The sequence below is a fragment of the Cygnus atratus genome, chromosome 5 (assembly GCF_013377495.2).
Source record: "Cygnus atratus isolate AKBS03 ecotype Queensland, Australia chromosome 5, CAtr_DNAZoo_HiC_assembly, whole genome shotgun sequence".
Taxonomy (NCBI): domain Eukaryota; kingdom Metazoa; phylum Chordata; class Aves; order Anseriformes; family Anatidae; genus Cygnus; species Cygnus atratus.
Window position 1 is genome coordinate 49,515,618 of NC_066366.1, and position 100,955 is coordinate 49,616,572.

General features: G+C 41.8%; 3 protein-coding genes across 7 annotated transcripts; 1 reads left to right on the forward strand and 2 right to left on the reverse strand.

Moving 5' to 3' along the window:
• Positions 1–1,579: 1,579 nt before the first annotated feature.
• On the reverse strand, positions 1,580–2,218 carry LOC118244617 (spidroin-1-like). The gene is made up of 2 exons (XM_050711028.1): positions 2,007–2,218; positions 1,580–1,883 (listed from the first exon to the last, which is right to left on the reverse strand). The coding sequence occupies exons 1-2, from the start codon at positions 2,189–2,191 to the stop codon at positions 1,652–1,654; spliced, it is 417 nt and encodes a 138-aa protein (XP_050566985.1). The 5' UTR covers positions 2,192–2,218; the 3' UTR covers positions 1,580–1,651.
• Positions 2,219–2,405: 187 nt separating this feature from the next.
• Positions 2,406–13,557, forward strand: UBR7 (ubiquitin protein ligase E3 component n-recognin 7). Its single transcript, XM_035539441.1, has 11 exons — positions 2,406–2,582; positions 3,385–3,518; positions 3,805–3,865; positions 5,387–5,482; positions 6,271–6,324; positions 7,542–7,647; positions 9,077–9,261; positions 9,773–9,904; positions 10,304–10,466; positions 11,145–11,206; positions 12,020–13,557. The coding sequence occupies exons 1-11, from the start codon at positions 2,406–2,408 to the stop codon at positions 12,110–12,112; spliced, it is 1,263 nt and encodes a 420-aa protein (XP_035395334.1). The 3' UTR covers positions 12,113–13,557.
• Positions 13,558–14,989: 1,432 nt separating this feature from the next.
• On the reverse strand, positions 14,990–71,853 carry BTBD7 (BTB domain containing 7). Of its 5 annotated transcripts, XM_035539438.2 has the most exons (13): positions 52,022–52,171; positions 47,833–47,978; positions 46,908–47,005; positions 45,375–46,454; positions 32,464–32,672; positions 31,166–31,241; positions 29,267–29,427; positions 28,785–28,928; positions 28,449–28,562; positions 26,780–26,969; positions 23,673–23,851; positions 21,535–21,963; positions 14,990–19,895 (listed from the first exon to the last, which is right to left on the reverse strand). In XM_035539438.2, exons 3-13 carry the CDS (start codon positions 46,927–46,929, stop codon positions 19,080–19,082), a joined length of 3,420 nt encoding a protein of 1,139 aa, XP_035395331.1. In that variant the 5' UTR covers positions 46,930–47,005; positions 47,833–47,978; positions 52,022–52,171; the 3' UTR covers positions 14,990–19,079. The 5 variants fall into 5 exon arrangements, with proteins under 5 accessions (XP_035395331.1, XP_035395329.1, XP_035395330.1 ...); XM_035539436.2 differs by lacking the exons at positions 46,908–47,005; positions 47,833–47,978 and adding an exon at positions 71,719–71,853 and having other exon boundaries at positions 52,022–52,207; XM_035539437.2 differs by lacking the exons at positions 46,908–47,005; positions 47,833–47,978 and adding an exon at positions 55,708–55,808 and having other exon boundaries at positions 52,022–52,207.
• Between the last annotated feature and the right edge of the window lie 29,102 nt (positions 71,854–100,955).

Genomic DNA, 100,955 nt, shown 5'->3' on the forward strand with positions numbered 1-100,955 from the left:
TGGAAGAGACCTCCAAGATCATCTGATCCAACTGTTCCCCAACCACCAGTATCACCCGCTAAACCATGTCCCTAAGCACCAGGTCCAACCTTTCCTTGAACACCCCCAGAGATGGTGACACCACCGCTTCCCTGGGTAACCCATTCCACTGCCTGACTGCTCTTTCTGAGAAGAAAGGATGCCGTTGGCCTTCTTGGCCACCGGGGCACACTGCCGGCTCATGTGCAGGCGAGCATCAATGAGCACCCCCAAGATCCTTTTCCTCTGAGCAGCTTTCCAGCCAATCTGCCCCAAGCCTGTAGCGCTGCGTGGGGCTGTTGTGGCCCAGGTGCAGGACCTGGCACTTGGCCATGTTGAACCTCATCCCACTGGCCTCTGCCCATTGACCCATCCTGTCCAGGTCCCTCTGCAGGCCCTTCCTACCCTCTGGCAGATTGACACTACCCCCCAGCTCGGTGTCATCTGCAAACTTACTGAGGGTGCCCTCAATTCCCTCACCCAAATCATCAATAATTCAAATTAATTCAATTTAATTATTAATTTAATTAATTAATTTAAAAAGTAACAACAATTAATTATTAATAATCTGATTAATAATTAATAATATATAATATAATTATAAATTTTATATATTTTATATATTTATAATATATATTTTATATATATTATAATTATATAACTATATGTATTATATATAATACAATATTATATATTTATATAATCATTATATTTCTATTATTTTTATTAATAATTTAATGTTTTATAATATTATATTTATATCGTTTTAATTTATATAATATAATTTGAATTAATAATTCAAATAATCGATAATCATCAATAGAATACATCAATATTAAAGAGGATGGGCTCCAACACCGACCCCTGGGGAATACGGTCGCCAGCTGGATTTCACTCCGTTCACCACCACTCTGGGCCCGGCTGTCCAGCCAGTTTTTAAGCCAGCAAAGAGTTTACCTCTCCAAGCCATGGGCTGCCAGCTTCTCTGGGAGAATACTGTGGGAGACTGTGTCAAAGGCCTTGCTGAAGTCTAGGTACTAGTCTAGTGTCTGAATTTATTCAGATACTTTGTCTTTTGTAGTCTTAAAGATTTGCTCAGTTTCTGCAGCACTGAGATAATATACCAGCAGAACGTGAAAATGAAAAAACGCTTTTCACGCTATTACATCAGACAGCGAACTGCTGCTAGGGAGAGCTCAGGCTCCCCAGTCGGGTGTTGGGGCTGGGCATCACGAGCGCTACGCCTGTTCACAGCACGCACCACACAGAAACGGGGAGCTGCCGTGTGGGAAGCACCGACACGTCTCCCCACGCAGGAAGCAGCTGCGCCCTTGATGACGCTCCACAGGCCGCTGTCCTGTCAGAAGAGCAGGTTACCTCAGCAGGGCCGAGTTACAGTGATTTGCACAGCCAAGAACTGTTACATATAATGTACTTGTGTTACTGGACTATTTCTGCTATTTCTCCTCTCTACAATAAGCCATGCCAGCCTCTATAAAAGCCCGCTATGTTTCCCTTCCTGTTGTGCTCAGAGATTAGCTTTTATAAAGCACCTCACAGATTCTTTTATTTTTTTTTCCTTTTATTGTCATTTCGAAGCGACGCCGAGCTCCGCAGGGGCAGCGCCCACTGCCTATAACCCTGCGGGCCGGGGCCGCTCAGCGCCCCGGGTCGGGGAGGGAGCCCCCACACCCTGACGGGGCCGCACCGCCGGGGCCCCGCCGGCCGCCTCACTCAGGGCCGCTGCACCCTCGTCCTCTTCGGCGGGGGGTCCTCGGGCACGCTGTTTCCCTCCACGCTGTTCTCCTCCTCTTCGTCGTCGTCGTCGTCCTCCTCCTCCTCCTCCTCGTCCTCCTCGGCGCCGCCTGCCGGGAGCCGCGCGCAGGGCGGGTGAGGGCCCCTCACGGTGCCGGTGCCGGTGCCCGCCGCTCCCCCCCCCCGCCCCGCCCCGCCCCCCCCCGCCCCGCCCCGCCCCCCCCGCGCCTCACCGCCGCTTCCCGCCTCCGGCCGCTCGAGCGGCGCCAGCAGCTGCACGAGGCGCTCCTGCAGCTCGCCCAGCCCCAGGCGCAGCGCGCGCAGCCGCCCGCCCCGGCCCCTCCTCCGCCGCCGGGCACCGCACGCGCACCGAGCGCGCCTCCCCGCCGCCGCTCCGCAGCTCGGCCACCAGCTCCATCGCGCCGCCGAGGCGCTGACGGGCGGCCCCGCCGGCCAATCCGCGCCGCCGACGCGCCCCACGCCCCGCCCACCCGCGTCGCGCGCGCTCACCGCCGCTTTCCCGCCGCCTCACCCTCGCTCCCTCCTCCCGCGCGCGGGTCACGTGGTTCCGCGCCCCGCCCCGCCCCCCCCCCCCGCGCGCGCGCTTCCCGCCTCGGGCTCGCGGCCCCGCGATGGCGGCGGCGGCGGAGGGCGGCGGGAGCGGGGCGGGCGGCGGGGCCGGGGCCGGGGCGGCGGCGGAGGAGCCCGTGGTGTCCCTGGCGGAGGTGCTGGCCGAGAACGAGGAGCTGGAGAAGGAGGCGCGGGCCGTGCTGGGCGGCAGCGACCACGAGCGGTGCAGCTACGCCCAGGTGGGGCCGGCCCCGCGCGCCCCATAACATCCCCTCGTAACGTCCCCTCGTAGCACCCCGACCCCCTCGTAGCGCTCTGCCCCCTAGCCCCTCACCCCTCCGTAACACCCCAGCCTCCCCAATAACACCCACATAATACCCCGACCCCCCTAACACTCTGCCCCCATAACACCCCAAACACTCTCATAACACCCCCTTAGCCCCACACCCCTCCATAACTCTGCTCCATAGCACCCCCGCCCCTCCATAACACTCTATCCTCCCCCATAACACCCTGCCCCGTGACACCCCGAGCCCCTCATAACACCCCCATAATACCCTGACACCCCCGTAACATCCCGTCCCTCCATAACACCCAAACCCATCCATAACATCCCCAAACCCCCATAACACCCCACCTACCCATAATACCCCAAAACCTCCATAACACCCTGACAACCCCATAACACCCTACCCGGCCCCCCCATAACACCCTGAACCCCCATAACACCCCAAACCTCTCCGCACAACACCCCGACCCTCCCCCATAACACCTCAGTCCCCTCCATGACACCCCAAAACCCCCCGTAAGACCCCCAGAGAAGCTGTGGGTGCCCCATCCCTGGAGGTGTTCAGGGCCAGGCTGGATGGGGCCCTGAGCAACCTGATGTAGTGGGAGGTGTCCGTGCCCATGGCGGGGGCTCAGAACTGGGTGGTCTATGAGGTCCCTTCAAATTCTGTGATTCATAGCACCCCAGCCTCACACCCCCCCATAGCCCCCCAGCCCCTCCAGCCCCTCTCTCTCCCCGCTGTGTCCCGGCAGGGCGCGGTGAAGCGACAAGCGCTGTACGCCTGCAGCACCTGCACGCCGCCCGGGGCAGAGCCGGCCGGCATCTGCCTGGCGTGCAGCTACGAGTGCCATGGCTCGCACCGCCTCTTCGAGCTCTACACCAAGAGGTATGGGGTGGGGGGAGCCCTCTGACGCCCCTTACGGCCTGGCCCCAGGGGAAAGGGGTGCTCCAGGGTGGCCCGGGAGGAGGCTGGGGCTCGTCTCAGCAGGCCTGGCCTTTGGGAGTGCTGTTGGGGGGGTGGCAAGGCTGCACGACTCTTCAGCCGGCCCTCCTGCTTGGGCGGGCTGTGAGAGTGCTCTTATGGCAAACAGCTGCTGGGGGTTGTTATGTGCACAAAAGATAAGGTGTTGTCGCCAGATCAGACCTCTGAAGCGCTCTGTTCTCCTTCCCAGGAACTTCCGCTGTGACTGTGGAAACAGCAAGTTCAAGAATTTGCAGTGCAAGTTGCTCCCGGTGAGTCGAGGCCTTGGTTTCCTGCATGCAGAATTAAAGTAACTCGGAAGTCTCAGAAGGCTGGTGGCTTGCCGTAGCAAGTGCTGGCTCATGCAGTGCTGCTGTTTTTCCCAGCGAGTTAAATGAGGTGGGAATATTGCAGCAGGAGGTGAAACAGTTGAGGGACCAGAGGGCTGAACCCCGCTGTGCGAACAGAGAAGTGGAGCTGTTGGTCCTCATCGTCCGTGACTGCAGCTGCTCTGTGTCCGTGGCCAGCGTAGTGCCAGAAACGTGTGGTGCCAGTGGTAATGAGTCCCAATAGCTTTAAGCTGGCTTCAAAGGACTTTTTGGGGTGCAGCTTTTGCAGTTGTTTTATGGAATCTTAACACTGTGCTGCCACCAAAAGGATGGTTCCGTTCCCTTCTTTGTAGTGTAAATTCTATGGCTTGTCACCGAACGGGCGGTTTTTTCACTCTGTTAAGCCCCCTGTGCTCTCATCCTGGCTGGGCAGTTTGCACTCGTTAAGCAGTTGGTAATCTTTTTGCGAAGCAGCAAGAGAAAGACAGTTTCCAGGGTAATAACACTTAAAAGTAGGAACAGCAGGTGGTTTTGTGTGTGCCCATTTCGGTCTGGTGGAGCCAGGACAGATCCAGAAGCTAGTAAGGCAAGGACCGTAGTCAGGTGATCTGTGCAGAGATGCCTGTGACAACTTTGAGGTGTTTCTGTTTGTCATTGGAGTGATCAAAGTGGGGCTGTGGTTGTTCCTCCCTCAGGTCAGTGCAGAACCATTTTGCAGCATCCAGCTGTTCATCTGCTGACCTCATGGGCGCAGGGCGCTCACGTCGTCTGTTCCTCCCTTCTCTGCATGGTGGTACTGAGCGTTTTGCAGGGACATCTTAAATGGCCACAGCCGTTTCTGCACATGGTCTTAGGCTGCAACTACGAACAGTTCTGAAGTCCCCTGGCTGCACTGTGTTAACTGCTTTTAGGAATGGGATTACCTGTGACTGGGGTTCAGTTAGCTTGTTTTGTAATTCGGATCATCCTTTCGCATAGAGGGAGGCTTGCATGACACGAAATTAGTGTAAACTCAGTGGTAGGATTAAACAAAGTTGGGTTTGGATCGTAGTGTGGGTATTTTAAAAAAAGTTCAAGGTAAAGGTACATGGGAAATCTACAGACAGTGCTGCAGTGGCAGCAGGCACGCATGATTGGTGATCAAAACTCTGAAAATAACAGTTTTAGATGAGTAGTAGCTCAAGAACACCGCAGATTTTAACACATTTGTTACAAATACAGAATGTGTTTTTCCTCTTCCCTTTGGAACGTCAGTATTCCTTGTATGCCCTACCTTCTGCTCACTGTATGGCATAGGTGTTTCTGGGTAATATCTTTGTGTTTAGATTTCTGGGCTGATGTGCATGATTGCTTTGGGGAAGTAAAGTAGAACAGGAATTGTTTTTTTTTTTCCAGATTTCCATTTTTTCTGTCTTGTTTTTTCACTCCATTGTATATTGAAACAATTTTTTCCTTTCCTTCTAGGAAAAAGGCAAGGTGAATTCAGGAAATAAGTACAATGACAACTTCTATGGCTTATACTGTACTTGTAAAAGACCTTATCCTGATCCTGATGATGAGGTAAGAAATGCAAAATCTAGTAGTAACCATATGTGGACGGTATTTATGCAGAACATGCAAAGGGTGGTCCTTGAGCTGTGTTTCGGGGAAGATCTCACTTTAAGAATCTTCTGTTCCATATCAATTTTTGATGTGATGTGCTGTATGAAGTAATTAATTTGTCATGTTTTTTTAAATAGTAGCACTTATTCATGCCTTTAAGACAGACAAAGAAGACAAACCATCGCTAGGAAAAAATGCTGCCACAGTCATCTCTGTTCTTTCTCAAGTTACACAATTGCCTTAGAAGATGTGTTTCTCGTTATCTTGAGAAATGCTGTGAGTGGCTATAAATGCTGTAACTGATTTGTAACAAATCAGGTTTTGCTATACTGTGTTACAGACAGTTCAGTCAGGCTTCTGGCATGCCTATGTAAACCTGGTGATGTCGTGCATTTCGCTATCTTTCTTTTGCTTAGCTGCCTGGTTTTGCATTTCTGTTCACAGGAAGAAAGATACCAGTACCGTGTTAACTTCTGCTAGCTCTTTGTGTGAGAGTGTCTTGCTCTACTGGGAAAACTAGTTCTGTAATAATAACTGGGAATTTCCACAGTCTTGATAGTATGATGAATTACATGTGCCGTTGAACTTCAGGAAAGCAGTAACTGCTTATTATTGGCAGCTCACTGTGGGTGGGCAAGGAGGGAAATGCAGTTCACTTGAGCAGGCTTCGCATAATACTATAGTTTGAGCCCTGTGAAAGATTCTGAAGGTTGATAGCAATGCTAATAACATGACCATTCATCTAGATTCCAGATGAAATGATCCAGTGCATAGTTTGTGAAGACTGGTTCCATGGAAGGGTAAGGAAACTATAAGTAGCAGAATTGCCATTTGCATAGAAATAAAATAGCATCAGGTAAGTTTGTATGGTAATCTTTACTTGGGAAGTTGTGCTGTAGTTCTCAAAAGATGATAATGTATGTTCTGGGGTATTTTTTTTTCATTTAATGCAGGGGAATATTAAATCTTTAATCTTGAACTGCTGCTCCATCCAGTCAAAAAAAATAATAATAATTAGGAAGCATTCCACCTTTTTCAAGGCTCCTTCTGCAGAACAAGGAGACTCTTGTTAGAGAAGTTACTATTTTAATTGGAAAATTCTAATCATTCAAATCAGTGAGAAAAAGATTCTTGCTGAGACACATCATTATCAACTGTCTGAATAGTTCTTCATTCAGAAGAATGCTTTTTAAACTGTAGCTACTTTAAATAGCAAGGAACAAACTACGCTGTTGGTTCCTGATTACAAACTTCAGGGAAGTCTTTTAAAAGCAGCTGAAGCACTTTGGTGAGTGTCCTACTTAATGCATGAGCATTAAGGGTTCAGCCTCTTGTGCCTTCAAGGGCATGAGTGAAATTCCGTCATGGATTGTTAGAAAGCAAAGTGTTTGAAGTTGCAGGATCAAAGAATAAAAAAGGATGATTGGCTTCAATTATAGGTTCTGTAGATATGCTATGGGATTCTTTTTTATAAATGTATATATTAAGAATATTATGCTGCGTACTGTGAACTTGGTAAGAAAGTTTTCGCAAAAGAAAGTAGGTAAGTGCTTTTAATTGCCTAAATATTTCTCACTGGTTTGTAGAGGTTTGGGACCTAATTCTTCTCAATCCCAGTATGTGAATGATATGGAGGCTTACGATCTTTTACATTTAAGGAAGTCATTTACGTGTCTAAAGTGTGTGGTAGTATCTTACTAGGCTACGTTTAGGACCATGTTTATAAGAGTAATGTTTCAAAATGAGATAAAGATAGAACTGAGGTTTCTGGATGTATACAAGGAATAAAAGGCTGTAAACAAGGTGTGTAAGTGAAGACAGATTTTTTTTTTCCCCTGGCATTTGGTCAACTCTTTCCAGTCTGTTACGCTGATATTTGTTGCAGAAAGGTAGCAGGACTAGATGCTTGTGTTGAAAATACGGTGGCAGCTGATATTTTACTTCATCTAAAGCTGGAGTTGAATCTGTTAATTTGCAGTGAACGTTTAACTGCTGTGTCCTTGTTTCCTTTTGACAGCATCTTGGTGCAATTCCCCCTGAGAGTGGAGACTTCCACGAAATGGTATGCCAGGCCTGCATGAATCACTGCCATTTCCTATGGGCCTATGCTCCACAATTAGCAGGTAAAGAAAATTAACTCAGCTGAGACCATGTTTCATTAGTATGTTTCTCATAGTTGGCTGATTAATGACATTATGCTGTTTAAGTGGTTGGAGAAATGCTACTCGTTATATTGGACAATCACCTACGGCAGTGGAACAGGCAGGGCTGCAGTAACTGTTCTGTTTAAAAAAAAAAAGGCATTTCAGATTTCTGAATCTTAATTCCATAGTGCTTACTGATTTATTTAATCAAAGATGTGCTAGCACCTAGATTGATAAGGATTTAATACTTGTCTCAGGGAACTTAATCTCTAAGTTGAATCAAAGAACTGAAGAGGTATCTTAAGGGAAGCAGTAAGGAAAACAGCTGAGTCTAAGAGGCTCTGAGCAGAAAAGAGCGAGTGATAGAGTGCCCCGAAAGGAATGTGTAAAACCTTGATCTGAATGGAGCTGGGGCTCTGCTCGGGACGCGCGCTCTCTGCGGTCACACCAGGCGTCTCTGGTGTGTGCTCTCTAACTAGCTATGTCACAGCAAACAGATGTGACTTGACATCAGAACATACACTCGTTTTACGTAAGGAACTGGTTAGTATAGTTAATCTGTCATGGAGTTTGTTTTACTGAGATGCATCACTTGCCTCTTGAGTCACCCCAGACTACTGGGAGATAAAAACACTTGTGTGTGCCTAGGACTAATAGACGTGACTACTGCTAATTTTACTTGGTAGGATTTATTTCACGTTTCAGGTACTCTGACTAAAATGAGTATCATCAGCAAAAGGTTTTATGGGTAAAAGCAGAGCTGCTGAAGAAGGATTCAGCTGAAATTATGTAACTGTAAATTCTGCTTATTAAGAACATACGCAGCAGAGGGTCTGAACGCTTGAGGAAGTGATGTGCTTGGTATGCTGTATTGTTACTAATGCACAGTTCTTTAGATAAAGAGCTATTTATTTTTTTTCTCTTGTAAAACCATATATAAAGCTGAAGATGTCTGTAAATGTTTAGAAAAGTGGGGTTTCTTTGTTTTGCTTTTTTTTTTTTTTTAAACTTGTATCTGGAGAAAATGAAGGACTCCAACAAAAAGTCAGCAAAAAGTGCATGCCAGCTACTGAACCTATGATAGGAACAAGGAGTGTCAAGAAGGACAAGCTTATTAGTAGAGAACTATCTGAAATTGTGATGCCATTTTCCCTCTCCTAGGTTTTAGATTTTGGGAAGCAGAGTGTTTTAGAATGAGTATGAGAGGCGAAGAAGAGTGTGGTGAAAGAGGAAGTGGTTCTTTTCATACGTAGGTCTGTGTGTTTGGACAGCTGTAGAATATATCCAGGACCCTGCAGTGTGTGAGGTAATCCAGGTGTTCTTAATGCTGCACTGTAAAGCAGAAGGAATGGTTGTAGTACCCTGTACTTTCTGGCACGGTGTTTTCACTTGTGTGTGCATCTTCTAGTTCCTGCGTTGACCAAAGCGAACTCTCTTGAAGATGAAGGGATTGTCCTGAATGTTGAGGAAAGTGAAGAACAGAAGAAAGAAATAAAAAAAGAGAGTGGAGTAGAACACCAAGAAGTAAAGGAGGAAAAGCAAACGGAACAGTTCAATGAACCATCCACTAGCTCTGGGTCTACTTGTGCGGAGGTAAAACGCTGCCTTTTTGTCCTGTACATCTTCGTACTAGTGGTACACGAAGCAAAACCCACCTCTTCCTGTAGAGGTTCAGTGGGGGGGGTAAATGCTTTCCGTCTGTGTTCCTCCTCAGTTGCTGACACTTCAAATGTGGTCTCAGTGGAGCACAGCACAGGCTACGGAACGTGCCTGTAGAAGTAGGTGGGATGGGGTGTAACAGCTGCTTGCAGCTGGGGTACCCGCACCCCATCCTGCCAGCCGCTTGGCCTTTACACGGAGCTGCCATTGTTCTACTACAGCGCTGTTAGGCATTGTAACTGCGTTTCTAAAAGAATAGTTTATTATACATCCAGTGGAAACTGCTAAACCACATCAGAATCCTTATGCGAATGGAACAGTAATATAGGTTGTTTAATGAAATTGTATCTGAGACAAAAGAAAAATCTTATAAGGAAATGACGTGCTGGAAAGAACTGTGTCTATTTGAAGCTGTAGAGCACTGAACACTCTCGTTTTAATTCAGATAGTTACCAAGAGTGAAGAACCAGTCTGCAAGCTGAAAGAACTCCAGAGCAAGCAATTTTTTAAAAAAGATACTGCCACCTTTTGGCCATCAAACTGGAGAAGCAAGTTATGCACTTGTGCAGATTGTTTGGTATGTATTCTCTCTTCATTGTAAATGCTGAAGTGGGGGAGGCAGGGAGGAGCTCCCAAAGAATCTTGGAAGAGAAGCCTGTAGATAAAAATTGTGTGAAAACGTTCTTACTTTGCATATAAACACCTAAAAATATCCCTCCACCTGACAAAGAAGCACACTGGATCATCTGGAATTAGTGCAGCATGAAGGGGCTTCTAAACATATGTATTTTCCTTCCTGTTTAAAGCCAGTCTTGTTTTGGAAGTCGTCATGGGGGAATAGCTGAAATGCTTGATAGAAAACTTAATTATTTTTATTGTTGTTATTCGTGATACTGAATGCAAAGAAGGAATGGGGGAGAACATCCGTATCTGAGAAGTTTTGTAACTTAAAAGTAAATTTTGCATTGTTTTCCAGAAAATGTATTCAGAACTTGAAGTCCAGTTCCTGACAGATGAATATGACACCGTCTTGGCTTATGAAAACAAAGGTACCAGTGACCAAGAAACAGACAGGAGAGATCCTTTAATGGACACCCTGAACAGCATGAACAGAGTTCAGCAAGTAGAACTCATCTGTGGTAAATATAAAAGTATTCATTTTCAGAATCTGCCTTAGCCTTTTAAGTGAACAGCTGACCACGAGCGGTTACTATCAGGTCTTGCAGTTTACTTCAAAAATAATTTGAAATCAGTGTGTAGAAAACTGACAGGTTGCAAACGTCGGTCAGTATTACTATAGAGAAGTTTGTCCTCTCTGGACTTTACCTAGATGGTGTGGGAACTTTTCTCCTATTTAACATCGTAGGTGTGGTATTGATGGTAATTTCTTCTGACTTAAATATTTAAACACTAACTTACACTGGCTTAAATTTCATACCTTTTTCTGTTGTTTTGGCCGTCTCCTGTTTTCTGGGGGTAGTGCCGGTCGATGTGAAGCTGGGGTGAAGGCTGTTTCTTGGCACCTCTTCTGCAGAGCACACTGAACTTCAGTACATTTCTCTTGAAGGTTAGCTGGGCAGATGCTCAGACCCCAGAGGCTGGTCTGATAAATTATTAGGCATCTCTTGTTTTCCCAAACTTGTTTTGCTTTTCACTTCTTTATTTTTTTATAATCCAGTTCAAACCTAGATTTCTCTCAAGTAAATCTAACTAATGACAAGAGGAAGTGCAGCAGGTGGTCCTCCTGAACCAATGTTAAACTAAAGCTCGATTTTTTTTTTGTGTGTGTTTACCCTTGCCTTTGCTTCCCCATTCAGAATACAACGACTTAAAGACGGAACTGACCGACTATCTCAGGAGATTTGCAGATGAGGGAACGGTAAGTGGAAAGTTGCAGAATTTGTACAATTTGACAGAAAGTGTTCTAAAATACTGTTGAAGGGTATTGGGTATTACAACACTGTTGTATTTTTTCTGTCTCTTGGAGTTGTTGTAGAAATGAGACATTCCTGATTCAATTGGAATTTAAAAATTGTATTTCTTTAATGGCAGTGCTGAGAAAAAAAACCAGGAACCTTACAGAAATCTGTCTATAAAGTGCTGAGAGCTGTTTTCAGATTTCAATGAAACTTTTGTTGTTCTAGGAAAAGTATTCAGGAATAAAGCTCTTAATCTTTGTTCTTAAATTAAATTCAGTCTTTAAGGACTGACTAAATATTGGCAGTGTTGTTGGTTGTTTTCTGTGAGGAGTTGGTTGCCGTTATTAATCAACACAAGCATTTTATTTGCTCAGTATTAAGCCCCAGATTTACTGAACTGCCATTCTAAGTTGCATTGTTGTGTCTGAAGCGAGTGTCAAATCTTGCTTTGTGTTAATTATTCTGATCATAAAAGCAAGTAGCCAGACCCATTAAAAATACAAGGAGCTTTGCTTTCTGTGCTTGTTTTAGCGTTGGGTAGCTTGTTTCAGCGTTGGGTAGCTTGTTTCACTCTCTGTATTTTTCTGTAATGGAATTTGGGCATTAATCGTTTCCTTTGGGTAAGAGAGGAAAGCTGGTTTGCTAGCTCTATCAGAGAGACTTCAGAATACTTTTAAATGCTTTGTGCATTACATATGGAATACATTTAAAAAAAAAAGGCTGCTTAATTGGGTTATTGTACCACAACTTCAGTTTCCTATTGTTTGCAATAGGTTGTTAAAAGAGAAGACATTCAGCACTTCTTTGAAGAATTCCAGTCACGGAAAAGACGACGGACTAACAGGATGCAGTACTACTGTAGTTAGAGGGAGAAGTTCTGAGGCTGAAAGGACAACTGGGAAAACAATATTCACTGACAAACAGAAGAGGCATTTTTAGTACTGGGCTTCTCCTAAAAATCCAACTGTTCAAGAAACTGCCTCCACCTTCTTCATTTTGTCTCATTTCCTTTATTTGTAGCGCATAAAATGTGTTCTGAACAGGTACACTGCTTTTATATGGATTTCAGTGTCAGTCTATGTTTGTATTTCTTTGAAAGCCCTCCCCCCTCATCTCAAGGGGGAGGACTGCTTGTTGACAGAACTTCATGCCACTGTTCGTTCCCTTTTTCCTTTGACCTGTTTTACTTTTAGTGCTTATAGCTCTCCTTGGTCCTAAAACACGGGCGTGGGGCACGCTCTGCGTTCTGCAAGACGGGAGCGTGTTGCTTTCCTGCTCTGAATGGCTCTGTGTCATCTCTTCTGGTTGGGGTGACTGGCAGTTGCTCCCTGCACAAAGTTTGTTTGTTTATTTCTGCAGGGAGGCATGGGTCCTTAAAAAGTAAAGCAGGCATGAGGTAATGATGATGGCTGTTGGTTTTAATCCTGCATTCTCAAAGTCGGTTCTTATGTGAACTCGGTAGCACTGTACTTCTGCGCGGCAGCTCTGCTGCGGAAGTACGCCCTGAGCAGGTGGAAAGTGAGAAATCAGAGGTTGGACTTGATGCAGCAACATGTTGTATCCATTTTTATAACGTCAAAAACTTTGTTTCTAATATTGTACAGTGATGTTTTACATGCAAAAATTTGTCACATGAACTTTATCTGCTCATTAGAATATAAACGATATCTAGGAAGAGGTACTAAATTACAAATTAAGCATCGGGGGGTTTGTAAGAGGACTTCTAATGTGCTTTCATTTTAAAAACTGGCCTACTTCAAATTGTTCTACTTCATAAATGTTCCTGCAAACACTGCAGCAGCCTGGCGTTTTGTACAGTACAAAATGGATGATCTTTTTATAATCACTGTGATAATCAAGGAACAGGAGGTTTCACTGACTTTTAAGAAGCTACAGTTAACTGCAATTAAATCTTGATTTTTCATAAGTTATTTTGAGCGTAATTTTTTTGTTGTTTTCTTTACTCACAAAACCCAAACCCTGCTTTAAGAAAGCTATAATTTTTAACTCTTGCTTTCTGTAATTGGAGGATGTGTTTGCCATGGGGTACTATTCTGCTTATTCATTAACTATTCATGTTAATGAGACTTTTTAGAAGAAAATCACACGTTTATCATTCCCCCGTTTGTTTTTGACTACTTCATTTACAGAAGCTTTTTCTAGCATAAAGGCTCAGTCAATTGGTTTGTTCCATGCAAAATGACTAGTTGCTTTTAAACTTAACTCTGGGTATTGTATGTGCTTTTTTGTAGCAGTTGTTACAGGACTTGTAACTGCATATCTAACTAAGAAATAAAGAACTGTTCAATCATTCAGTCTGCATCGTCTGGTTTCTGAAATGCTGCTCTGGCGTTCTATTTTTATCCGCAATCCAGCCCAACAGAACTAGGGCGATGACTACACGTTTGCCATCTGGCCAAGATACCTGTGGGAGGCTGAGACGGGTTGAGCCAAACCAAACCTGGTATTCTTAGATCGTTGCTTCCAGCTCTCACCCACTTCATTGTGCAGGGCTGGCATCTTGTGTGCGGGTACACGTTTCAGCAGGAGAAAAAGCAGAAGGGATGGGGGCTCCTGGTTGGCGGCTCTTGACATTTAATTCATTAAACTGGTGGAGGTAGAAGGTGGCCAGAGGCAAGCGCTGTCCTCAGTTCCAGCTCTAAGCTCAAATCACCCTGAACTGAAACCCTCGGTGTTCACTGTTTTGCTGTTCTCTCCCTAGCATCTATATGAGAAAACCACCCCCACCACACACAGAACAGCTACCACAGTGTAGCACACCTACCTCCAGCAACACCCACTTATACCACAGTCACTGTACCCAAGAAATTAAAGCACTGGTGCATAGAGGGAGTAAATTTTAGAAATGTGAACCATACAAATTCCAGGACAACTGGTGCAGCTACAGCTTCGCACCAGGTCCAGACTGAAGCCATGCGTTGCCCTTTCTTGGGTATCCATGTGTTGCAGTGAGGACGCTGTTGCAAAGTGAACACAAAGCCCCCACCAACAGCTTTCTGGTTTAGGAAGCTGCCCTTAAACCCCATCTTCCTGGCTCTGCAGGGATGCCCATTAGCGTTTATGCTCATACAGTACTCCCGCTCCTTACCTTCCTCCCCCTTTCTGCCAGGACATCACCCAAAACATTTTGCTGTTGCACATCAAAGTGAGAGCGTAGCCAAAATCTGCTGCTGCTGGATGACACTTCTAAACTTCTGTCATCTCTCTGAAGTCGTGAAACAGTTGTTCCTGTGAAACAGAGTTAATGAAGATTCAGCTGACACAGGATACCTGCAAGTCAAGGAGAGGATGCTGTGTATTTAATTATTAACTAGTCTTTGGCTCTGAGAAAATAAACATTTTCTAGAGCAAGGCTAAGGCTTGCTGCCTTATCTATGAACGCTGTTACAGACTAGTTATAGCCAGTTAGGCTCTAGCCAGAACTCACTGAATTATTTTAGTGAAGTGCTTTACTTTTTAATGAGGTTTTTTTCCCAGAATCACAGAATCATCTAGGTTGGAAGAAACCTCCAAGATCACCCAGTCCAACCTCTGAGAAGGAATGACAAAACTTACATTTTTTCCTAAGAGCCTTTGTTGTTACAGAGCACCTTATGGGCCGTGTCTCATCACTCCTTCCCCCCAGCCCAGCAGTCAGATAGAAAAGCTCACGCCACCACCACCACACGCCGTTCTGCTGCTCGGGCACTGCTGGGAGCAGGTAACTGAAGCAGCCACACGCATGTTCTATACAAGCCATTTATTTGAAATGCCAACTATACGTAGGATAAAGTCAGTGTTACATGCTTCTCAGCAACAGTAGAAAAATAGAACCAGTGAAAACCTTTGTACAACTGTAATGGTACTCAAAAGAGAAATGTATTGTTTTACAATGTATCACACAAGACTAGAATTCAAGTTTGGAGGTACCTAAATAAAAATACTATTTTTTTTAAAAACACTATGTACAATTGAAGCGTAAACAAGTTTTACAAAGTACTGGTTATGCAGGTCGTAGAAAAAACACTTGCATAGGACATGAAGTCAGTTTAAGAAAGTTTTTCTGAGCCTTTAGCATTGAAGGCACTTGACTTTATACCAGTAACAACACAAGGACAAGAAACAGAACCGTGACATTGCAGAAGGCAGAGCTACCTTCTGTAAGTACAGATAATTACAGAAACCCCAAATATGGTTTTACAGTTTCATCTCTCAACCGCTCCCTGTATTGAGCAGAGCTCAGCACCACCTCTACCATAAGCACATAATTATTAGAAGAACTAACATTGCCTCAAACAGCATGTGTATTCTCTCAAAAAAAAAAACGAACCAAGGAAATCCATAAAGACAAACATTGCCATTGGGACGTTCCAAGACCAAAACCCAAGGCTTACAAGTAAGGGTGGCCACAGTCTTCGCTTTCAGAAACGAAAAGCATGACAAGAAACTGCCAAACAACACAGCAGTTATTAACACACAACTACAGTAACTCCGTGGAACAGTAAAACACTTCAAAGGAAGAATCTGTTTCAGGAATTAAGTTATTCAACAATATATTAAGGAAAAGAGGAAGGGGTCAGGGAAAAGGGGAATAAGAAGTTTTTGCATGTTGCTCACTAAATGAAAGTCTGAGCTCTTTAACAGAAGAAGGAGCATAACTCTTCCTCATCCAAGAAAACGTGATGTCCACACCTCTATCCTAAAGCAAAATACAGTCACTGATCCATTGTCTCCATCAAATTTGTAGGAGGAAAGGATGTTAATTTCCAGCCTAATCAGAAAGTGCTTCATGTAAACAAGGAGTTTTTGCACCAAAGTTTCAGTAGAAAGAGAACAAAAAGTAGCAGGTAGCACAGCTACGTGTGTGCTACACGAGAAGCGTATGAACACTAGCTTCTGATTAATGCTTCCATGAAGAAGAATAAAGATGGTCTCATTCCCATCCCTCCATGTCCAACTGGGTAGGAAATCCTACTCTGGACTACAAAAATACAGTTCCAGTAATTTAACAAATCCTTTTCCACTCAAAATCAGCTGCCATTAGCTGCTATCATCTTCCTAACTCAAAATATACAAGTGAAAACAGATTGTCTGAATGGCCTGATTGTCTGTGTGGCCTCAAAAGGACTTGCCTTTTAGTTTGAACCTACTTTTAAATACTTTATTCTTTTTAATACTGTTCTGCTTCTGAGACTTCAGAAGCAATTTTGAATCCTAAAATGCAGGCATGTCCCCCCCAACCCCAGAAAAGCATTTCTCACCAGCTTATTCCAAAGACAAACCATTTCATCATTTCCCTCAAGCCGTAACCTCAAAACTTTTCAGTCTTTATCAGCCACGTCCCCACAAATTTTAAGCTTAAATCTGTAGACTTCAGCCTCATCTCAGTCCAGGCACACAGTGCCGCATCAAACTACAAGTAAAAATAGTTTCCTTTGAAAGTACATTTATAAATTGCAGGTAAAAATAAGTTACTCAGAACAGTAAGTCTTCTGAGGACAGCCACGACTTCTTAGCAGTTAAGCTACCAACATATATATATATATATGACGCAAATGCAGTGAGGTTTTTTTCTTCCTTTTGTGTGTGATGCTAACTAATGCTTCTAGTGCTCACGAGCAAGAGACCAGAGTGTCTGGTTACAGCTACACAGTAAGACAGCACTGTGCTCGGATCTTCAGAATAAATCCAATGAACCTCAGTCCCTAACCCGCAGGAACACTGCTCCCCTCCCCTCTCCTCCCAATACCTTCCTGGATTTAACACTGTTTTACACTGCAGTCCCACACCAGTTATACACAGCGGTGATGAGACCAGGGCTCGTTCTGACCGTGGTCAAAAAACAGTTTAAAAGAGGGTAATGGAGGAAAAAAACACACATCTTCCCTCACCCACAACACACTTACATGACCTGTGCAGCTTAGCCGTGTTTCTCCTCCAATCCTACACTGTGCCTTTTATGGCTGCACCACGAGAGGAGTGCCTGCAGAGCTTTCCTAGAAGCAGGAGGCATACGTATGTAAGCATGTAGGAGACATTATGACTTATTGGTCCACAAACCCACATCTTCATTTATCTACAAGCTATTTGGTAGTTCTGAAATGCAGTATTCAATATAGTTCAGTAAAACGGTATTGTTGTCACGCCTTGCATGCTTTAATGGAACAAGGTGGGTAAGAAGAACTGCCATCAGCTACAAGTAAATTTGCAGAAGATTTCTCTTTAAGTAGTATTTAGGCATTCTGAACTGTAGGGAACAACCTAACCTCGACATAGTTCTTGGATCACACTTAGGATTAGTTTTCAACTACAAGGAAATCCTTTGTTATAGAAACTGCATTAAAAAACCACAAACAGGTGTTCACCAGTAATCACTACACTGCAGTGGCATCAGATCCCTATCCTAAATGCAACAAAGCTGCTCTAAGAACTGCACACTGGGTATTAAGAAGGATGCACTTAACTACAACCGTTACACAGCTGCGTTGTTTCATCTCAACCCAGTAGTAGGGAGCCAGCCCAAAATCTTCACATTCCCTCTGCATATCATGTTAATAGATGAATCTCATTCCTGTGCTTTAAAAAAAAGCAAGATCAGGGAAGAGAAGTGTAATTTAAGAGTGCTAAAGCTTCACATGTTTGACAGTGCTAGAGCAGTTACTCTTCACTTTGATTTTGTTCACAGAACAGTGGCAACTACGAAGTCAGAAACACTTCAGATCAGATAAGGAACACTGAACGACATCGCTAGGAGTGAAGCCCTTTTTAAATCATAGGCAGAAGAAAGCAAGGCAATGAGCAGTCACCTCAGCACCTCTGTCGGAGAGGGAACCTCCCGGATGGAAAGCTACCATTCAGGCAACAGCCTAAGATACTATGCCTTATCTTCCTGACATACCAGGATTTAGCATGAATCCTCAGCTCTAGTCTTCACTTACCCCCACGCAGGGGTAGCTGGAAGAACAAGTTATTACTATCCTTTTTACAGTATTTCTAGATTTACCTCTGCATGGTCAAATGAACAACTCGAGTCTGGCTAATTAATAAGTGCTTTTGGGCGATCATGACATTCTCCGTGGTCACGGGTGAACCACAAAGCAAACAGAATCAGAAAGTCAGATCCTGGTGAATTTCACTGGAATTTGGACTCCTAAATATCCCCTGGACACTTAAATACCCACGTGTAATTCTTGGAGTGGACTTGCTATACAAGGGTAAGACCAGCTGCCAGAACTTCTCAAACAAAACAGCCTGGATTCTTGCCGTAGTCATAAAAATCAGGAAGATTTCAGATCTAAACAAAAACAATTAAACTAAAAATGTAGTATTTTGATGTGCTGTTCTTTGGAATTCCTATAATTAAAAAATAAACACATTGTTACTATCTCGTAAGAAAATACATTTCATTATGTGCAACCCAATGCACATAGGGAATTGATAGGTGAAGGGCAAAATGCAAAAAGTATGAAAATACAGTCCTTTAAATGTGACAATAAAGTTTAACAGATTAGTACAAAACTAATACACTAAAATAGATGTACAGGTGCAAAATGCTACCAGGTTGTAGAAAAAAGGTACCAGCTTTTTTTTTTTTTTTTTTAAAGGCTTAATTAAATCTGATCAAAAAAAGTTTCCCACAAAATAAAACCAGAAGCAGCATTAAAAAACCGATAGCATGCCATCTCTAACAAAGCAATGTATGTATGTACAAAAGAAGTGTATGAAGCTGAATTTATCTGCTGGCATGAATGAATTTGTCTGACAGAAGTCAGGCCAGAAGTTGCAAAGAATGGGATACAACTCTTAGGCACAGAGAAATAGTGGAGGTTGCTTTCATAGAGCAGATTTTTTATACAGGAAGTCTGGTTTGTTTGGAGACCTCCTTCCTCTGCTTGCTGCATCTTCCCTTTCCAAATCTGCATTTCTCTGCGTGCCATGTTCCAATGGCTCATCATCTGCCAGTCTCCTGCTGGGTCTCTCTTCTTGCACTTCGGAGGCATACGCAGAGAGCGAAGGTCTGTTGGAGGTTAGCCCGTAGGTTAAATCAGTTTCCATTTTTGTTCTTCCCCTGATGTGAACTGGGCCATTACCAGCATTCTCCTGGGTAGCCAATGCCAAGTCCAGCCGCTGGGGAGGTTGTTCTAAGACATCGAGGTGTATTGGCTCATTCTTTTGTCTGTGTTGATGCCCATCTTGGGAGAGCAGGTATTCCCTCCTAGAATCCTCCTGCTTTTTAGGAGATATCTGGGAAGGTAGATAAGCTGACTTTAAGCCACTTGGTGATGCCTTATTGTGGCTGTACAAATCTGGGCCAAAATATATGCCTTGCGAAGGCGAAGGGCTGTGCCTGTTTGGTGCTGGAGTGGAAGGTCTGCATGCAGCATTAGAGAAATCATAGAAGTCAGGATACTCCTGCTGATTTTCTCGAGCATCTAGTTTTTGTTCTATTGCATGTTTCTTTCGAGAAGTAGGCATGTGTCTGCTCTGAATACATGAAATGTGCTGGGGTGGACCGGGCCCTACCTCTGTAACCGTCTGGCTTAGTTCTGTGTCGACAGTGAGCTCGGGTAACCTTCTGTCTTTTAAAGACATTGCTGACACACCCATTGCAATATCTGGCATCAGTTCGTTTAGCAAGGGCTGAGTACACTGGAAAAGAAAAGAAATAGGTCCATGGGGAAAAAAGCAAAAGCCAAACAAACCGTATTTAGCACAGTTCCTGCAATTCACAATGTCATTTTCTTAACCTACCTTCACCTAGACTAACCTTAGCCAGCAAGTTTTCTACACTGTTTAAAGAACACGTGTTTTCCAGCCTCCACTCTCCTGCTAGCTTAAGACCTCTTCTTCTCTTCATGAAGTGGCTGTGCCACAACAGGAGTCCCTTCTTAAACGCGTTATATTGTGTTATATTTACTAAGTGCTCAGTGCAGAACCTAACATAAATGGTTTGTTACAGCAGAGAATTTCAGTGCAGGGAAGACAATGAAACATTTGTTTCCTCGCTGTAGATATAACCCCTCAGCTTGCATTTTAAAACAAGTTAATCAAATGTATGCGTATCTGCACTAGCCTCAGGGTTGGGGAGCACCATTTACAAGGCTGACAAGATCCACAAAGTGCATGGATCTTGTAGCTTGCCATTTTTCCCTACACCTGCAATGAGACAAGCAGATTTAGTCTTCCAGATAGAAAAGTTAACTTCCACTTGTATTTAACGTTTCTAATGAAAGCAATTTTAGTAATCATTAACTACTAGTAACTCACACACCGCAGAAAAATTAAGGAACATAAATATCATCTATACTACATTTATTTCTCCTTCTATTTTTAATACATTTTAGGCAACATATTCCTACTGTGAAGCAGTGAGCTGTGCCCTCCTGCCTAAGCTATAGATGAACAAGCTCAAATTTATATCAACTATCACAGAAACATCTCCATAACATTTCCTTTCTGAAGTCTGCACTGACAAATCCTTCAGCTCAGACTTATTTTTCCATTGTTTGTTCAAGTTAAATATTTTAACCTGAAATGCAGTAGTGCAATATATTTAGGGCAATTGCTAAAGAAAAAAATAAATCATGTTTCCATTCAGAACTCCAGATCAAACCTGCACCAAGACAGCAGGTTTTCAGTATGACAGAACAGTATATTGAAACAGTTTTCTCACTGAATAAATGATTACCACGTTCTTTATTTAGCTCTTCCTGTACTTCAAAGCTATCATTTGGTTCATCATCTGTTACAGTTCACTGTTTTCATTGCATCATATTGTAGTTCAGTAACTATGTTTTTCTTTAAATGCTGCAACAAACTATCATATCTGCAATTACCAACTTCCACTTGCCTACCCATTTTAAAATCTTTTTCACCGATGGGAAGCCTTTCCATTCTCCACAGGTTCCCTTCACACACAACTGATTAGTTCAGGGCTACTTACCTGCAAATAGCCAAGATATCATCAATATTTCTACTGTTATAGCATGCAGTCCACTACTGAAGTTCACTTATGCTTTGTTTTAATGTGGAGCAAACCATGCTATTTCAGAAGCTTGGCAAGACCTACTTGCCCCTCCAAAACCACTCCTGCCCCTGGAGCATTCATCTCCCAGGGATGAAACCCTGCCTTTCAGATGCAGAAGGCTGATGACAGGTTTTGACAGAAGAATCTCCTGACCAGCATGCTGTTTTAACTAAGCTGTTACCTCATCACAGGATTTCTCTCCAGCTCCTCTCAGGCTACTACGACCTGCCAGAGATGGGGAGGAGAACTCGTAATACTTACTACTTGCTTCTCAGCTGCCATCACTGCTGCTGCTGCAGCCACCGTTTGCCTCCCCAGACCTGTAGTGTTAGTGCAATCTGGAGGTGCTGCTTTCACGCTGGGCAAGTAGACGGGTGGCGCAGCTTTGGGAGCTGTTCGGGAGTGGAACAGTGAGTGATTACAAGGGTAAGAAAAAGAACGCGAGGGATGTTGACTTGGCACCCTTTGCTTCCAGCCCACTTTGAACTGGTTGTGAATAGGAGTTGCTGGTGGGTGGTATGGAGGCGGAGGAGGGGGCAATGGAGGATGAAAGGCCACAAAAGAGTCCAGTTCTGTAAACATGGTTTCTGCAGTGGGAGTGCTGTTAACGCGGCATCGTCCAGACTGTCTCATTGTCAGGAGCGGGCTTTCGTCCCCAAATCGCTCATCAGGAAAGAATTTGTGAGGATTCTGCAAAGGGAAAAAAAAAGTAACAAAAAGTAGGAAGTCATCCAGAAAAATCTCCTGAACTGACACATGTTGGAACTTTAAATCTCCTAGCTCTGTAACAAGCTAGTTGTGCCACTGAAAATCTAGCCAAAGCTCAAAGCCATTACAGCTACCATGGAGTAATTTTATTTTTTAAACACAAGAAGCATCAGGTTCACTATGTGAAAAAGCTGCCCAACAAATGCAATTTGCTGCACAGCAACATAAAAACAGAAGAGGTTATTCCAGTTTCCCAGAACTGATACATCCTATGCAGATCTACTGAGTCACGGGAGAAAAAGGCCTATGTGATTCAAGCATAAGTAATCTAGTTTCCTAGTTATGTTTTGATTGTTTTATGAACTACCTCCTTAACAAGGAATATGAGCTGTTCATGTTCACTCACGTTCACTCCCACCTGGAGTACTACATTCAGCTCTGCTCTGGGGCCCCCAGCACAAGAAGGACCTGGGTGCATTAGAGAATTACTCCAGAGGAGGGCCACAAAGATGATCAGAGGGCTGGAGCACCTCTCCTGTGAGGACAAGCTGAAGGAGGTGGGATTGTTCAGCCTGGAGAAGAGAAGGCTCCAGGGAGACCTTACAGCGTCCTTCCAATACCTAAAGGGGGCTACAGGAAAGCTGGGGAGGGACTTGTCAGGGGGTGTAGGGATAAGACAAGGGGGAATGGCTTTAAACTAAAAGAGGGCAGATTTACATTAGATATAAGGAGGAAATTCTTCACTCAGAGGGGGGTGAGGCACTGCCACTGGTTGCCCAGAGAAGCTGTGGATGCCCCATCCCTGGAGGCGCTCAAGGCCAGGCTGGATGGGGCTTTGGGCAGCCTGGTCTGGTGGGAGGTGTCCCTGCCTATGGCAGGGGGCTGGAACCTAGGGGATCTTTAAGGTTCCTTCCCACCCAAATCATGCTGTGATTCTGTGTTGTGCACTCCAGTTACACACCATTTACACAGTCAGTTAAATCACAGCATTCTTTTTACAGAGTTATTTCTTCACATCTTAATGATTCAAGCGTTAAGAAAAAAAAAATCAAAAGAGAGGTAACACATTTGGAATCTCAGGAAGTTAGCAGGAACGAGTCATTCATACCTGAATGCCCTCATTTGTATGCTACAGATATTGTACAAAAACTATTTGCCAAATATTTGACTAAATCAGAGTAACTATGATTACGTAACATTTCAAAACCTAGTTTCAACAGGGGAAAGACTGACCTTCTGTCTCCTAGAAAAATAGCTTTTAAGGGCCTTCAGCTAAAAACAAATCTACTACTTCTGGTGCTTCCTTGAAAAATCAGACAGCACACTTTAAAAACTGTTTTATCCTACTTAAGAAACAACCCTTTAATCTCGATCTACTTTAAATCCAAGATTCAACCTTGTTCCCAAATATCTGTGGCAGTCAGAACACCATTAATGGCAACAACTTTTGAGAAAAATATTTATACGTTACACCTATACATTTATAAAATCACATCAATCAAATGCAGCAGTCTCACTGCAATTTGCACCTGGACAGTTCTAAAGTTTGAAGGCATTTCAAAGCATCAGTGTTTGTTCAGCGCGTGCATGAAGCAGCTCTTTTACTGCTGATTACACATCCAAGTCAGCTCATAATCAGAACAGAACCCGAATCAAAGCATTTGTGATCCTACTACAGCAACTTTTCCTACCTGCAGAAGTTCAGCAGCAGCATCAGAAAGACCAAATTCCCGCAGCACACGAATCTGAATCTCGTAGCTGACTGTGGCACCTTCTCCACAATTGAGAGCATACGCTCTTTGCACCTGCTCAGTGTGACGAAGCTCCTGCAGCCGCTTGATCATCTCTTTTACGACAAGGAGGTTGGGAACTGGAGGGACGGCAGAGAATGTAATTAAGGACAACAGATTACTTTTCAAACTGTGAGACACCAAGTCCAACTGCAATGGGTACATTTAATTCTGAAGGAAAATCTAACATCAGGCTGACTAAGCTTTTTTTTTTTTAAAGAAACATTCTGCCAAAAATTTTGACTTGCACGTGTTCCTTGGAATATCATTATGGGGTAAGGCACATGGGATGATGCACACATCATACTAATGGTAAAGATATACACCATTTTTCCAGCTTCTGCTAGAGTAAACCACAAATACAGCCTTCTTTTCAAACCCCTTATAATGCAGGAATTTTATGATTTGGGGTGGGGGTAGGATATCTTAAATAACAACTGACTGTTCCCTCATGAATACTACAGGCCAAGAATTCATTGATTTTTCTTGGCATCCACTTCATACTTATAGTGGAATTCTGTAATCACAAGACCATAATACCAGTATGTAAATTCTAAAAAAAGTTATACAAACTAAGCCAAACTAAACCTGCTAAATTATGTTGTTTTATGCAGCCATGTTGAAATCATTAAACAAAGCCTTTCCAAAAGGAAATCATATATAATTTGGGGGTATTTATGCTATTGCAAAACTTTCTCATGCCACTTTTTGCTGCTGTTTGATGATGAGTGATATTTCTCTGCGGTCTTTCTGTCCTCAGGAAAATATGCATATCAAGAGAAGACAAATCCAAATATCTGAATACGTAAGTCCTGGCATCTGATCCATTACCAGCTTTACAAGGGTTATATATTACCATGACCAGATGTCCATAATGAAAGCTCATAAAAATTAAGTGGATCAGACAGCAAGAACAGTGTGAAAAGACATTTGCATCACACGGAAGGAGAAAACTCAACACCGTGCAACTACAACTGTTCCCAATTTCATAAAGTTTACATTGGTACAAGAAATATATCTAAGTAATGCAAGATATATATATATATATATATATTTCCAAATTGAGTTCCTGTATGAAGAAAAAATACAGATCAATTCTACCCTGTCTTCAAGGCTTGGAAATAAGTCTTCTACCTTATGTTCCACACACTTCAATTGTTCTTAGAAACCCTAGTTTAGCAATCAAACGTTTTGCTATACCCAGCATTTTCCTAACACTGAAAAAAAAAAAGATTTGAGAAGTTTAACTCAGTTCTCCAAATTATTGGTTATAAAAGTTATCTAAATTTATCATGAAAACTGCCATCTTCTCAAACCCTTTTTTTTGTTTTTACACGCTATTATTCACGTGAAACATACAGAATAGATTTTATATATATATATACACACACACACGCGCGCGCAATTCAGTTGTAGGATTTCCAATTCAAACTGGAACTGGAAAGCACAAAAAGAAACCCGATAACCTGCAGAACCTAGCCTCAAAGTAGAGCACAGACTTCAGTAGAAGTTTAACTCATTTCAGAGTAGTGTTGCAACAGGAGCACCAGGACAAGGTGCCAACAGCCTTCACACAAATCAAGTCTATGGGCAGTGAGTACAAGGAAGATGCAAGTGGCAGATGGAGAATACCTAAGCTGCAGAGAACCTCCTGTTCCAAGAGCCCAGCTCAAGGGGCAAGGAGGTGGTGTTGCCTGACTCTCCCTTCAACAGCTCCTGTGAACCATCTGTGCTTCAGGGATGGATTTCTGTACAAGTTAAGGGTTTTGTACATGACTGAATCTCCTCAAATTAATTGGCTCCCATCTACCCTTCCTGCCTCAAGCAACTGGCAAAATAATCACTTCTTTTGCATAATTACAGAATGAAGCAAAGCAGGCAGTTACCAGACAATACCTGTGCTCCAACTACTGGCCAGGCTCACAGCCCGCATCCATGTCCAAATCAAAGGACTGGCAACAATTCCTACATACTACATCGCACAGCAGAGTTTCAAATTGGTCAAGATGCCTCACTGCCCCCAGAGAGATTTTTTTCCTGACTATGAGAACTTTTGCAAAATATCAGAGACCTCTGAGAACCTGTTTCCTTTATCAGCTTCTCCAGAAGCTAAGATCAAGTAAAATGTTATCAAAGTCACACGTAACGATGAAATACTTCAGATTCAATTGGTGGTGAGTGTTCAGTATGTTTACGCTTTTCTGTAGAGGGGGAAAGCCATCTGAATAATTTAATTCACAGCTGAGAGGCCACAGTAACAGGTCTCTGAACAAATACTTCGTTGTTGTTTTTGTTTTTAAATCAAGGTATGGAAGTCTTTAGACATTTCCTTAAGGCTTTATCAAGTCTCCTCCTCAATCACAAAAACCAATCAAGTAGAACAAAACCATTCCAGGAATCTTTCTAGAAAACTTACTGCAGTGCTTAACCAAATCGCTTCCTAATACTTCAACTTAAATACTCTTGCTGCAATTTAAGCCTCCTATTTTGTCCTGCCTCTAGGCAGCTGTAAGAATAGTTTATCTACTTCCTTCCCCATAGCTGACTGCAGGGAGACACCACAGACATACAAAGAGCTTATGAACTGGAGTGGGGAAGTGCACGGCAGGGGGAAGAAGCAGACCATTTTTCTGATGGCATGTCATCTTCTCTGCTTTTCTACAAACTCCTAAACTCATCCACGTCTACTCAGATGTGATGCTCTGATCTAAAAATGGATGCCTAGGCTTTCCAAATCACTCAGCCAAAGCAGGTTAAAGTAAAAGCCCTTCCACTAGCTTACTTTTTACCTATTTATCATGCCATCTGTATATAATTAATCTCTTCAGAGTAGACCAAATCAAAAAGAACCACTGCACGGTACAAAGAAGAACAATCTATGAAGCATCCCTCTCTGAGGCGACTGATCATAATATTCAGTTATTCACATCCACTCCCCCCGTCCCAGAGCCCCCAACCACTCACCCCCTTGAGAGCAAGCAGCATTACAAATGACCCAGCAGCCTCACCTGGGATTTCGTTGGCTATGACTGAAGGAGGACTGGACTGGTTAGCAGTAACTTGCTGGTGGGTGATCATATGACAGCACTGCGGCACCGCGTTGTTTACCATGTAGAGGGTGTCTGGCACGTTGGACATTCGGACCATCCGCAAGCGAACGAGATCGGTTTGTTCCACCATCATTTCGTCCAGGACCGACTGCAACGATAGCCATTGGAGCCCTCATGAAGGCACTGCGCACTCATACCCACCAGGAGCTGCCGCGAACACAGCCCCAAGGCCACAAGCCTAACAATGGTCTAAACTGGGTCCCACACTGTATTTGGCTTTTCCACAGCATTTTCTATTCCATTTTCCAGTCACTACTAGAGTTGGCTTTCCGAGCTAACAGCAGTCAGGGGAATAAAGGTTGGGAAGAATGCTTTGTATGTTTTGTACCTGTCAGGCTGGAAGTATCCTTCTCAAGGCAAGACCCTCTGGACTCTCCCTCAGAGGATTTTTACCTATACTTGTCAATTCTGTGACAGTGAGTAGAAGACACTGTCTTCAAAATGAAGTGTGCTTCCCTCAGATGTCTTAATAGAAAGATTTACACTATGCACGCTTTTGGTTAAGGTTCTCATTTAGCTTTTTTTTTCCCCCCCAAATAATGAGAGGCTAACAGATGGTAATAACTTACAAGTCACTTATGTGCAATTTTTGCATTTTCCTATAATCAAACCGAATAGGAGTACAGTCACCAGACAGAAAACGAGAATCATTCCTCTAAGGTAAAACAGCTAATGATGCTTTTATTTTTTAAATAAACTAACAGCAAAATAAAACAAATAGGATTCCTGATGTAAAAAAAGTATAGAATGCACTTATTTTTAAGATGCTAAAGCATTCCCATACTGTATACCTGAAAACTAAGAGTCAGTGTTTTTATTACATGTTCTTTAACACATTGTTAGTTTTAATAACCCAAGGTACAAAGATACATTTTTAACTGGCTAGTCTTCCTTTGCTGCTTCAGTGCCACCTGACACTCCTATCTGTGCCCAAAGCGAAAAATAGCTTGCTTTCTCCCCTCCCCTCAATGAGTTACGTCAACAACAACTCACACTTAGAAAGCGTTTTCTTCCTTAAGCAGAGGCCAAAAGCTCTGACTTCAAGACAGCAGTGTTCAGTGTTTGCAGGTGGTGTGGATGCACAGAGCTCCACCTAATCTTCCTGTCCTGCCATCACCTGCACTGCTGGGATTCAAGCTCCTGACATAAGTCAGAGCCGCCTTGGGGGGTGACAATGGCTAACCATTTATAAGGGTCCCGTTCTGTCAAATACAATATGGCACGTTTCTGTCCTGCACAAGAGCCCTGTCACCAAACATCACCATCATAAGAGGTGCTAAGTGGCCTTCAATTTTACAGTCTTCATACAAGATATTTAATAAGAAAACTACTGCGTGAATGGGACGAGGAACTTCAGTCAAGTTGGACACCGAATATTTATTCCACTTTGCATAGGATCGAAAGAATTTTGCTTCTGCTCTAATTCAAATAAAAAAAGTGAAATATCAAAGTCCTCTGCCCAGTGGAACAGAAATTCTCCACCCAGCTCTAGAGGGAGCTGGGGAGCCTGAAAGACCTGGCACCGAGGTTGCTGACTAGCTGCAGACTGGGACTCTCAGGCTCTCACCTTGCCATCCGCCTGCCAGGTGGGCTGCCGAGGAGCTGGGCCGGCAAACTGGCTGGAAACCAGGGAGGTTTCCCTCAGAACGCTGCTTTGTTTCCGGTGGAATTTCATCAAGATCTGTCTCGCAAACATTTCAATTTCGACAAAAAAAAATTTTGTTGAAATTTTTCTGACCAGTTCTAGAGACTTGAGCCTGATGATCAAACTTTAAGTCTTGTTAAATTGAAAACGTTAGTATTTTAGGCCAGTACATGCAAAGAGAGACAAAACATACCGACATTTTTCCCTGTTTACAGAACCCCCTGATGACACCAGCCAGATACTATTAATTATTATTACCTTAGCCTCCTCCACATATGGTGAGAACAGTCTTGGCCGCACATATATCCCAGCATTTTTTTGTCGCAGCCAGGCATTTGACTTTCCACCTTCTGACGTTGGTAGCATGTCTGAAGGAGGAGTACTAATCAGGCCTCTCTTCATCTTTAAGAATGAAGAAAAAGTTTCACGTTTTACTAAATAAAAAGTGTATGGGGAAAAACTTGCAAGAAATGCACTTCATACACTGAATCTGTACACCAGTTGTTTTTTTTTTTTTTGTAAGTTTCCTGATAGATTTAAAGTTCAAAAAACTTTAACCTGAAATTTAAATATATATATCTCACTTTCAGTGATAACATTTTAGGAGGTAATCCTTAAAAAACAACACCCCCCTCATCCCTCCTCCTCAAAAAAACCACAGAAAGTCACACAACCTAAACACGTGTAGAATCTGAAATGCAAAGAACCCGGAGAGTACTTGTATGAGACAACTGACTTACTGCATCACTCAGTACTTCACTACTCATGGGTAAGATGTGCTCAATGCGGACAAAAGGTAAAAGTGGAGACAGGATCTCTCTCAGCTCCTCGATGTCAAGATCTCTTCTCTTTACACCTCTCTTGTTTACACTGTGAGCAGTACCACTCAGTAAGTTAGGCTCTGTGAGAAAGAACAACAAGAAATAGTAATTTTACACCGAAGTTTAAATAAGAAAGCAGAAGCTACATGGCTTACAGGAAATTACAGAAGAGGAAAGAAGAGTCTAACTGAAACTAGACAGCGCTTATCAGCATTGTTCCACAAAACTAGTGTATGCTCTAAAATCTGATATGAAACATCAGTAGAGTCAGATTTCGTTTCTATGAGCATGGGTGATTTGTACAGCTGTCACTTTCAAAGCTTAAGACAGGAAGAAAGCACTAAAGTAGTGTCTGGGTTAAATGACCCTAAAACTCAGGTAGACTTGATGAAAACATTTGTGCCTAGCTGCTGGCCGCTCCCCCGGTGACTCCCTCCTGCAGCTCCTCTTTTCTTCTCCAGCAGTTTTCAGAAACGTAGTTATTTTCTACCAATTAAGGCCTGAATAGACCACTGGGACAAGTTATTCTAGCCTCACAGGGTAAACCACCCTAGTAACAGCTGTATTACAAACAAATTGCTTTCACTTTCACACACTATATATGCCAGCAGTGGGTACATACCTGAAGACCACAAGGTGACACCGTATGACGTTCCAAGGTCATTCTCTCTCTCACAGGTAACTACCTTCACCTGTATTTTAAGTATTGTGCCCAACCTGAACGTGACTAACTTCACTCCTTGAGGACACCTGTCAATCATCCTCCATTCAGGACAGGCTGCCCAAGTTCTGGCCAGAGCATATTACCATTTTTCAACGTTTTCTAGTATTTGACTGATGCCACCATGCATCCAGATTGCAAAAGAGGAGTGTCAGTGAGGAAGCATCTTACATTAAGACAAAATTACTGCACTAAATTTGGTCCCAGTTTGACAGAACTTGGTGTAGCTCTTATTTCTGCTTTTGTACACCACATTATCCAACGATCCCAGGAAACAGAATGAGCTATTTACTTAATGAACACTACTGATCACAAAGCTGTGCAATTACTCCGAACGAGCAGCTTTCTCTACCAGTCCAGATCCAGTTTAACCAGCTCCATTATGTTTCAACATGCAGAAATCAAACGTGAAATCTAGTTCTGAAGACAGAAAGCTAGTATTTATTCAGATCACTAAAAAACCCATCTTTTAACTGAGTTTTTGTTTTATCTCATCCAATATATCCATGAAAAACAGTTACATCATAAGCAATAACAATGGACTTCAAAAACATGGCAAGCCACAGCCATCCCACTCCTCACAGCTCCCCAAGCAGGGTAGAGCAGATTGCCCCTAACCACATCCAATCAGGTTTTGACCATCTCCATGGATGGTGACCTGATAACTTCCCTGGGCAGGCTGTTACATTGCCTAACCATTCTCACAGTAAAAAAAAAGTGTTATTATATTTAAATTGCATTTCAATTAATGCCTCATTGCCTCTCATCCTGTCACTGGGTGCCAAGAGAAGAACGTGGCTATGTTTTCTTTACTTGCTGCCATTAGGTATTTATAGACATTGCTAAAATCCCCCCTAAGCATTTCCTCCTCAACACTAAACAATCCCAGCTCCCTCAGAATTATTGTTTTCATTTTTTCTGGAGAAAAAGTATTTCTGCTTTTTCCTCTTCAAAACATTCTAGTGCTTCTGCTTAGTTTTGACCACACAAGACAGAGTAGATTAAGTTTTCTTAAATTACAGATTACCAACAAGAAAGGGACTTCCATACATTTTGGTTTATTTGATTTGGTAGTAGGTGTTTAAAAGGATCCTCACCTCGGTCTGCTATTCTCTTCATTAACTGGTGTTCACCCCATTTAATTAGATATTTAAGAATATCTTGTTCACTTGCCTGGTAGAAAGAGAAAGTCAACAATTTGTATATGATTAGTTTAAATCACAGACACCTCTTTCACAGCTAAGAAGAAACAACAACTGTACCAAAATAAGTATTTTTACTTTACGATCTGCTCTAACACTTGCTCAAAATATTTTACAGTAGTACTACTGGTGTATTGCCACCATGATTCCTAGATTTGTCCCTTATTAAATCTCCAGGAATTAAAACAAAAATTATTTCCACAGAAAGAAAACTTGAGGCCAGTATGCAAACTTACATGACTTAAATCTGAATTATTAGAGTTAATTGAAAGGACAGTTCCAACACTGACTGTTGTTTGAATCTTTTGTAAATTTAACAACACATTATTTGCACAGACTCATAAGTTATAGTAACAACCAAATGTAATACACGGTAATCTCAGTGAAGAGACATATTTGTTATACTATGAACAAAGCACATGTGTTTGGTTTATACCTACATATACACTAACCAAACATTTTTAGAGAAAAAAATCAGACTGAAAAGTAAGTTTTTACTTTCGTAACAACTAGGTTTAAATAATCTCTAACACTGTAGTTTAAAAAGCAATACTGGGACATATATAATTTTAAAAATCCTATCTTTAAGCTATATGGCTGGTCATCATTAAAGATATCTTTCTTGAACAGATACAGCAGCAAAAAAAAAAAATCAAAAGCACAAGTTTTCTATTATTCAGTATGGTGTCCTCTCCCTAAAACCACTGAAGTCAACAAAAAAAAATCTGCACTACTTGTCAGAAAAGTTATTTTTGTCTCCCCAGAATAAAATAAATTAAGCCTTCTGAGCGATTAATTTATTAGCTCTCACTGCCCCCAACCAAGATATACATTGTTACAGCGTTAAGTATTACCACCACATCATTTTTTACAAAATGCTTTAACATGCAAAGCAAATGTTAAGTTCAGAAATGCTTCATTTAAAATAATTTGCAGCTGTTTCTAAGCTATTATTAGGCTTCTAAGTAACAGCATATACCACCAGCTTGTGTTGTGTTATAAGCCAAGAACAAAACAGTTTTCTTAATAACTACTTCAATTTCATTTTTTACATATTAAAAAGAAGTGCTTAGCATGCATACAAAGCCACCTCCTGACTGCAATTTAAGATGGGCTACTCACAAATGCTTCTAGTAATGGTATCACATATCCTGCTCCAAGCAGGACTAGCTGTATTCTGAGCTGCAGATTACCTGTAAATAGTCAGACTGAATCGCTGTAAGCAGGTGGTCCTTGCTTAGTTCATAGAAGACATCTGAAGTCATGACCTGGGTAAACTCCTCACAGAGGAAATGCAGCGCCTGACGATGCACCCACTTGGAACCGTACGGCTGAGAACTCCACTTCAGAATGGCAATTAAGGTGTCTAGTGAAATGCTCTCAGCAATAATATCTTCACAGCCTAGGAAACAAAAGCAAAAAAAAAAAATCAATAAAGTTGTTACAGAGGCACTTTGATCCTGAAGAAATAATACAAGTGTCAAAAATACGTAATATAAAGGATTATACGATTCCCATCAGAGCTACAGTGAGAGTAAAATCAGAAGTGCCATACAGACCAAGATTTGCAAACGGGCTTAAATTCTGACTGAAAGTCTAATGTATTTTTAATTGTGGTTTAGGGATTCCAGCTACAGTCATTCACCCTCTAAAGCCACACGAAACTCTTCCTGCTGGTACACTAAGATGAATGACTGGAAGAAAGCTAGTTCAGCTATATTAGAAAGCCCTTTGATTAACACACATTACCTGTGTGTTTAACTCACTTTAAAGTCACAAGCCTGAATTTGAGTCATTACAGCAGATTCAGAGGCATACATGAACTGTAACACCAGCGAGATTTTTGCCAGTATCACTTCGCATATGGACTCTCCTGAGACAGACCATGCAGCAGATCAGAAACAAGAGCTGTGACATGTTGTTGATACTCCGCTATTCAGCGCAGCATGAGGGCAGCAAAGCATAATTTTCTGACTAGCAGCAAAGGCAGAAAGCAGTGAGCAGTTGCTCTAGGCCACCATCCTGGCCTCCACACCAAACACGGCACAGAGGGGTGCCAGGGCAGAGAGCGCCTCTTCAGATAGGGAGCCCCAGAGTGAAGTATGCAAGAGGCAGGGGCTCTGACTTGTGTCGAGTCTGCTACACCTTCTCTGCACCCACTGCTGCATTAGGAGTTACTCCTTCACAGAGTACGTGTCTTCCAAATACAAGACAGGAAATCTTCCCATCCTGAAAGGAGATGGAGCAGATGTGGAAGAAGTCAGGGGAGACACACTGCAGGAGGGCTGAAAAACACTGTTAGTCAGGATTACTGCACTAAGACAGACTGCACCACAATGCGAATAACTGCAGTGCCCAGCAGCACTGTGCTGATTTCACTTGCACATCTGGCTTAGATATTCACAGAATATGATTTCTATTTGCACTACAAAGATAGCAACTTGAAGAAAAAAATCCTGTGCTAGAATTATACATTCCAGTCTCAATCCACTATCCATTACAGCCACAAAATTATAGCTGTACTCAGGCCTGTGAGAGGCTCCTGGATGGCTGAGAGCAGCATGCTTACAGTGCAGTTCTTTTACTTCTTACACATTATCATTTATCCTCTATTTCAGCAACATGAAAGAATTAAAAACGTTGACTGTTGTTTAGAGAACTGAATCTCCTTACTGAACTCTTGGGTGAAGAAAATGTTTAGCTTGGTAATCTTAACATTTGTCAAGACAAAGACCAGAAAGACTCATGGTGCTACATACTTCAAACCGGTTGCATACGTGCAAAAAAATCCCAAAACACCAGCAAGTAACAGAACAAAAAGAAAATCTTACTTTTCTACATAGGCCAGCATATAGTAAGCGTTGACTCATTCACACTATTAATTGCAACAGAAATGAAGCAGTCATTATGGAGTAACAAGTAAATGTGCTATTTCAGACAAGTAGAACTCTATTTGCTGAAGTGCTGTTTAGAAGCAAAATCACTGAAATGGGAAACTTAAGCAGTAGAGGAGAACAGGTACTAGGAAGCAACAGGTTAGACAAAACACAAAGGAGGTCACAAATTTGCCTGTCCTATCGCATATGTGCATTTCTACTTAATAGTATAAAAACAGCATGTTAATTATGAGAATAATATTTCAACATTTATTTTTTCTGAACTTATAAGTACAAAAAATACAGTGAATGATATATACAGTCAGTGCTCAGCGAGAACATTTACAGCAAATTCCAGGAATGTGTCTGGATGTATATGTAGTTCTGGAAGCAGTTTTTATTTATTTTCCAAGGTAATTTAGGAGAATAATGCCTGCATCCCCCAGTATTAATATAAATTAGCCACGCTTATAACTGAAATAAACTTTCTTCAACAAGCACTTGGGATGATTTGTATTTCTACATTTCTACCTGACTTGCTTCAGAAAAGACCATATATCAATGCAGCCACTGCCAAAACACTTAACAAATGCATATACATTTCTGGAAGACATATTAAAGGTCGCATTATGCTATTCATCCCATGTTAGGCTCTCCATTTTTAGGCTCTCCATTTGTTTTTGGAAAAGGCAAACGTATGAGTCATGTTCCACTGCACCTGTTTAATCCTCGACCGTTACTGAAGTAATACAGTACTTCTCAAACTACCTCTGACCATTACATTACACGTCATTACTACTAAAAATAAGGACAGATGACTTACTACAGATGTTGACCTCTAATCTGCAGAGCAAGAATCGGCCTAAGTGAGCAGTGAACATGCAGCTCAGCTTGTTTACAGAAACAAGAAGCATCTACCTGATCACCAGCGTTACAAATGACAGCAGAGGATCAGAACCACTCTCTCAAATACTCCACTTGGCTTTTGGTAAGTGTTAGAGAAACTGCCCTCCTGAGATGTGGGAATTCCCCAGAAGCCCAGCAGATAAACCTCATTTTGTATTCTTCAAAAATTCCATTCAGGAACCCAAAAACTGGTGTTTAGGAAAAAGCTACTTTAAAAAAAAAAAAGCTCAAAATACTTCAGCATATGTCAGGAGTATGAGTAAATGAAGTCTGGAAGCTTTCTACTTCACAGTCCGTTTCTACTTACAATTCTACTTACATTTTTAATGGCTGACATAGCATTGAATAGTCTCTATCTCCCAAACCTGCCCTCCCCAACCATTTTATCTTCCCTTTTGGGTCTCAAAAAAAAAAAAAAAAAAACAGAAAGAAAGAAAACCTTAAGCTAGCAACAGACTTGACAATGCCAACAAAAGGTAACCAATCACTGGGATGACTAGTTACAGTATGCTTAAAAGAGGAGTTAGCTTCCCTAAATAAGAAACACACAGTTTGAAACAGTTCTTTAAGGCCACCTGTTGTGTTGCACCAAGTCTCACCCTACTAAATCCTATCACAATTTTTTGCACATTCTAATTATTCTGTTTGCATGCAAGCTGACTTCAGCAGATGATTACATCCCCTCAAGAGTACACATAAGGAGCATTCCGTTTCAAAGGCAGTTCATAGGCCCATTCACCGAAATCAGCCACAACAAAACTCAAGCTGTAAGCACAAGACTTAACCCACAGTGAATGCCTTTCATAGCATTTCCTCATCCAGCATTTATTTTTGAAACAATAGGAATGCTGTCCCTGCAAAGACGGAAGACTATGTATCCACAAGAAATGCAGTTCTGAGGATCCGAGCACTACCGATTTACAAAAGCAGAGCATCAGCGCAGCCTCATTTCTGGGAAGCCTTTTTGCACAGCTACCAGCAATATGACAGGAGATGAAAAGCTCATTTAAGATGCCTAAATGATGAAACAGTCCTTTTCCCAAGTATTTTTATCAACGTGTCAGAACAGTGGGCATGTTAAAAGTACTTCTTCTGAAGCAAGCATGAGGTAATAATTAAAGTGTTTTCTGAACATCTAAATAAATTAGGGCAACCCAATTCTAGCTATGGAAGGAATCCAATCCTTTTCCTTGGCAGAAGATTTTCTTGCTTTAACAATCAGCCACTTGGCAAAAAAAGCCATCATCTAATAGCCACAATATTGTTCTTCACAGTGGAATAGAGCATTTTTTTCCTATGAGTGCTGTTTTATAATATTCAGGCAGCAACAGCCTTTCCAAGATCTATCTGCAATGTCCCTAAGTGCTCTACCCCAATCTGGGACCATTAGCACCTTCCAAAGATCTTTCATTTCTTCAGACTCCAAGATGAATGACTTTATCCATTATGGACAACTGGGGCTTTCATGCCCTCTTTTTGCTGGATGCCAATAGCCATAGGTCCTGCCTACAGACAAGTCCTTTCTGCTTCCCCAGTTGTCTCTCAAACACGATTCCACAGCCCTTCCAAGCAGGAACAGCCTGAAACAGCTTGAGTCCCTACTCAGCATACTAACTAGCAGCTTGGGATCTTATCAAGACAGTTGACAGACCTACCAAAAACAAATTACGTGCCCTCAACAGTTAGCAGAAGTGGGATTAAGACAAGATCTTCCTACAGAGTTGTTAGCTTTATTTAACTCATTTTGTAGTGGAGACCTTTCCCCTTAAACTTATGCATACCAATGAAGCCAAGAAAACCTAAATTAAAAAGAATTCATCTTGACAACAAAACAGGATCTAGAGGCTATTAAATGGTTTCTAAAGTTTGTCACCTTAGAAGGGACCATGCTGACAACCAGGACCCATGTTTTTAAATCTGCTGGCACACAGAAAACAGCTCAAAGGCATGAGTCACAGCTAGTCTGGACTACGACATATCTGGAAGCTCCAGAGACACGTCCCCCTGTACTTGGCTCTGGTGAGGCCGCACCTCGAGTACTGTGTTCAGTTTTGGGCCCCTCGCTACAAGGACATGGAGGTGCTCGAGAGAGTCCAGAGAAAGGCAACGAAGCTGGTGAGGGGTCTGGAGAACAAGTCTTACGAGGAGCGGCTGAGGGAGCTGGGCTTGTTCAGCCTGGAGAAGAGGAGGCTCAAGGGAGACCTCATCGCTCTCTATAGGTACCTTAAAGGAGGCTGTAGAGAGGTGGGGGTTCGTCTGTTCTCCCACGTGCCTGGTGACAGGACGAGGGGGAATGGGCTCAAGTTGCGCCAGGGGAGGTTTAGGTTGGATATTAGGAAGAACTTCTTTACTGAAAGGGTTGTTAGGCATTGGAATGGACTGCCCAGGGAAGTGGTTGAGTCGCCATCCCTGGAGGTCTTTAAAAGACGTGTAGATGTAGAGCTTAGTGATATGGTTTAGTGGAGGTCTTGTTAGTGTTAGGTCAGAGGCTGGACTAGGTGATCTTGGAGGTCTCTTCCAACCTAGATGATTCTGTGTCATCCATGAGCATCCTTGCTGTTCTAACCAAGTTCCTGATTGGAAGAAAAAAAAAAAAAGACATTTGCTCAGCCTCCTTCCCATGTCTTACAGACCCAAGGATGCAAACATGTCCTGTACTAAAGAACGTTTAACAAGAAGGCTGCCCATACTCACAGGCTGGTCAACTAGTCACAAAAGCTAACCTCGTTGCACACTGGAATTAAACCAGACTGTCCTCCTCTCACACTCCACACCTCCTGCTCTTGCGTTTCAGTGGTACTTGGGTGGCCATGCAGCATACCAGTCAACTCATTTCTGTCAGATACGCATCCACATCAGATCCCTGGCTGCACAAACCATGTGGGAGGCAGGGCAGCAGTACCACTTCTGGCAGCCAAACCAATCTGTGTCAGATTCAAGCGACCTCACATAACTCAAGACAATTCCTAGCAATATGAATTTAAGTTGTCCACAGCAGTAGGTAAAACATCACCTATGAAAACAGTAAGAGCAAGTCAGAAGAGTTAGATGGGTTATTAGTTTTCTGTCTGTACTATTATCTCATAAGCAGCAATACAACAACCTGTACTTTCCCGTAACTGTATTGGGCAAAGGGGATCTTCTCTTCAGCATCCATTTCTGTCACATTTTGGCTAGCCCAATAGTTACAAAACAAGATAATTTCAGTGGCTTGACTTTGCCAGTTGATTAACTATTAGCTTCATCTCATTTTAAAGATTTTTTTAAACCATTTGAAAAAGATGGAAAACTGCTAAAACTTAAGGCAGCTAGAAACCTCTAGCATTCCTTTAAGACAGAGAATACGGCACTACAGGGAAGAAACGTAACCTGATGCCAAGGCAGCAACTTGCAGGTGCATTTCCCCACACGCATACTGTAGGACTCTGAGGCAAACAGGTTTTAGTTACTTAGAGGTAAAAAATGACATGAGTGTTGTGCAGAAGAGAAAACAAGACCTAAGCAGCACTGGAGATCAAGGAGTCTACAGACCTTAACAGTCAAACACTTCTGAAGTCTATTGTGAAGTTCAGTACCTCTTTTGAGGTACTTTTAATCCCTCCATTGATTTGTCTCAACACAAAAGAATAAAAAACGTTTGTGTACTCCCATCCTTGAGAAGCTGAATTCAAAGCAACACCTGCTATGGACCTGGTAATGCAAATGGTAGCATTTCCTAATTCAAATACTGAGCTGGCTTGACTTTATAGCACTTCAGATGGTTAAAACAAATACAAAACATGAACTGAAGGTTAGGACAGGCAGCATTCTGTATTATGCTAACCAACTTTCCACTGTGAAAACTCAATAAATTACGTCAACTCCAACACAGCATACCATGCAGCCATTTGAAATACTAAATCAGGGAGCAGATGAAAACAATGCAACTTGTGTAATTTAAAAATACTTGGATATTGCTGTCAAACTGTAAGGCTGTTAAGCCTTCTAAGATTTTTGAAGTTATAAGTTTATTGAAGTTATAAGTTTAGCCAGAAATTTAAAAATTGTTACATGTTTAAAGGTATTCGCATTTGTGGCAAAACACTTTTTAACATTTCCTCTGCCAAACAAAGAAAACACTCACTCTCCTGCTCCTACCCTAAGCACAGGGCATGAATTTAGGAAGCCTGAAATCTGCTTTTACATCCTTGGCTTCTTGCAGCCACCAGTTGGTAACAGCCCTTGACTGGGCTGCAGCATTCCTTAAAAAAGCATATTCAGCAGCAGGCAGCTTCGCTGATTCAGCTTAAACAGAAAACAATCGTGTGTCAGAAACAAAAGGCTGTCAACTCAACCATAACGAAACAGACGGAAGAACTTAACATGGGAACAATGAAGGGCTGAGGGAGGCTGAGCTGATGTTCCCAGGGACACCTAGTAGCATTACTAGCCATATACTTCCTAGAAAATAGGTGACAAACCCTGAAAGCAGTGTCCAAATCTGTTTCTCTGCAAAAATTTGTTTGCAACATCACAATTGTGTGTTTAATTGGGCATGTAATTGGCCAACTCCGCAAAATTCTTTATCCTTACATATAATCCTGACTAACAATACTGTATGAAAGATTTTCTGCTTTCTGAACTTTCCCATTTTCATCTCCTTAATGTAAAACCTTAGTAATAATTTCAGGCTCGAGTACAAGTGAGTCATGGTAAGGAGATAAAAGGTCAGATTTATGGTAATATTTACTTCTTCATATTCCATTTATTTTACAGTTATAAGTCCCAGACTAGTTCCTTTGAGCACTTCCACTGCACTAATATAACTAACATACTTGCTCTAATCTTCCCACAATATATTTGTGTGTATTTAATACAGCTACTGTGGGCTTCCTGGTGCTTCACGACTTCAGTACTGCTGAGATCAAGAGTACTTTTGATGTCAGATGATATCTGCCTCCAGATCAAAGGCTGCGCTCCTGAATATGACTATTAAAATAAAGTTTCTTTTTATTCTTGTCAAGGGTAAAGTAAACACCTAAAAATAAAAGGAAAGAAATGTATAGCTAGAAGTCTGAAATTATTTTCTTTAATTTAGAAAACTTTTTGTAGTCTTTCTTCTACCTCTTGATTCCCAGGCAAGACCACTGCATAGGGTCCCAGCACCCAAGAACCTGCAACAGAAAAGATGTATTGTGCCACCACCTCAACGGGACTACTTGTGGTAGTCAGCACTAGGGCCAAGATGCACGTATTCAGCGTAGATGACCAACAATTACGATACTGGAGTCAAAGTTCTCTGAAACAGCAGTACATGTGGCAGTGCGGTAAAGCTGGAAGGGGGATTGTTTTAACCATGCACAGGGAATAGGATTAGGGAAGTGATCTGGTTTTAATAATGGTGCTATCGAGGAGGACGGGCTAAGTGATTTTACACCCAGTTTTGTGTGTTAAAACAATCACCAGTGGAGCTGGAGAGCAGCAAGACGACAAAAGCAGGAACAGGAGTACAACAGGCAGAACACAGCAACATTCCCCTGAGGGCTGTGCTCGAGCATCGTGGAGAAGGCTCTAACCCACACAGCCTCTGCAAAAGCAGTTAAGAGCTTCACTTCCTCATAGTTAACAAATAGTGCAGCATGCCTAATAACAGTTTCTGGGTTATTAGGTACAAATGGGTTTTGGTATGACGAGACCTACAGATGAAATGATTGCTGATTAGTTCATTTATTCGTATTACTTCACTCAAAGACCCAATCCAACTTCTTTAGGAATATAAATGATTTACACTGATCATTAAGTCAAGCTGAAGCCAAGTAAGTTCTAAATGGGCTTGCTTTACTTGGACAGTAAAGATTCTTAGCACGTACCCAAACCGTCACTGACTTCATCACAGGGAAGCAATCTATTAAATACAGTTAGAAAAGGGAGCATGGCTGCGTTAGGAACAGGATGATTTCCATAGAAAGAGTCAAAGCTGAATCATCGCTGAAACTGATGAAGAACGACATCTGGATACTTAGAAAGGACCCCAAAGACAAATCAAGCTAAAATCAGCTGGAAATAAATTAAAAAAATGATCAGAAGCTTTAAAATCCATCAATTCCACCTGACACTCAGCTACAAATATCCAGCCAAAATTGGGTAAAGTGAGCAAAATGAGTTGGAAAGAGTATCCAGACCTGCATATAATGAACCCAAAATATTTTGCAGGAAACCAGGGAGACAAGCTTTAGCATATTTGGAATTGGCCAGAATGAGCGAGCCAAATCAAGAACTTGAGCTGGGGTGTGTGTGGAAGTCTAGAGAAGAAACTTAAGACATTAGCTACCGCAAAAGCCAACCGACCGGTCACAGAACCTGGGTGAAAGTGATGCCTGCAGCCCAGCGGAGGAGAAGAGCACTGTCAGAGGACCAAGCTGGGAGACTTGACGAGAACTGCCTGCCCAGCGGGCCCCAGCCACTACACACAGTGCTGTCTCTTCCAGCATCGCTCTGCATAACGCCTGCAAGTCAGATGTCTGAGTGACAGCTTCTAGCACAGAAGCGCGCGAGCTGTGAATCAGGGAACGGGAGGGTCACTACTCATGTGGAGACTCAGCTACCTCACGTGAAGTATTACACCTGCTAGGGGAGGACAAGGTACTGTGGTATGTACTGAAATAAGGTGTGATCGCTACTAAAGCGCATTTTAAATGATCTGCTAGTCAAGTGCAGGCATTTGGTTTTTTCCTGATCTAATAAGCTTCCTTTTAATTTTGATTATAGGATTAAACCACAGCAATTCTTTAGTGCCAGCACAGTACAGTTTGACCTAAGCATGAACTCAGCATGCTAATTCAGTATGAAACTGCTAGACACTGGCATGCGCAGATTTTCTACAAACTGCTTACTGCTTTCTCCTGCATCTAGGTAGCACAGCATCCATCCATAAAATCATAATTAAGTTATCAACTGGAATTTCAATGTCTGAAGGGGTAGCTGGCGGGGGAGAACATCCACATTCGTTTGCTACTGTTGCATAATATAGCAAATTTCAATCCTTCCCTGATTTTACTGCATTTTTCCCCTAAGGATAACAGCCTCCCACCCCCACGCTCTACCTCACCATTACACAGCTCACCATTTTCGTGGTCAGGCACAGATTTACCAGACAAAGTAGAGACCTGATGGCCACTGCATCCCTGCACCTACTGTCAGTCACCATCCCCAAAAAGCTCACAGCTCAGGCTCACCCAGCAGGCAGCTGGGACCCAGCTGGGACCACGCTCCCACGGTTCCAGCCACCACTGGGCGGTGCTGCTGCAGCTGCGGGAGCCTCTCCTTGCCCTCCCTCAGGGTGGGCAAAAACCCTTCAGTTAGGAAAATCTAAGATCTTCTCCCACTGACTCATACAACATATTTTAGGGCAAGTACTGACCCACAGCACATTACTGAAGAGCACTGATTTACGACACACTGATCTGTTTTGAGAGAAGTTACGCTGCTCCTTCAGAGCACCTTCAAATTCCTCAGTTGTTCCAGTTTGGATTTCCAAGCCGAGGGAAAGAATTACACCCTGTTCATCTATGAAACAGTGAATAATTATTCAGCGTCTTAGTGAGGGTTTCATTCACAGTTTAATTCCCTCATTAGCATTCCCTGTGCACACTAAATCCTTTTAGCACTTGTATAAGCGCATGCACCAAAATAATCAGACACTGAGAAACTGTACACTTGCAGCACCTTCCTCATTTCAACTCATTTTCCTTTCTTGCTTTCACCTGATCTATGAATTATCCTGCTCTCAAGTAGCAAAAACTTGGATATATTGTATAGGAATGAATCCAACACTGCTTCAACTATAGTAAAACTTTATGCCTCTCCTGCATTCCGTTTAATGTTAAGTTTCTAGGTGTACTTAGAGGGAAATAACAAAATCAAGTCCAAGGACATCTCACAGAACGAGAATGAGGTATCTCAGAAAGGAACTCTCCCGTTTCCTGGCAGTTTTATTTCAGCAGGATTATTCCAGCTTCCAGCATCACTTGAAAATTAGTTTCCTAATACCAGCCTCTAGGGAAGATACAATAGTTACTGATTAGTTTCCCATATCTTCTATCAAAGTTAGATGCAGCTCCCTGGAGAACCTATGGATGGTTTGAAGAAACTGGGTATGATCTCCTCACACAGTGCTTATAGCTGCTGTTATCTGTCCATCCCCTCCTTAACCTTCCTAATTTTAAGGAGGTCAGTTTGATAGTTTATAATACAAAAAAAAAAATCAATCTTGTCAAGTTTAATTTGATAGCTAGAAGTTACGGATGTACAGATCTACTGCAGAAAGTTATTTTCTTAAAATTAAACTAGCTTAAGCAAATCACGTCACTGATCTCAGGGAATTCCATTCTCAGTTTCTCACCTCAAAAGTAAAATTATCACACCCCACCGTCAAGGTGGGAAGCAACTGCAGTATCTCATTACGTACGGCATAGCCACGAAATAGTCTGAATCCCAACAGGCAAAACAGCAAGCAAGGCTCAGGCCACCACAGGAGGTATCAGGTCACCAACCACGCTCTGCAATCTCAGCCTACAACAACCCTGGCCAGCCCTCAAGTGCAGGAAGAAAGCTATCCAGAGTTGCTTGATCTTCAAGAACAACCGAGAGAAGTGAAACCTTGTAAGGCTGAAAACACTAACTGCCCCCAATTCAGTTCTGCTTATCAAGAAATAGATACTTAAGTCCTGCAGCACTTGCACAATTAAACCTTTTATGTTTACGTTCAAACAGCAAGATTGCAGGCTTGGTGTGCCTGCTTTGACATAAGCCACGGAAATAATAATTTAAGTTTCCAGCCTTGCTAATACGTAAGATCACTTCATAGCAACTCTAGCTATTTCCTTCTCTCAGCAAGAATCTCTTGTATCCTCCACCCCATACCTCATTTAGGCCCAAAAAAGGGATTGTAAATGAAAGTAGATAAAGATCAGAAATAAAGACCTGTTACACATATTTGAAATAAACAGCATGCTTCAATAATGATGCTCATTGCGGCTAAAAGCCCTCATATGGCATTTCTTCTGTCCCTAGAAAACACAGATGCATTATCTCCAACTTACAGATAGGAAATAAATTCTTTTTCTTCAAGTACATTGCCAGCCACTGATAGCAAGACTCATTATGCATACTCACGCTGTAAAATAGAGTGCAGACAAACTAATGGTTTTCAGAAAGAAAGCTGGCAATTCTAGACTTTGTACCATGAATGCAGTAAAGGGCCTTATTTTCAGAAAAGAATACACACTCTACAAAAGAGGAATAAAAACTGCAGATGAAGTAGTTAGCATTTTTCAAAACCTCAGCTTGAACTGAGAAGACTTGAACGTAGCAGCTTTCTCAATTCTTCACACAGACAAAGATCCCAACTCACAGCTTCTGCTGACCAGGTTACAGGGCGAGCTGCTGTAGGAATAGTGCTTGAACTGTTCTGTGAGAACAGGCGTTGCTAATTCTACTCATTCAGATGCTCAAAGAAATTCAACTTTCACCACCCCCAGCAACAGCACCCTTTCCACATCCAATAAAGGTGGCTGACATGTAGGATTCCAGCACCAAAGTGACAAATTAACAGAGGTGCATTCACGCTCAGGTCAAAAATACCCCTGGATCTCACAGGCTGCTCCTATTTATACTTCCTTATTTAAATGTAAATGTACAATAACCGTAGTCGTCTTTGTTTAACATTTTGAAAAAAGATGCACTACAAATATGAGTGAATAGAACTCCAAGTTTCATTGCAGAAGGCTATTTTATCTGACTATGAGCACAGCGCAGAAACTCGAGCAAGTGTTTCCTATTCTTCCCCTTCTGAAAGCAGAGGGCATGCAAGCATAATACCCACTGCACACCCTGCTCCTACTGCTGAGGTAGGACGGGAATTACTGAAAGGCACTGTGAAGAGAAAGCAACAGCTGGACAGGAGACAAAGCTTCACTGACAGTTTAATACTGGCTTCCACACAGGTATGACTGTGAAGAAAGTTGATTTCCTCAAACGGACCAGAGCGAAAAAACCCATACCTCTTCCCCTCCTTTCTGTTTAAACTACTGTTTGGACTACTGCAGAAACCTACATTTTTTCTTTTCATACTGACATTTAGCATTCATGTTCTCTTAACCAAGTTTGACATTTAAGCTATTCACAATTAACGAGTCTTGTGGAAGGCATCCCTGCCCATCACAGGGGGCTTAGAACTAGATGATCTTGAAGGCCCTTTCCAACCCAAACAATTCTGATTCTCAAGATTAAAAAAAAAAATTAAATAAGGTCATTTATTCTGTAGAGAGGACAGCATTACGTACCTTGTGCAAGCATGTTAAACTCCAAGAACAGTGCTATGTGGTAAAGCTCCATAGCTTCTTCAGCCCTAGTCATGTTTAGTTTTCCTGCTACAAGAGCCTGAACTTCACTTAAACTGCCCACTGAAGGGCTGGAGTGCAAAACTGAGAGGTCCACCACATCTGTATACATACAGTTCAAGATGACCTTAGCGTACTTTTTTGGTATGATAGATTCATCCAATATAATTCTAGTTGGAGTTCGTAGAGTTCGGTCTGTGATTTCTTCACCAGTTCGTATCCTCCTCTGCAGCAAGTGGCGAAAAAATGGAGATCGTGATGAAATAATAGCTTTGTGAGCTCTGAGCTCTTCATCTAGACAGTTCTGACTTCCACCAAAAGTTTCAACTAAGTCAGAGTTGGATGAAAAGCTTAGAACCACATCATAATAGCACATATAATCAAACAGTGCACGCATGTCAACGTCTAAGGAATTTGGTGTTCCAAATTCTTCACTAAGCTGCACGAGGATATCAACATTTTGGAATCTTGAATCCTCCATTCCAAACTCTCCCGTATAAAGGTAGTGTAACAAAGCAGAAAACATAGGCATATCAATGCCAGCTGTGTTGATGTCCATTATTATTTCTGCCCCATACTCTGGTGAGGAAGAAAGCAGCGTCTTAAAAAACGGACATCTTGCCGCTAATATCGCACGATGCACAGGAAAACAAGTTTCTTGAAATATTAAGTCTACATCGGTACAGTATTTGTACTGATAAAGTTCAGCCATGTCTTTTTGTAGCGTCCTGGCTTCTGGTCTTGCTAAATTAGCTTGTAGATAAAGTTCTTTTAAGGCTGACGTCCCTTCATATTCTTCTACTAATGCATTAACATCTCTGACATCCCAGCCTGAGAGGAGTTCTCGCATCTGCTTGGCATGATCAGCAGATCGGCTAGATTTCCGACGCTTAATGAATTTCTTTTTGAGGGTGGCAAGGCCAGAGGTTTTCTTTTTCTTGTCTTGAGGTTTCTCATGGCCATGGTCAAGGCTATACAGCTTTGATTCACAGCCATAACCTTGATGAGAGTAGGATGATGTCCCTGAAGGCAAAACATAAGGAAGAAAATTAAACACATTTATTCTTTAAAAGAAAGGTCTGTAATATTCAAGCAGTCCATCAGTATCTCTAAGTTAACAGTTTTTCCTTCTCCACACATAAGATAATTCAACAAGTTGAAAACCTGACTGAATCCTTTTCTGGCTATTAAGAACAGAAAGCCTTTTTCTTCATCTAATAAGCTTATTATTAAAGTATAAACTTCATAATAAATATAAGTTATTGAATTATTAAAATTTATAGCTTCATTTTCTCAATTCTAAGAGCCAGGCAGTGCCCATTGATGTACCTCTGTTGCACACGGCACACTTATCAAAGCAGGAAGAGAGAACTGTGGTCATAACGTTACAAGCTTCATTGTACTAGCTCTAGGAGATGCAAAAACACAGCCTTTTTAAAAAAAACTTGTAGGAACTTAATGAAACAGTAGTCTCACAGTAGCTGTGAGCTCCCCTCATCTTCCAGAGTAATTTTCAAATTCTGTTCTTCTAGCACTGTTGTTTCAACAAGAAAAGCATACTTTGCATCAGACACCTAACAGAGGCACAAGGAAAAAGGGTGGGAAAAAAAACAAAAATAAGAACACAGTACCAAAACTGTCAAGAAAATTAAGGACAATTAATCCAATTTTGATGCAGATTTTAACAAGAAAATAGAAATCCTGCATGTGATAATTAAGTAGTGCTGAAAATCAATCACAAAAAGGGATCCTTTCCACAGAGCAGATGCCAATTTGTGTGTACACCCCATTAAAAACAATATGGAACGTGCAAACTTTAATTTAGTAAAGATTTCCTTTGAAAGTAGTATTATGCAATTAAAGAACGCACGTCATTTTTCATCGAAGATCATTTACATGTAAATTACGTTGTGATCCAAACCTGCCATGAAAAATAGATTTTCCCCCAACATTATTTGCATTTCATTCCTGACCTGTTCTCCTAAATGAGCATTTGCTGATGGCCATTTTGATGTTAGCTACGTATACAATAACACAGATAGTAAGAAAAGAAGTTAGGATTCACATTTTTAGAAGCAATGGAAAACTGAATTAAAGTTTTAATAAAAAAAATTAAAACTATAGTTTAAACAGAACTATGACTCACTGGGTAAAGGGCTATTTTCTAATTTAATTTACAGAGTTTTCATTCTGAGACAGATGGTAGAAAATGCAGACTTGACAGGAAAAAAGAAGTACACCAAATCAACCTCTTCCAGACAATATACCAAAATAAGACACTTCCAAATGGCATAAAGATCGATAGCAATCACAGGCTTTGTTAACCTGAAATATATTTGTAAATATTTCTATTGGGAACATTTAATAGGTTTCTATTACTACACTTGTGTAACTTCACTACCTGTTGTGGATTTTTAAGTTCAAAGCATGTCCAACCACCACAGTTTGTGTGGCCTTCTGTAACTTGTTTCAGTCACCTGTCTGTCTCTCAGTTCCATTTGTTCCAGGCAGATTTGATGTGATGCTATTTTGACGTTATGGGCCAGTCTGTCGAAGTACAGTTTTAGTTACCACATTATTTCAGATAGATATTTTTTGAAGTTTAAAAAATACAGGAGCAAATCAAAGTTGTATCTGAGAACACGGCAAATCTAGCAATTTAATAAAACCATAAATTGTTTCATTATTTAAGCCTCAATAACTTTAAGTAACCCTATACACCGGCTTTTCTGCCAAGCTAATAAAAACTTCCCAAATCATGCCGTGTAATGGTTTTACAATTCGCCTGTTAGTGAAAGTTTTGGGAAGGAACTTTACTTTCTTTGAGGAAAGACTATTTTAGCCATGCTACATTAAATTTTGCTCAATCAGGCAACATATTGTAAGTCATATTGAAATTTCAAGACATTCAAGTCAATTTAAATGAAAAGACTAGTAACTCAAAACTACTTCAAAGAGATCACGTCGTAAAATCTGCAATATTCCTTCGAAATGATATAATAGATATTACAATAGAAAAGTGGACATTCAGCCTCCTGCTGATAAAGATGAGCCTACAATTTCACTATACTTAAAAAAAAGAGTATAGATTACATTTCACAATAAAAGTAACTACACCTTGGACATTCTGTAACGATGCTGCTCTGAGGGAACAAGCCAGCTCATTACTATTTCAAGTATGTTGGATTCTAATGGCAAATTTGAGTACATTCAATATTCCCTTACATTCTGCTAAACAAAAAACTAGGACACCAGAAGTCTCAATTTCTCTCTTCCCTGAAGGCTGCCATCAGGTATTACTTGCACATGAATCACCACAAGACACTAAAATACCATTCAAACCTATGCACACCCTGAGCTACATAGAGGATTTAACTTCAGAAGCACTGCAAACAGCACTAGTAAGTCTTACAATTAGATAAAGCACTGCTATTAATAGAGCTGTGGCAACTGCTTTTCTCCAGATGCAGAAGAGGAGATGCACTAGCACAGCCCCTCTGGATTCCCAACAGCTGGTGGCTCAGCATCCCTGAAAGAAAGTTTTGACAAGCCTCTTTTGGGTCTACCTGTATTCCTTCAGGAGACATTGTCATTAGAAGTTGGAAGAAAGAATTTACTCCCCTCTTCTACAATAAAAGGTGGAAGTCTAGTATTGCTGAAAGGGACCTGGGGGTGCTCACTGACAGCCAGCTGAACATGAGCCAGCAGTGTGCTCAGGTGGCCAAGAAGGCCAACAGCATCCTGGCTTGTATAAGAAGCAGTGTGGCCAGCAGGACCAGGGAAATGATTGTCCCCCTGTACTCAGCTCTGGTGAGGCCGCACCTCCAGTACTGTGTTCAGCTTTGGGCCCCTCACTACAAGAGGGACATTGAGGTCCTGGAGCGTGTCCAGAGAAGGGCTACGAAGCTGGTGAAGGGCCTGGAGCACAAGTCCTATGAGGAGCAGCTGAGGGAGCTGGGGTTGTTCAGTCTGGAGAAGAGGAGGCTCAGGGGCAACCTTATTGCTCTCTACACCTAACTTAAAAGAGGTTGTAGCAAGGTGGGGGGTCGGTCTCTTCTCCCAAGCACCAAGCAACCGAACAAGAGGAAACAGCCTCAAGTTGTGCCAGGGGAAGGTTTGGGTTGGATATTAGGAATTTTTTTTTTTTTTTCACTGAGAGGCTTGTGAGGCATTGGAACAGGCTGCCCAGAGAAGCAGTTGAGTCACCATCCCTGGAGGTATTCAGAAGACGTGTAGATGAGGTGTTGGGGATAGGGTTTAGTGGTGGACTTGGCAGTGCTAGGTTAATGGTTGACTTGGTGATCTTGGAGGTCTTTCCCAACCTAAACGATTCTATGATTAAACGTTGTTAAAAAGCAATAGCTACTTCATGCCCCTAGACCACGTCTAGCTTTGAACAGATAAATAGTTATAACAAACAGATGCCTGCCAAGAGAAACTACTAGGGCACTTGACAATGAATAATGGGATTTGTCAAGTCCTCTGCATGCCTACACGTTAAGAACTAATTATAGAGCTGTATAGAAAAAACAAACATCTTGAACAGATGTACCACCCTAGAAAATGGTGTGAAATCCTCCTTCTGAATGCTGTAGACAAAACAGCAAGAGAATGACTAGTTAAGCCTTTGCTAAAACAAAAGTATTTTTTGCAGGGAGCACTTCATTTGTATTGATTTAGCTCCTCTTTGAAATCTGCAATCAAATTTAGCATTGATTTAACTAACATGGGAAGTCACACTATGAAAATACTGTGCTTTGTTAGATCAGTTCTCTGCTTTCAATGTTCATCCTACATTTATACGGTAGCATGGTGCAATTTTAATGGCAAAGCAGCATGTCTAAACAACCCCACAGGTCTGAATCCAGTTTCCAGAAAGAAGGCAACTAATACACATCATGCTCTTACACCACCAGTCTTCGTGCTGCCCTACAGCATAACTGCAAATATGTACACCTTATGCCTTCTACATAATTAAACTGTAAAAGTTCGTGTATAACAAAAACATGATTACTTTGACAAGTGATTAAAATCTCATCTATCAATTTTAGGACATCTATTTTCTACTGAGACAGCTACAACAAGCCAGCCATCCAACAAGAGATTTCTATTTGGGTTTTAATATTGAAGAGCATCGTGAAAACCTTCCACACACAAAGGACAAAGTTCCCAGGGAATTTGATGAAGCCTTTGGAACTTTCTCCGCCTCTTATAAACTCTTCAAGTGATGTTCGGGCATGCAGATCTGCTAGGGTTACTCTTCATTCAATATAAAGGCAGATTAAAAACCCACCAAGATGTGCACTGAAAGTCTTGGCCGCAATTTTAGGAAGAACATAGATATAAATTGAGATATTTCTTTTACACTGAAAATACATTAAGAGTAGTATCTTAACTAAGCCTTTAGGAGGACTTTACAGCATAGTACAACATACTATGGAACGTACAAGATGTTAGTGGTAAAAGTTTTCTTGACATGCTACTAGCACACCCAATTTTAATCCAGAGAAGAAACTTTCACATATAAGAACTTGTGTGCTGTCCTCTACTCAGATCTTCAAAAGTTAGGAATGTCACAAAAGCTGAGACTAAAAAAAAATTACAAAGCAAGTCTATTTTTCCTCTAAGAATTCCACTGCACTTTCAGTGGTGATCACAAATAGAAGTAACACTGCATATCATTAGCTACTTATTCACTGTTGCAAGCCAAGGCATAAAGGAGAAATGTGTTTATAAAGTATTTATGTTATTTACTGCTAAGATCATTCTTCAGGCTGTCAGGGTGTTGTTTCTTCTAAACTCGATTATCTTCTGAAGTAGTGTCTTCTTTTAGATTCATCATGTAATTATTATTTATAGTGTGACAGTACTTAGATCTACACTGAGGTCTTTTTGTGCTAGACTGAAAAGCATATAAAGTTGGTACCTGCCCCAGTTATGACTGGGATGAGAAGGTAGTTTAAGAGCACATCTACTCAAGTTTCTACTTAAGCAAGGTACTTTATTGTCCTGACGGTATTATAAACAAGAAGTAACTCCCCTCTCCTCACCCCAATTTGCAGAAACAGGAAAAGGGCAGAAGGAGAAGTTATCTTCCAGACTGCTTGTTACTTGAACAGGTTTATTAGCAGAGATAACCTTTCTGGCAATGAGGAAGTAATTCACTCTCCTACAGACACAATGCCAATACTACAGGGAGCACTGATGATCAGGAGTGTTCTGCGCTCTAACAGTTTCACTGAAAATCTGAGGAAGAATGTAAAATGGTAAATACTATTTACAGTTAGCAACTGCTCTTCAAACAGCAAGAGCTAGTGTGTATGGCTGAATTTTCACAAAAACACTTTTTTTTAAATAAATAACCTAGCAGCTGTTTACTAGCAGAACTGGCAGATCAACTCATTGCGTATGTACACCAAACAGATATTGAACAGTACCAAATTTCACGCACTACTGAGCTTGAACAGATTCAAACTTATGACCTAGAAAATAAAAACTAGGCATAATATTACTGCAAAGAATTTAAATCCAGTTCATATACAATCCAGCGAGCCATTTATATAAGCAACAAGATAACTGAAGAGACTTACCTATGAACGTCTGTTGTGCCTGTGAATTTCCCCCTACCCTTGGGGAACATGAGTGAGGGTAGTTAGATGCATTAGCACCCATTTTCTTCAGTCACTCAGGCATTCCGCCTGCTGGCTCTTCAATGTATAATCCCATAATCCTTTATAAATCTTCAATCCCAGATCCAGCATTCTGTTCCTCCATTTCTGAAAAGCAAAACACCAATAAGTTACTTTAACAATTGTTTTTCGTAGATATTACATGATTTAGAACAAACAGCCTCCAGCACACGGTGTTTCTAGAACATGTTTGAGGTTTTATTTTTAAAGATAACTTTCTGTTTGAAGGATTAAACCAAGATCAAAAAACATTTTTCCTGAAATCTGTAATGTCCAAGCCATTCACAATTCAGTATGACAAACTGCAACAAGGAACAGGATGGCTAGCAAGCTCAGAAGTCTTCAAGCAGGGGATGGTCTAGACTAGACTAGCGCTGCTCCTTTAACTATGCCAAGAAAGACTTTACATGCATACTGATGCATTCACACATTGTTATAAACATCCCTAATTCAATTACAATGACTGGGAAAGCAGAATAAGCCAATTTGTTGAAGGTTGTACCATCATAACTGCTTTCAGTTGCATTCTGATTTCACACCAGCTGTGTAGTTCTCATTCAGTTCTTCTTTTCAAGTTGGGACTAGTAGCTAGAAGTAGGTTTTTAATAGTCAAAATAAGGCATATATTCATTACCTAAATGAACATTTATAACAAACCCGAAGTTTAATCTACTCTTTATTAGGCATTTGAAAACATTTTAGAAGTCAGTTCTGAAGAAACCTGAACAAGGACTTGCATCGTACATAAAAATAAATTAGAAAATGCTTGTTTGTATGTTAACAGCATTGAAATATTAATACTGCATAGTGAGAGTTATCACAGTAAGAGCTCCTTTTTAGTCAACTGAGCGTGTGCACCCCCATCAAGAACACAAACAGATGGACAGGTCAGAAAGAACCGTAAATTCTAAGGTAAAGTCTACCCTCAGAATTTTTTAGCCTCAATTCGGTTCAGATTTAATATTGTGAACATGTAGCTAAATTCCACCAGGCTGGTACAGGTGTAACTATACTTACTGTATGCTACCAACCTTATCCTCTTTCTCAGCACAACTCTGGCATGCCAGATTGGACAGCTGAGTACCACACAAGAGTATGTGTTTCAAGGAAGTTGCAGCACCTGGTCTCTTCTCCCTGCTTTAATAATTTGTATTTCTGGCATGAGTTTAGAAGTGGGAGTTACCATGATGCTGCAGAGGTGAGATATGATCCTAGCTAGACACACACACCTGGCTTCTTAGTCACAAACACAGCATGCAAAAGAGATCCATCTCGAGGAGCAGAAAGTGAGAGGCTGCAGATTGCTGTAGGCATAGGGGGGAAAAACAACAAGTGTTGCAACATACAAGGGCTGCTTACATGAGGAAGAAGAGCAGAGCCAGGTTTGGAAACCTGGCTTAGAGATGTAGCAATGTGAAGAGGTGAGACACTGGCACGGCACCGAAGCATTACGAAGAGGGTGCGTGCTTTCCAGCCATCTGATGCCACAGAACAAGGTTCCTCAAAGCAGGCCATCTGGCATTTCTGTGGTCATCAGGTGCTTACAGAAAGGAACCACAACGCCTCGCGACAGACATTTCGTACAGGCACAATCCCTACCGTGAAGGGCTTACAGCCCAGGTCTGCCTCACAAAGTTGCAGCCTGTTACCCCTAGCCAACCTCTGCAAAGGCAGAAGACCATCACAACACAGCAGCTTTACTGGTATTGCGTATGCCAACTGCAGCCTGTCTGCAGGCTCGCGAGCACAGAAAGGGGGAGCTGCCGTGCCTGCCCTCCCCAGCTACCTGTCAATGTCTCCTCAAGTGCTTGTAAGCTGGTGCTTTTCTCGACCTTATCTCTACGCAGATTCAGCTCACCACAGGTCAGGAAATGGAAAAATAAAAAAATTTTGCTTGCCTGGTGAGATAAGCCTGCTCAGTATGAAACGAGAACCAGAGCGTGCACAGAACGGGCAGCATCACACCTGCTAACGCCAGCAAATCTCAGCAAACACAAGCTGTTGGATTAGTTCAGTCTTACGCAATGTTCTTCCCCACCACCATCCACACATAAAAATAAGCTAGTTATTCTAGGATAACCATGCCCATATGGATGCAGACCTCTTCTCCACACAAGAAAATCTCCATGGACTTAAGGAAAAACACAGAAAACAACTTTCACTGAAAGTGACACTTCAACTGATTTGTGTACCTACAGGCTGCGTTGCATAGATTTTACTTCCATTTCTATACGGAATTAGTTACATTTAGTACAAGCAATAAGAGTTGGAATTCAAACTGCAAGGCAACTGTATCACAAATAATAGCCAGCATCCTGGGTAGATATCCCAACAACTTCCCTTTTCTCTGGGAAAATTGGACTTAGTTCATTTGGACTGAGTCCTGCAATAACGTCATTGCTATTCTACTTTCTGCTTCTGTGTTCAGTTGTGATGTGAACTCGTCCATTAGATGCCTACTAATACTTTTCAATTCTTGCTGGCACGGGAAAAAGTGTAGTCCGAGTCTCAGGTTTGAAGTTAATACCTCACGTCTTCTTCCACTTGGCAATAAGCATGCCCCAGAAGATGGGTAAGGAACATGATCAAAGAGTATACGCAATAATTCAATGCATTAGACATTCAGTGTCTGAATTTACAAAATACAGAAGAATGTGAAAACTATAAAAAGCTCATAAAATGTCTGATATATAATTTAATTAAAAGGCACAAAAGCATTGTTACACATTAAACACAAGTGAATACCATGCAGAATGAATTCACTCACTAAACATAAGATATGTAACAAGTAATTTTGCAAAATGTAGGACAACGTAAAAAAAGAGTGTCACATTAAAGCTGTATATATAAAAATATATGTATATAAGCTATATGCCAATTTCAGTGAAGGAGGAATTCAATGCATTTAAGCAGAACAGGCACTATGGTCAGCCATTCTGTTCATTTACGTATGCCACAATTTCTGGTGTGTCCTTTCTAATTTAACCATGCACTGAGTGGTCAAGTAGACGGTAACAGACATCTTGAGGACATTTTGCTTCTCAAATTCAAACATTCCAGCTAGTTACAGGGTATATTGTGGCACACAGCTCTAAACTGATCATAGTTTAATACCACTACTCTCCTTAATGTTGTGTATCACTTGAAAATGTAGTCTTTGAATTTTTATTACATTTCTAGATTTTACAAGGTAACGCTGTATAACCCAGAACCCAAACAACTTAAGCTGGCAACAATGAGGGCTGTCCTGGAGGAAGCCCTGCTTTATGTTGTTCAACCTCAAATCCACTTTCCCTACCTTATTTGTTCTGGCTCAAATATTCAGTGAGCAAGAAAACTGACCCATGCATTAAAAGCAACCTTGACAAAAAGTTCAATTTTTAAGCAGTATCAGTTACCAGTTGGCTTCTTATGGCATCACACAAGCACAAGTAGAAAAAGAAAGAGCTTCAGAGAACTAAGCTACTATAGCCAGAGCGGCATCTTTTCTGCCAGCAAGGCATACTTCTTGTACCACTTGTGCATACAGTAGGGTTTCTTTCCCTCCCCCAGAATGCACTTTAGCCTCCACACTAAACCCAGCCTACCTGCACAGAAATCAGTCTTGCATGTACCTGCTGAGCCCCATATGGATGTAAAGACGTCTCAGCATGCAATATGCCAAATCAAGAATGCCGGTTCCCCATAGTTAAAGAGCACTGCAGAAGAAAATTAATGAAAAACAAAGAAACAATGCCAAATAATTAGATACTTAGCTGCCAAAGGAAAGATTTCATCTTTCCTTGCAGATGTTATCTTGAATACCAAAAGCTTCCTATTTCAGCTTAACTAAACAATTACATCTAATTTTAGTCTCAGAATAGAATCCTGATTTATTTTTTAAGAACTACTATCGTGTGAACTTCTTCTTGAGTGGTACAGTTCATATCCATGTGAACGTACACATTACCAAGACTAAATTCAAGATCTGCTGACCTACTGAAACAGGATCTCTTGTTGAGAACAGTGACACACAAACAGATGTGGATTGTTTTTCTGCATACGTGTACACAGAAAAAGGTTAAACTATGTCGAAGTTCTTGTTCAAAAAAAAAAAAAAGCCTGCAATGCAGTAAATAGTAGATGAACTGGGTTATATGAAGCCAGAAAGCTTTAGGAGCCAGAATTATTTCAAATGCTACTGAAAACACGGAAGTGACTTCCAAATTAAACTGATACTTAGAGAATAAAAAATAATAAAACAAAAAACACACAAACCATAGATCTAATTAAGTCTTAGTACCTGAATTAAGTTCTTCAGTCTTCACGAAACTTGCCAAACTGAACTTAAGATTTTAAGAACCTTAAAGGATTTGCATCTGAGGTACCTGGGCTGACAGCCAAAAATTCCTGGATTGGGAATTTTGGTTTAACAAAAATCTGTGTACAAAATGGACTTCGGCTAACATGACACATTGCTTATAGTCATCACTCAATATAAAGCTTTCATAAATGTTTCTGTATATTAATTAGATCCCAGTGGAATAAAGGGCAAGGTGGAGAGTGTTACAACACATTCTACACCCAAAGACATCCTCCCACACCACCAAAAAAAACTTAAAGACCTTTTTGTATTTCTTCTGCAGTTGTTGCCACAGGATTATGAAATAGCATAATCCTAGGGAAAAAATTCAGAAATCATATCAAGCATATGTACATACTTGTACCATCATTATTTTTCAGGTTTTATACTTTCACATATTTGAGATTCACTACTAGTAACAGACAATACAAACATACCTTATTCATATTCATTTACATTTTCATTTAGCCAAAGACTGCTTTGCTCTTTTGCCCCAACAGTTCCCTTCTAGCAGCAAGGAAGCAGAAAGGATGTCAGATGAGATGACAACATCCAGCAGCAAACAGGTCCCTTTTTGCACAAAACTCAACTAACCAACCCAAGCACACACCAACCAAAAGGGCAAATCCCAGTAAGGAAGGACTTCAATTAAATTTTAGCAAGGACAAACTTTTAGGGTCCATGTTCACCAGCTTGCCTGAACCTGCCTCCAGACACGGCGCAGCAGGCTGGCAATGGGCTCTTGAGCACCAAGCCATGCTCAGGAGCACAATGACAATCCCGTATTCAGCAACACGGTTCTACTGCTCCCATCCACCTGGGGAGGCTCCAAACACAGCCGCCCTGGCCACAACAGTTATTACACTGCATCACTACTGGAATTACCAGCCAGCAACTTAAGCATGAAGAAAAAGTTGCTTATTTCTGCTTGGAGTCGCAGCCATTTGTTCAGATGCGCGCTTACTATCTACCTCGTTTTGCTACTATCCTCCCTGGGGGTGCTCCAAGGAAGAGGAGCTGAGAGGCACCAGGTATTACTCGTTCACACCCACCTCTTACTCCATGCATGAGGCACTCAAGGTACTGCCACACCTGCAGATTTTGCCAAGGCTGGAAGTCTCCAATCCTGGGAGCACACACACTCAAGGACTGAATGCACCTAGGACAGCATATCTCAAATAAACTGTGTAACTGGTAAGTAATTCTCTCTTCAAAGAAAACAACTGAAATTTTGAAGGACCAACTGTTTATAGCCTGACACATATGCAAATCCACGCAGAAGTCTTTTTGATTTTTTTTTTTATTCTAGTCAAGCAATCAGCCTTTCATTACTCAAAAATACACGGATGATACAATAGTAAGTTGTAGCTAATACATCTGAAAGTTTCTAGTTTGGATTAGGACTGTACAAAAGTGAGGAATGAATAATGTTTTTCATGATTTTAATCTAAAAAAAAATTATTTCATTATTTACTGCATGGGGAAAAAAACCTAAGCAAACACCAGACCTTAAGCCATGTCAGCAGTTACAAGCGCAAAAGGGCAAGATATAACGAGATCATGAAAGTGACTGCATTGGTTGGTTCTTTGCTTCGGATCACGTGTTCCAGCTATCACAAAGAACCCTTTTTTGAAGTTAAGCATGAATTTTAAAGCATTTTCTTTTCCATAAAGTACTATACTTGCCCATTAAAAAAGAAGATATTTTAAAATGAAGGAGGCAAAAAACCCACAGTAGACCTTGCCTTTTATTTCTAGACCTATTGAGACTCTCAGGGCTCAGCTTTAGAAAAAATAATATAACCTGTACTACTTTTCAACACGTCCTCTGAGGAATCAAAGTGAAAGTTAAAAGAACTATATTCAAACCAAGTATAAAGGCGTGTAGCCTTGAAGATATGCATACCTTAGAAAAAATGAAAACATTGAGACACATTCAGGCAGTTGAAAAGACACAAAGTACAGAAAAAGCCATCTCTTCAGTACTGTCTTGCAAACGATGTTCAAAGTAGGCTTGTTATGATCAGCAAAGCAATTCAGAGCACAGTGTGAACGTGTCACATCCCAGAAGCAACTCAGTAACGTCACATGTGGGTAGCGACTGGCTGAACCACTAGCCGTGCTGAAGAGGCGCCGGACTTAAACATCTTTATATTCCCCTAAATATACCTATCTTTATATTCCACTTAGAGATAAAACGCAGTAATTGAATTACAACAGTACAATGCCACACGGAACAGGAAGTTCCTCCCAAGCAACTTAAATATTTTTATATACTGAAATATGAACCTTGATCTCTACATATCACTGATCCTTCCAGCTGGTTGCAAGCACCTACTAGTTTACCAGAAGTCTGATTGATGATACTCACAAGACAGACGTACCTAATGTTCCAGAAGTTTAATTCAAAACACTTCTTTTAGCAAAATCAGCAAGAAGTTGCTTACTGCCTCTTGATATGAAGTAACTGCTTGTATCCTTCAATGATCTTCCACTTTTAGAAGTTCACTTGAAATGAGCATGAATCTGATTCAGACACAAAGCATCATTAAAACTACCTTGCAAGAATATCAGAGAAATCCTATCCACTAAATCTTTATCAATATCACTGAACAGAATAATTAGCTATGAACATGCCTATTTACAGGGAAAAAATGAGAATAATTCATTTTAGCCCATCTAGAGTAATTGCATGTTACACTGACATAATATTGCATTTTGAGTCGTCTAAAGGTTTTTCAGAAGACTTATTCTAAGCAAATAAAAACGTTTGCTTTTTGTTGATGTTTTTTGTTTTAAAAGAAAAGGAAGTCCTGTTTGGTGTAATAAACATGTTGTGAACACATTCAGCAGTTTAAGACCGAAAGAGGAACCTCCACATTGCAAAGTATCTCAAAGAACGGATCAGACATTTTAAATAAAAAAAATAGCGCAAGCTTTAATTGTATTGAAGTTCTGGACAAGATTCAGTTATCTTGCCAGGCAGCAACTTAAGTTTCAGCTAAATTCAGCTTCAGAGACTGGGACTGAACCTGCCTTGGAAGACTGCCTCCCACTCTCTCCATGATACTGCCTGTCCTGTAGTGCAGCAGTACACATGAAAGGTACCCTCAGCCATGTGCTCAGGCCGTGTCTTTTCTTCCTCTAAAGAAAAAGTAGCAGTGGAGCAAAAGTAAGAACCTTTACGCAGTGTATTTCAAAGTCTTTCTACTCAGGTAGCCCATCTGTCAACAGGACTGGTATTTTTGTGAGGAACGGCAGGTAGCCTGTGCAGTTTCCACAATTCACGTGGTTCTATTCTATGTTCTTTGAGACATCCCCATAAAGATCCTTGTTTCATCCAGAAAGGGAACTCCTCCTCTTGCTCGAGCTGTGACCCAGCTACAACACAAGATGCTGTTTTAAATTAGCAAGTCTACTAAGACAGGGAAATCTTGGCTCAAACTCCAACCATACGGAAGATTTGTCTCTGGATTTTAGCACTGCTGCCTTCTCACATCAGGTACCATCTCAGTGGGATATACCCTACAGTCTCCTCATACCAGAGATGTTTTCCCTTTTCTCCAGGCCCAATTATTTCACAGAAAGCCATTTACTCTGAATTAGGATCTCAGAGCTTCCTGTACACAATAGTGCTTTTAAATCCAGCACAGAGTTTACATTCACTACATTTCCTCTAAGAACATACTTCCTCTGAGAGCACATTAAAGTTACTAGTGAGGCAATCTGAAATACCATGCTCTGCACCTACCTGCTTTGATATAACAAGAAGCAGCATCCATCTTCTCTTACAATTTGTCATTTTCATTTCACCTTCAAGAACAGCATCATTTTGATGCTTAGCTTCCTTATTAACTACCACAGTCTTAACAGGAAAGGTAGAAGTCTGGTGATGACACTACTTGGGGTTTTTCCAAACACTAACCCCAGCACCACAGTGTTGAAGCACGCTAAAAATCTTGGACCCACATACTGATTGGCCTTCCCGCATGGATGTACTCTGTTCACTGATCTCTACAGTCTTTGGCTGCAATTGATACATCATCCTGCCAGTCAGCCACTGCATCAGTAACAACATCTTGCGGTATTTCTGTTGCTCATAGCCATTACCAACATCATTCCTCATTACCTCAGTGTCTCTGCGTAATCCTCCTCCTTTCTGCACATGGCTCTGTGAGACGCCTGGTGACAGGACAACACGGAACTCAATTACTTCCACTGAAAACCTCTTCCTGTGGCCAGAAAAGCCATTACCAGTATTGCCATATACTCAAAAACATTTTTCTCTACATCCTTCTTCTTAACACACCACCATTCATTCTGTTCTGAAAACCATCCTCCCCGTGCGTCCTTTTCTCCTCACACAACAACATACTTGACCTGTGCAGCCTCTGCTCTTTGATACAAGAAGAGTTTGAAGTATCACTTGCTAGCATAATCTTATGTCTTCAGGGCAAATGGATCCACCTATTTACAATACAAAAGCTGGTAACTAGAACACAGAAAAAACTGGTAAAGAACTCAAAAGGTAATCTAGTCCAGTCCTTTTCATGAGACACAGCAGGTATTTTATAAAAATAATGAATCCTTTCCTGAACAAGGAAAAACAAAAATTGAAAAAGAAAAATCACATAAAACTGACATTGAAGCTACAGTTTACATTGAATTTCTACAATAATAGTCACAAGCCACGATGAGTCTTAGATGCAACCAAAACAGTTCCGATCTTGATTCAAAACATACAATTCAGTATATGTAAAAAAAAAACCAAAAAGCTGTCTCACTGGCACTGGGGTTCCACATGTTTCTTCAATAGCACTCACCTCAGCTCCTATTGCCCTAATCGTGAAGCTCCTCCATTTTGTCACCAATGAAGCCAGGGAAACCTCTTCTGCAGGAGTTCTCTCTGATGCAGCTGGTTCCCTGCACCAGATCGGTGAACAACCAAGGGAACGTCAGAGGGGGAAGAACAGCAAGAAGTAGCCAAAAGGCTGCTCACTCCCCACAGCCAAACATGACGTATGGTTTGACTAACAGTCAGTTGGCATGGCCTTCAAGAATAAACATTCCCAGTCCCATATACTCATTCCTATGGCAGAGCTATCCTCCTTCCACTGCAGCAAACACTCATGAAGCCCCAGAACAACCCCATTACCAGGGACCCGACAGGACCTTGTTTGTTTTTACCTGATCCTCTGGTGCAACTGCAAGCAGCTCTGCTTTTAAAGGGTAGCACTGCCACGTCCCCATTCAGTCATCTGTCACTAAATTTAAACATCTTAATGAGAGTAGCTACAAAAACCCTCTTACAGTACAGTAGTTTTTCTATAGAGCTCTTAAGAAATTAGAAGTAGGAAAGATTCCCTTCAAGTTGTCTACAAATGAAGGGCAGTCCTAGCAGAAACAGGCAATGTACGTAGTGCCAACTACCACAAGGACTTCACTTGCAAGCTGTCACAGTACCCAGTGAGCTGAACCACAGCTTCTTCTCTGGTGTGTACTACTTCTGTTCTGTGCCTGTACAGTTTGCTCCTGTCCTCAGCTAGGCCTTCGTTAACAGCCCCTCAGACCGCAGCCATTGCTAGTGAAGATGTCCACACTGAGGGGGGCAGGGGTTGCTTTTTTGAAGGCCTGGAAGATTTTAAGTTTGCAGTCACAGAATGCACACACCTAGGTATTAGTCATGTGGAGAAAAAGAAAAAAGACAAGCCTATGTGTTCTCCTCAAACCAGCAAGCTGCTGATGGCGAGAAGCTAACTGTATATGCAAGTCTTCCTGCCAGTCAGCTCTTGACAGATACATCCGGATGATCCAACACCACCACTGAAGTCAAACTAACAAGGAGCTATACCTTCCCCTCACTCTTCTGCTCCAGCCGAGTGGTTTTCCCACTTCCCCCTCATACAGAGATTGCATGATCACAGCACAAGTCGTTTCAGATGGCTGATCCATCACACAACAGCTGGAGGGGGCGGCAGGGAACAAAGGAAAAAGGGAGTTGTGCAGGTTGGTCTGACAGTCAGCTACCACTGGAAGGGGAACACGTAGCTATGAATGTGTGGAGGGCAGACGTGCTATTACACTGCCTCACAGCTTCACAAAACTAGATCCTTGCAGTCATCAATTTAATTCCCTCTTACCTCAGGCTCAGCCTCAACTAGTCACTCTAGTCTGGCCCCGCCACACAGACGAATCCTCCCTCCTTGGGCAATGCTGAAACTCAGGTTTTGGTGCTGGCCTGCTACCTACCCCCTACCCTTTCACAACTCACCAAAGACTCTTTCAGTTCTAGGCTACACACTGAAGCAGGCAGCAATACAAAACTGAACTGGAGAAGTCAGTGTACACAGTATTTATACAATTGACTCATTTGAGAGCTTGTCAACTGGTTATGGACCATTGCTGCCCTGAGGAAGTCTGATATTCCAGGTCAAACCCACAGGATACCCCCCCCCCCCCCAATATATTTTTTTTTAATTAATTTTAATTTTGAAGTATAAAAACACCACTTATGTGGTGATCTTACACGTTTTCCCGATCAGTTATTGCTGTACATAAGATTTTAAATACTTATTTAAAAGATTTCTCCTTTGGTTGGGGTTTTCTGAGAGAGAAAAGTTTTAAAAGCCATGCTGGCTTCAACAGCTAACATTTATATCGTAACATCTGATGCCAAGAAATCTTCCTATGCAACACACTTCAAAGATTTCAGCTGTTTGTAGACAGACATTTTAAGAGCATGCACAGTAACAAGACGGTAGTATTACAGTGCCTCTCCTCAAGCAAATTTCATAGACTTCCACAAACTACCAAATTCCTCAGAATTTACACCAACCCTTTCAGTACCTACACTTAGGATTCCATGACAGCCACCAAAGCCAGAACTAAATGCCCACAAAATTTGATGTGTTTTTCCCCCAAAATACAGAAACCTATTTCAAATGGAACAGCAAATACTTTCTCTACGATAAAAGCAATCAATTAAAGGAAAGGCTTAGTCAGAAAACCAGTCTAGTAGTTAGCCTGCAATTAAGCCGGATCTTTGTTTACATTTTCCCCTTGGCAAGAAGAGGAAGTTATGTCTTCCAGACTTCCTACGAGCTCTCTGCATTTCTAAAGCATTCATTTTTTTGTCCTGTAACATGAACATGCAGGTTTTACAGAAGAGTCAAAGGAGCGGCACACACGTTGATGTAAGTTCCTAAAAACGGATCCACCAATCATTTACACATTTAATAAGTTTATCAATATCCACACATACCTCATATATACAGACATCAAGATAGCAGTATTGAGACCTTGCTGGGTGTTTTCTGTTTAACTATTTGCTAAAGCAAATCTGCCCTTTGAGCAGACTGCTGATAAGCCTTAACTCTTCTCTCTCCTTTCACAAGGCTTTAAAAACTTTTCAGCTGACCAAGAACATCTGAAAACATTTTCCTAAGAAATCAAAGAAAAGTTTTAGAATGAAAGCAAAACTTTTAGATTGTAACTTTTAAGTTGTACCTCGTAGAGTAGAGGAGGTATTTCATTAAAACAACCTGTTATTCTTAATCTCATTTTATATCAAAGTTTGCTCATCTACCCCCACCCACAACTTTCCTTCACATTCGAAGAGAGAAATACAGAAAGAGGAGCCTTTGCCAGTACATGCTACATTTACCAAACCTCCTTCCATTCTTCCAATATTTGAGGATTTCATCAGTATATGAAAAAAAGTCAATATGGCCAGAAAAAAGCACTCTAACTTCCCTCTCTACCCAGATGACCACCAACAACTGTCCACTTCCCCCTTGCACATTCACATTCAGTGAACTGATTTTACCCAGATCAGTTGCAAACCTAACAAAAATAAAAGGTTAATTTTAATCTGAATGAAAGAAGTTAATCATGCATATGGAAAAAAGCAAGTTCTGTTTCCTTCCAAATTTAAAACAAGGATGAAACTCAAATTCACAAGATGCTTAAATAAGCACTCGAGACTGTTGAGAACCACCAAGGGCTTAACACAGTTCAGCCTTGATGAAGGTAAGACCTAGACACTACGGTACCATTTTCTAAATTAGTTCTCCAGAAAAAATAAGCTGGTAGCTAAAGATCAGAATGAAGGGAAGAAGGGAAAAGAGAAAGGGAAATAGATCCTAAGGTTCCATTTCCAAGGGGACCAAGGGGAAATACCTAGATCAGCATAAGCCAGTTACACCAAACTGGCAAATTTTGAGCCAACAACGAAATGAGTAACTACATAACTGAATTATTTTATATATTCTCAGGGAAACTAAAGGGCCTTGAGAAACACGCAACAAGGCAAAACTGTATTTTCCTTAAAATGGAAAAGCCCCAAGTAGCATGGGCAGATCCTTTAGGACTGTATTTCTTAGCATTGTTATTCTCAGAAGTCTTGTAGTTTAAGCCCCAAAAAACAACTTAAAATAGTAAGAGTCCAGGTTACAGCAAAGAACTTGTTTAAATTCAATTACTTAAAGAAACGGGTGCTTTCATTCAGTGCAGAACTACATGAGTCACTTTACTAAGAGTCACCAAGTCTTCAATTTTATGTCTAGAACTACAAAGCACTATTACAGAGGGGATAATCTTATATTGTATGACAGCCTTACAACGCTAAAAAGATATTTGGGTATTTCAAGTCCAAATGCGTATTTCCAGCAGTGTTTAACAGAGGACTAAAACCTACAGAGATTTTAAAGATCAAGTAAGAAACAGTATGTACTTTCTGATCCAAATCATATTTGTTTTTTAAAAGAGTGAGAATTGTTCTCTTTAATGTGACTGACTAAAAAAAAATAGTTGGCCAAGTTTGGAATTTGATAATCTGAGGCAGTAAACACATTCTTAACCAATACTTAGGTAAGTTAAATCCCCAAATCATTCATGAAAATAAATTGCAAAGAAAGATACCTTGTACACTGGGGCTGGGGGGGAGCACTGGGGACAGACTTACAATGACACTGACCAGCAACTCCTCATCCTCTTACATTCTATACATTCCTTTGTAGACACTACGGTGCTAACTTGTATCCAGTTCACCACTAAGAAGGGTAGCCTCACAGGACGTGAGGAGTACTGACATGGCTTAGAGATTCTTCCTTCTTCAGCATCAAGGCCATCACTACGCTGAATAACAAAAACTTCCTGTCTTGAGTGTGCATTTTGTCAACTTAGCAATTTTCTGCCATGCTAGTGTCTGAAGTACAATAAACAACCCATCTCAAAAACATCCTACAAGTACCTCATTACAAACTGACAAAAGTATCTTCGATTTCAAATGCAAGCATAAGCACTTCAGTTGTATTTCTCTCAGTCGCATTCATTACTAGAATGACTTTAAAGAAATCGATGAGCTTATTAACTTGATGATCACCTCCGGCCACATTCTAGAGGTTTTACACTTACTGCATTTCTCCTCTTCAGACCACTGAAGTTGAGATGCCCATTACAGGATAGACCGAGGTGTTATGCATCAGCCTTTAATGCATTCCCATACTTGATTAGGCTTTTTTTTTTTTTTAAATACAAGAAAATAGAAAATTTCACTATGTATATGTCTATACCCCTCTCTTCTCCAAGGGAAATGCTATGGACATTCAGTTAAAATGAATGAACAGCTTTAGAAGTAGTTAGCCTTCCATGTACATTTAGAAAACAGGCCTCTGGGCAGATGCGATAAATCCCCTAAATGCCTCCAGTTGTACAAAGGACTTCAGCGCAGCCCGCCGCTAAACACTACAGAATCTACACAGATGAGCGCTATAATCACAGCAGCAGAAAGTCAAGGATCATGAAATACACGGCAAACCCAGTTCCTCATTTCCAGCAATCAAGGGACAACTTTTTTCCCTTCTCCACATCAAGAGTCATCATGAGAACAAAATAAAATAGGAGAAAATCAAAAAAAAGTAAAAGGAAAAAGGCAGCACAAGCCCAGAAAATATCACCTCATTAGTTTCTGATTAGATTTGTTATTTTAAAGGGCTTTTTCTTCAGCTCTCAAGCAGCATTTCCAATTCTGGGGTCAGGAAAAAGGTATGAAAAGGAACTTCAGTCATTTATACCAATTATTTTAAAAGCAATTAGAATAACCTACCCATCACTGTAGTGTTTTACATACTTCAGTGCAGCACTGATGCTTTGGGTAGCAGATGATAAGCAAAGCAGCATTCCATTTTCATACTAATGCAAAGTGGTCTACCCAGTCACTCAAAAAAACCTTCTGTTTGCATATAAATAGGCGTAACTTCATTAGGGTATGCTTTCATATAAGACATTAGGATTCTTGCTTTCTGTATTCCAGACTTTGACTCAAGCCTCAGCACTGGACAGAGAGAAAGTTGTCTTCTTTGATCCAAACTAAATTCTAAAAATAGATGTGAGAAAACCAACAAGCACCACCAAAAAGACAACACCAGTACACATACATTTTGCAGCTCCACTGATCACAGAGCTTCTGCAAGTACAGTGTCACAAAATAAGATGCATAACTAAAAGATAAGCAACAGTTACTTATTATACTGCTGTTTCAAGCAAATCCTTTGAGTTTATCCATTGTTCCTATCAGCAGAAGTGTAAAATGGCTTTACAATCATCCTGTAACAGTTTTAACAGATCTTGGACAAGGCTTCCAAACCAGAGAGATCTCACGTGCCATTAACTAGCTTGATCTAGCACTTCCCTGTGGAAAACTGAAGATTTCAAGTGATGCAAAGCGGCAGGAAGATGAAAACTATCTTAAAAGCCCCAAGTTAGTACACCGAAATAATCCCATATCAAAGAGGTCAGCAGAAATAGAAAGGTTCTTTAAGAAGATCGGGAGTGGCACTAATGGCAGCACTAGGAAAAGATTCTTGAACAGAGATTTAAAAAGAATAATTACATTCTACCCTTTATATTACAGTGGACTGGCAACAGCCTATGATAGGTAAGAAAAGTAAAGAACAGCGGAAAAAAAAAATCAATCTTTCAAATACAGGAACAACTTGACTGGAACAGCAAAGTTCCAGTATCACAAAGAACACACGGTGAGAATTCAGACAAGCTTTGAGCACAAAGATCTAACAGGACTTACAAAACAATCAGACAGAACAGCTAGCGTTAGAATGTCACGTTTGAAAGATAAAGCAAGACCTGCAGACGTAGAAACCGATTTAGGAAGGTGTTACCCTCAAACGTTACCCACTCCACTTCCCCCTCCACACATGCCTTACTGAGAATTGTTTCTTCTTAATCAGTTTTGACTGCTGTTAAAAGATTTTGGGGTTTTTAACGCTATGGTAAAGCATGGTAATTCTTATTTTCCATTTGCAGAAATAACTTAAACCCACAGAGAAACCTCAGAAAATCCCCAACAAGCTGAAGTCGCCGGAAGTCCCACAAGTTCTGTAAGTTGTTAAAGTCCACAACCAGTAGTTTGATATAACTTCACGCAACACTTGCACTCAATGGAGTAATCAAACCAGATTTAAATTTAACTAAGTGTATAGTTACATATGTACTTCAACACACTGTAGGCAGCACAGTCCCACCCCCAGATCCCTTTCACCTACCTGGCCTTGCCCCTATTCCGTGCCAGCAAGCAAGCTTTCCATAATAATGCGATGACCCAGATCTGAGACCTTCTCTGAAGTCTTTTAGTGTTTCAGTGGTTTATTTTTCAGACAGATCACTTTCTTGCAATGGTTAGAATGAAGCAATATAAACAACTTTACCAACACAGCTGAGGAGACTCCATGAGAAGCAGGAAAAAGCAGCTGTGGACAACAAGCTTTTGAGCTAATTCTGCCTATAAACACCTGTCCAGAAGCTCACAAACATCCTGATAAAGCAAAAAAGGTGTCCCACCCAAGTCCCTAGGGCAGATAAATGAGAGAATTCAGATCCCCTTAGCTCCAGTGACCTCCTTGCACCAACACTGCAAACAAAACCAAAAAAAAAAAAAAGACAGCAAATAATATGACGATGAAAACAAGACGCTAAAGCTGTACGGAATTTCAGGCAGCAAGGCACAAAAGAAGCATGGTATGCACCACCACTGCTATTCAACTCCTTCCTACCCATTTTTTCCTCTTGCCCATTTCGATTTTCCCCAACACAAAGTTCTGTCATTCTCTACATAAAGCACACAAAGATTTCAGGTCTCCTCCTAGCAGCCATTCATTACGCTGAAGGCATCATTACAACTGGCATCCTGCTTGGGAGACATGCAGGACAGACTGGATAGGCACAAAAAGCAAGACCAGCATCAAACCTTGCATCTACAGTCCCTTCATATAATAGCTCAGGCATATAGGTAAGCCAACAAAGGAAATAATATTCTAAAAATCCATAGTAAATTCTGCCCAAAAATTTAAAGATACACTGACAAGCCTCATTCTTGAAAGAACCTAGGTAATGAAACTGAGATACGGTAATTATACGACTCACAGGAAGCTCATCTAACACTCAGATCTGAGCTAGGATTCCCACTCTCCACCACATGCACTAAAAAAGTTTGTATATCTGGTTTTCCAGACCTGTTATTTCAGAAGGTGGTACAAACCACTGATCTTGTAACAGATACTAAAATTCATGTAAATGTGTTCAGAAATACAAGAAAAAAAAAAAAGACCAAAACTAGAAGCTTTTCATCAAGATTTGCCACAAGAGCAGTCAGATTCTTAGCAACAGTATTAAGGGCACTTTTATTTCTTCTTAAGAAGAACTTCTCATTTTATCTTTATACACCTTTTACTGGATTAATGTGAACTACATGGAGTCCATGCAGGGTGTCTGTAGGATGTTTTGATGCATCTAACTTTTTGACTCTGGAGGGCAGCCAGAACCACCTCAGCCATCACTGCACGGCCAAGGCATCAGAAGACGGCCACCTTTCCTGGCATACAGTCCGGCATATCGAGACCAGACTAGTGTGGCAGCAGGGCTAGGGCTAGTGTTACATGTCCTCCTACAGTCTTATGCAGGACCACAAGTTACCACAGCACCAAAGCAGCCTGCAAAGCAGGACAGAGGAAGATGTTGTCCAAGCCTCTAGGTTAATTACCATCAGTGACAGGTGTAAACCTGACATCGTGTATGCAGCAACTTGAAAAGCCTCTTTCAAAACAAAGACTCACTATTTTGTTAGTCTATTCATCAAGCTCTGACAGCCCCACTGAATTACATTCAAACAGCTGGCTGCAAAGACAGCATTTTATACTGTAGTTTAAGAATGAGCAACATGCCTTCACAATACAAAAGTTTTGAGCTTGTCTGAGAAGCTCAAAAAAAAACAGAAGAAAAATCACAATGACAAGTCCATGCAAGTCTTCCAGGAGCGCTTATAAAAATAATTCTGTTCTTTCATGTATGACTCTCTGCAAATCAGTCAATGCCAGCTATAAGCATTACAACACTACTGTATCTATGACTCAGCAAGGGAATCTGGAAATATGAAGAAAACTCACATTATTAGGAGACAAGGATTTTAAGAAGCCAGCAATTATGATAATGCCACAAAAAATAATCCAAGATGACTCGTGTCGGTGCTCCTTCTATGTTTAAACGTACAAAACTAGATTAGAGAGTCGAACCCATTTATATACTGGCTAAAGTTTGAAAGCAAGTAAAAACAATGCTTCAAAACACAAAGGATTCAGTACCTTCAACACCCCCCCCCCCCAAATCCAATGAATAGAAACAAACACTGGCTGTACATTGTGTGAAATATTTACCTCTATTTCTGAGATTACCTGTATGTGGTTCAGCTATACAAGTCTCACTAATCTGAATAAAGACAGACAGCAATCGGCAGCTTAACGTCACGACTGAACACACAAGCCTTGTTCACTAAGACCATCACCAGACATTTACATATAGGCATGAGCTGATGTTCATGCAACATTATTTGGTGCAGCAAAGTAGCAAGTTCTTAAATGGATTAGTTACACTGTTGTCCATCAACCGAGAGGAATAAGAATTAAACAACTCTATGAATGGAAAAAACATCACAAGCCATAGCTTCACCACACATTATATCTTCACCCAAGAATTCTACAGAACACACACTCTGACCTTGCCTTGTAAATCATGCAGTCCACAGACTCAGTACACCGCTAAATAAAAGATACTTGTTCCACATACTCAAAAATAAATCCCTACAGAATTAATTTCGTTATGTTGGCACTGGACTCTTAGTCAACAAGGGGCGGAGGGGAGAACGGAGAAGATTTATATTGCTTTCTTAATCATAAGGTTCAAATAGAAAGTAACATAAAGGCACTGGATCTGAAAAGGAATTCCCTTCCTTGCACAAAGAAGCATACTAATGCAGAGCAAGGGAGAAAGCAGTCCAAAGTTTACGTTTGAAACAAGAGGAGAATCTCATAAGAATAATCCTCTTCCCTAATATCTTTCAGACAAAAACAGTAAAGCTTTAGGTCATCAAGCTTCTCTGCCTCAGAAAAGTTATGAGCACTACAAGTTTTATATCCAAGTTACTATTTTTATTTTCTCCGTTCTAAATGAAAACAGAGCACGCAATATGTGGTAAAACCTGAGGTGACCGCATCTCGTGGCGTATCTGCCAAACACTTTAGATTTGTGTATTACGTTACTCTGGTTTGGAGCAAAACCTCAAGCGATGCTGTGTCCTCTAGGCTAAGTTCTCACACAAATAAAGCAAGTGCACACATCACGCTCAACAAGCATTTTATTACTTTATTGGTGTGTTTTATGTTAGCGCTTTACTTATGTGCCATCTTTCACCCCACGGCCTCAAAGCAGACGGCAGGGGCGAGCGAGCAGAGCCACGAAACCGCCCGAACACCGTCCCAGGGGCAGCAGGAACATTCCAGAGGCACCACACGCACACCCCCTACAGACCCCTCCAAGTTTCCCCAGGAACGAGGCGGTGACACCCGCCGGGCCAGGGGCGAGCCACGGACCCCTCACCCCCCGAGCTGCGGCCGGCCCCGGGGGCCAGCACCGGGCACGGGCTCGCTGCGAGGTGCCCGGGGCGAAGCCAGCGGGGGCAGGGACGTGCCGGCCGGAGCCCGCGGGCCGGGGCCAGCCGCGGGCAGCCCCGCTCCCGAGGCCCCGCGGGGCGCCCCCCGCCGCCCGCCCCAGGGCACCGCCGGCACCCGGTCCCCGGAGCTCCGCCGCGGGGGCGTCGGCGGTGTCGCCCCCCCCCCCCTTTCCCACCGCGCACCGCACTCGGCCTGCCCCCTCCCGTCCCGCCCCGCCCCGGCTCCCCGCGGCGCCTCACCTCCGGCAGCCGCCCGCCGCCGCCAGGCCCGCCGCCATGCCGCCCGCTCAGCGCCGCCCGCTCCCTCCCGGCCCCGCTCCGGCCGCCGCCATTTTGCGCCGGAGCCCCAGCCTGGGCCGGGCAGGGGCAGCGGGCACGGCGCATGCGCGGCGACGATGCGGAGCCCCGGCCACGTGGTGCGCGGGGAGGGGAGGGGGGAGGAGAGGCGGGGAGGGGGCGGGCAGCGCCTGAGGGGTCCCCGTCATGGCGGCGGGCGGCGGGGTCGGGCGGATGGGTGGAAGTCCGTGCAGTCACTGTCACGGCCGGGGTATGGGAGAGCCGTGATGCCTCGTGGCACCCGTTGCCGGTGGGGAGGTCACATCCAGGGGGGTAGAAGCTCACGGAAGCCCCCCAGAAGGCGTTTTTCTGGGAAGTGTCGCGGGTTCCAGTCAGCTCAGGCTTGGGGGGGCTCGTCCTCCAGTCAGCAAAACGGAGGGTGGGCAGCACGGGCTCGGCACGGGATGGGGAGGCAGTGCTGGGGGGTCGCCCCCGACAGTTCGTCCCCTCATGAGCCTGCAAATGTCGCTTGTGTTGCGTGACGGGGCGCATTCATTCGTTGTACCAGGTACATAAGTGTCTGCTATGGAGGTGGTTTATCAGCACACGTTCTTTGTCCTCGAGACTTCCTTAAGCTGCTTATAGCAAGAATAAGCTTAGCTCCTTGTTTTTCCAACCCCCTTTGAGCTTGTTACAGGCAGGCAACAATCAGATTCCAGCTTTACTTTTCCAAATAAAATGTACTGTGTTCACCTGGAAATAAACCCTCACCACCTCCCTGCTTTCCAATACCTCTTCACATTGTTAATTAATATTTCACATATCTGGGTGAAAGTAGGTGTCAGTAGTAAAACGGTTTGTAGTATTTTCCACTATTGCTGATACCACTCCTGTTATGTTTTCTTCGAAGAAAGGTGCATGTAGAAAGATGTATATTCAGGATTAAAATAAATAAATAAATAAATAAATCAGCCACTATGCCTGTAAAATCACAGTTTTCTAAATCAGAGAAAGTGACCAAAATAAGTCTCAAAGATTTATTAGAACAATAAACTATTTAAGTAATCCAAATCACCTGTGCTCTCTAAAAGCACCAAGCACCATACATCTATATATGAGAAGGTCTGAGAGAACAGCTTCATGCACAGGCCAAAAATCTGATTAATTCTCATGGCAGAAAATACTCAGCAGGCTGAAAGCCACATCCGTGATCGTTCTTGGTTGATAAGGGCAAACTCTGACCAATTATGTGCCCTCCTGGCTCTGCTGACACTGCATTTCTGGAGGAAAGCCTTCCTCCCACTTGGCATCACCCTGTCCTCCAACCATCTCTGTAATTAGGTTTCCTAAATGCTGCAGAGCTCCGTAACTACCACTTGGCATAACATTCCAGACTGCTGAGCAACTTACCAAGAAGCTAAGAAAAAAACAATTTCTGATACATTCGGCCATGCTGCAGACTGGTCTTTAACTGGTTTCAGCCTAAAAAGTGGTGGAGAAACAGTTGGGCTGATGAACTGTATATTGTTCTCCTTGGTTGTTTAACCATGTCAGTTATTTATATGGTCTTCAATATTGTAGTATCTGAGAGAATCAAAGCTTTTGACTTCCATATCCTCACAGTACCAGAGGGAGATAAGGGAGTTTTTATAATCTCACTTTGATAAGTTCACATTCTCAAGGTTATGCTTGTATCTGTTCAAAGGAGACTGTATTCTGTAAATATTATGTCTGTGTGAGCTGCTGTCATTGTCCAGAGAGCTAATCAACCTGACTAGCAAGCATGGCTCAGTCTCTTCAACCGTTGTCTGCTAGAGCCTTCTCATCTTCTATTTCTGACTCTTCTTGAGCCTGCCCTAACCCACTTTCCCAGTCCTTACTACTATGTACCACATGCATTGAATTTCACTTAAATTAGTGTTTAGCTTAGTTTGATTTTGCACTGTTCTTCTATAGAAATGTGGCTCGTGGTCGTATTGCTTGTCTGTGCACATATGGTTTTAGGTCTATTAGCCCTGCACTAAATTTTTTGTACTCATTGGTCTGTTTCTCATTCAGGTCCTTATAAATGCCGCAAGTATTGAAAAGGCTTCATTTGTTTTAGCCATCAAAGTCAACCAAGACACAGACACCTATAGGAAACTAAACTGCAAATAGCTTTAGTGCTTGTGAAATTGCTAACTTAAATATACCTGTTAAGAGAAATGGTCGCAGCCAAGGTACTTAAATATCAGCCATATTAGACGACACATGCTTCTGTATATCATCCACAAGTTATAATATCTTTGTTACAATTTTCAGTGCTTCACTGAGATCAGCATAGAAGTAAGAATTAGTTGAAGTTAAGTAAGATGCAGGTCACAGAGCTTTTGGACTGAGGGGAAATAGCATGCCAGCTTGGTTTCCAGGTGATGTGAACTAGTTATAGATTTGTTGCCAAAGTTCTGATAGATAAAAAATCCATTCTTCTTCTAGCAAGCCTGGCTCATAATCTTACAAGTAGTAAAAATGTGAGGAAGTGAGGGAAAAGAAGTCTTGCAGGCTGAATGTTTGCTTTGTTAGCATTTTTTCTTATTCTAATATCATAAAGCAGAGTGCAATCAAAATGGCTGGTTAGCTTGAAGTGCCAAGATCTTGTTCGGCAATAATCACCCTTCTGGTAGCTAAACTAAACCTTCTCGCTTATGTCTCGGAGACAAATGGTGTGTTGGTTGACGACTTGGGGAGACATCTGTCAGGCTGGAAGTGAGGAAGGCCACCGTGTGATTTTGCTTCAGACTTTTTAAAGCACAGCAGTCACCCCTTGCCTGCAGTGCAGTCTTGTTGTCTCTGAGGACTGTGTGGTCTCACGTGGTAGGCAATTATGAAGCCAGCCAAGAGTAAGCTGACCAGCTCCCTCTGACACATCAGATCTTGGTGCAGGAGACAGGCTGTAAAACACTGAGATACAAACCTTGCTGCGGGGGAGTGGGAAATGGAAGCTAATTGGGTTCATGTGCAGGTAAATGTGTTTTCTGAGATGGGAGGTAAGAGTTTCACACCATCTGACAAACACCCCCAGAGCATGTGCATATTGCGCACACGTCACCTCCTTGATCACATAATTATAATTTTCACACAGCGCTCTCAGATATAAATTGATCTTCAATTTTCAGTGTGATTTAGATATGTTCAGATTGATTGATTTAATATAATTGATCTCCTAATGAGCAAAATCTCACATGCCTTAAATATTGTAAAAGGACATCTTCTCTTTAAACAAAGCCCAGACTTAGATACTGTCTGAGCCATGCATCAGTTCTCAGTATCTCTGCTCATACAGAATGATGTAGTGCTTTATTCATTTTTTTGCAGAGACTTCTGTGAAATACTTACTGATGATAATCTCTGTACATTTCATTTTATCTCCAAAATCAAGAGTGCTAGTAGGAAAAATTGATTATGTGTCACCACTTATTAAAAATAAAACCAACCCAAAAGTCTATTGCGGTTCATTTACCCTTCATTTGCACTGGGAAGCTCAAACTTTGAAATACTTTCTGGATATTAATCCAAGTATATTGAAGATGAAACACAGTTGGGGAAAAAAAAAAGTTCACTTATATTGATTCATTTTTTGTCCACAGTTCATTTCTCAGACTTTTGGATGTTCCATTCTCTTTTCATTCCAAATGTGTGTGTCTGCTGATTATCATTATTAATGAGGTATTTGTGTTGCTGTGTTATGTGGAGGCCCTAACCAAACCTGGGGTCCCACGTTGCTGGATGGTAGGCCAAACTCAGATTACAGTACATGCTCTAGAGAATTTACAAATGAACTGGAAGTTATGGTCATGCAAGGTACAGAGAGCCTCCTGCAAACCACTGAGACATCTGGATGCGTGTAATTTTCAGTGAGACCTGGATCACACCACATGTTGCAGAAGTTAGACCTGAGTGCCCAATACAGAAATACTGTTTGCTGCATTACTTAGTGAATGCAATTCTGTCTTCCTGTAAGCAACACCTTTATATTCACAGCCATCTGAAGTGTGACTTCCTAGCATTACACATCGAGTCCTTAAAGTCCAATATATCGTGACTTTTCACAGTGCGTGTATTTCAGTTTCAATTTTATGGCACTTAGGGCAGTAATTCAAGCTAAAGAAAAGCTTAGAATACTTTTAAGTGTTATCTCTTTATTGGTAGCTAATTCACAATGAGTACATCCTCAGGGGCTGAAAAAATAGATTGAAGATTGATGCGTATGCCAAGAAAGCTTCATTTTTATCAGTGATGAACAGTGAGATTCTGCAAATATATAGATACGGACTATTACTAACTCTTTAATTTTATTCTTTGTTTTCTTTCTTACTATGTGAGCTTTTATCACTGCCTCCTTCAAAATTTCCCAGAAGGGTATTCACCATACCTATATGCACATTGCTCGTTGTACATCATCCTATCGCCCCTCCCAGAGCAGACTGGAGTTGATGTGCAGTGTACAATAATTGGATTTCTACAGACAGCGATAGCAGGGCAAGAGCTGTGCTTCCTTGCGTGAAATGGGTGGCGTGGGAGCAGAGCAATGACAGCAATATGCTATTTCTCCTTGTCCTTGAGTCTCCAGGTCTTTGTGCAGAGATGAGGAAAGCCCAGTGTTGTGGCAGGAGAGAAGAGAAAGGGAGGATAGAGGATTTTGTTTGCTGCTTGCAGGAGGGGAAGACGCTGCTGTGGGGCAGCTGGGATGGGGACTGCCGCATGACCAGCTGCTGCGGGATCTCTGCCTTTTCTGTGAGGAAGGAAATTCCCCATCAGCTGTAGGTGAGGAAAGCTAGGGGGCACGGACACACCCTTTCTGAGAAGCCTGGCAAGTTTGATGAGGTGAAATAGTTGCATCCAAACGATTACTCTGGCAGAGGTGTTAAATACGCCCTCCCTGGGGCAGGTGGCAGAACATATACGTACAGCATGGGCCTTTGAAGAGACACGAGGAAAAGACCTGGCATTAGACTCCTGTGTTAGCGAGGGGAGGCCTGGGGCAGAGGTGTGTTTGTGGGACAGGCCGGCACCTCGGGAAGTGAAGACAAGGTTGGTGGCGATCTGTGCCAGGAGGCTGAACGTTACAAAACTGCCGGCCTGTGAAGCCAGTGGGATGACAATGCTGAGCAGCCCGTGGCCATCGTGTTTAGGGGAAGACAAACTGACATTGGGAGATACAATTAAGATCTCAAATTGAAGCACACAAAATTAACCATCTCACCTGTGTGACCTTTATGCAGCTAACTTGTGCCCACGCACAGGGAAAATTTCTACCTCTGATCACCAAGGCAAGTCCTAAAAGGAACATTATCTCCTCGTAAAGCAAATGTCATCTGGATTAACCTTTAGTTGGGTCCTTAAAATGGTTTTAATTTGTGGTCAGTTTGTTGTTACTGATGGTAGTGTCACTGATGCTCTTGGTGAGGGTATAATCAGCTGCCCTGTGGCTGCATTCCCTGGTAAATGCTCTCTGCAATTTGTCAGTGTAGAGAAAGATGCCAAACCCAAACCACTGCTGATGAATGCAATTGCTTGCTTTGGCTGCAGATGTCTGCGCTGCTGGTCTTCTCCTGCCACTTAGTACTTTATCAAATGATCACATTTTTTTTTCCACAGGACCCATTTCTGTGAGCAGTGTGCACAATGTGAGATGAGCACTGAATGAACAGTTACTCAATATATTGATCTCTCCCCACAGTTCAAAGAGTGGCACTGTGCCTACTTCACTGCACGGTCTTCAGCCTCTGTTTTAAATGCAGTTACTAACTTCCTAATGCCCTTTCTGTGCATCTAAATGCTACACAAACACTAATGAATTTTTGAAGAGCAATTAAGTCCACCCTGTAGATTACAATGTGAGGCACGGAATTATGCGGGTGGGGAACCTGCAAATTGTGGGGGCCCAGTGGGGGTACACAGGCTCTCGTGGGTACTTAACAGTACTGTAGCACTTGCTACCTTCAGCGTACGTTTCCCATTCAGTTCAGTTGCAGCTCTGAGTCTGCCCTTTTGCAAATTTGGCACCAAGATTTCACGTCAAGCACTCAGAACATGAGGAGCAAATGGCTAACCACAACTTATGAAAAGTTTAAGTGATCAGCTCATTATTTCATTATAATTTTTGGCAAAGGCAAGGTTGGATTCCCAGGACAGCACTTAGCTATGAGATGGTGCCTTTCTATTCCTGGAATTTCTTGCCTCATGCCATGAGCACTTTCCAACTTCTGCAACATGCTGAGCAAAGGTCAACATGTGGACAACATTTTTTTAATATGTATGTCCCAGAACAGGTCCCTCCTACAAGCTATCTGTCTAGGTAGACCCTGCTACAACCCAGTTGGATCTGTATGACATAAAGTGCAGTTGCTGATGTTAAAAATAGTTATCCCTGGGAACCTAGATACAACTTTTGAAGTTATATAGCATCGGCTGAATTTGTAGCACTTAGTGGAATTTGTCTGGGCTTAACATATGGATAAACTGAGTAGAAAGTTCATGCTAGCAAGATGATAGTAGATGAGCAGTGGGAGAATGCATGATACAATAAGCAAGAAATGATGACATGTATGTAAAGCTTGTTATTTGGATTCAAGTTACTGCACTGGTAGCCGTCTTGAGATGTTGCTTGATCAATGATGGACCAATGTTGCAAAGTTAATATTGCTACTTTATTGCCTTAGCAAAAAACCTAGGTGGTGAAGCTGGTGTCAAGCTGAGCTTGTCTGGACAAGACTGAGTGAGTCTGGTTTCTGAAATAGGTGAGGTTAGGACCAAATTGAAGCAATCTGTCATTGTCAGTGAAAGAGCAATGCTAACAGCACCTTCAGTTGCTGGAAGTCTTTGGAGTGCCAAGTGAGAGCAGCAGGCAGGGTAGCTAGTGTGCAGAAGGAGAGGCAACCTCAAAAAAAGCAATCAACGTGATGATCTCCTACCCTCCCTAAAGAGAGCTGAGCACTCTAAAGAATTGCTTACAATCAGCAAAATTTCTTGTTACATGCATTTCCTGGTCTTTCTCCACTGTGGGTTACCTTTCAACTGTGCCATTCATACTATTCCTCTAAGGAAGCACCGATTTTCTGAGATTCCTTTTTCCCCTTAGGCGTAGTTTCCATAGGATCTCTGAGTTTGTTGAACTTCAGGAAAGCAGAGTTAATTACCTTTATTTTACTGTTCTTCTCTTCCTCCATGAAAACCAGGAACACTTATTTCCCCTTAAGGTCACCTTTCCCTTCTACATTCTTCACTGGTTCCTCTCTATTGCTTGGAATCAAATGGAGAACGAGCTCCCTTCTAGCTGTATTCTTAATAAACACATCACCAACGCATTCCAAGAGTTAGCTGGACAATCTGTTCTCTATCTTTTTTCGCTTATAATATGTGCAGAAGGCTAAGTCTCTGTTATTTCAAAATGTGGATTCTGTTAGCTGCTGTCAAACAGCCCTGTCTGCATGATCTTGCATGCTTAGTGTCCTGTGAATTCAACGCTCTTTTGCATTTCCTTCTTTATCCTTACCGGTATGTTAACATTCTGGTGACATGGTACGGTAACTCTTGGTTGTGCTAATTGAGTTGTAACTTGGTTATTGTATTTAAGATTCCTACCATTTCTCATTTATTTCCCGTGTTTCTTGCATTAATGTGTGAATATCTGGGATGTTCAGGGAATTTGCTCACTCTCCTTCCCATCCTCCTGACGACACTTTGGCTGAAGCAAAGATACTGTCCCCACTTCTGTACAAGGTGGGCTGAACACCTACCCAGTAATTTGTAGAAAAGTGTTCCAGTTCTTAGAGAACTGAGGTCCTTCTGCTGCTACCATTTATGCAGATGAATACACATTTCTAAGATGCATGTCTCACTTCCTTGGCCTTAATTCAGAACTGGAAGAAGAAAAAAAAGTACAAGCAGAATCCCCTACTGCCTCACCTTTGCTCCTTGCACCTTGCGGTTGCTTCTGATCCATTCAGGCTTTCTCCTAGCAGTATCCTTGGCACTCCCATGGTTGAAGAGCATGAGGAAATAATCAGTGAGCTGGCAAAGCTTCACTTCCCTTTCCAGGAATTTGAACAACCTTCTTTTGGCAGAGCAGGACAGAGCAGGACAGTTCAGGTCTGCCCAGTACAGGAGGGGCCGCTGCCACTTTCTGTTTCCTCTGTTTGTTGTGTGTCCTTCATCTTTGGGGGAATGTGGCTTTCCTTCCCTCACCATCAGTGCTAACTCCTTGCTTGCTGCCTAGTCTGTGGCTCTCTGACTTGAAAAGCAGCTGGCTTCTTAGAAAGGCACCTAATTCACCCCCAGCTGATGGTGCTTCTGTAGACAGCTGGCTAGCTTTCCTCCTCCATATGAGAAGGAGAATTTGAGAAGGAAAATAAATTCATTAGAAGTTCATGTCCTGAGCTACTCCAAGGCTGTGCAAGGAGGGAGGAATCTATGAAGCACTGACTGAGGATTTTTTGCCTTAGAGGGCCTCTGGTTGACAGGAGCTTGAGAGACCAGAGTTGGCTGTACCACAGCAGGTACTGACCGATGTTGTGTTTTGTGACAGTGGTGGTGCTGATGTTGACACGGAGACTGGTAATTCCACACTGAGCCACAAGGCATTTCAAGGATAAATGAAATGTTATCATCAGGTTATGGCTAATAATCAAGAGTTAATGACAACCGATGACTCCTACTGTGAGATCCAAGGCAACATCAAGAGTGTGAGCAGAGTTTCCTCTTAGGAGAGAAAAGGAGGAAAAGTGGATAGAATACCAAACAAATATTCACACTCAGATTCTGATGAGTCTTTTAAATATGAAGATGAGACCTGAGAAGGTCACATATGAACTTCTATACACTGTAGTGGGGTCCTACTGTCTTCACAGGCTAACTCTGGGGGATGAGGGACTGTAACCCCCAGTCATGACAACCATGGATTAGCATTTGCTGCACTGGCATGCTGCGTACATATATATATATATATATACACAATACATAGTATGCATATATCCTTTGCAAAGCATTCAAGCTAGCAGGAGGAGTTACAGCAATTACTTAAATGAGGTGGTTGCCTTGGGAGCCCCTTTTAAGTAGTTTTAGGTTGTGTCAGATGTAGTTCTATGCTGACTGACGATTCAAGGGCCTTTGGATACAGAGTATAGGTATAGATCTAACCAATAAAGTCAACCCTGAATGCAGCAAACTGAAATGGATGGAACATCGCAGTGGTTTAAGTTAATAATTTGTTGAAAGTCTGGTTCTGCTTATGTTTCAAGCCTTTGACTCCGCCCTCCCCGTTTGCCTTTGAAGTTAGCATTCATTGCACACTGATCTTTGTTTTCTCTCAAGCACTTTCATCCTCTGCCCCAGGCCATCCCATGTACATGGGAGGAGATCTGTGCAAAAGGCTTTTTTCAAATCCCTCCTTAAAATCAACTTCTGCTATGAATCTTACGAGCAGTGGTACGCTGTTACCGCTCGCTGTGCTGCATATGGCAGTTGCCTTGTTACTCATTGCTTTTCCCACCACATGTACATTTATTTTTGGCTCGGGCTCTGCCTTTTAAACAGAAAGGATCCTGATGTGCCAAAACGTACCTTAGTAAGACCAGCTTTGCTTGAAGCCAGTCTTTTTCTCGAACCTGCCTTTGAAAAAGGTGTTTCAGAGTAGAGAGCGCCTCTCAGGTTTTGTTGGGACAGTGACTGCACCAATTCCTTTTACAATATTGTGGAACAGAAAGGAACTGGTGTCAATTCCTGATATTTTTCCCACTTGGTGTCTGATTTTCTCTGTACTTCACTTTCTACAGAGTTCCAGAGCCAACATCATCTCTACCAGCTCCGAAATCTCTGCATTTCTTTGCTGCACAGTGGAGGCATGCCCCTGCATTCCTATGGGCAGAATTTGCCTTAAGTCAGTAATTCTTTGCAGCCAAGTTTGGGCATTAAAATGAGCAGTGCAGGCAGAAGACAAAAATGTCAAAGATCACTCAGAGAAACTAATGACCTGGCTCTGGACAGGACCTCAGAATTACACCATTTTCCAGAGCTGAACATGACAATTACTTTGTGATGCCTATCTGCAGCAGAAGAACAAGCCAAAAATGTATGTGTTGAGGGGGAGCTGATCGAAAAAAGAACAGTAAGTAGAGTGATTTTAAAAGTAGGGGCAGTGCATTTGTCCAAATTGGACAAATCATGGTACTAAGACTTGCTTGCTTTTGCAAGAATGACTCTAAATAATAACTACCAGTCACTGGGATCTGTTTTGTGTCTTGTCCAAAATGCAGTTTGTTGAACAATCATACCATGGGCCATCTCCTCCCTCCGTCTGGGTTGGCCCAGTGCCACTGTCTTCAGTTGTACAATGCCAGCTCATACCAGCTGGGACTCTAGACTATCATTTGCTTATTCATCAGATTCCAAGGGAAAAATATAAATAGTACTTAGCTCTCTTACAGCTCCCCACAGAAAAATGAAGGAGTCTCATCTCCATTTAAACAGCAGATATAAGCTAAATACACTAAGCGTAAAGTCTTGAAATTTTCTTGTCTCAAGTGAAGTGATGAAAAGCTGGTTTTGTCCCACTAAAATTGATCACAACATTGTTACTGATCAGTGGATGCAGGATGAATCCACATATTGAAATCAAAGCCCTTTATGAAAGTAGAATATTTTCAGAGGAATTCAGCATTTTATTGCTTCTACAATTTAACAATATGTTGATTATCTTCGTGATAGTAAATAAAGATAGGAGCCAGTTTGAGTCCTTACCGTATACTGAAATATCTGCTGAAAGAACTTGCAGAACCCTCTGCCTTTCTCAAAAGTAATTGCTTTTCAGTGAAACAGCTACAGCCAGAAACAGAAAGCAGCGTCCTCTATAATTACCTCTGCGCTGCCCCAGGAGCCACATTCACTGCCCTGCCTGTTAGACTGCCTGCCAGCTCCCCAGCACATCCGAGAGCAGTCTGACAGCACTGGACCATTCAGAGGATCAGACTTTGAACAGGGACTTTATCATAGAATCGTAGAATATTCCGAGTTGGAAGGGACCCACAAGGATCATCGAGTCCAACTCCTGGTACCACACAGGTCTACCCAAAACTTCAGACAATGTGACTAAGAGCGCAGTCCAAACGCTTCTTAAACTCCGACAGGCTTGGTGCCGTGACTACTTCCCTGGGGAGCCTGTTCCAGTGCGCGACAACCCTCTCAATTGGGTGTGCAAGGGTAGTGGAAGGAATCCTAGCCTAGACATATATCAAGTAATCTCTGTATTCCAGCTTTTCCACCAGTTGACTGTATGGTTTGAGCTCCCAGAACAAAAATGTTGTATATTGTATGCATCAGTCAAAAGTATGGCAGAGAATATTTTTGTCCCTGGTTGCAAACAAGTTTTAAGTTGTTTTTCAAACTACTTACTGAGGTGGATAAAAATCTTATCCTTCAGGAGAACAGAGCAAAGTCACTGTATACCCAAACAGACGTAAGTAAAAATGAGTCTGCTTTGTATTGCGCAATGATTTAGTGCCATCTACAGTAGGAAATGGGTCTCGAAGACCAAAAATTGTCAGAGGTTTTTAATTACAAGCAAAGCAAAACAGTTCAAGCAAAAAATTACCTGAGGATTTTTAAACAAATAAAGACATGATAAAAAGCCAGAAGCAATGGTCAAGCATTGGAACGGGCTGCCCAGGGAATTGGTGGAGATTCAAGATTTTGGTGGAAATTTTTTGGTGGAAATTCAAGAGACGTGTGGACATGGCCCTAAGGGACATGGTTTAGTGATGGGATTTGGTAGGTCAGGTGGATGGTTGGCCTTGATGATCTTGAAGGTCATCTCCAACCTAGATGAGTCTATGAAGTTAAATTTAAAGTTTGATAAGTATTAAAATAGCAACAGAAGATTCAATAGTAATTAATAAGCTTTGTGCTTTTGAATATGTTTCATTTCAACATAGACCACTGTATACATATATTACACATTTTTTTTTCTCAGCCCATTTATTTTTACTCTCCTTGATCAACCTAAGCTTAAAGTAAATGACAAAATTAAAAAGTCACCTGTAACCCTTCTGTTGTGGTTGAACCCCAGTAGCTCAGCCCCACACAGCTGCTTGCTCTCTCCCCCACAAGCAGGAAGAGGGAGAGAATCAGAAAGGCAAAAGTAAGAAAACTCGTGGGTCAAGATCACAACAGCTTAGTAGGTAAAGCAAAAGCCGTGTGTGCAAGCAAAGCAACATGAGGAATTCAATCACTACTTCCTGTCAGCAGGCAGATGTTCAGCCATTTCCAGGAAAGCAGGGCTCTGTCACATGGAATGGTTTCTAGGGAAGACAAACACTCTACCTCCGAATGTGCTCCCCTTCTCCTTCTTTCCCTCGGCTTTTACTGCAGAGCATGACATTGTATGGTATGGGATATCCCTGTGGTCAAATGGGGTCAGCTGTCCTGGCTGCGTCCCCTCCCAGCTTCTTGTCCACCCCCAGGCTCCTCGCTGGTGGAGCAGTCTCTGTGTAAGCACTGCTCAGCAACAAGTAAAAGATTGGTATGTCATCAACATGGTTTTTATCACAAGTCCAAAACATAGCACCAGAGCAGTTACTCCAAAAAAAATGAACTCTATCTTAGCCCAGACCAGTACACCCTACTCATAAGGTTTAGGTAATGGCATACCAAGCTTTCTCTGGTCCTCTGGTATCATCAGCAAGACTTACCTAGACTCCAGGAGACAATGAGGCCTTGTTATGTAAATCCCACGTGGTGGAGTTTTCCTCATCAGAGCATTCATTCAAAACCTGGAAGTACGTCACGTCACCCATTTTAAAATGCTCTGCTCTTGACCAAAGCACATGACATTTTATTGTCCTTATCTTATCCACCAAGGAGGTTCTCTTGTGCCTGACTTCCTCTCTGCTACCTTTTCTCTTCTGTGCTCTGTCCAGGCAGTAAATCAAAAGGTATTTATTCTCCACATGATGCTAAACTGAATCATTCACTTCTTTCTCCCTTTGTACAGTCACACAGTGAGAGGGCTGATCCCAGCTGCTCCTCTGCTTTTGTACGCCATGAATACACTTTGGGATGTAGAATGAGTTTCTGACAGTCGGATGTGAACTCATCCCAAACTCTTACAAATTGGCAGTCAGGCTCTGAATCACTGAAAGGGCAGCTTTGCAATTTCTGCAGTACCTGAATGCCCAAGCTAAACCTCTAACAGTGATCTGTGAGGCATCGATAAAGAATGACTTTATGCCATTAATGTTATTTCTAAAATTAAACAGATTTAAGAATAAGAACTGAATCAGTGGGCACTGATCTCAAGATCTCTTATTACCTTCCTCACTGTTCTCCTCTCCCTCCTTTCTCCTCCTTTCCTTGTATTCCTCCTCAGTATTTACAAGTCTTTGCAACTAGATCCAATGTTTCCTTATGTCAGTGGTATTATTTGTATTGTTCTCACAGTAATACAGTGACAAATCAAGAACATATTTTCTCCCTCTGTGAATATATATACACACAATGCAGAACAGGCTTGTTAAATGTTGAAGGAATGCTTTCACTAATATATGCATCAGCCTTTCTTTCTGGTAAATTCAAAAATATCTAGAAATACTGAGTTTTTGTGTATTAGTAGAGATATTGTTAGGTCATTGCAGAAAGCCCACATCAATTGTGAAAGTCTCATTGATCTTCTGAGTCAGGCATAGGTTCATCCCATTAAATATCAGTATTTAACCGAAGTATCTTAGGAACACAGTCACTGGATAATTCTTAAAGTCAGTAGAGGAAGAAAGACACCTGCACAGTAGATTTAGATCTTATGCACACTGATGGGAAGGGAAGAGCTATACAAAGAAGAAATCAAAATGCAGTAGAAAGAATGTATGGAGACCATGCTTCTAACATAGACACCTCAAAAAAGTCTGGGTGATGTATCCAATGGAGGCTGGAGTTGAGACAAAGAACACTTTATTATTATTATTTATATACCATACACCATTTATATATATTCATAATACTTATATATTATAGTAATATATAACATTATTTATATCTTACATATATAATTATATTTATTATTTATATATTTGCAGAATAAAAGCAGTTGTAGAGTTATGAACAATAAATTTGCTGTGTCTATATTCAAGGACAAAAATTATTCAGCTGTTTTTTTTTTTAAAGGATCTTGTTAAAGAAGTATCTACCTCCAGTTTTTCTTCTGAACAGAAACAACCTGTAGAATGTCAAAGATTGGTTAAATGTTCAAGGAAAAAGAATATAATTAGCTTATTATTATTATTATTATTCAAAATGTAATGTTGAATTGAGTGTTATTAAGACTGCTTTGGTAACACTCTTGAGCAAGGTGTCTTCTGGATTATGCAGCATTTGATTCCAGCATCTGGTCCTTTCTCTCATATGCTTCTGTAATTCAGGAGCAACTTCCCCAAATTTAATGAGGTCATCTAGTTTAAAACTGCAATGAGCCTCAGCTGTACAGTCCCCAGGTGGCAGTGTTTGCACTGCAAAGACACAAAAAAGCCCAGGTCGTGGCTTGAAGAGACCCAGGTGATCCTGTGTACGGTGGTGCTATGCTCGTGTTTAGTTATGCTGGAAGGCAGCTTGGCCAAGTCCCATTGCCGCATTCATGAAAAAAACACTTCCAGCATTTTTTCCCCAGAGTCCTTGTGGCTTAAACAAGAGTTTCAATAACAGTTCAGAATGAAAAGACAAGAAATCTATGTTAAAATGCATCTAGACTGAATCTTGTCTAGACATAGACTTTAGAATAATTCCTATTTGCAAATTTGAGCATGTGTTGCTCTGTATTTGAAGAAGTGGCTAAGAGGAAAATCACCACCAAGTCCTCTATATTCCACTATATTCGTTATTTATATGCAATTTCTAGGGAAAAAAAATATTACTGATATCAGGCACATTTATAAATATCAAATGTATTTAATTTTATTGAAGACAGATTTTATGTGTCCAAGCAGTAGGAATAGAATTGATTTTCTTCCAAATATAAAACCTGTGGCAAGAAAGTTGCAGCATTAGAAATTGTCCCTGCTATATTTTTTCTCATTAAAGAAAATGAGGCCAAGGGTGAGAGGCGGTCTGGAAGGCATTCATCTTCAGTTCACTCAGGACATTCCCTTTTCTGGCTCTTTCTTGGGGTTCTCCTGCAAGCTTGGAGAATCTAGCTGATCTTTCTGTGTCATAATTTCCTGCCTGTAAGCAATAATAAATCCTCCATTCTCTTTAAAATAAGGAGTCTAAAGAGCAATAGGTAGCAGTCTAAAGAGCAAATACTATTAAAAGCAGGGCTTTGAAAGAGGAAAAGAGCAAGGAACTATCCTGCGGGATCAGAAATGTTGGGAAAAATACAGAATGTGTTTTTAAGGTAGCAGAGAAGATGGATAATTATTATTATCCTGGATAATCCGAGCCAGCCAGAAGTACTCAGGAGAGCTTTGAAATCCTCCTGCCACCTTGAAGGGAGCAATAACAAACCTAGGAATAGCAAAAAGCTTTCCAAATCTAAATGTAATGTGGGAAAACTCCTAGTGTTCAGAAGCTGTGTGTAAGTGGTGTATGGGATGCTGGCAGTGCAAGAAAGATTATAGGTGATTAAAGGTGCCAAAGTAGGCTGGGCATCCCCAAGCACTATGCAGGGGATGAGATATAGCCCAAGCAAGAAACAAAAGGGCCGGTGCTGAATCAAGAACAGCCAAGTCTTTTTTGGGGGAGAGTCTGATAAATGCTGTTCAATGCTATGTAAAAATTCATAGCCTGGCTGTGAAAGCCAGGGTGCAGCACTACAGTGAGCAGAGGTCTACGGTAATGGGTAAGAAGATTGGGTTGGAATTTACAGCTGAGCAGTTTGAAGGTTAGCTAGAAAAATAAGATTGTCTCATTTTCTAGCAAGCCTGCAGAAAGCTGGAAAACAATTGCCAAGCCTGTTAAGATTAATGAAAGCCACTGTTGCTGTCGTAGAACAGTGATTTCATTTTAATGCAGAAAGTAATTCTGTGAGGTCTGTGCTGGTAGACAGCTGCAAGATGAAAGGAGAAACTCCATTTAATTTTATATTGTTTCTAATCCTCACCACTGTAGAGAAAAATAAAGTCTGTGGAAGGCATGACCTCCTAATGCTAAATAGATGAAAACAAGTAGAAGAACCTGAAAAGTGCTATTTTGAAACAGTCAGGGTCATATATCTAGCACAACCTCTTGGTGTTAGAGGGTATGGCTCAGGAATTGTGGTTGCTCAGAGTTTTGTATTGCATGTTTAGCTGGTATTGCCACAGCTGATGAATGCAAATCAATCTTTTGCTCCCTAATTACTTTATGCATGCCTCTCAGATATTTATTTATGGACAAATTCTGTGCTTGTTACACCTGGGTAGGACATTTAGTGAAAGGGGAGGATTTACAGGGAAAAAAAAAAAAAGGCTGTTGCCTTTTCCTCCATAAAATTGAGCAAGCAAATTTACTGAGATAACAAAAACACAGAACTGGTAAAATCCATGCCAGACATGTCTGTTTAATCACTGATCCAGTATTGTTTGTTTGTGTAGACTGCTAACTCTTTGCTCTTCACACCTTGCTAACATATTCTGCACGTTGTCAAAAAACTCAAGCTGAGGCTCTCACCACCACCACCGCGTTGCTGGCTCTCTTGGAAGTGAGCTTGGGGGATATATTCTGATGAAAAGCCTAAAGAAAGATCCCATGGTTGTCTGCTTCAGGCTTTGGTAATTGAAGGCAAGAGAGAGCACAGAAGAAATTAATAAAATGTATTAAGACAGAAATGAATAGGGAATCTAACACATTTCGTGTTTAATGAAACTGAATGAAAATCTTCATGTCTGCATGTAACAAACATACCATCTATTAGGAATATTTGGAAGGAAACGGCACACTGCAGTGGAGCAGAGGCCGATTTACTTTCCTGCCTCTTAACCTCTGGCTGCGTTATTAGCACACTTTACACAGATGTGCTTAGACTGCCGAACACCCGGCTGCTGCTGGTGAAAACTGACCAGTTACAAGCCAGCTCCAGCCGCAAGCTGAGTTGCCAGGTTAGCACGGTGCTGGTCCTGGGCTAGCAGATCCTCTGCTTGGGCTCAGGGCCCCAGCACCCAAGCCCAGGGTCCAGCCAGCTCTGGATGTGCAGCAGGGACTGGCCATTTGTTGGTCGGATCAGTTTGTGGGTGAAGGTGGGAAGTGAACTGCATGTGTGGGCGCATGGGAAATTCAGAGTACAATTTGGGGTGCAACTAATTTGTGTGGAGAGCCACGTGCTTGTGAATATAGGCAAAGGGAGAACTGTAAGGCTGTAGTAGGTATGAGGACAGAGACCTCTCCATTTTGTGTCGCAGCACCAGCAGCAGGCAGACTCCTCCCAGCCGGGGGCTCAGCACATCACCTCGGAGCCCGCGGGAGGTGGCTGCAGCGATCCCGAGGAGCTTTCCCACCCCGCAGGCACATGCACACGCTCCTGCTGTTGCTGACACCAGGACAGCATCTACCAGGCATAGTCTGGTTTATGCTGGCGCTTCGTGAATCCAACTTAAAAATAAAGGGACTTGACAAGCAGAAGGACTCCTTATTTTCACTGGAAAATACTCAGCATCCTACAGGTCTGAGCAGTAGGCAGCAGGAAAGGAGGGTGAAGCTTGTCACAGCAGCTGTTGGTGTCTGGTCAGCATCCCCCAGCTGTGCTCTCCCCCCTGGGACACAGGGATGGGCCCGACAGCACGCCACGGATCCCGACTCCTCCGCCTCGGCTCTGCCTGCTGGAGCGGCCACGGCATCCACAGCTCCCCACCGGAGGAAAAAGTGGGACTGGTGGTGAGTTCTGCCTTTGTGCCCTCACTTCTTTCCTCACCCACAGCTTGGGCTAAGGCCCAGTCTTCTCGGAAGAGCTTCCTCTCGCTGTTCTTTTCCATACAGACGATATAGGTTTGCTTCAGACCTGTCCCCCACCCCTACCAGAAGCCCAGGAACTTCCCAGGAACTGTCCTTCACACTCCACAGAAGGTCTCCTGTTCCTCCCTCCTAGAAAGCAAGTTCGATCCTGGGAGAGGGAATGCTCTCACAGCATCCCATAGAGGGATGTGTAACAAAACCCCATTTTTGTGGAGTGCTCTTCTATGAGCCTTGATTATACTCCCCAGCAGAACTATTCTAATTCGAGATTATGGAAGACATATAACTCATAAGTAAATCTTCAGCAGCAGCTCTCTGTCCTACTACATCACCTCCCAGGGTAGTAGATGCCCGAAGTTCTCATGTATGATTAGTGGCGAGCTGCACTACCGGAACTATCAAGCAATTAGTACTGTTTCAATAAAGGTTATATACACAAAAACTCAACAACTAAACACAAAATGTACTAATTCTATAGGAAAACGAGAAATTTGCTACCTCTTCTGGATGCTTTCAAATGTGTCTTCTTTATGTGTGTTTGTGCATGGCATAGACTAAACCATTTTTTTCCAGCTGACATGGATTACTGGTGCTTATAGTTCAAACATGTAAAATAATCCTCTGTGGATTATTTTTCCTTTAGAATTGGTCACGTCTCTGGCATTATAGCTGCAGAAGTTGAATAATATCACATAATCTGCTTGGCAATAGGCTGCTTACCCTGGAAGCATTCCAGTTTGTTTAGCTTTATTTAACCGTATTTCCTTTAATTTAGGAGACAATCATTGGATTCTCAGCATTTTCACTGGCAGTTCTTGGACCGGCTGGATGGTTCCTGTACCACCTTCCAAGCTATAAAGAGAAATAGAAAACATCCCTTCAAAATTAAGATCTGGAGGCTGCAATAAGCCATAATACTCCTGACTTGGAATCTCTTGAAAGGGAGCACACAGGCAACTGAGGGCCAGTTTAAAACAAAATGACTGAAAATTGAGTTCAAGTTTTATGTATGTCACATTGCTTCTGTATGAAAAAAGTCCAGATAGGGAACACGACTAACTAAAGCTCCAGTTCTGCAGAACTCAGTCTTCACACACAGGGATTAGTCCTGTGGGACTGCTCACCGGTCAGAAACCTGTACTCATTTGCAGATATTGTAGAACTGGACCCTGATACAAAATGGTACAGTGATACAAAATAGTGATAGGTCTACTCTTCTGCCTTCTGCTAAACAAATTGGAGAAAACACCATGAAGTCATCTATATATATATGTTTATATATATATATATATATACTTTCATTTATACTCATCTCAGATGACAGCTCCAAGAGTTAAAGATTGTTTCCTTGAAAGTTTTATTTTTGACCTTTAGATGTATTCTTTTGGTGTCCTCCCACCTGATTTGCTACAAGAATAGATGTTTTTCTGCTGGTCATGATTGTCAGATGCTTGAATCAGATCTAAACTTGTGATATTTGAAAGATTTTGCTATGTTTTGCTGTTTAAAATGAATGCTATGATAAATACTTTGAAATCTAGACTATGTAATAAATAGTATTTGTCATGCCATGTTATAGGTGTTAAAAAGGAATAATCATTTCATGTCTGCTTTGCAAAAAATGTACAATATTGACCATTTGTGATACCTAAAGATTAGTAGTATATGAAAAGTGTTGTTTTTTTTTTTTTTCCAGAAAACTATAGCTTTGTTAGTGAATCCAACAGTCTGATCTAAGGCCCAGTTATGTATTTGGAAAGTTTCCTACAGATTTTAATGAGTTTTGGATACAGGCCTAAATTCTTGGTAACCAGAGAAAAATCCATGCCAGTAAGTGAAATATAGCCATGTGACTGCTCTGCAAAACACTGCTCTTGCATGCCATGAGTATATCCACTGAAATCAATTAGGCTGTTCTGCAGAATCTTTTGTAAAAAAAGTGTTCTGAACATTTCAGCGTGCCTGTTTGTCCTGCATCTAATTTTGTCATCCATATCCCACCTAGTAATAACTAAATAAATCAGTAAGACATGACATCTTTCTATCGTTGTAGCTGTCTCTCTAAATTATGGCGTTGAATAATAAGGTTGCCTGGTTATAATGAGCACTTAGAGTGTGTGAGTGAAGCACGGAGACTTGCACTAGATGAAATTTGAAAAAAAGGTTGTTCAGTGTTTAACATCTGGCAGTGTAAGTATATAGAGATGTTTATATTCAAGCAGAAATGATTTTCAGAAATTTCTTACCTAAAGGACTGTTTGAAACATAAGTATTCTTCATAAATATATATTTTTTTTCAAATTTCCTGTCCACTTCAAGCATCCTCCCTAAAAGTAATGCGGATTACATTTTACAGATACTTTAAAATAGTGCTCTTTTCATGTAGCCCTCTTCACTGATGGATTTCAAATGCTGATGGATTTCAAACCACAGTGCTGGGGCTCCCTGCTAGTTCAGGGCTCTGCCAGCGGCGCTGCGCTTGGTGTGCGGGCATCAGCGGCAAGCTCTGCAAAGAGAGGCAAGAACCACCCTCCTGTAATGACACACAAATGGGGAGTACCAAGAATAAAGTGCTTGCTCAAGATCAGGCAGCAGGCTAGGAGTAGGTGGAAACAGACTGTTGGAGGAAGAACCCCTGCTGTGTTTCTCATTGTGTATCTACAGCAAGGGTTTGCATTTCTTGCAGATGGCTTTAATCTGGCTATGGGCAGTAGCACAGGTAACACGTATGCCTGAGAGTCAGTAGCTGAAGTCTGTCCTTCCATAGGAACAACAGTTGTTCCTAGTGAGACAAGTGGTCTTGTGTGGAATTAAACTTTGGAATATAGTGATTATAGTAATGTGCTTCAGTACTTATTTCACTAAAATACTCATTATAACTCTGAGTAAGTAGAAGTGGCCCTGGTGCCTTTCAGCCACTATTTTGCCTCTTCCATGAACGGATGCTCCAGGTGAGCTCACTCTATTAATTTAAGAGACTCAGTAATATTCAGGTTATGCTCCATATACTCACTGGGTCTGCAAAAAGTAGCTGGTGAAAACTATCCAACTGTTAGCATGCTTAAATTTGCTTTATAAATCAGGCAATATGTCCACTTGAATATTTTAAGGATCTGCACATTAGAAAAATGTGGACACTTCTGCGTAAAGTGCAGCAGCTTTCCTACAGGCTGCTTTAAGGGCGCCCCTATTCTGTCAGTGTAGCTCAGTTTTGTTTCATACCAAGGCTCTGGTCTCTGACAGTCCACACCCTTCCGTTCATTGTGTGTAGCTCCTGGACTCCTATTTGGAGCAAGCCAATTTGGTGTCATCATTTGGAGGAGACGCTCACCTAGCGGACTTGACATTGGCTGTCTAACTAGCCTTGGTGGAGCAATGCCCTTACATGAGCAAGGTGAGCCAACGCTGGTTGTTCAGGGCCAAGACCTGCACCCTGGCATGGGTCACAAACATGGTACCGAGGGCCTCTCCACCCAGAAAAATGCTGAGGATCTTAGAAGTGTTCAATGTTGTGTACTTTTTCTTTACCTTCCTGGAAAATCTCACGCCTTCTTTTGCTGTCTGTCACTGTTTTTGCCCAGTAGAGCCCTTTCCCAAACATTTTACCTAAGTGCAGAAATACTAAAGCAAAATGAAAACTATGCTCAGTTTTCTTGTCATCCCTTTCAGTGTCTTATCCTTTGGGCCATGATTCCTTGATAGGTTTAAGAAGGTGATTTTTTGTCACTTGTCATAATTCCTAATACTGCAATACTTTGGCCATGCACGTAGTTGGTACAGACAATTCTGCACTAGTGTGAGATTATAGGTAATAAAAAAAAAATCAAATTATTGGAGGGAGATCTAATTCATGGGTGATGCTAACTTTCACCCACATGGCATGGCAGCTATCACAAATACCATCCTTCTTAGAGCTAGTAAAGCCAATCTCTGATTTTTAATAGTCCTAGTACATGCTCATCAGGTTTGTGCTGGTTCTCTATGCAGGTCACCATTGATTTCTCTAAACTCCACTGCTATGGCAACAAATTAAGTATTTTGTTCATTTAGAGGCTAATGAGATTACTCTAGAAGAGTAATTGAAGGCATTTATTAGATTTTTTTTACAGTGACAGATACAGACAAACAAATCTAACATCCACAGAGTTAATTGAAGTAATTCTCAGAATAAGAATAAAATTGGAGACTTTTTTAAAAAACCAAACAACAACTGTATTTCCTAATGATGCTTTTTTTTTTTTTTTTTCCAAAGTCCTAAATATTCTTTTTTTGGGAGAGAAAGAACAAATATTAACAACACGAGCTGGCTACCCTGTTGGGATCACAGCAGAAGTAATGAGGCCCAGAGCTCTTTACTACTCAGTCTCTCACTTTAAATCAACCCAAGTCAGTGATGTCTGAAATGCATTTGTCACATGCCAGATGGCATAACTGATACGTGTTGGTGGCTTCAGCCAAGCCTCTGAACACATCACGATCACTTCTGCCATGACTGCCAACATCTATTATCCTATCCTATCCTATCCTATCCTATCCTATCCTATCCTATCCCATCCTATCCCATCCCATCCTAATTTCTATCCTACTCTACATCTTCCTCCTCAGAACTGCTGCATTCCTGTTCTTCCACAGCAGGAGGTCTGGTTGATTTTCTTCTGTGTCAGTAACACTGCCATCAGGATAGGAAGTTTTCCTTGTATATTTAAGTCCCAGCACAGAGGCTGAGCCTGAATATTCTTCTCTTAGGAAGAAACTAATTCTCAGTGGAATAGCAGCACAAGACTATACGATTTGTCAGTAAGATTTAGCTCTGAAGCGACGCACAGACATTGCGTTGCTTTTGTGCATAGACATGATTTTCTGTGAGGAGGAAGAGTGTTCACTGTATCCTGGCTGATGCCAGTTAGCCCAGGTGTCTGAGCCTTGGGAAGCAGCTTCCAGAAATCATCCTGTGTCAACCAGCATACATGCTGTAGCATATCTGAGCTGAGCCTAATGCCTCACTTTAATCCCAGATAGACTTTTTCCTCAAGCGATGATCTATTTTACCATCATTCATGAGGATTAATGTTTACAGAGAGCAAAGATTTAGGGACAAATTAAATTTAATGTGGTCTAACGCTTGCTGTCAGATGTGCACGTCTGAGCCTGAGGGGCTCCATCTGCTGTTTGCATCTGACGGGGGAGGTCAGTCCCTACGCAGGCCCTGCTCAGGGGCTCCAGTCCTGCTCCAAGCACCTGGCCTCTGGGTTGGGTTAGCCTGGAGGTAGAGTTAGATACCCAGGGAGCACCGTGTGGGTTGAAAAGCCCTGAGGCCAGAGAAGCTTGCCGTCTCCTGGCTCTGCTCCCGTGGACTTGTTATGTTTCACCTCTCTTGCTGGGATTACTGCAGCCTCACCAGTCTGACTCTGCTCTTCCTTGCCTCCTCCATGTCATGGCAGAGCCTTCCATTCAGTGGCCTGCAGTGACTAAAGCAAGCCTCTGAGACACCCTCCGTGTTCTCCCACCTCTGCTGTGGGGTTTAGTAATCCTACCACAATGCAGTTAATAATAACCTCACGCCAGAAACTGTGAGCAAGTCTCAAAAAACTGAGACATTGGGTTACAAATTAAATTAAAAGCTGGCTGTCTTTATTTGTTTTGCATTGTTTGATAAACTTATGAGGCATTTAGATCCTTCCCTCACATTTAGGCATTTAAATGCTCATTTGTTTCAAATAGTGTTCATATTGCGTTTGAGTGTCTAAATGTGCCAGGCAAGAGCTAACTTTTATTTAAAATTCAAATAGAGATTCATATAATTCCCTGACTTGAAAGCTGAGCCTTTAAGGAAAACACCATGAGAATGTGTGAAGAGGTGGTAAACAGTGAGCATATTTGTACAGAAATACTTACATATATACCTATAATCAGATACACAGATAAATGTGTTTTTTATATATGTATACATTTACCTTAATTTATGAACAATTTAAGAAATTTTCTGTATACAATTTACAGTAGGAGAGCTTCAGATATCATATTTTTCAAAAGGACTACCTTTCTAAAAGTGGATTTATAATGCTTGGAGATTAAAACCAAAATACTACATTTTCTGCCTCTGTTCAGAGCTGAATGCTTGAAAATTTAATTCAAAGCGACAACAGCCACATAAGTGGTTCAGCTCTGGAAGACTTCTTAGAGTATTTTTTTATACATTATTTTATATATTATGCTCTATTTTATTCTTGAAATATGTTATAATTGCAATTCGCACTGTTACAGCAGGCAAAATTAAGTTACAGAAACAGCAAAAACCACAGAGGCAATGTGCTCCCCATCCCTTCCAAACCTTATCCGCGTTACACTGCAAAAGACACAGTGGAAGGAAATATGAGAATTAAGTCTCCTAGTGGAAAAGAAAATGTGGATTATAACTAATTCCTCTGTAAGAGGTAGATAAATTTTGTAGCTCTCTTGAATATACTTTGTCACCTTACTATCCAGACATCCAGCTGGCTGATTTTCAGGAATCACCTCCTTCAAACTCAGAAATGGTTCCTCCCAACATGAAGTCAAACACAGGTCACAGGAGGCCTGTATGGATGAAAGAGGTGTTCCTGACAAAACCCAAACATAAAAAGGAAGTGTACAAGAGGTGAGAGCAGGGGTAGGTGACCTACAAGGAATACAGAAACAGAGTGCAGGAATGTCTGAGTGTGTGGGGATGGGATTAGGAAAGGCAAAGTGCACCAGGAGTTGAATCTGGTGGCGGAACATGAAGTGCAATGAGAAGGGCTTCTATGGGAACATTACCAGCAAAAGGAAGGCCAGGGAAAATGGGATGGAGGACCTGGTGATGAAGGATATGAAAAAGGCCAAAGTATTCAATGTCTTCTTCACTTTGGTCTTTTCTGGTAAGGCCTGCCTTCAGGAATTATAGGCCCCTGAGGTCAGCATGAAATTCTGGAACAAAGAAAACTTACCCTTCACTAGGGGAGAATCAGGTCAGGGAAATTTTAAACAAACCAGACATACACAAGGCCATGAGAACTAATGGGATACACACACAAGTGCTGAGGCAGCTGGCCAATGTCATTGTGAGACTGCTTTTGATCATCTTTAAAAGCTCAAGGCAATTGGAAGAGTCCTGAGAAGTGGAAGAAAGCAAATGTCACTCCTATTTTCAAGGACAAACAGGAGGATCCAGGACACTGAAGGCCAGTCAGCCTTACCTTGATCCCTGGAAATGTGATGGGAAAATAATCTTGGAAACCAATTCCAAACACACTGAGAACAACACTGTGATTGGGCGTAGTCAGTGTGGATTTACAAAGGGAAAATATTGCCTGACCAACCTGCCAGCTGTCTATGACAAAATGACCAGCTTGGTGGACAAGGGGAGAGCAGAGGATGTTTATTTTGATTTTAGCAAGACTTTGGTCACTGTCTCCCATAATGTTGGCATTGACAAACTATTAAAGGATGGGCTAGATAAATTGACAATGATGCGAACTGGAAAGTGGACAAACTGCTGGGCTGAAAGGGATATGTTCAGTGGCACAAAATCCAGATACAAACCAGTTGCTAGTGCTATTCTGCAGGGGTTGATACCATAGCCAGTACCATTTCACATCTTCATCAGTGACCTGGATGATGGGATGATGTAAGTATGCAGAAGATACAAAATTGGAATGAGTAGTTGATACCCAAGATGGTTGTGCTGCCATTCAGACGGAGCTTGAGAGGTTCCCATTGGCCAGCAGGAGTCTCATGAAGTTCAACAGATGAAAATTCAAGTCTTGCACCTTGGGAGGAATAACCCAAGCACCAGTACAGGCTAGGGGCTGACCAGCTGGAAAGTGGCTTTGCAGTAGTGGACCTGGGTGTCCTGATGGGCACCAAGTCAACAATGAGCTTTTGTAGCAAGAAGTTCAAGAGCATCCTGGGCTGCATTAGAAAGAGCATGGCCAGCTGGTGAAGAAAGGTGATTATTTCCCTTTGCCCAGCACTGGTAAGACCAAATCTGGAGTGCTGAGTCCAGTTCTGGGTTCTCCAGTACAAGAAAGACACGGACATAGAGGAGTGAGTCAAGGGAAGAGCTACAAAGATGATGAATGAACTGGAGCATCTGTCATACAATTTGAAGCTGAGAGAGATGTGATTGTTTAGCCTCAACAACAAAGGTCTCAAGTCAATGTATATAAATGCCTTATGGGAAGGTGTAAGAAAACGGAGCTAGACTTTTCTGAGCGCTGCTCAGTGACAGGGCCAGAGGCAATGGGCACAAATTGAAACACAGGAAATTCCACTTAACTGTAAGAAAAGCTTTTTTACTGTGAGGATGGTCAAGCCTTGGAACAGATTGCTCAAGGAGGTTGTAGGGTCTTCATCCTTGCAGATATTTGAAATCTGACTGGACATGGCCCCATGCAATCTCCTCTAGTTGACCTTTCTTTGAGCAGGAAACTTGGAGCAGACAATCTCCAGACGTTCCTTCCAATCTCAACAATTCTGTGATTCTACGAAATTTCCACTCATGAACTCAGAAAAATTGTTCTTTTTGGTTTTCATCAATTGATACCAAAGTTAAGTTCCCATTCATTTACTGCCAAAAATATTTCTTGTAATAATGACTTATGGGCTTTCAGATGCCTGCAGCTTTTGTCTTCTCTTAACTGAGTGCATGCAGAGTTAAAAAGCATATGGACTTAAAACTGAGCTGCTTAAAAATGTTTCCAGGAGAGCACTGTACCCATTTTATTAGACAAAGCCATTAAGATCTTGCTGAGAAATGGTGAATTCTATTCTGTCCAGAGACTTTAGAAATTACTTCCTAGAGTGCCATATTCCTGTATTTGCTCCTTTATGACATTTGTTCACAATTTAAAGCATGACTGTCCTAGTTACAGTAACAAACTAGGGAAATCTATCACATTGTTTGACCAAATAACATTTGACTTGTATCAGGATTTATCTGGGGCTTAAGGTTCTTTATGCATGCATAAGGACTCATAAGCAATAAATCGCTTTCCATATACTTAAATTACATGCTGAACTGTATAGGACCTTACTCAGTAAATGCAGGCATAGCTGCAATTTTCAGGCACTTAAACCAAAGATGAAAATTTACATGAGAAATGGAATTCATATTTTCTCAGTGTACTCCTGCTTTATCAAGCTGAGTGTTTTTAGAAGGCTCAGCACTGTGGTATGCAAATGCTTGGTATATTATAAAGGATACCTATGGGAACTCAGTTCCTCTCAGTGCACAGAGTTCCCTATTGTTCTGCAATGAGCAGTATTAGCATGATCTGTTGCTTCAACAGACGGAAATTCAAGATAAAGATGTAACCTGCCTTCAACAGCCTATTTCAATGGGCTAAAAATGGGCTGAAAGCCTACACTCTGAAAGACTGTTTTCATCACTTGTGAGGCCTAGGCTTGGGGGAAGAGGGGCTAGAAGCACCATGTGACCTCCCTGGGCACTTCATTAAAATAAATAAATAGAAAATCTCTCATCAACTTCAGTAGGATCTGACACCACATGCCAGTTTCTAATAAAAGAGTGAACTGAAGTGTCAGCAGTCTCTGCCTCACCTCTGCTATTCAGGTGGCAATCTACAGGATCTTGGAGCGAGCTCAACAGGAAGAAGGAATAGCCCAGAGCTCTTTGCTTTTGTGAAGTACTACTCAAGGAAACGGAGGTAACTCCTCTCCCAGCTAACTCATGTCTTTCAGTTGCTGCTCAGTCCCACTACAGCCTTTGCAGCTGGTTCACACAAGCCACTGGTAGTGTTTTATGTTGGTCCCTCTCTCTGTTTGGGGCTCTCAACAGGAGGGAGTGTGGGAAGAACTGTGCGAAGGCTGTGATGGCCTCAAGGATAAGCATTAAGAGCTCTGTTTTGGAACTAAGTGGTGCTGGGAAAACATTGCACATTCAGTATTTTTAGAAGATCATTTCGAGAAAAAAAAAGCCAACCTGTAAAATATCAGTGAATAGCACCTGCCCCTTCATGACGGTTCCTGTCACAGAATGTGCATCATCCTCAAATCTGGGCCACAGTAATTTGGATGCACTGCCTTGCATGATGAACAGGAAAATGTACCCGAGTTTCTCCACCTCCATAGCACTGTTCTCTTTGGCTGCTGCAGGCCTCCTCATCTCAGGCAGCCCAGCCTTTTGGGGTGAGCATACTGCAAATGGCCTTTTATCTATATTTATTAACTCTGCCATACCTTGGGCGGTGAAATAATACTGCTTCCATATATCTTTCTCAGAGGTGTGAGGATCTGCAAAACTATTTCTGAGAATTTCAGATAAGAAAATCATAGCTAACCATTCATATTTAAGACCTGGCAAAGTCAGGAAGCAGGGGAAACTGAAAAGACACACACTACTGAAATTATTTCTCTTGGAGCAGGCAAAGGAATAGTGACAAAAATTATATTGTTATTACCGCATTTTGACCCGTTTGAATGCTTCCAGGCAGTAGTATTTCAGATAAGGCTATTTTATTTCAAAATGTCCAATATTAGGAAATAAAATTCCCATATGCCACAGAAAATATTTATATTGTTTTTCGCTGAAGAAGTTAACTAAATTAAAACCAATACAAGGTGTCCTTCCATTTTCTGGTATTTAAATGTCTCTTTCCCTTATAGTTATATATTTCCATGTATAAATATCCTAGCATTCATATATCTCCCCCCTCTAATACCTCATATGGAGATATACCTTTATGAATGATTGCATATACATACATGTTTCTACCCAACAGTAAAGAACAGCTACTCATTTGTGCTACTCATCAAGGTCCAGATACAATCCACCCACCTTAAAGCACCTGTAACATTAAGGATGGATCCTGTAAAGCACCGATGCCTTCTACAATTGATAAAACCAGGCACTTTTGGAAGGGGATTCAGATCTCAAATGGGCTGAGCAACCTTCTGAGCTACACTGCTGGATATTGCCATGGATCACAGAGTTCTTCATTTGTGTACTACTGACAGTTGTTTAAACCGAAGTTAGATGAACACATGTCCATAGGTTTGTGTACCCACTAAATTTTATGTTTTTTAAGGGACCCATTTCAGGACATCTCCTATCCTTTCTCCTCCCTATTGCTATACCACTAGCTCCACTTTTGGAAGGAAGGAGATCCTGCCACCTTCGTGGCAGTATTAGTTCCTGGGTATCCGGGTTGCTGGCTTGCTCACAGGACTGGATGGCCTTGCAGCATGCCACCTTCTCCCACCATGACTGGTCCCACCAC

Coding starts and splice junctions, on each gene's coding strand:
- LOC118244617 (XM_050711028.1), bottom strand. CDS start 2,191: ATGGAGCTGGTGGCCGAGCTGCGGAGCGGCGGCGGGGAGGCGCGCTCG. Junction 1,884..2,006: donor GCCGGAGGCGGGAAGCGGCG/GTGAGGCGCGGG, acceptor GGCTCCCGGCAG/GCGGCGCCGAGGAGGACGAG.
- UBR7 (XM_035539441.1), top strand. CDS start 2,406: ATGGCGGCGGCGGCGGAGGGCGGCGGGAGCGGGGCGGGCGGCGGGGCC. Junction 3,519..3,804: donor TTCGAGCTCTACACCAAGAG/GTATGGGGTGGG, acceptor TCTCCTTCCCAG/GAACTTCCGCTGTGACTGTG. Junction 6,325..7,541: donor AAGACTGGTTCCATGGAAGG/GTAAGGAAACTA, acceptor TCCTTTTGACAG/CATCTTGGTGCAATTCCCCC.
- BTBD7 (XM_035539436.2), bottom strand. CDS start 52,103: ATGGGTGCTAATGCATCTAACTACCCTCACTCATGTTCCCCAAGGGTA. Junction 28,929..29,266: donor GTGAAGTACTGAGTGATGCA/GTAAGTCAGTTG, acceptor TCATTCTTAAAG/ATGAAGAGAGGCCTGATTAG. Junction 19,896..21,534: donor TGGCAGCTGAGAAGCAAGTA/GTAAGTATTACG, acceptor TTTCTTTTCCAG/TGTACTCAGCCCTTGCTAAA.